General features: G+C 34.8%; 2 protein-coding genes and 1 long non-coding RNA gene across 9 annotated transcripts; 1 reads left to right on the top strand and 2 right to left on the bottom strand.

Annotated features, from left to right (window-relative positions):
- Nucleotides 1–30083: 30083 nt before the first annotated feature.
- LOC143244539 (uncharacterized) lies at nucleotides 30084–47382 on the bottom strand. The gene is made up of 3 exons (XR_013025181.1): nucleotides 47173–47382; nucleotides 37943–38233; nucleotides 30084–30914 (listed from the first exon to the last, which is right to left on the bottom strand). It is a non-coding gene; the product is annotated as an uncharacterized LOC143244539 (long non-coding RNA).
- A 162-nt stretch (nucleotides 47383–47544) lies between these two features.
- LOC143244526 (uncharacterized) lies at nucleotides 47545–117872 on the top strand. 5 transcript variants are annotated; one of them, XR_013025157.1, is made up of 9 exons: nucleotides 47545–50146; nucleotides 57536–57766; nucleotides 59583–59774; nucleotides 61502–61840; nucleotides 72255–72419; nucleotides 73934–74231; nucleotides 107435–107717; nucleotides 114420–114565; nucleotides 117794–117872. XR_013025157.1 is itself a non-coding variant. In XM_076489372.1 (6 exons), exons 1-6 carry the CDS (start codon nucleotides 48175–48177, stop codon nucleotides 74170–74172), a joined length of 3138 nt encoding a protein of 1045 aa, XP_076345487.1. In that variant the 5' UTR covers nucleotides 47545–48174; the 3' UTR covers nucleotides 74173–74442. The 5 variants fall into 5 exon arrangements, 2 of the variants coding, with proteins under 2 accessions (XP_076345487.1, XP_076345495.1); XR_013025149.1 differs by lacking the exon at nucleotides 117794–117872 and having other exon boundaries at nucleotides 114420–115622; XR_013025163.1 differs by lacking the exons at nucleotides 107435–107717; nucleotides 117794–117872 and having other exon boundaries at nucleotides 114420–115622.
- On the bottom strand, nucleotides 85028–109302 carry LOC143244535 (ninjurin-2-like). 3 transcript variants are annotated; one of them, XM_076489396.1, is made up of 3 exons: nucleotides 108833–109302; nucleotides 86661–86855; nucleotides 85028–85642 (listed from the first exon to the last, which is right to left on the bottom strand). In XM_076489396.1, the coding sequence occupies exons 1-3, from the start codon at nucleotides 108944–108946 to the stop codon at nucleotides 85475–85477; spliced, it is 477 nt and encodes a 158-aa protein (XP_076345511.1). In that variant the 5' UTR covers nucleotides 108947–109302; the 3' UTR covers nucleotides 85028–85474. The 3 variants fall into 3 exon arrangements, with proteins under 3 accessions (XP_076345511.1, XP_076345506.1, XP_076345522.1); XM_076489391.1 differs by having other exon boundaries at nucleotides 85028–85308; nucleotides 108833–109297; XM_076489407.1 differs by lacking the exon at nucleotides 108833–109302 and adding an exon at nucleotides 91752–91918 and having other exon boundaries at nucleotides 85028–85308.
- Nucleotides 117873–129873: the final 12001 nt, after the last annotated feature.

The following is a 129873-nucleotide window of genomic DNA, read 5'->3' as shown; positions in this document are numbered from 1 at the left end:
ACTCACCGCTGTGTATATTGTCTATTAAACATTCAGATGCTTGGATAGTTGTAACTATAACACTCGCTAAGAAGAGTTTGTAAATAAGGCTGATAAGTTGCTAGTGCTGGTTACCTTTACTGCTACACGAGCAACATACTAAATATTCTAAACCTGCTCAAGCTCTGTATGGCTTCTCACATCGCCACGCACAGGCTATACTAAACATTACGTCAAATAGTTTCCTGTAATTAGATTTTGATGAATAACATATTGTAAGCAAACCTTTTGCTACACATTATCATAACGTGTCTATATCCTTTCACGTTCTTTGTATAAATATTGTAAATACGCCCATGACTTAACACTAAACATTTTTATAAACAGACGTCTATAATTACACACTTGGTTACGTAGAAACTTTATTAACAATTCTGGTAAATCATTCTTTGTAGCCACAATCGTCTATAGAGAGAAAGTCTTAGAAAATATTATCTTGTGAGCACACTAAGTTATGTATCGAAATTATAAAATATACTGACAGCTAATTCCTTGTATACACACCATATGAATAGTGCTACACCAAACATTTAGGCAGATATCACCACAAAGAGTATGTTCGTGCATATTTTCATGAGTTTTTCTTAATTTACTATTTTGTTCCAAATTGTTTATAGAATTTAGTGGTTTTAGATTGAACTTCAAAGGAATTTGGCTTTTAGCATCGAATAAACATTCTTAAAAGTACGTATTATTTATCTTAACTAAATGAATAATTTCGACTTTTCATAAACAATCCAAACTTAGCAACCGTAAGGAGTACAAACTAACGCTGGGTGTGACAATGTTCATTCTATTTGAAATTTAGCCAATGTTTAGTCTAAGGCCAATGTTAAGTGCACTTCTACGTTTTAATTAGGTGATAAAATCTGGTGATGTGAGTTAAAGCATCGTTAACACGACTGAAATAAAAACAAGTACTTGAAGAGTTTTCAATGGCCAAAATGTTGAAACAGTAACATGCAGACACGGTGGGCACTGTTGCTGTGTGAACTAATTTATTTTTGTTTATCCTTTGAACGTTTGAACAACACTTGCATATATGTATTGGAAATAGAACCTAAAGTGTTGAAAGCACTTTATTTTCTGAACTTCACGTTTCAAATTCTGTTTAACTCTCATTTTCGACGACAAAACCAAGACATCAAAGTCAATTCAATGATAATCCATGTGTATAATTTTCTAAAATCTGTGTGCTGAAATGAGACCAACGTATGTTGAGTTGCGATACCTTTGTAGGCTAAGGTCATGCTTTTTTTTATGATGAGATATATTCTTGATATTCAGATGAATCTTAAAAGTCAAAGTTCATCAACAAACTGAACATTTTCACATGCATATGAAAACACCATTTAAATATGTTTTGACATCGTGAAATTGGGACGGTTTCTGTGTCTCGAGTTTTTATCTATATATATTTTTCAACGCGATTCGAGCAAATTATAGATCACCATATTACCCTACAACATAACGTTCTCCTATAAACTAATTGAGGGTTACGGGTTCGAGTCCCCGTCACACCAAACATGCTCGCCCTTTCGGCTGTGGGGACGCTATAATGTGACGGTCAATCCCGCTATTCGTTGGTAAAAGAGTAGCTTAAGAGTTGGCGGTGGGTGATAATGACTAGCTGCCTTCTCTCTAGTCTTACACTGCTTAATTAGGGACGGATAGCTCAGGTAGCCCTCATGTAGCTCTGCGCGAAATTAAAAAAAAGCCAAACCCAGAAACTAAACCTTCTCTAAATAAAACAATAACCATTTATCTGACTGTCATGTGTCTTTTTATGACTGTATCATTTTCAGACCATATAATATTCAGCTTTCATAGATTGATCTGTTGCACATATGATAAGAAGATATAATTTTATCATTACAATCAGAAGAAGGATACGATTAAAGGGATATCGAGTCTGAAAAATGTAAAAGATGTCTCTATGATAGTCTTCAACATTACTAACGAAATATAACCTTAAATTATTACTGGGTAGCATTTAGTTTCTTAGACTAATTAACTTTGACGAGTTCCACGTCATTCGTAGCTAACTCTTCACGGGTCGAATTTCTTACTCATTTAGTTTATAACACGTTTTATTTTATTTTTTTATGCTCTCTTAGATTCTTTTTTATGCAGAAAATATAATTCAAAATCAAATCGTTTCCCAGGTTCAATGAAAGCAGATTCGTATAAACATGTCTATGGCGCTAAATTTCTATCAATGTTCTACCCTAACTTGTGCTATGCATTCTAAGTTTACTTTACGAAGATAGCCATTTAGGTTAAAATGAAAACAGGAATATTCTTCTTGGAAATGGATCTTAACGTATTGAGAAACGTTTATCATTCAGTAATCACTCGGCCAGGAAGCGAGAGCACTCGACTCGCAATACGAGGGTCGTGGGTTCGAATCCCCGTCACACCAAACATGCTTTTCTTTTCAGCCGTGGGGGCGTTATAATATTACAATCAATTCTACTAATCGTTGGTAAAAGAGTATCCCAATAATTGACAGTGGCTGGTGATAACTAGCTGCCTTCCCTCTAGTCTGTCACTACCAAATTAGGGACGGCTAGCATAGACAACCCTTGCGTAACTTGTGCACAAAATTGAAAGCAAATGATTAAACTGTTAAATGTGATAAAATTTTATTTACATTTGGAATGAGAGTCCTGTAATAATAAAATATGCACTAGTCTCTTATAAATTTAAAGGTTCTCTTTGTTCGTTAGTGTGATGAATACTTTAAAACTCCTTGCATTTTTTAAACCTTATCTGGTTGGACATCGTGTCTTCACGATAATTAGTTTATTTTAGTTCAAGTAAGACATCGTTGACCTAGGCTAAAAAACACAAACAGAACTGTTTATGTGATTAATGAAGAGTTCAATGGGATTGACTTTCAGTTTTTCACTTGTTTATCCACAGTGTAAACATCTGGGGAAATTTTATGTTCGTCACTCGTGTCTTTAACTATGGCCCTAATATAGCATCATAATGATTTTGTATGTGTCTGCTATATGTTAGTCTTAGCTGCAAATCGTTGCAAAAACGCTTTTTATCGCTTAACTGTTTTTTTATTTGTTTTTTTCCTACTTACAGCAATTGTCATTTATTATTCTTGCTTTTAAACTTCCATAACATTAAAATATTCAAGACTGTCAAATTTGTCTTCATCCATAATTAAACAATTCATCTAGCTATTCACTGAACTAAATAATTCTTTTAAGAAAACGTTTTCTAGTAAAAGAAAATAATTCTATACTGAAAGTTTTACCAAACGTTTCCACAAAAATGTTCGTAAAAGATCTAATTACAATTCTTCAAACATGAAAAGAAACAGAAACACCAGCTTCAAAAAATAAGAAGAGATTCATTCTGTTGATTTTGTTTTCTTATGTCATTAACGCACTCAAGAAACTGGATATAAATACACATCTAATGTTTTCGGTTTTTCCAATAGTGAGATCTTTACGTGTTTTTAAATAAAAAATCGATAATATTATATTGCATTTGTGGTTTCTTCATCTTCAGGAGATATTTATTCATTATTGTTGAAATGTTTCTGTGAAAAACAATAGCTTCAGTTCGAGAATGACAAATACAGTAAGTACTATGTATCTATTCTAAGAAATTGACTCAAAGTTTGTTTGTTTGTTGAATTTCGCACAAAGCTACTCGAGGGCTATCTGCTCTAGCCGTCCCTAATTTAGCAGTGTAAGACTAGAGAGAAAGCAGCTGGTCATCACCACCCACCGCCAACTCTGGGGATACTCTTTTACCAACGAATAGTGAGATTGACCGTCACTTTATAACCTCCTCCCACAGCTGAAAGGGCGATGGGATTGACCGTCACATTATAATGCTCCCACGGTTTGGCGCGACGGGTATGCGAACCCGCGACCCTCAGATTACGAGTTGCACGTCTTAACACTCTTGGCCATGCCGGGCCATTTGACTCAAAGTAAAGCTGAATGAACAGCATGTCAAACAAACTGAAACTGTGTACGAGGCCTTGTTAGGGTTCACTAGGCCAGCTGGATACGAAAGACATAATAATGGCTGAGATGTTATTTATATTATCAACCTGAATGAACAACAACTCATATTTCCACAAGCTCATTATATATTAAATAAGATAAGATGTCTAGCATTGAAAAAGACGCTTTAGCTTTCAGGAATCGAAGTGTTACTGATGTGCCAATATGCGAAATAACAGCACCTTAACCACCTGGCCATGCCGGGCCCTTCTACTAAGAAACCAATATTAGTTTTAAGTTGCTACGTCAACATGAATAGGTTACTTGTGCGAGATGCTCTCGAGCAAAAAGTAAAACGAATGAAAATGTGAATATACATAGGAAACAGTTCATGTTCCGGAGTAACGAATAAAGAGAAAAATGCGGTTATTCACATCAGTGTTGCTGTAATTACATGCATGGATATTGCCTTGAAAAGGATCAGAGTAAAAGCGGGACACTCTTACCCTTATGCAATAATTATAATTTATATTTTCCATAAACAAGTTACCCTCCACCAGGGGGGACGATAAAGATGTGAAATGCACCTTCCCCTGCCAAGTGTGTAAGACTTAAACTCTGATAAAAAATCACACATACGCACGAGCTACTGAACGACATTCACCGTCAACTCTATGGTTACTCTTTCTTATTTGACCGAGTAGGGAGATTTGATTGTCCCACTTACAACATAATCCCAATCATAGAAATCGCGCTTGTCTCGACATTAATAGAGATCAAGTAATTGTTTTGCAAGTATTCTAATTATCAATACGTAGAATAAATTAAAAGTTCGGGGTATTTTTTTGTTGTATTTCATTTTGTATTTATGTGTTTTTATAGCAAAGCCACTTCGGACTATCTGCTGAGTCCACCGAGGGGAATCGAGCCCCTGATTTTAACGTTGTAAATCCGTTGACTTACCGATATGCCAGTGGGGGACTTGTATTTATAATGAAGACTCTCTCCAATTACCGCTAATGTTAAGTTGCTGTAGCATCCTACCACCACGCTAAAAAACTGACTGTCATACTTATAACACACTCTCAGCTGAAAATATTTTGTCGCATCGCAAGATACGAGTCCGGGCCACTGGGACCGAAATATAGAGCTCTACTACAGGGCCAACCCACGCTCAGATTAAATGCAATACGTTTTTCTTACTAGAGTTATGTGTATTTTTATTTTAGTGTATGGATTTCTATGGATGACACCAGTCTTACACTATTAAATTAGGGACGGCTAGCGGAGATAACTCTCGAGTAGTTTTACTCAAATTCAAAACGAATCAAATTTTTGGAAAAATTCAATTTAAAATCCTAAAGCCCCGAGGCTTAGCACTATGACTAGGTTTTGAAGCACAAATAACCCATAGTGTAATTTTGGACTTACAAAAAAATATAATTATGCAATACGATTAAATAGTAACACTATAAAATAAATACGTTCTGTTCATAACTCTCAACAGTACCAGAAAAGTCACAAAATAATACGTTGGTTATATTAGGGAAACTTATCTATCTGTTCGTTTCAGTGTCACAGCGATATGTCTGCGGACTCACACTGCTAAAAACCGAGTTTCGATACCCGTGGTTGTGCAACCTTTGTACTTAATTCCAAAGTAACAAACAAAACCGTTTCAGATGTATAAAGAAACGAACGAAAAGCAACACAAGTAGAAAAATTATAAGACTACTCCAGTGTAATTATAACACATCAAAATGATCTTTAAAATGTGTTGTTTTCAAACTGAAAAAGTAATAGAATAGGTGTTTTTTTAGAAAAGATTTCAAATGTGTCATTCAGTCGAAGTCAACAGATTGTATGTATACATATTGGAGAGGCACAAAAACAAGCCGACGAGGGAATAGAGTTCGTTATATATTGAACCCTAACTCATAACAATATAATATATCGTTGAAGCACATTTTCCATCAAGAAGTTCTACCATTATTATGTTGTTTCATATCACACTTCGACGTCTGGATGAAACGTTTTGTTTTCTCGTAGGAACTAATAATCTTCTTAACTCCATCAGCCACTGAAACTATAGAGAAACCCCGAGTCACCGTAGCCGCAATCAAGTTCTGATTTCCTTGTCAACCGGTCGTTAGAGGCAGGAGGTTCGGCGTGAACAAACCGAAGCGGGACATTGAACTAATAAATATGTGTCTCAATTTCGTTCATTGGCTCGTAGAAGTTTGAATTATTTGTCTTCAGTAAATCATTACAGTTTAACAGTCTCACACAAAGTCCGAAAAAAAGAAAGGATAGTTATTTCTCATCATATGTTTTTCGTATGTAACTGCCTATACAATAATTTAGTAAAAATAATTCTGATTACTCTTGGGGCCTAAACACTGAATAAATCTTTCATAATTTATTAAAATTGGGTGATTTTATTCCTTTTATTAAATTATATTTCTAGTTTGTAAAACAAGAAAAAGGTTGATATATAAAATGATATAAAATGAAATCTTTACGGACGTATATATGGTTTCTAAAAGAAAGGCCTAAAATTAACTAACAAATGTCCTGAGATTTCCATTTATATGTGTGTGTAATAAGTTTACCTCTTTATTTGCTGTCACTTATTCAAAAATTAGATATCGTTTCGTTTGTTTGTTTTCTGAATTTCGCACAAAGCTACTCGAGGGCTATCTGTGCTAGCCGTCCCTAATTTAGCAGTGTAAGACTAGAGGGAAGGCAGCTAGTCATCCACCCTCCGCCAACTCTTGGACTACTCTTTTTACCAACGAATAGTGGGATTGACCGTCACATTATAACGCCCCCACGGCTGAAAGAGCGAACATGTTTTAAAAAAATTAAAAAAACAAACTTTAAAAATACTTTTAACGTTCTGTGTGTGTTATTTACATACATGGAAAAAATGTTTCGGCTAATATATAAAAAACAAGTAGAACATTCAGTATCTGCTATTTGTTAATCAATGATCTGAAGAAATATTATACAATTACTTGAATAAGAGAAGTCTACTCGTCTTTGTTATTGAGTGAACTAAAGAAATTCTCTAAAAATATTTTAACGCTCTGCACGTTACATTTAAATGCACAGAGAAACATACGAGGGAAACTCTACTTTTTTTTGTTCTTAGTGGTTTTAAACTTGTAGTTATAAGACTTTCACGGATCTTAATTTGCGGCTGGCTATTCTTAACTAATACTTCAACTCGTGCATCAATTTTAACGAGAAAAAATCACGTAAGCTTACGAAGCTTTTTCCTAAGCTATCTAAATCCACTGTGGAAGAATATCACATGTTATTAACAGTTTTCCATCATGAAATCATTGTTGTAGCACTATAAGGTAGTATTTTTATTTGCTGTATCCACTTGATGTCCAAACAATATGTACGGTAATTTTTGGATCTTTGCCATTGACAGCTGGGCTTCTTCCTCAAAAACTACTTAGGAGACTCGTAATTTTAAACTACTTAAAAACAGTTGGAGTTGATGTATTTAACGGCCCTTGGAGATCGTACCCTAGTCATTACTGCAGACAAACTTTAATGTAATGTAACAAAAGACAGAGGAAGAATTAGTCATTTTAAGTATGTTACAGGGGCTCACGGGACCAAATAACCCTACACTATATACGGGTAATTTCATTGGCTGTGTGCAAAACGTTAGAGTTTGGAAATTGAAAAATCTAATTAAACTGAAATCACTCTCGCGATTTCTTACAAGTTAACCTCTACGCTTATAAATAGAGCAAAGTACAGTATAAAACCGATACGGTCTTTCGTCTTGTATTGTTGTGTATTGTTGAAGACCTACAATACACAGTGTAAGTTACTTCTGTAAACAAAAAAACACTAAAAGTAAAACCGCCATGATTAATAAAAATATGGTAAATCCTTTGTGTGTTTTTTTCTGCTTTCATTTTTATTTTTTAATTTGAGAAATAAATAAAAATTGAACATGTTTTGTTTTAGAGATATATTGACGTACTTCACTGACGTGGAGATGTATAACAAATTGCTACATATGGTTTCTTTGCGTTTGTATAAAACAAAACACAGACTTCAACCTCAGAAACTAACTACATCTTACGAAAATTATAATCTTGATCATGCATTACAGTGTATTAGTGGGATTTGCTTCAACGTGACTTTCGTGTGGTTTTCTGTGTTTATTCTTACCTTATGTCTGAACATTTTGACATTGTTATCCTAAATAATATTTAATTGTTGTATTTCTTACCACTTGTTTATCTTTTTCTTTAAACAATCTCATTGAAGTAAGTTGATAAATGAACATTTGTTTTATTTTCATATTTCAATGGTAATATATATTGTTAATACCATATCAGGTTTGTTGGTTTCTCATGCCCTCATACATTGGTATTATACCATAAAGTTGGATAAAATAGATCATTAATTATCATTGGTCATAATGTTGTCTTCTGGGGACTTAATGATGAAGAACCTATGGTAAGAAAGTAACGTATGAAAATGTATAACTGTATGTTTGCATGATGTTTTGTCACTGCCGTACGTCATTTTATATTTACAAAATGATCTTATTACTTGTTCGTCACGTTTATTCCTGACTGAAAGTTAGTGTAATTTATGAATGTGTGTAATAAAATATGATATTATGTGTACTGTTTTCGTTTACGTCTTCACTTCTTATATAATACAGAGGTTGGCTCCCTAAAAACAACAATTATACAATGTACAAAGCACTGAGTACTCTACATATTACAGTTATCTAAGGTTCATCTGTTATTGGTTGAAAATTCCTAATTTGCCCTCTATTTAAGCTTTTTATAAGATTTATATAATAATAATAATTTCAATGGGGAAATATAAGATCGTTTACTTATAATTATGATTTATTTATCTTATACTAAACAGTATCGTGCTAAGTGATAGCCTATTTTCAAATACTCTTAAAATACTTTTTGTCGTACTAAATCCATTTTAAAAACTCCACAGACTTTTTGGCTAAAGTATGGAAGGAAAGATGAACACATTGGTTCTTCAGCTAGTACTCAGTTTTCCAAGTTAGCAACACTTTCCAATGATATTGAAAGTCTCATAAGCTGTTAAATATTCGATAATGAAAATTAGGTGTTCAAATAAGGCTATAATTGAGCTTTATCACCATGTGACGACCTGCTTTGATTTCAACTTTAGTTCTTTTTATTTGCAAAGTATTTCACACAAATAACACTTCACCCGCGAGTAGTTTCACCCAGAAGTGAACATTACATTATATAATATTTCTCTAGGCTTTCTCAACATATTTAAGTCTAAAACACGCGTGTGTATGTCGCTCAAAACCATATGCTGATCACTTTGTTAACAGGCATTCAGAAGTTTCGACATATTCAGCTAGTTTCTCTTTGTTATAGTTTTACAGTTACTTTACTTGCAATCATTTAGCTTCGGTTCGTTTCATAGACTCCCGCTTTTAGGTATGTTTTTCTTTGCTACTGGTTTCATTCTTCGCTTTTGTGAAATTTTTGTTTCATTTCGTAAATCCTTGTCATACAGTGGAAGCTTATAATTATTTCATACACTGTAAGTTATTATAAGTATCATTACTACAATTTATTGTTTAGCTTACGAATAGTCTTATTAAATAAAGTTACATCTACAGGAGTTTGTTTGTTTGACCGCCTTAAATTTTTATTTTTCGAATATACCAAGATTTAGCGATCTAACACATGATGCCTACGAGAAAGCATAGCTTAAATGACGTGAGTGAAAATGACAGAATAAGGGAAATTCAAGCCTAGGGCATGAAAACTACCGTAAATGTTTTGCACGTCGGGGCTGGTTATATATAACACACTTACAACTCTGTTATTACAATCATGCATATTCATACCTAATCTCACACGCATATGCAAAATAAACTAATAAATAATTTCTAAGACGATTGCCTGAGACACATAAATACAGGGATATAATAATATTACGGTTTAGATCTCCAGATCATGGGTAAGAGTAAAAGGTTCTCTGCAACTTTAAATGAGGATGGAACTAAACGCTTGTTTAGACAGAGTGTTTTGCTCCAACGCTAAAATCCGGAATTCGATTCCGAGCGGTAAAAGCCGCAAATAGTCCAATATGGCTTTGCTATAAAACAAGCAAACAAAACTAAGTGTCACTATCTTTTCTCTGTCCAAAGAAATGTACCGTAGTCCATCAACAATCGAAGTTAAGAAAGAACACATGTATCATTAAAAAAACACTATGACGGTTAGCCCATGGTAACTAACCCAGTAACAAAACGATTGGACAAGCATGTAAGGAGCAAAACCATCATTCTGTGTCTCTTCTGTTAGATTATTTTACAGTGGCCAAAGTTAGACCACCTATTTAAGCGTACTTTATAAAGAACTCGTCAGAAAGTGTAGCATGACAGCTTACATACAGTCAAAAGCCATTTATTTCTAACGAAATCACAATTTAAATAGTACTTAGACCATAAACTAGCTGCAGGGTACATTCTGAGGTATGGAAACGTAAATATGTATGCATGAAGTTTTTATCCACTGAAGTCGTAGCATACCTTCGTAGCTATGAATACGTTCTTCTTGGGGGTCCTTTGTTCTTGACCTGAGGGTCGTGGGTTCGCATCCCCGTCGCGCCAAACATGCTCGCCCTTTCAGCCGTAATGGCGTTATAATGTTACGGTCAATCCCAATATTCGTTGGTAAAAGAGTAGCCCAAGAGTTGGCGGTGGGTGGGGATGACTAGCCGCCTTCCCTCTAGTCTTACACTGCTAAATTAGGGACGGCTAGCACAGATAGCTCTCGAGTAGCTTTGTGCGAAATTAAAAAACAACAACAAACAAACAATTGTTCTTGACCAGATCGTAATATTTTTCTTATTCATTATAATAGATACTTCTAAACTACCTTGTTATTGTTATTGTCAAATTATTACCGTGGATGACATTCCTTAATATTTTGACAGATAGGAACAGTAAAATACGATCAGTGTATTTTGTAGTGAAAGGCTTTCTCTGCAATATTTCCAACACTGCTCTCCTTTTGATGTGGAAATTCGATGATAATTTATCTAAGTTTTTCGCAACTCAGCAACTTCTGAAATCCATTTTCACATCTGAGTTCATATGCTTCTTCCACGAATCTTTAATTTCCAGTTTTTATTTTGTCTCTTCTCGATTTTATATTGTCATTTTATACAACTATTAACTGTTTTCGCTTCCAGCTTAATAAAGTACATGAGCTACGAAACTCCCTAAATTCTAGCTACTACCTAAAGAGAAAAGATGAGAAGACAGAAGTTGGAGTTCTGTGATATGTAGTAACACGATGGGAATGTGACAGCTTCCTGGATGGTAATAAACAGTATTTATCTTTCTACACTTCCATTAAAACTGTTGCTTTTGGAATCGCATTTAACTTTGTAGTACAACTCTTTTTCAAGTTTTTAAAACACATTATTTAATTCAACATTTTTGTTCATCATGTTTTTTTTACTTTCAAAGAACATAAAATTCTACTCTGATGTTTCCAGTACTATCAACTGTAATTCTGTATCTGTGAAGAAAGTTTATCGTGCTAATGATACTCTGAGAGTAGATCGGTGCAAGTTAAGAGAATTGAGAATTTGCAATATAAAACATTCAATGTCTTCTCCTGAAATACAAGAAGACAATCGCAAGATAAAAGTTTTTATTCGCTTACAGTTCATTCTCAGATCTTCCTTAAAACTATTCACTTCATTTTGTTTAAATAAGAAATACTAACATCCTATTCGAAATGGATTAACGTACGCTTACCATCTTCAACAAACCATCTTAGTGCGAATTTGTTTGGTTTATTTAGAATTTTGCGCAAAGTAATACGAGAGTTATCTGTGCTAGCCGTCCATGATTTGGAAGTGAAAGACTAGAGAGAAGGTAGCTAGTTATTATCTCCCGCCGCTAACTCTTGGGCTTTTCATTTTAGCAACGAATAGTAGGAGTGGCTGTCGCATTATAACGCCTACACGGCGTATGTAATGAATTTTAATATATGTTACAAAACGTAGAGTGAATGCAACTTATAAATCAGATAGAAAATGATCTTTTGTGTGAAAATGAAAGATAACTGAACAAGTAAATACATACATCTTCGTAAATCGAGCGTCGCAGGTTCGAATCCCGGTTGCACCAAACATTCTCGCCCTTTCAGCCGTGGGGGCGTTATAATGAATACGGTCAATCCTACTATTCGTTGGTAAAAGAGTAGCCTAAGAGTTGGCGGTGGGTGGTGATGACTAGCTGCCTTCCCTCTAGTCTTACACTGCTAAATTAGGGACGGCTAGCACAGATAGCCCTCGAGTAGCTTTGCGCGAAATTCAAACAAACAACCAAACATACATTTTCAAGGTTTTATAAATATATTCGTTTATTGTCTGTTTTAGTCTTTCTTTGTTTTGTTTTTTCTACTCATTTGAAATGCATCTGAAACAAAAATTTGGACTCTAGAAATATTCTATTATTCAAAATTAATAGGTTTGAAAATTGTTTGTCATAAAACCTTAACTTTCACTTATATTTTTTTCAGAATTAGCTGAATATATATATAACATATAACGGAATGAAAACTTCCTTTTGTAAGTTCTATTATGCAATGCTACGAAAATAGGAAAATACACATTTTGCGTCATTCTATTATTAATGTTTTTGTTGTAGGTTTACCACATCTTTATTAGAGTTTAAAGCGTTATTGAAAGGAAACAATACGAAATTTGTAAGATTATAAGTTTCGATATTATAAATTTTTACTGTTGTTACAGACAAGCAATAACATTTACAATGTTTTTGGTTGTTCAGTTTGTTTTCTAAGGTTATCAAATAATATACAATACAACATTGAGAGTCATCTGAAATAACATTAATCCAAGCAGTTTAATTGTTCACACACAGATTAAAAAGCCGTTTAATTGTTCACACACAGATTAAAAAGCAGTTTAATTGTTCACACACAGATTAAATTTATTTGCGTTAAATCTTTTACCTTCATTCTTAGGAGGTTCATAAGTGTTAAAATGGTAATTGTGTTAATAATACAGCAATAAAAATATCTGATAGATTCAGAATTGAAGGTTCAAAAACCTGAACAAATCTATAACAGCCTCATCAACTAAATTTATTGGCCCATAAAAGTTATATATTTTAGTAATATAACTCTTTTTTTTTTATACGACTTGCCCATATGATTTGTTGAAACAGTTTACACTTCCTATCACTCACTGAGTTTGTAGCAAAACTTCACAGAGGCTACTTAATATTTTTTTAATGGTTAAATTCTATTTTTTATCATTCGGTTTGTTTATAGCAATACATTCCTAACAAGAGGGGCACTCAGTATAAAGATATTCTTCCAACATGAAAATGTATCACTAGGTGTCTGTGATTATCAAAGTACACGCATAATGAGGAATAATGTTTTACAAATGTCCACCAGGTTGTATCAAAATTCGATCATTTTTAACTGAGTTATAGAACACAAATAGTGTGAAAAAAATCAGTCTAAATTTTAACAGATAGAGATTTTCGGGACCGTGATAAGACATTTTATCTGGACCCTCTGAAAACTAATCATTTCTAAGTTTGGTCATAGCTAAAAAGTATACCAGTTTTCATCTAAATTCGTTCAGCCGTTTTCGAGAAATGTTGCTGACATACGGGGATAAAAATATACCATAAACGTAAATATCCTTTTAACTTTAATTGTCATAACTTGATAACAACTAACAAGACGATTAGTGAAACACATAATTACTTTCGACACTGAAGGCGAAAGAGGTGTGGCTATATGATGACGTCATAGTTCCACGAAGTGTCATCACTTAGTGCGTTGCTGGAGGAGTCGCTACCATGATTAGGTCAACAGCGCAAATAGTTCGCGAGCGAACACAGAACAAACAGATATTAAAATATCTCAACATCTAATTACGTCATCAACGCCCTATATTTAATTACATGTCCTAAAATGTAAAATTATTATTTAAACGAAATAGCATAGCTGATTGTGTTTTCAGTTAATAATTCATTTCCAGGTTTCATAAACTTTTAAATGCTTCACAGTAAAACCATTATCTTAGTAGTAACGATACAACTATTATAACATTCACATATCAGATTTTATCTCACATTCTTTCATAATTTATACAGTACTTTAACGAATAATTATTATAGCATAGCCTCTTTTGCAAGTATCCATCGCTTTATCTATGAAACACTTCACTAATTTATTAGTTTTTGATTCTGTAATTGACATACCATACAATCTGAAAAGTTTCATGACACTTAATAAACATATTAATTTATAAATATTAAACGAGACACTTAGTATAGATAAATGTATTCTTGTGGTATAAGTGTCTATGTAGCACACATTTAACGTGCTGACTATAGTTTTTGCTTCTAAACTTTATTTGTATATCATGCATTGATGCATTTTATATGGTTTACAAAAAAACAACCAACAGAAAATCATTTTATAAATTCCAAAACATTTACCGTTTATCATTACATAATATACTTATTAACAACACTTCAAGTGCTTGATACATTAATACACTATTTACGTAAACAAAAAACCATGAAATACCAGACAGTCGCGTTTACATTAGCTTTCATGTCATTTTAGTAGAATTTATTCATGTTACTAATTGTATAGGTAGAGTCTATATTTTTCATTTTCGTAACAATGTGGAAACAAACATTATTTTGTCATGATACATTGTAATACACCCCACTAAAAACATGTCATTACATTAATAAACGAATAAAGGGTTGAAACATGTGTTCTACAAACGAATATAATTATTTTGTAACACCGTTACATACTATTACTTTGCACTGTGCATTCAGTGCAAACACGTGAGATGTCAGAAAAAAAACTTACTTGTCGACTATTTCGAAACAAACACTTTTCACAGAGATTTTCAAACATTGTCAGCGTAAAAAATGTGTTAGATTGTATTTTGGTTAAACGTTACAGAAATATCATGAAATGCATTAATCGTCAGTCATAAACCAGTGTTCTATGATTTCGGCCTGGCATGGCCAGGTGACTAGGGTGTTCGACTTGCAATCCGAGGGTCGCGGGTTCGAATCTCCATCGCACCAAACATGCTCGACCTCTCAACCATGCGGGTGTTATAATGTGACGTTCAATCCCCATCATTCCTTGGTAAAAGAGTAGCTCAAAAGTTGGCGATGGGTGGTGATGATTGACTGCCTTCCCTCTAGTCTTGCACAACTAAATTAAGGACGGCTAGCACAGATAGCTCTCGTGTAGCTTTGCGCGAAATTCGAAACAAACCAAATCTGTGATCTTTTTATAAAAAATAAACGAATGTTTCATCATAGCCCAGTGTGTTTTAAGTAAATTTTAATATATGTAAGTAAAATATCAGACTTAACGACTGTCTCATATATTAAAACATTTGGCCCGGCATGGCCAAGGGTGTTAAAGCGTGCGACTCGTAATCTGAGGGTCGCGAGTTCGCATCCCCGTCGCACCAAACATGCTCGCCCTTTCAGTCGTGGGGGCGTTATAATGTTACGATCAATCCCACTATTGATTAGTTAAAGAGTAGCCCAAGAGTTGGCGGTGAGTAGTGATGACTAGCTGCCTTCCCTCTAGTCTTACACTACTAAATTAGGGACGGCTAACGCAGATAGCCCTCAGATTACGAGTAGCTCGCCTTAACACGCTTGACCATGCCGGGCCTTTAGTAAGAGAGAAAATAAATCTCTCAAATATATATATGTATAATCATTAAACACTTGGTTGAATGTCTGACACGAAATAATGATTTAGGTACAGGTCATTATTCACAATTATTTTAAATTGCTTTATTTTTTATTGAAGTTTTCTAAAGTTTCAACCAAGCATTCCTTATACATTGAATAGTTTGGCATACGAACAATCGCTCGTAAATGAGCATTGTCACTATTTCAGGTTATGATTTAACAGTAACAGCTTGTTGTAATGCTGCTTCTGTGAAATTCAATAGTTGGTAAGGAGTTTGCATCATACACACATTTAGACACTCACAGTCCAAATGCTTGTTTTCAAAGCCACCATGTTTTCTTGCAGAGCACGTGTTTCTTGGGCGATTTGTTTTCTATGAAGGAATATTTTGATACTTTAAGCAGAGACGTGTATATAATATGTAGATACTTAAGCACGATATTATGGTCGTGAACTGTTTCTATTTACAGTGTGAAATATACGTTAACCTCAAGTACCACAAAACTGTCACATTTACCATTCCGAGTAGACGAATGTACACAATGTGTTCTTTGCCATAATAATTTAGAGATTTAACAGAAATCATTCTTCAAAGACGTGTATGTTTCAAGTTTGAAAATAGACCTGAACGCAGTACGGTAGTAGCAGTATGAAAAACGTTGACAGAAAATATTTAAATAGGTAGGTTGAACTTCTTGCGTTAATGAGAGTATTTGGTTGCCATGTTTGTTTTTGTGTTTCTGAATCTCTGTCTTACGAAACATGCTCGCCCTTTCAGCTGTAAGGACGTTATAATGTTATTATCAATCCCACTATTTGTTGATAAAAAAAGAGTAGCCCAAGACGTGCCAGTGAATAATGATAACTAGCTGCCTCCACTCGAATATTTCACTTCTAAATTGAAAAAAAAACAAAAAACTAGCGCAGATATCGCCACCTCCCCGCTTGTAGCTTTGCGTGAATTTCAGGAAAATTCTAACAGCAACTAATAAACAGAATTTATAAAGAAAGATAAAGGTTAGACCGATAGCTGACCACATGTTTCAAGGGGGTTGTGTAACTGAGTGTAGGAATGTAGAGGGCGTGCTTAGATGTTTGATTATATTTATTAATATAGGTATAAAGGTGTTCCTTTCTATTGGTTTACTTTGGGCTTGAGTTGTTATGAGTAAGGCTTCTTTAATTTTGCGTTTGTTTGTGTTTGATTCTTTATATAGTATTTGCCTTACTTATACAACAATTTAAGCCCAAAATAAACCAATACAAAGAAACATCTTTGCCCTCTACATATACATTTCTACACTCAGTTCCACAACCCCCCTTCAAATATGTGGTCAAATTGAACTTATGTGAAGTTCTTTAAAAACACTGTATTGTTCGAGAAGTAACATTGAAAACTGAATTCTAGAGCATTGTCGAAATATTAGTGTAAGTAGTTAAAATTCAACCCTCTCTTGTACAGCGGTATGTCTTCGGATTTATAACACAAAATCAGGCGTTCAATTCCCCTCAGTGGGCCCAGCAGATAGCCGTATGTGGCTTTGCTATAAGAAAACACACACATTAGTTATATTTTAAGTACATTTAAATGTGTATGTTAAATGATTTAATCAGAAAAAGGGATTGGATGACATATTTCGTTTCTCATTCGGATGTATCTGAAAGTAACTAATACTGAATAAACTTAAAATACTTTTAATAATGGTTACATTTTTTGTATTTCATTAATAACATAGTGACATAAAAGTAAATCTAATTTCATAAAACATATTATACATCAAAAGAAGACATTAATTCCAGAATTCGTATGCAACTTCTTGTCGTACTGTTGAGTTTTGAAACGGAATTAATATCATTTTTGCGAATTAAACTTGTTTTCTGAATTTTTTAGAATACTTCCAAATCACGATAACGTATAAGATTTATATTCAAACTTGATAATATTTATGTATATTAGCTATCAAAACATGTGTGTAAAACCCAAGTATTAAACAGTTCTAGTGTTCAGAATAATATGAGATATACTGTACGTGAGAAGTTGGAAAATATGCAACGAATATAATTTTTCAAAATTATTCATTCACTTAAGGTATTTAGATATTTTTTAAAATTAATATATTTTAAAAAAATGTGTGCAATTTTTTTAATTTATATAAATATATTTTTATGTGAAGAGGTATCTTTAATCAACGTTTGTAAAAGGAATTCTGCTAATTTACTTTTTTAAAGAATTGTGTTTGTGTCCCATTACTAAAACTGTGGAATGTCTCATAAATACACTGTTACATATTATTCAGTTAACTATGCTTTGACAGCTTAAGTCTTAACAAACGTTTTCATTTATATCAATAGTTTAAGTTTACGGCCAGTGCTTTTAGATGGCACTAAGTTCCAACAATGACTTTAATGTCATGTTGCTTAGCAACAGAAATAATAGCTGACATTATTGATAGTCCATGCACTGAAAGTATAAGACAAAATGCGTAGATTTCTTGATTTAAAGTATCTGTTGATTAATAAAGTTTGATTTTGTATTCAAAACGTTGGTGATTTGATAGAAAATATCTAAATTCAGAAGCAGCTAATTTTAAAACTGAACCAATATTTTCGCTTTCATGATAAATTCGGTGTATTTGACTCCAGGCTAGGTGATCCTGCACTGTGTCTTCACTTTCGGCTTATTATGTCAACACTCACTACACTTGTAAGGTTTCACACCAATCTCATGGCTCCCTTGCACTATCGTCACTAAAACTGTTATGGATAGACAGTTAATCGAACTATTCTATCTGGATAATAGCACTTGGTCTTTTTCTACTCCTCCTACTTTGAGAATTCGAGTGTGGCGTGACAGATACTATATTCCAAATAGGTTAGATACATTTTGATCTTGCACTAGGTATGTTGGAAAAATGACGACGTATTTTATGTATAAGTTATTTATTCATTTCTATACTTTGTAAATTTTCGTTTGTTTCCTACTTTCTTATGTAGAAAATATTATTGGTATTAAAATTAAGTTATTAGAAAATATATAAGTTAAGAGTAGTGTTTCAACATTCTCTACGTTATATTTTGTACACTTAATATTCAGTATTTTTGGACACAAGGTTTTTTTTCTTAAGCAATCTAAGTGTACTTAATAGTTAATCTAGTTTTTTTGGTTTATTTTTAAACAAGTTTAACTTTATGTATAACGTAATTCAACATAAATATTAATAAAGATGAAGTGAAAAAAAGAGTTGCTTAAGGTTTGTTGATTAACATAGAAAATTTATATTTTAGTTTCGTTTTCTAAGCAAACGGTTGCACAATGGCTTATATAATTTCTATCCGCCGCAGATATAGAACCTCGACATGTAGGATTGTAAGTTTTGAAGCTTACCGCTGAGTTACTGGCTAACAAATTCGATGGCAGGTGCTGTGTTGACCGAGGGCAATCGAACCCCTGATTTTAGTGTTGTAAATCTGAAGACTTACCGCTGTCGCAGCAGGGGATCGATGGTGAGATTAGAGACAATTGTATATGGATAAGTCGAAAAACAATCTATTTCGTTTTTTTATTATAATAATAGTCTTAACTTGTTAAGGGATTTAATTCTCAGTTTTTCACTTGATTATGTTTAAACGATTTAATCAAACTACTCATCCAAAGATATCACACTATGTAACAAAATTTTTACTTTTTTTGTTTCTGGGCAGAAAGTGTTATTTCCCAATTGTTTATGTCTAAAGTAAATGGAAAATATCTATTTTTCTCTTCAAACTTTGCATTTGTGACCTGATAATTAAATTTTCAAATTTAATCATTGTTCATTACATTCCAGGTAGATTCAGTGCTGAGTAGCTAAAGAGAATTTTCTTGAATGTTGTAGAACTTACGAAATTTTCAAGGACCTTTTAGAATTTTTAGAACTTTCCATAGCAATATATACAGGGGCTCACCACTTTAGTTTTGTTCTAGCTGCCCAAGTGAACACATAAACCTATCTGAATTTATCATAGATGGCATCAAGAAGCTGCAAACATTCTCCAGACGCATTCTGCTATGTATGTGGCTAATTTACCAAGACAAGAGCGAAAAAGGGCTCTGTGACAGCATCTGCTAAAACGTGTGAGGCCTACAAGGCATATTTCGGCATGCCTGTCGGGTATCAAGACAAACCCTGAGCTCCTCATTTTACTTGCGAGCACTGCAAAAAAATCTAGAAGGTAAGACGGACCATTTTATTCTTGCTTGAATGGTGATATTTTATATTATACAAGTTTTCGACCTTTTAAAATTTAAATATCTTTTTTTCAATTTCAAATAGTATAGAAAAAATATCACATATAAAATATTTTGTATGAACATCTTACACATTAGTTGTAGATGAAATAAATTTATTTTTAATAATAACAATTTTATTTTGTTCTTTTGCAGGATGGTACAGAGGGGAAAAGAGAGCCATAAAGTTGGCTATTTCAAGAATTTGGCGTAAACCCACTGACCACTCAAGTAATTGCTACTTCTATATGGTGGATCCTTCCAAATGTCGGGCTCGCAAGAATGCATCGTCTATCATGTATCCGGACCTTCTATCATCCATCGCCCCACACTGCTCTGAGCTCCCTGTATCCACTCTGCCAGAGAGAAAGCAGACATCCTAAGAAGAGAGCAGCAAATCAGAAGATATGTAGACGTTGAAGATCCACATTACAGTTTTAGAGGTGCAGCTGGTGAGAGAAACCCATATTACTCCAACCAAGGAGACCTCAATGACTCGATCAGAGATCTTGTTCTAACAAAATCGAATGCCGAGCTTTTGACATCTAGGCTCAAGGAGTGGGATTTGCTAGATGAAAATGTGCAAGTCGTAAGTCAGTGGAAGCGTCACCGATATTTTCCAAGCTTCTTCACTCGTCAAGATGGGGTCTGTTTCTGTCATAATGCATCCGGTCAGTGCGAGGCAATTGGAATTGCCTGTAACCCGAAGAAGTGGCGCGTTTTTATTGATAGCTCATCCAGAAGCTTCAAAGCTGTGCTGCTCCATAACGGGAATAAGTATCTGTCTCTTCCCTTGGCTCATTCGGTGCACCTCAGAAAGGAATACAACAGTGTCAAGACCTTGCTAGAAGCCTTGAAGTGTGATGAGTATGACTGGGAGGTTTTGAAAACTTCAAAATGATGGCATTCCTGATGAGTCTTCAAGGAGGCTTTACCAAGTTTTCCTTTTATCTTTGCTTTTGGGACAGCAGGGACACCGCAGCGCACTACAACAGGAAGCACTGGCCAAAACTGACCGAGTTTTCCGTCGGGAAACACAATGTCAAGTGTGAGCCTCTAGTGGACCTCCAGAAGGTGTTGTTTCCGCCATTGCACATAAAATTGGATCTTATGAAACAATTTGTCACAGCTCTTGAAAAGGAGTCTGCAGCTGTAAAGTACCTTCGAGATTTCTCCTCAAAGCTGTCTAAGGCAAAGGTCAAAGCTAGTGTCTTCGTTGGACCACAAATAAAGAAGATCATGGAGTGCACAGAATTCTCCAAGAAGCTCAGTAGAAAGGAAAAATAGCTTGAGGCAGCTTTGTAGCAGTGGTTCAGGGCTTCTTGGGCAATCACAAGGCCATATTCTTGACACTCATCTTGATAAATTCAAAGAAAACATGGGAGCATACTCATAAAAGCAAGACAAGCGCTTCCACCAAGATATACTGGACATTGAACGCTGCTTCCAAGGAGCGTATAACGAAAACATGATGGAAGACTATATTTGGGGGCTGATACGTGAAAGTGATTTACATAACAGTCGCAAATCTTGAAAAACTACTCACTTCTAAAATTTTTTCAATAACTTTTGTATAAATACATCTAAATAATATGTTGTTTTATTCAGACCTTATGTAAATGAAAATGTGCAAATTTGCCCGTCTTTACATAAAGAATAGGTTAATTTCTAAATTTCATTATCCAGATCCCAAAAGCAAAGTTTGAAGGGAATAATGGTTATTTCCTGTATTTTCACAACATAAGCAACTAAGAAATAACACATTCTATCAAGGAACAAAATTTGTGTTACCTAGTGTTATGTTTGAATGATTTAATGTTTTGTTGCTGTTGTTGTTGCAAATAAACTGAAATTATTTTTGATCCACCAGAAGCCAGAACAGTCATAGTGTTATTGATAAAAAATATAACCATTGATTGGAAAACCAAAAGAGCTGACAGCAGGTAAAACAGTGTAGTACCCCCAGATATGGTCTTGAATAAAAAAGATACAATGTGGATGTAAAGTTATAATTATTCGGTTGGAACACTGAACTAGAAAATGTTGTTACGCACAATGTCAGTTACTGTTGCATGGGCTGGAAAACTAAAGAATACGCTGAACGTGGACACTAGACCAACATTACATAAAACCGACAACACATCCTGAAGGATTCTCAAGCACTGACACATGTTCTAGGATAAATATTACGAAGCATTGTCAGTTCTTTCAATGAAGCATCTATGAACGAATTTGTTCATCATGTATCTTGTGGAAGAGTTCTAAATTATGTAAAGAAGGACTTAACTCACGTAAAGGAAGTTAAAAAAAAGGTCACAAATCATGTCTGGATGTAGGTGGTTAAAATTTTGCAGTCGTTAAACTGAAGACATTTTAAAAAACAGTGAAAGTCAGTCTGCTACAAGAATTTTCACAAGCAATTGCAAGCGACAGGATCCTGTACCTCGAGCAAATAACAGGTGAGTACTAATGTATAAATAGTCTGTCATTTCTTTTCAATATAAATAGACATTAGGCATTAACAGACATTATGTCGTAAAGATTCTGATGAAAGAAAGAAAGGTTCAGAAGGGGAAAGAAATTTTAGTTGAGAACAAACCAACAGTTGATACTGCGGATGCTGTGAATGCATATCACACACGGTCGTTTCTGTCGAAATCAACATTCGCTTATGTAAAAGAAAAAAACGTAAAAAAACAATGTTTAAGCCTAACTTCAACTTAAATCAAAAGTCAGATTTAAAGTATGCAGTTAGCGAGTTTGTGTAAATATATATCAGGTCAGTATGTTTGTTTGTTTGTTTTGGAATTTCGCACAAAGCTACTCGAGTGCTATCTGTGCTAGCCGTCCCTAATTTAGCAGTGTAAGACTAGAGGGAAGGCAGCTAGTCATCACCACTCACCGCCAACTCTTGGGCTACTCTTTTGCCAACAAATAGTGGGATTGACCGTCACTTTATAACGCCCCCACGGCTGGAAGGGTGAGCATGTTTGGCGCGACGGGGATGCGAGCCCGCGACCCTCAGATTCCGAGTCGCACGCCTTAACGCGCTTGGCCATGCCAGGCTTATCAGGTCAGTAACAATGCACGTATAGGGTTTGGTTTGTTTGTTTTTGAATTTCGGGCAAAGCTACTCGAGGGCTATCTGCGCTAGCCGTCCCTAATTTTGCAGTGTAAGACAAGAGGGAAGGCAGCTAGTCATCACTACCCACTGCCAACTCTTGGGCTACTCTTTTACTACGAATAGGGGGATTGATTGTCACATTATAACGCCCCCACTGCTGAAAGGGCGAGCATATTTGGTGCGACGGGGATTCGAACCCGCTACCTCAGATTACGCTTTAACCCACCTGGCCATGCCGGGCGGTAAGGTTTGGATCTATCTTTGCTACCTCAAACCCACAATAGCACTTCACGTCTGACGTCATTACATATTCGTTAACTTCAACTATCCACACCTCAAACAAGATAAGTTATCCTTCTCTCTTCTTCTCTTCATGCCAACGTTTCATATATTTCTTAGCATCAACGTCTTCAAATTCTATCTCAACAGTGTGAGAGTTAATTAACAAAACAAGCCCAGTGGCTGAAAAAACCGTTTGCCATTGACTTTCTCATTATGCGAGTGAAAAGAAACAAAAACATTTCTATCCACTCAAGGTTGTCTTTTTCGACACCAATATAAAATTGAGCTTGAGATATTTTTAAACATAAATTCCTACTATGGATTTTATTGTTAGTAGGAATAGTTTACGTTATGCATCCCACTTAATATTAAAATAATTTTTGCAAGAAATAACAGCATGAAACGCTAAAATCAGGGTTTTGATTCCTCTCGGTAAATTCAGCCGATGTGGCTATACTATAAGAAAACACACACACACACTTTCGATGACAACAAAATCAACCTGCTTTTAAAACTTATTTTGAAACTAAAAAAAAATTGTAAGAAGTGAATACAAGCGAGAAAAAATAACAAACTTTGGAAGTAAAGTGACAGTTTTGTTTTGTTAGCTTATTGTTGTCTCCAACTCTTCTGTTTCTTCCGTATTTATTTTTGGGCTCTTTAACCAATAGACCACCTTCCTCCCAGCTACCAGTACGTGCTCCCCCAGGGTGGAGCGCCCCACAGTTTCGACAACATTACTTTATTCACTAGTAAAGAGGCCCGACATGGCCAGGTGGTTATGGTTCTCGACTCGTAATCTGAGGGTCGCGGGTTCGAATCCCCGTCGCACCAAACATGTTCGCCCTCTCAGCCGTGAGGCCTTACAATGTGACAGTCAATCCCACTATTCGTTGTTAAAAGAGTAGCCCAAGAGATGGCTGTGGGTGGTGATGACTAGCTGCCTTTCGTTTAGTATTACAATGCTAAATGAGGGACGGCTAGCGCAGATAGCTCTTCTTGTGTAGCTTTGCGCGATATTCAACAACAAACAAAGCTTACTTTAAAAATTATAATGGCACAGATAGCCTAGCTGCTTTGTGTCATAAAACACCAAATCAACCAACCAACTAAAAATTGTAATTAACTAAGCTGTAATAAAATGAAACTGAATATTATTGTTCCGTTCATAAGCGAACTCAAAATGAATCGTTTTTTGTTGTTTTTTTAATCCATGACTAAACCTTTCCTGAGTTTGCCAGTGTTAATACTAGGTTTTAGAGTTACGCATAAATTATTATGATGTAAAAATTAGAACAAAAATCAAAGAAACAAAACAGGAATTGGGCATGATAAAGTTATGGCAAAGTTTACTTTTTGTAGGCATGCGTAGGAAGGGTGAGATTATCATTAAGTGTGCTTGAAACGAAATGGTACAAACTAATAAAGTTTCTTTCTTTGAAGTTAAGCACAAAGCCACACAATGGGTTATCTGTGCTCTGCCCATCACGGGTATCGAAATCCATTTTCTAGCGGTGTAAGACCGGAGACGTACCGCTGTGCCACTAGGGTGCTATAATAAAATTAAGGCTAATGGGGCGGGATTAACATTTACTGATTCATGTGGAGGATTATTTCATTAGGGATACTGATAAGGTTATTTTTAGTGGACTGGTGGTTTATTCTATTTTGTTTAAAGTCTAAATCAAATGTAATCATACTCGAAAATAAATATGCCACTTTCTTCTAAATGAAAAATTTATTAAGTTGCATCATAACTTCTTGAGAACCATCTAGGCTCTTTATATGTTTGTTTTCGAATTCAGCTCAAAGTTACATGAGGGCTAACTGCACTAGCCGTTCCTAATTTAGCAGTGTAATAATAGAGGGAAGGCAGCTAATCATCACCATCCACCGCCAACTCATGGGCTACTCTTTTCTCGACAAATAGTGGGATTGACCGCTCCGACGTCCGAAAAGGCGAGCATATTTTGGTGTGACGGGGATTCGAACCCGCGACCCTTAACTTACGAGTCGAGCTCCTTAACCACCTGGCCATGCCGGGCCCTTTTGATATGTTTGTAGTATATATGTGCAAGTGCATAAAATTAAAAATTTATGTGTGAATGTTTTAAATTTAAGTCTATTGCACTGTATTGTAAACAGTATAAATATAATAACTGTGCCAAAATGATTTTTGCATCTTAACTTATTCAATATCTAAGAATCTGGTGACTGTATTTTTTTTAATTTTTATTTCAATTTAGTCCTCACCAGTTGTTACAGACGAAATGTGATGTTACCCGATTAGTGGTGGTATTAGTTCTCAGTGGTAAAATCGAAGTATTAAATAAAAAAATATTGTTAGGGATATGTTTGAGCGATAGGTGGGTTGATGGGTCTTCTGTAGGTTTTTGAGACAGTTATAAATATGAGATGGGCTACATTTTAAGCAGCTTAAATAATATTATTTGCTGGTATTGTATTAAGTCTAATTTAAATATATGAATAATTGTGTAATGAGACCATGGTTGTTAAGAATAAGCCTACTGATGCAATATATGTGGGAAATTAATTTTTACATTTTCATTTGGATTGTATGGTGTCATACAAATGAACGAGAAAAATATCTTGGAGTTTCATAGGATGGTTTTCTATTTCTAACTGTCAGAGACCTAAACAGAGAGGATGTTATATTAAATGTGTTATTAGTAGTAATGAAGATATTTGTTTTTTTACAAGAGTTCAAGTGAGAAAACATTTGTACAAGAGTGATCATTAAATAAGCAGGTTTGATGTTTTTTGTTCTTCATTTTAAGAAAGTTTCTAAAAAATGAAAAAGAGGAAGTATCAGACCAATCAATCCGTCATATTCATATTAATATTATTCTCATTGAAATGGCTTAAAATGTACTTGCAGCACTAAAAATTGGGTTTTAATACTCATGATGGCCATGGGCAGAGCACAGATAAACAGTTGTGTAGCCTTGTGTATAGTAACAAACAGAGTGGTGATATTATGATTATTTGGAAATGTGAAGTAATCAGACATAGTGACAAACCCTAGTTTCAGTTGGTTGTTTTCATGTGTGTTATCACTGTTAAGCTGATCAAACTTGAATTAATATTTATTTAAGTTACAATCATAGTATTTCAATTGTTGGATAGTTGGGATAATTGAAAAAAAAATGATTATTTTCATGATATGAATCATAAGTTATTGATGGTCAAATTAATTGTCCAGGTTTGATTTTAACAATCTACAATAATAATACACTGATTTGACTTTAAGCAAATAGCTACAGAAAATAGACCTAGTAGCAAATATTTTAGTACGGATAGGAATACATTTAGCACTGTAACTGAAGGAAAAAGGTCTTTTTCTTAGTGACGAATAAGTTACTGAAATCATTGAAACAATGATCTGTTGTTATAATAAAGATACTAAAATTTTGAGGCGTATTTACAGAGGTATAAATTTCAAAGTTAAAAGATGTAATTATCTTCGAACATCACTAGTTAAACCCCATTTGGAATACTGTATAAAGTTTTGGTATTATTTAATAAAGAATATATGTATATTTTTATAATATAACCCTTCAAAGAATGTAAGGGTTATAAGAATACAGTAATATGATATTTTCTTGTGAAAATGGAGAGAGTTTCTAGTATTGAAGTTTACAAGATTACCTTGGATATCAATGGGGGGAAAGCACTGAAATTTTTAGTTTTATATCCTTAAGGTAAAAGTATGGAAAACAAATTTAAATTTAAGAAAGAAAGGCTAAGCATCAGAAACTACAGTTTTATATTTTTAACAGGGTGGTTTTGTTTACGGAAATAGTTGGTATTAGCTGTTTACGGAAATAGTTGGTATTAGCAGTATTGGAGATTAGGAGAATTTACAGGAGCTTGAGATGGGGAATTAAGATTTTCTAAAATGTGAAGAGTTGGATAAATTGTTGCTTTTATCCTGGATTGACATACAAGAAGTGGCTCAAAGGATCAAGTGGACCTTTGTTGCTGATATGTGATATGGTGCCTTACATTTCTGCCTTACATTCACTCAACTACATGTATAGTGGGACCACTCAGTCACTTTCTTTTCTGTATGGTACTTACATATTTCTTGTATGTTTCAAAATGATTAATGATATTTACTGTGTTATACTTGTGTTTAGCCCAAACCAATTTATCTGGATGGGTTAGTCTAGATGGTTGTTTGTTCTGTGGTCCAACCAGTTTTTATAATTACCTTACCTTTATAAGACAATGCACAAGTACCCACAGTGACATGAAAAAGAAGGTACTAGGAACAGCATTGAAGCTGAAATGTTGTCACCTTTTAATTCTAGAAACAGTTACAGTGATTTAATTACCTCATAATCTATGATGCAGTCTCTTGTGTCAATCTGATACTCTAGAGTACTACAGTAGTTGATGGTATGAAACAAAACATTATTAGTGACAATTCCTTCAGGTTCTACTTCTGTCCATAAGATGATTCTTCCACATTTGTGAAATGATATCCCATTTGTCATGCAGGGTGTTCGGAAAGTCACTGTGCAGTTTTGAAAGCAGTGATAACAGCATTCATTCAGTCTATTTCAAGCCAGCAACTGATTGTGGTGTTTAGAAACAAAATAAGAAGGATCCAAGCCTGTATTGATGCCAATGGGGGTCACTTTCAACATTGTTAATAATTGTCATTCATATTTACCTCTTGTATTGTACAGGGTGGCCTGTAAGTCCCTACCCATCCATATGTTATTATGTTATACTAATGATGAGTTGAAGGCAGCTGTTACTGCAGCGTTTGGAACAATAACCGCTGCTATGTTGAGGAAAATGTCTCACAGAACATGGCGTCGCATAATATTATCTAGCGAGAATGAGGGACAGCACACAGATACACTGGATACATAAGATATATGGATGGATAGGGACTTACGGGCCACCCTGTATATTGAAACATGTCTGTTAATAAATATACAAGTGCACAGTGACTTTCCAAACACTCTGTAGAATAGGTCATTACATAGTTAACACTGTTATAATGCTCTGTTCTACTTATATAAACCTTAGCAAATACAATCTGGTTATGGCTTGTGTTTTAAAGCAGACAGTTTATTTCTAAAACTTAAAAATGCTGAAGCCTGATGATGAAGACTAGTGGCATAATTCAAACCCCTTCTCATTACCCAGACAATTTTATGGAAATAATTTTACGTACTTTAAAGTTAAATATGAAATCTTTTCTGTGAGATAGATACTTGGACACAGTGTCTTAATATGATAAATCGTGGGGGGGACATTAAATTGAGACAATAAATCTCTTTCACTTAGATGTACAAGGTGTGGAGATTGAAATTTTTAAGACTGTAATGGAAACTTAATTAATAATGTAATTTATTACCTATTATCAAGAATTAGAGTCAATTAAACTAATCTATTAATCAAAGTTACAATTAAATATATTTTGAGGAAAGTGACCAGCTAATCAAAACTGCTAGTTTCTATTATTTTTATTCTGATTATTGTAATAATTGTTGATTCATCAAAATTCTGATTATGTTGTTTGTCACAGAAATAAACAATTAATTGGAATTAGTGTTTAGTATTTTCTAATATTCCTGTTTTTATTTGTTCCAAAAAATGAATTAATTTAAATTATTATAAAATCAGTAAAATAATCAAGTAATCAAAGTTAAAGTTTCTTATTATTATTTATTATTCTATGTAAACAAGTGGTTCAAGTATCACTTATGTTTGCTGTGTACAAAGCTACATAATGCTCTGTCCAATTTTAGGCTTATAAATTTTTCTTCAAGTTCACTTGGATTTGATTTACATTGCCACAAAATTTATTCACTCCGTATTTGTCATGACAAAACTACTATGGTACTGTACTGTCCTTATTCTTAACTGCTGACTGTTTCATGAATCAACTTATGTAGGAAATCAAGAAGGCTTTTTATTTAGTGGTTAGAACATGAGATTACATCTCATGCCACTACTATTATCATAAATCTGTTTAAATGTTTGCACCATTAATATCTGTACATCATTGCTGAGGTAATCACAGCACATTTGTATGTCAGGTGAATATTGAATGTTAAACTAGTTTTGTAAAATTCTACCTTTATTTAGTTTTCAGTTGGCTCTTGTGATATCTTTGTACAGTGTTGTACAACACAGGGCTATGTGGTGTTGGTAAAACTTGCAAATAAATTATGTATCAGAGGGATGAAAGGTCCATTTAGATATTCAGTGGACACTCTCTGCTTTGAAAGGATGGTGCCTGTTTATCATTTTTATGGACCCTCTCTGACATTTCTAGGTTAGCCCCTGATGTAGAAAATCTACATAGGAATTTCTGAAAAAAACCATAATTGTTTTCTGGTCAAATATATGAGTTCCACAATGATTAGAATTGTGTGTGCAAAACAATGTTTTTTTTAGAATATTTGAATGTGTTCAAACTTGATTTTTGTACAATGAAGACACATTTTAATAATGTCACTATTTTGTCAGTTTTTGTCTATTATTTGTCATAAACTCACTTTATTTTTTATTAATAAAAAATCATATTCTATTATAATTCAGGAGTTGTTATATTGGAGTTGTTAGAACTTTAAAAATGTTCTCCATTATTAGATTGGTAATTAAATTCAAATGCATTGGGCCTCTTTACTTCATACAAATAACAGGTGATAACAATACCACAAGGTAATTAAAAATTGTTAATCTAAAAAAATGGAATAGAGATATTATACAAGTAGAGAAACAAACTGAATCAAAATCCAAAAATTACATTTTCAAGTTTATCATAAATCTGTGTAACCTTTCACAACAATGATACCTGTACTTCTCTGCTGGGGGAAACTTGGGTCAATTTTATAATATCTATGTACCCTTAAAGATGTACTGTAGATAGTAGGTAACATAGTGATTTAATGTAACTAAACATTCACAGGTGAACATCATTTTAAGTCTTTTGAATAAAGATTTTTACGTAATAAAAAGTATTTGTAACTAGTATTATTTTTATGTAATAAAACATATTTGTAACTAGTATTATTTTTACGTAATAAAAAGTATTTGTAACTAGTGTTATTTTCTAGGCCAAAGTTAAAAAGTCATTTGTTGTTAATATTACTCTCAAATCCTAATTATTTTTAAATATCTAATTTTATTAAAATGAATATTTGAGAATAATTTTTTAATTTAAATTTTTATTTTCAACAATTTCTTAATAAAAACTGGAAAATTCTCAAGTTGTTTTATGTTCAAGCTTAAACATATAAAGATCCTGATTACATGTTTGAATAGTGTATCATTTTCTCGTGCTTCAGAGACTTGAAAGTAATATTTATAATGATGATAATTCTTGTGTTGTTTATCTCATTTGAAACTGTGCATTCCCTTCTCTTCTGAATTCCTTTTGTGTTCTGTAAGAAAGTAATATCATTGTGTTAGAGACATTATAACACACTTTCATTTACTTCTTTATTAGGAGAAATTTATGAATCTCTCAGTCTTATAGCTGGTGCTGTTAGCAGTGTTCTTAACTTTCTTAGGCCAATTCTATATTCAGTACAGTTGATAATTTGTACAAGTTTTCTTTTCTTTAAATTAGTTACTCTTTTGAATATTGTTTGTTCCCTGGTGTAAGCAAGTCAGGTATGTAAACATCAACTCACTGTGGAGTGTTAGTGGTAGGAGTCCTCCTTAATTTTCAGTGTTCTTAAGGTTTTCAGTATAAGAAACTGAACCAGGAAAGGCTAACTTCAATCAGTTGAGCTTTTCTCAGTTTAACTTGGCTTGTATTGAACGATGTGATAAAGACTGTTATCTTGTATCGTCAAATATGAGTAGAAACTTCATTCATTCTTATTTCTGTGGTTTTAATACTATATTAATTTTAATGGTTTTCAAACAAGATCATAACTCTAGCACTTTCGAATAGTTCAATATTATTCTTCCAGAACAGGATATTGAACTATTCAAAAGTGTGTGACAGAATTTATAAATTATAAGCTTAATTTATAAGTTAAACACAAGACTTCATAAACATTATCAGTAATACAAAACTAAATAGGATGCTAGTATAAAAAAAAATTGTTGTTTTTAACATTGTAGTGTCGGACTTATAAATTTGTGTGCTTGTTATATTTAATATATATACATAGAAATCGGTCAGGCATGGCCAGGTGGTTGAAGCATTTGACTCATAATCCTGGGTTGCAAGTTTGAATCCTTGTCACACTAAACATTCTCCCCCCTTTCAGCAGTGGGAGCATTATAATGTGATGGACAATCCCACTATTCATTGGTAAAAGAGTAGCCCAAGAGTTGGCAGTGGGTGGTGATGACTAGCTGCCTTCCCTCTTGTTTTACACTGTTAAATTAGGGATGGCTAGTGCAGATAGCCCTTGTGTAGCTTTGCACAAAATTCAAAACAAATGAACCAAACCAAACATAGAAATAGGTGAACATGTTCAGGCTCATTTTGGAGGTCAAAGATTAAATTGGTTTTAAAAAACTTTAAATTGTCTTGGCTGAGAAGAAACTTTATTACATCTCTTTTTATCAATTTATGCTCGCATTCAGTTGTACTTCCATCTTGTTATTTAAACACAAATGAAAACTGCCAATGAAATAGTTATTCATATTTAAATTTTTAACCATATCATCTTGTGAAAAGTACAATTTAGCAAACATTAATTTCATTGCATACTTTTTTTATAACTATAAATTTCTGTACTTATGGTTACCTTTGATATTTAGTACTTAAGTGTTTTTCTTATATGCTCTAAAAGAGTACAAGTGCATAATATTTTGTAGGGTAACTGAAAACTGTCCAATGATGGACATGGGTTTTTTTATTTTAGTATTCTTGTCATAAAATGGAGGTAAAACCTGTGAAGTAGAGCACATTTTTACTTTATTGTTGAGTTTTGGCACTAAATTTAGAGATCCAAGTGTTTAATTTTAACCAGTTAAAAGAGTCTTTCATTCCACAAAGCAGAGTATGCTGTTATTATTTAACAAATTTATAAGAGATTGAGTAACAAAAGAAGAAAAGAAGGGGAACATTCTGTCTTTCTTTAGTCAGTAACAAGATTGTACAGTTGTAAGAACTACACTTTGAAATTCAAATACTTTCCTGTAATAATGAATTGAGATTTTAAAGTATTATGTCAGTAGGGTAATGTATCATGTCAGTAGGGTAATGAAAATTCAAGAACAATAAGTTTAATGGTAATGTACTTAAATCCATCTGTATTCAGTATTAAAAATAATGTATCAACAATATTTTGGACAATTGAAGATGTTAGGGTTACTTGTACTGAGATTCTTATCCAACAAAGTGTTTATACTATTTTAATAACTAAATACTCTGACACACAATATCTACCAACAGTATATAAGCAGGCACATAAGTATTAGTACATGGCTTCTTTCTTTTGTGTTGTAACTTGGACCTCATAAAAACAGCTTGTGTAAGAGTTATGGTTTATATAAATGTGTTTTCAACAGGATAATTTAATTTTCTTCTTGTGATGAAACACAAAATACTTTGTAGGTAGTGGATAAAGTGTTGAAATATGGATCACCAAAAGCAAAGAGGCACAGTTTGTTTATACACAGCAGATAGTCATAATAATTATAAGAAATAAAACACAACACAAAGACTTACCTGTTTAACTTCCATGCATCATAAAGAATTTTAATGCACTGTGAAATGGATTAATTGTTGTTCAAAATCTTTGAAAGAATTTTTCATTGGCTTCAAAACATGAGATAACTACATAGGATGAACTTCATTTTTTATAAAATACAGTAACAACATCATTGAACAGAACTATGTACTGAGGAAGATTGCACGTGCTCTATAGCTTGACTACAGTCAAAAACCTGTTTTTAATTAGGAGGAGGATATTTTGCACCATCTCAAAAATTATTAATTTTAGACATGAATTGTTGAAGTGGAATAAATTTTAACACAGGGAATGACTACACCATTTTACTGTGTGATCAATTACAGTAAAAACACAATTTTGTTTTAAAAAAGTAGAGGCTGTTAGGAAAACTTTTTCTCCCTGTATATTTTCTACCTCAAGGATGTGAAAAAAATCCCTATTGATATATTTTGGAGAATTGGGATTAGATCATCTTCCTACTGGCAAAATATTTCATTTTTTCTTCTGGGCTATTTCTAGGAGTTGCCTAACTTTATCATTGAGCTCTAAGTTTTCCTGGTAAAAAATGATAATACAGGAAAACAACATCCTGGCCAACTGCTCATTTGATATTCTTGGAAAGAAACATCAAGAAAAACCATCTTTGTTCTTCTTCCAGTATTGTAAGTACATGCTCAGTGTTGAACTCTAAGTCTGTGAAGAACATTTCATTTTTGCTGTCAGAGGTATCAGTTTGTGTAATGCCCAAGTTTCTTGCTTTTGGTTATTCAGAAATAATGGAATTAGTGACAGAAGTGGATATGCTCACATTGCATCTTGAGTGGCCATTTCTTGTGTAATGATTTTTCCAGGAGCTCAAACACTTTCTTACTCCATTGGCATCAGTAATGTATGTAAATTCATCCCTTTTAGAACTTAATGATCTTAAAAACAATATTTCCATGTTAGTATGGATTGCATCATAGTTCATCTACATTGCACACTTTCTTAAACCTGATTGCAAGTACACTTGGAGATATTTTTTGTAGCACTCACTTTATAATGCATTGGTATTTTCCTCCAAGTCATTTTTATCAGCGAGGTAATATGTTTGTTGTTAGCTGGTAAGCAAAGAATATTTATTAGATACTTGCCATAATTTAATCACATTTAGTATTAAATGAGAGGTAGAGTGTATGCTGAATATGTTACCATCCATTTTTTTATTCTGGTCAACACAAGCAATTCCAACCAAACATAAAATGTATGTTTGTCAAATCAGCCACTGATAGTATTGTTTTATTGGTAGTTTTCTGTACCATTCTCATAAATCAAACAAAATCAAAACTACTCATCCAATGTTTTGTTCTTTGTAGGTTAAAATGATCACTTTGATACAGTAAAACTTTGGATGACTTTGAAGCCTTTATTGAACATTTTAGTCCTGTGTGCATCTTTTTCCAGGAAAAATTCCCCTTACTTCTTGATACTATTGGGATTTATCAGTTTTCCTTATACAGGAAAAAAACAGGTTTTGTTATGGTCAGATTAATGATGATATAACACTGCATTTTGAACAGTATGTTTCTTCCATGACTTGTATATATCACTACACCACTGTAATATGCTACCAAGCTTCAATTCTTACCATGACATCCCACTTGGGATTGTATCTTCTTTTCTTAACAAGCTTTGCTCTTTCATAATTGACAGTCAGTCAATTCTTCTTTTGGCATTTGTATCCAGGCATAGCTGGCCAAATTGGGTTTTTCATAGGATGACTTTGCTGATTCCAATGACCAGCTTGTTCCCCTGTGGCTTGTTACCATTCTATTTATGACCTTTCTTTAAGTCATATGAGAAAGTTGGATACTCTCAATTGTAAACACCATCTTCCAATTGTCTAAAATCCTACAAACCAATTTGTTGTTCCCATTTTTATGGATGGTTCAATAAAGATGACTGCTCTCAAGGTTCCTGCTACAGCTTGTTTTCATTGCTATGTTATATGTCATTTCTCTTGTCTTTATTCCTATATAATCTAAGCAGTATACTTACTGTACTATTTACACTGACTATCTTATCTCTTTACTTGTTTTGGAATCATTGACTGAATTTTCACCCTGTTCTCTTGGACCTTCATAATCAAATTTTCTATGTCATCCATTTCTATCTGGATACCTGACACTGCAGTTAAGTCTGTTTGCTCTGGTATTGTCACAGCCATGCCTGTTCATACATGGACTATCATATGGCTTTGTATTAGTTGACAATCAATTGGAGATAGCAAATTTATTATCTTTTCTAAATCAAACTTAATGTTGGTGTTTGGCTGTCTAGTTTCTGTAAGGATTGGAGGGAGGAAGTTGTCTTGTCTAGGCTATACATTGATCAAAATTGTTTTGCCTGTTGCCCCATTTATATGGGACTGATCCACCTTTATTTAGCATTTGTTATTACAAATGTGAGTGGTGGTGTCATTTTAGACATTGGACAGTGTCATTGTTGATGGTCACACTGTCTGGTTATATTGTTTTTTTTTAGAATTTTACAGACCATGAACCTTTCTTAATTATCTTTAACATTTTATCTGGTTTTTGGGCATTGTTTAGATTTAAGCTTCTTTCCTTTTCACAGCATTTTTATTTTGTTAGTCATTTGGAGCAGATAACTGTTATTTTGCACTCATTACCTCAGAACAACCAATCAACAACTTATTCTAGTGTTGCAAATAACCTCTATGTTAATAATGTGATACTTTCTGTTGGTAGTCGAATATGAAGTTTACTGAATGGCAGCTTCAGTCGACCCTTACTAACTTATTAAAATGAGCCACAGATGTTAGTTTCACACCTTTTTGTTATCCAAAACCATATTTGTGTATTTTTGCCACCAGCATAGATTTCACTGTAATATAAATGTCCACTTGAATTGTGTATACCATTATTCTCATTGTGACTGATACAAAGCTCTCGGGAATCCTCTTAGACCATAAGCTGATATTTATTCCACACATTAAGCAGCTTTATGTTAAGTGTAAAAGGTCACTGAACATTCTCTGCATCATATCTTCCACTTAATGGGGAGTGAATAGATGTTTCATGCTGATGACATGTTATTTCTTCATTTGGCTTAAGCTGGATTATGGATCTATATTTCACCCAAGGACTCAGACTTGAAAATCTTGGACCATGTACATCATCAGGGGCTTCAACTCTGTGGAGGGGCCTTTGATGTTGTTCATTGGCAATGTTCATGTTGTACAGGCTGATCATTGTTTTATTTTTTTACTTTCAATTTGTCTTTTAATTCACTTTTCTCTTTTATCCTCATTTATGGATAATGTTATCTTTTTATTTTCTAATCTCTTTTTTTTTACATTTCACCATATTTTCCTTTTGCCCTTTTTTACAGTTTTTATAGTAGTTGTTTGCTGCAGATGACCCTAGTGCATTTGCTCCATAAACCTCCAATTAAACAACCAGCAGACAAGGGACTGAACAACCAATGTATGGCTTTTGTGACACTCAAATAATAATTGATTATGTTATATTTTTTACCATCACTATGACTGCTACCAGCAGCACCATTTTAAACTTTTATTTTTGCAGAATTTACCATTGACATCAATGTCCAGATTGATAGCATTTTAAAGTTTTTATGGTCCATTTGCTCTTTTTATTCAATTTGATTTTTTTAAATCTTGTTTATGGGAAATGCTCATTTTTTGTTTTATTTTGTGTTTTTTTTTTTTTACCATATTGTACTTTTTCCTTTGTTTTCTTTTCAGTTTTACTACTGATTGTTTGGCACAAATAGCTTTATTGTATTGTACTATAAAATAAACAATAACAATCTACCATTGAAGTGATTTGCTTAAACAGCCTATTTGGATATCTAGCTTGATATCAAATGTCTTCAATTGATTTTTTCTATACTCAGTGGGGATAGAGAGGCTCTAGCAACGTGGTACTTTGTGATATAATCGAGATTGAATACATGGAAATTTACTGAAGTTGCAGACATTAGTTGGAAATGCAATATTTAATTGGTTAAAACCCTCTACATAATTGACTTAATCTCTAAAGAGAATATAGATTTTGTGCAAAGCTACATGAGGGCTATCTGCACTATCCATTCCTAATTTAGCAGTGTAAGCCTAGAGGGAAGGCATCACCACCCACTGCCAACTCTTGGGCTACTCTTTTACCAAGAGTAGTGTGATTGACCTCACATTTTAATGCCCCATTGCTGAAAGGGCATGCATGTTTGTTGTGACAGGGATTTGAACCTGCAACCCTTGAATTGCGAGTCCAATGCCTTAACCCATGTGGCCATGCCAGGCCAACCGAGAGAGAGACAGGGCAAGGAAAGCAGTATGTTGCCAGTAAGAATCAAACCTAATTTTAATCTATCTATCACAGATGGTGATAATAATCAGCAATTTTTTATGTTTGCAATAGTATGTGTCAGTTATTGATAGGAACAACATAAATAATGTAGATAGTTAAGGAAAGAAAGTGCAGTATGATAGTAACTGTTTGGCAATATGCAAAAGCTTAATTATTTGTCCCAGAAAAAGATGCAAAATGATAGGTGAGCCAAGTTGTATTTAGAAGATGTGATTCTTTAGTACAACCACAAACTAAACATCTTGAATAGTGCCAAATCTCCAGTTGAATAGTGATATTATTTTCACTTCAAAACTAGAATCGTGAACTTTTAATTTCCTATTTGTATGTTATAATAGCCATGATCAGTACAGAGTAAAACCAATAGTAGTTCTTTCTTACTGTTTTACAAACTTATCTGCAAGTTGTGTGAGTGATATTTTGGTGTCTTCATTACAGGTTGCAGAACTTTTCCTTTCATTACCCAGTTTTCAATGTTGGTAGAGAGAGATCCTGCAGCTTTTTGTGACATCTGATCAAGCCTTTTCACGCTCAAAGCAGCAGCTGCCTCTCTCTATAGACCGATCCAAAAACTGATTCAAGAAAGAAATATCAATACTTCAAATAGATTACACAGGCCTGCTATTGTCGTGAAATCTTTACATATTCTCCAGTAATTCCTGCATGCTGAATCTGAAAGTAATATCCATTTTTTATATCATACCTTTTTTTTTTCACAAAACGTCATATGAACTTTTACATAATTGAATTATTTTCATTGAAATCGGGTCACGTTTAGTAATGCTTTAAATGTTGGTAACCATTGGCTATAGATTCCTCCTCTAGACTAATCGAGACGTAATAATCATCGATTGCTCCATAACCCTAACATAACAAATGTTCATTGTCGTAAACGAACTGATAATTTTATCTAAGTGAGAGGTTTTCCTTCCAATTTGTAAAATGTTTTTGTGGTAGAAAAAAAAAAGTTATTTTCGTGCATAACTGAATTTTGGAAAATTCGTTATAAAAACATCTTTTATGATGTTTAAACTCGTAGGTCTGTGTTATAGGCTGCAGGCATTGTATCTGATGACCTCTGTGACGTTTGTCACAGTTACTAAGGTAGCACAACACAACATTTTCAGCCACTCTTTGCAATTTTTTTTAAAAATGTGCTGAAGAGTATTGATTTATTTTTACAGTTCTGAAGCATATGATATTGATGACTTAGATGTTACATGTAAATGAAAAGGTTCTAGAACTCCAATAGAAAGATTGTAAAATATCAGGTGTTTTAGGGTTTAAAAGTACCTTTATATGAGCTGCCCGGCATGATCAGGTGGGTTCTATTTGTAATCTGAGGGTCGCAGGTTTGAATCCCCATTGCACCAAATATGCTTGCTCTTTCAGCTGTGAGGGCGTTATAATGTGACGGTCAATCCCACGATTCGTTTGTAAAAGAGTAGTCCAAGAGTTCGCGTTAGCTGGTGATGACTAGCTGCCTTCTCTCTCGTCTTACTCTGCTAAATTAGGGACGGCTAGCGCAGATAGCTCTTGTGTAGCTTTGCGCGAAATTTAAACCAGATTCAAATTCAAACCTTTACATCATTTACAGTTCGTTTAAACAGCAACCAAGTGGTAGTGATCTTAGACATTGAGCAATAGGTGAATTTAGTTAAGCAGATCCTTTGATCTAAGTTGGGAGTTCTCAAAGTTTCTAGCTGGACATCCTTTGAAAATATCTCAGGATGAGAAGACCCCCAACCCCACACATACTAAATAACATTGTTGTACATATTTGTAAAGGGAGAACATTCCTAAATAAAATATATAATCCAATCAAAAATTCTGAATGCTTCCATAAAGTGCAAAATAACAGTTTTTAGAACGAAAATTCAGGACAGCTAAACATTCTTCTGAGAAAAAAAAGAATTAGCATTTTTAGGGAGCTGGAAGTCCTTTGCAGGGATTTAACAATAGTCAAAATGCTCTGCAGTTTGTGGTAAGAATAATAACATTGTGCAAGAAATGTCACTTTATACACAACTATATACAAATTAGTATCTAGACAATGCGAAGGATACTTCTGTTTAATTCGTACTTTTCCTTCAGTAACGGCTCTAAAGAACTGAGACAGACAATCTTCATCCAGTTTTACTCAGTATTTAGTGAAAATTAAGAAACTGGATACTACAAAACAAGGAGATGCGAATGGCATTGGAAACATTTTAAAAATTTTGTTCTCTGCTTTGACTTTCAAAGATTCAGTTTTTAGTGAAGCGTTAGTTGTGTCATTGAGTTTGACGATGTTTTTATTACTTGTAGTAATTAAATGATTAAAATATCTGATACCTTTTTCAGTGCTGCCAACAAGTTGATGTAATTTAAATACTTCTTCAGGTGAGAAACAAATTATTTCGGAAACAAGTGGACCTCACATCTCAATTCAAACGGGACAGCTAAGAACTCTTCCATGTGTTTGTTCCCAACCTTATTTCATCACACACTTTTAGAAAGCCGGTAATTCAGTGGTTCGATTTTATGTAATTAACGATCATTACACCTGGAAACGAAATTTATATAACTTAGTGATCCATGTGAATCATGTCTTGAATGTTCCAAGTACAAAGTGATTTTCATATTAAAACTAGAAATATTTTACTTCATCTTAAAATTATCAAATTTCCTTTGAATAATCTTTAAAACCATCTAATTAAGTATCAAACGTTTTATTTTGTTTTTGTTTTTTCAGAAAAAATACATTTTTCTGTTACTTTCTTTACCCTAACTCTATATGGAGTTGATCAATTTGACCGACCTTGTAATCACAATAAAACTTTAATGGTAGGAAAATGTGAAAGAAAGTGAGTAGTACTGTTCTACTTTCATTAGTATTGACCACTAAATTTAAAAGTATTCTTAACTTTCCACATCAATTTTTTATATTTATGTTACTGTTAGTGGCTAATAAAGAAAGCTGCTCTTCATAAAGCAATGAATCAATGCTCCTGCCATTAGGTTGCTTACATGACACCATAATAAGGCACTGTCATTAAAAAATAAGCTTGTACAGTGTATTTGTTTGTCTTTAATTCGCTCAAAATACACGATGACTATCTGCGCTAGCTGTTTCTAATTTAGCAATAAAAGACTAGAGGGAAGGAAGTTAGTCATCACCACTCACTTCCAACTCTTGGGCTAATGTTTTACTGATGAATAGTGAGAATAATTATCACATTATAAAGTCCCATAGGTGAAAGGGTGAGCATGGTTGGTGGGACAGGAATCTGTACCCACGACCCTCAGATTGCGAAGTCGAGTGCCCTAACCATTTGGCCATGACGGGCTGTGTGCAGTGTAAGTACTAGAAGTTTTCACCATGTCTCCAAGAATACAGTAGGAGAGGATTTACTGGATTGTTTACATTACAGTCGTTGCAACAATAATTTACTAAACTGAGTTTAATGAGAAAAAAATGTATATGATATGGCTCTGTACAATGTCCTGTAAAATATAGGTGTTCAAGTGCTTAATAACATTGATGTACATTATTGCTATTTATTTGTAAATGTTTAATTTTTAGTTATTTTTGTGAAAACATAAAACAATGAACATATGCATGTACATACAAATACATACTTGTTAATCCACCCTATAAGCCTCACTAATTATTTCAAATGGTGTGTATATGTGTTTTTTTATTACAAAGCCACTTCAAGTTACCTGCTGTGTTCACCAAGGGGAATAGAACCCCTGATTTTAGCGTTGTAAATGCAAAAACTTACCGCTGCAACAGAGGGCGACATTTCGGATATAAAAGGAACACAGATTTATAGATTTCAAAAGATGTTTTAGAAAACCCAAAAATATCAAATTACTATACTGGTATATACAAAACTTTTTAGCTATATGTGAGTTAAAAGAATCTATGACCTATTCAGAAAACGACTTACACAACAGACAGTATAAAATTACAAGGTGGCTCATCAAACAAATCTCAGTTTTACGTAGCTCGGAATGTGCTTTTTCTGTTGGTTATGAATTGTCCTTAACAGAAATAAGCATGAGCTGACAAGATATTTCGAAAATATAGTGACATCTTGGCAACTCAAAAAAGTGAGTGGTTCTTATTTTATATTCTAGGTTGTAGATTTTGAAGTTTCAAATTCTAATTGTTTAGCATCTGTGGACTTTATATAGTAGGTGTGATAAAAATATAAACTGAGTAATAATAAAAAATTCATATAACTAAAAAACATTTGGTATTGTTTAACTTTTTCTTTTGGATTAAAAAATGAAACATATATAATATTAATATCTAATTTTCTTGACATGCACTGGTAATTAAATTTTGAAAACAACTACATTGTCGTGACATGCTCTTTATTGGACCTATCTGTAGAGAGATGGATAAGAAGTGAATTATTTTTGGTTTCTTTGCCTCACTTTGGACTTCTAAATCTGGCTTTTTAATGGGATTCCTCCAAGGGAATGTTGTCTGTGCAGTTTATCTGCTTTCAGATCCAAGTATCTATCTATATGTTTGTGGTCCATAATGACTGGTTTGTGTGTGTGTTTTTCTTATTGCAAAGCCGCATCAGGATATCTGTTGAGCCATTGAGGGGAATCGAACCCTTGATTTTAGCGTTGCAAATCCGTAAACTTACCACTGTACTAGCGGGGGGCCATAACGACTTGTGAATAGGAAAAGAAGATCCTGGTGGTTAAGTAATGTTTAAGGCACACCGCTTTGAATTTCTGTGGACAAGTAGTCATGTGAGGCTAGGGTCAACTGAGTTCTAATATTGAACATTTCCAATGTACGTTGTAGACATGTTTGTTGCAAGTACTTGGGTATTGTGCCCACAAAACCCTGCAACAGCTGCACTTTTCTTGCTTGACAGTATAGCACATGCTCATGTTGAACTTTATGATGGATGGCGTCATTGGAAACCGAACTTTTTATCATGTGATATAATATATATATATATATATTAGAAAACGTGAACGTTTGGAAGACTTTTTTTTTTTGTGAACCTGACGATGACCGAAGAAGGTCGAAACGTTGTTCGCTCTTCTATGTAAAATATTTTCTCAACCCAAACGAGCCGTTTTTGCATATAAGTTTGGAAGACTGATAAACAATCACAACACCCTACCTATTCTATACCTCTTTTTTTTTGATTCCATATTCGTTGTCAAAACGTTTCTAGGACAGATGTCTTCCAGTTTAATTGCCCCCAGTGGCTCAGCAGTATGTCTTCGGACTTACAACGCTAAAAACCGGGTTTCGATACCCGTGGTGGGCAGAGCACAGATAGCTCATTGTGTAGCTTTGTGCTTAATTCAAAACAACAACCATTTTAATTAAAGAATTAGAACGGCTTTCTGAATTTTCTAATTTAGTTGAGAAGCTACATTTTGTGGAAAATATGGCCAAAACATCAAGAATAGAACATAGTGATTTCCTCCGGAAAGTTTGCGGACATATAATGTTACAAACTGAGTTTCGATACCTATGGTGAGGGGATCACAGATAGCCCATTTTGTAGCTCTGTGCTTAATACAAAAAATCGTCCAGAAATTGAAGTCAATCGGTGACGTATCTATTGTGCTTAATATGTTTCCAGACTCAGCCGTTTGGACACTAAAACATCTTGTCATGATACTTAGATGTGTGCTCATTGCGATGGCAGTAGCTATGAGAGTTAATTATACCCATCTTGCATTACTTTTAATGGCTCACCATTCATATTTTTGCTCATGCCATTTAATGGGTGAAGAGAGGTGAGGTACCGTATTTGAGGACCGTAAACAATATTTTTTACTCTGTGCATGTAATATGATGTCTCTTTTCTTTTCAATTCACTTACGCTACCGCACTTCATTTTACTGCTACAGTGGTGCAGACAGATCTCCCACAACCCCAATATTTCTTTCTCTCGTCATGATAAGAGTCTTATGCCCTCCATAAAAGCATAACTTGGCAGGTCCACATCTACTTCCATCTTTCTTTCCACTGTAGCATTCAGTGAGTACTCTGGTCCCTCTCCATCTATCCCGAGAAGCAGGACCATTATTAGTCACACACTCATTCACTGAAATTTCCTTCATCTGACAAAACCTACCCAATCGGCCCAGGACAAGATCCATGGACACCAACAGACTTCTTTTTACAAAACAAAGGATCATGGTCGTAAACAAAAAGGTTGTCCACATAATTCTCATACTATTAAATAAAAGTGGTTACTTTGATACAACAGAACTGTCGAGATTTTCATCCTAATTTAGATGACATTAAGACTGATCAATTCTTATCGTCTTTTGTGTCTCCGGAAATATTCCTTCACCCTGCCACTGCTGTTACTTTTCGTCAATGTTATTTTCTACAGATATGGCAGGCTGTATGATGGACGAATGTATGTTTGATAAGCATGACTGTTGTCATCCTTGTCTCCATGGATCATACCATCTCAGGTTGTTCTCTACCTGTAACCATGAGAAGATTATGATGCGAACCTTCATGATATTCTTGAATAAATGTCATTTCTATTATTCATCTTGGATGACTTTAAAGGGTACAATTTATTCTGAGATGGTGCTGGTTTTGATGAGAGGGGTTGTTACACGTACCATCTGCTCTCAGACTACATCCTTTCTCTCTTTAGTACTCGTTCATTTAACTCATTATGTCATACCTAATCAGTTTTTACTCCTATTTATCTGTTCATTTTTTTGGAGAGTGGACAATGATCATATGGGAGTAATAATTTTCCCAGCATTCTAAGGTTGATTAGCTGTCATAAGTGTTCCTGTCTCATGTGCCATGATGGAATGTATAGCATGCTGATTAACTTTCCTTCACCACTCTATCATAACTTGATCCTTCTGTCATTAGTCTTCCTACCATAAGTGATTGCCTGCAGATAGTAACTGACTGAATTGCCCACACAACTCTTTATATGATCCTAGGATATCTCATTGTGAATAACTGCATTATTTTTAGTAGGCTCCTGTCCATGCCTGACAGATAAAATATCAAAGTCATAAGGAATATTGAATTAAGTTCACTACTGGTATCTTTTCTATCTCCAGTCCCAAGGTCGTCTGGGACCAGAATGGGTGTGTCAGTGGGAAGTATGCTTCGTATGGGTTGTGGGACCATTTACTTATGTCTATTTACAATTTTTTACTAAGCAGGTTCAACATTGTTCTGATCCTTCACATAGAAACTTGAAGTCCCTCAGGACCGTGGCTTTAGTGTAATTCTTTTCGATATTAAGATCAATACTGTAATTGAACAATTTTCTCATACTGTTGCAAACAACTTTTATGTGATGACTTTCACACTTTTTTGTCACTTGTTAAACATGAAGTCCATTGAGCAGCAGCTTTAGACTGGTCTAACTTGCTTGTTTGAATGGACCAGGACAAACCTATTCTTCTAAGACTGCTTGCATTTATTTTTGTCACCAATGGAGTTTACATCCTGATCCAGAACTCCATTTTAGTCGTAGTAGGATGTTCTTCCCCTGATGGCTGAGACAAAGTTACTGAGATTTATCCTTGACCATAAGCTTACTTTCATTCATCACATTAAGTAGCTTCATATCAAGTTTACAAGGGCCTGTTGGGGAGTAGAATATGTTCAGTGCTGAAGAACTGTTGTGCAATCAGAAAATTCAAGCTGAACTATGGGTCTATGTTCTATAGTTCAGCTAGGAATTCTGCCTTGAGATTCGTGATGATGAAAAACTAACTGCCTGGAGATGTGGATCATGTAAACCATCTGGAGATTTGGCTTTACATGGAGGTTTCCACACTTCATTAGTCAAGTATCTGTTCTCTGAGTCCCATGAACCTCTTCTTTACCTCAGTTATTTACAACGTTCTTTACAATATGCTACCAAGCTTCAATCCTTACCATGACACCTCACCCGGGATTGTGTCTTCCTTCCTCAGGGGGCTTTGCTCTTTCAGAATCAGCAGTCAGTTGTTCATTGTTTTGGGTCTGTAATTGGATGATATTGCCAATTCTGATAACCAGCCTTTTCCTCCATGATTTGTTGCCATTTCCACTTGTGACCTTTCTTTGAGTCATCTGAGGGAAATGACACTCCCGATTGGAAGAATCGTCTTTTGTTTGCTGAATAAGTTTCAAAACATTCTTCCATTCTCATTTTTATGGATGGTTTGAAATCTAATAAATCTGTGGACTTTGTCATAGCTTGTTATGACTGCTGAGTTGTATGCCATTTCACTTGCCTTGCATCACATGTGAGGTAAACAATAGACTAACTGTACAATTTACACTAATTCTTAGCTTTCTACTGGTCCTGAAATCACTTCTTTTAAAATCTCATTTTCTTTTCACGTACACTGAGAAATGACTGGCCTAATATTATTAGTCACTCATTTCTATCCAGTTTTTCTAGTGCATGTCCGTATTCTAGGGAGCAGGTTTTCTCACACTTGAGATAAGTCTGTATGCACTGGCGCACTTACAGCCAAGTCTATGTTCTAAATAGATCAAGATTCTGAGTCAGGACATGGCTCCACACCAGTTGGTAGTCCACCCGAGCTGAGCACATCCGTAACAAACGTTACCAAATGAAACCTCCTGTTGCTCTGTGACCACCTAGTTTCGAAGGGAGGAAATTGTCTTGTGTAGGTTGTGCATTCGTAAGTTTTTTGTACTCTTGATTTGTTTTATGTGGGATCAATACGCCATTCTGTGGTCTTTGTGACATTCAAGTCACAGTTTCTCATGTCTTTCTTTCGTGCCATCGATAGGAATGTGAGAGGTGGCACCATTTTAGACAAGTATTTTATAAGGGTTTAACCCTGAAATTAGGCAGTGACATTGGGGATGATGATAGTGTTCAACTTGATTGTGCTTTTGTTGTTGGTTTTTTTTTTGCGGGCAATTAGCTTTTTCACTTCTACTTAGTTTTTACTCACTGTTTTGCTTGCAGTTAGCTTTCATACATTTTATTATATTTTACTTTCAGCACTTTGACCGGTTATTCGGCGCAGATAGCCTAATAGCTTTGCGCCAAAATCGTCAAACAACCAATCATTATAATCTGTATCTTCCTGTTCTGGAGGTAACAATGAAATTTCTACTCCCTGTTGCGATATTGTAAACATTTCTTCAAGTTGAATAATATTTTTATATTTTTTATTTGGTGTACGTTTCCGTTCAAAAACAACCAAAACATACTGTAGACGTCATTTTAACATTGGTGAGTGTTTAATAAAGTTAGGCACTGCAAAATAAAAAAAAACTAATTTTAACTATTACTTGTGACGTTAATAACCTAGCTTCTTTGCGTCATAAAGCCCCAAACAAACAACCATTATTAGTGAACGAACTCCAAACCCATCATTTTTCAAAGTTGTGATGACACAATCATAACCAAAACATCATTTTAAACGGAGGTCATTATAATTATGAGATAAATGGTTTGAGACGTTCGTCATTCTATCATTTGTTTATATTAAAAAAAAACGAGAATATGTTTAAAGATCTATATAAAATATTAGTAGACGTTGTTTATTATAAAGAATTATCTCTAGTTTCGAACACTAGAAAAGCTAATGTACAAAAATGGATGTAAATATATTACCTATTAGGTCAGAAGGTTAATATTTCCTATAAAAACCTCCTGTAAGAACGTTATATCAGCGTCGAAGTGCTGAAAGTCTTTAGAATTACACAAACACACACTCATATATACATATGTAATGTATGTATATTAAAGTATACATTTGCATGGTCAATTTCTAAGAACACTTCTGCGAAAATTCACGAGAATGGACCAAGTGACATAGCAAGCCCTTAGACGAATAAAGGATTCTCATCAATATTATTCACTCTCACTTTTCGTTTCTATTGGTACAAAGACTCGCTGTCTATAAACACGACTCACTCTGTACTATCATGTTACATTTCCTTAAAACTACGCATACGAAGCCCAACAAAGAACGCAATGTCTGTTCCACAACGCCAGTGAACTGAACTTCACGGTTGTAGTAAACCGGGAGCTGTTCTGTTTTATAATGACCTTATAGTGACCGTTTACACGCTAATGTTTACTTCAAAATAGAACAGAAATAAGCGTCATCAAATTCATTGGTGAGATAAAAAGCTATATAGGTTACTGTAGCGTATAGTACATATATAAGTCTACATATTTCAGCAGAGATTCGTAGATAATGTTAGAAGGAAATGGTTTTTCTAGTTTAAAGTAACTGTTTCTCTACTTCTGACCTTAAAAATGTTTTCTACTCATCCATATTTTTATTACTAAGTAGTCTGGTAAAGAAACTTCCATTTTTTGCAGCTGCTGTGAATCTTCCACTAGCGTATTTTTTGAAAAAAAATACTTTGTTTATAACTGTCAAATATGAAGCTTTATCGTTAAAATTTGTCCAATCACGATGTAGCATCGACAAACCACATACATGCTAAACTTTAGCGTCCCCATACGTTATAGTTCAGCGTTGACTTCTTTCGTGGTAACAGTTTCTGATAAGATATACGTTAAATTCGTGAATGTTGAATATAAATACAGTATCAACTGTATTGGATAAACGTTTGGTAAATATAAATTATAAATAAGCATAATATGGCAAAAGAACAGTTCGTTGACTTACAAACTATTTTTCGACGGATAATATGTGGATCACTGTTGATAAATTATGTAACTTTTGTGGCCAGTGAACATGCAAATGTCATATGGATTCCAATGACGTGTGAAATCTCTTTATGTGAAAGAATGGAGAGTTTGGAAGCTAGGACAGCTGCTGCAGCAAATGCATTGTCCGAAGTTCCAAAACTTCGAACTGAAGTAAGAAATTTGGATATGTTAATAAACAGTCTGGAGAAGAAAATAAATTATCTTATTAAATCTAAAGTGAAAGATTCTAACAAAGACGAAGAAAAATATGTATTATTATTTCAGAAAGTGGAAAGTAAGGAAGCAATAACAAAAAATTTAACCGATGGACTAGAAATTCTAGAAACGGAATTTGATAAGGAAAGAACATTTTCCAGTTCTTTAGAGACTCGAATAAATTTTGTGGAAAATCAAGTGAATCAAACAGAGGAGCTGAAACCACTTCTAAAGGAAATTCAGGAGAAACTCGTAAAATTGGAAAACAGCAGTATTGCTGCGGAAAATGAGATGAAAACAGAAGTATTCCAGCTGGAAATGGAACTTAAAAACTACTTCAATAAAAGTTTAAACATGGAGAGAAAATTAAATGATCTCAAAAACACTTTTGTTGCAAAAACAAAAAATGACTCAATAATTAGTGCAAAATTAAACGATTTAGAAAAGAACATTATCAATTCTACACAGACAACTAGTGAGATAATTCTTTTGAAATACGAAGAGATGGAAAATCTCGTACTAAGTGTATGTACCAATAGTACATCGAAAGATGAGATGTTAGAATATGTCAATATTTCTGTGGAAGAAAAGGTTCGACAATTAAAGGAAACTAGTATCAAAGTTCAGGAATATGTTGACAGAAAGGTTAGGTATTTAGAAAATATCTCGATGCCATCTGATGTCTTATATAATCGTTTAGAACTTTTACAGAATGTTGTAAATACGACAATAGAGAACTTTTCTGAGGTAGATGAAAAAATTAAACATCTTGAACAAGGTTTAAGTGAAACAGTAAACCTTACCAAAGATTATTTTCCTGAAAAAATTAGAAATATTGAATATAAAATGAATGAAAGTTACACCGAAAATAATATTTCTTTTAGAGATCATGTAAATAATTTGACCTCTCGTTATGCGCTACAACTGGAGAAGGCGGAAAAAAATTGTAATGAAAGTTTGCTACTGATGTCAGAAAGAATGAAAGAAACTTTTGATATAAACCTAAATGGAACTACAAATAGCATCAGCGAGTTAAGACTGTACATACTAAGGAAATTAGAAAACTTAGAATATCTGTTGAATTCTACATCAGAGCTAAGTTTAAGTCATATCGAATATGTTAAAACTTTAGAAAAAAACATCAGCACAATAACAGATTTCTCTAAAGGTATGTTCTCTATAAATGCTAAGAAATTCGAAGCCATTAATGCCACAATACAATCGCTAAAAGAAGAATCTGTAATACTGAAAGAGATTCAAACTGTTTTAGAGCATAACGTGACCACGATCTCAGATACGAATAATTTTCTGCAGCGAAACTTTGAAAAAATTATATTAAATATCGCAGACGTGACCAAAAATTTACAAGACCAATTTACGTTTCTTGAGTCAAATTTCAACGTAAAGATAAATAAAACTGTGAACTCCATTAACGTCATATCCCCTAAAATCGATTATTTTGAGAAAGTACTTAGTCCAAAAAGCGATTCTTCAATTCTTGGAAGATTAAAAAAAGTTGAGGAAAAGCTACATTTCATGGTGAAGGAGATAAATGAATCAATCCCACAGAAATTACTTGAAATAGTTAAAACACAGAAAGATATTTTGACCAACTTGACAGAGGTCACTGTCATTGCGTATAATGAGACACGTGGATCACCCAGCTCTGTGAGGTCCAGGAGTATCACTGCTGAATCGCAGAAAAGTAAGATGGAATTTTATTACTTGTTTTTAAGTTGCACCTTTCAGACTGGTGTTTACAATCACCATTGTTTCGTAAAGTTAAAACTTCCGCGTGAAAACAGTCGCTCGTTTTTTGTATAAACGTTATTAATCAGGTTAGCGAAATAAAATACAAGTAACGTTTATTTATAAAGATTGGTTATTTTCAACTGGGTGTGTTTTTCTTATAGCAAAGCTACATCGGGCTATCTGATGAGCCCACCGACGGGAATTGAACCCCTAATTTTAGTGTTGTAAATCGGGAGACATACCGCTGTACTAGCGGGGGCTTTTAAGTGGGAATAATGACTTTTACATGGAATCTCATGCAAACAAAATCTTTGCTCTTTGTTTGATTTAAAAAGTATCATAAAACAAGCCTATCGTTGCTGCTGGATAAATCATAATTGACCTTTTTCCTGTAGATGTCAATGACCTATACATTGAGCATTTAAAAACTTCGTTTAATATATAGCAACACTGCTTTAAATTATCTATTAGTTTCGAAGCATTATAAATATCTCTTATTATACACCAATGTATTATACATTTCATGTGTGTAAGTAGATATTAAAGGTATACTTGAACAGATCTTTCATTTTAAAAATTATTCTGAACTGACTGACAGTCTCAGCACCTGACTGTTTGTAGGACACAGTATTGAGTAGAAAGTATGCAATAATTGTAGCTACCTAAAATATCCTGACAGATACTGAGAATATATATTTAGTGTTTTGTACTATGTAGCGTGGAAGAACAATGTTTACTGACTTTCAAATTCAATAACATACAAAAACTCTACGTAAAGTATGCTGATCATTATATTTATGTAAAAATTAAGCAGTTGTGTAGAGTTTCAACCATTCATTTTCAATATTAAGTATAATGCAAATACCTAGATAGCAAAAATGTATTACAATTGACTCTTCCTTTATGCATACTAGACTTGGTGAGTTTGGAAATAATCTTTTCTGATTAGTCACATATTGGTCAGCAACCTTTCCTCCTTTCTATATTTTATTTTTTCTCTACATACCTTCCTCACGTAATGAGTTTTGTATTTCTTAACAGACAAAATTAACTAGCCTGATGTCAGTAATGTGCGTGGGATATTTAATAATATTGTTCACACAGTTTCAATGTTTTATGAAATTGTAATAGAAAATAAATAAACGAACAGTAAATCATTCATCTATATGCATATATAACTGTGAGATTATATAATTTATTAACTGTTTGCTCATTTGTTTAATATGAAGTAAAAAAAAAGGATTATATATTTATATACATTCCGGCCGCAAAATTAAAGCACTATATGTTAGCGTTAACCGCAAAATTAAAGCACTATATGTTAGTGTTATCCGCAAAATTAAAGCACTATATGTTAGTGTTATAGACCACTGGGTGATTTATTATGAAATCAGCAGTAATACACATCCCATTAATTTCTAGAGTAGATATGTTCCATGTTCATCCATTTTGCAACTAATTTGTTTGTTTGTTTGTTTTTGAATTTCGCACAAAGCTACTCGAGGGCTATCTGTGCTAGCCGTCCCTAATTTTGCAGTGTAAGACTAGAGGGAAGGCAGCTAATCATCACCACCCACCGCCAACTCCTAGGCTACTCTTTTACCAACGAATAGTGGGATTGACCGTCACTTTATAACGCCCCCACGGCTGAAAGGGTGAGCATGTTTGGCGCGACAGGGATGCAAACCCGCGACCCTCGGATTACGAGTCGCATGCATTAACGCGCTTGGCCATGTCGGGCCTTTGCAACTAATATTAGCCTGAAATACTTTATGAAGGTGGAAGGTAGCACAATAAGACACCATTCCCCAATACATTCCACACATTCTCAGTTGTGTTTGGATCTGTGATGTCGAGAAAACCCATTTGTATAGAAAAATATACATGTAGAAACGGCTCGTTTGGGTTGAGAAAATATTTTACGTTGAGGATCGAACAATGTTTCGACCTTCTTCGGTCATAGTCAAATAAACACAACATAACCATAGAAAACACTCAAATACTAAATAAAGAAACAAACACAAAATTAAAAAAAAAACCTTACTTATACAACAACTCAAACCCAAAATAAACCAATACAAAGGAACACCTTTATACCTATATAAAAATAATATAATAAATAATAATAATAAAATAAATAACATAAAATTATATATCCAAACATCTAAGCACGCCTTCTACATTCCGACACTCAGTTACACAACCCCTTTCAAACATGTGGTGAGCTTCCGGTCAATTACCTCTTTCTTTCTTTGTGAACTTGATGATGACCGAAGAAGGTCGAAACGTTGTTTGCTCCTCTACGTAAAATATTTTCTTAACCCAAACGAACCGTGTTTATATGAATATGTTTGGATCTGTGGATTGTAGTGGCCAGAAGATGGTGAAATACCTCCTCATCATCTTCACATCAACCATCAATAATATCAGTACAACATTATCATCTTGGTTCATGAGTAATATCGTCTGTTGGTACTAGTACTACAAGACAATTCTCAAAATTACTGACAGGATGTATACATCAGTAAATAGTTATTTTGAAATTCTGTACACGACTAAATACTATGTTTCAAATTAAGAGGATTTGCTAACTGTATTATTCATCGGGTTTACTCAGGTATAACTCTACGGTGCTCATGTTGTAATTGATATATAAACTGATATTGTATTACGTTTTCCTACAAGGACGTACAATTAAATAGGAGAGTGTCAGGCTAGTTTGTCTAATAGTATTTATACATGACTGTGCTAATGCTCTACTTTAATTATTTATGCTAGGTTTGCAGTTTTAGTTCTTAATACCATCCTCGAAAAGTAACAGAGTGTGTGGTCTTTGGCGACGCTCAAGTCATGATTGTCCACGTTTACTTTTTTGCCGTTGCTACGAATACCAGCCGAGTCACCGTTTCAGTCATGTTTTATCTCGTTGACGTTGGACAGTGTCATTGATGATGGTGACACTGTTGTAATTTATTGTATGTTCAGTTGTTTGTTTTGTTTTTAATTTAATTATGGGTCATTGGCTATCCAGTTCAATTTGATCTTCTGACCTCATTTTCGGGCAATGTTCAGTTTTGGGTTTGTGTTATTTACTCTTTTAATGTTTTTTACTTCTGTTTTTTGACTTTGATTTTTTCATCAGTTTTCCTCCAAGCTGTTTGGTGTAGATATCCCTGGTGCTTTTCACTAGAAAACGAACAACAATCAATCACTTATAGTGAAATTTAATTCTATCCTTTGTTTTGTAACTTGGGTTTTACTGTATCGTTAATAATTTCTATGTTATTTTAATAACTTTGGTTATAAGCGATGGTATTTAGCTTTCTACGATATTAGTTGTTACTGACTACAGTATCCTTTCGAGCTGATAGAAAATAAAGTAGAAAATAAAGCTTGTTAGAAGCCAAGCTTCAGAATTTAGTTAAGAGATATTTTACTGAAAGTGAAGATTGCGAAAATAATCATAATAACATCTTCAAGTTTTGTTTACTGTAAGTAGAACTAGAATTTATCTGAACGATAAAAGAAATAGTTCCGTAAATTACGTTTTTGCCAACGGTTATGCAAAGTACGAAAACATTTTAACTTCTCAGTTAGGCAAAATTGTTTCTCAGTAATAAGTCGATATTGTTATGTTCAGTGAATTAGGTTTACTAAGGTTGAACTGTTTTACATCACTTAGAATAATCATTTGGTTACTTTGTTCACAGAAACGCTTGTTTGTTTTTGAATTTCGCGCAAAGCTATATGAGGCCTATCTGCATTAGCCGTCCCTAATTTAGCAGTTTAAGACTAGATGGAAGGCAGCTGATCAACATCATCCACCGCCAACTCTTGGGCTACTCATTTATCAACGACTAGTGGGGTTGACCGGAACTTTATAATGCCCCAATGACTGGAAGGGCGACCATGTTTGGTGTGACATGGATTTGAAACCGCGTCCCTCAGATTACGAGTCGAGCACCTTAACTACCTGGTCATGCCGGGCCTTGTTCTCAGAAACAGTTTAGGTAATGTTTTAATTATTTTATAAGCATGTAACAAAGAGTAACATGTTTAAATACGTAGTTAACAGTGTTTGAAGTGTGTATGTGGGAGTCTTATAGCAAAGGCATATCGGGCTATCTCCTGTGTCTACAGAGAGGAATCGAGCTCCTAATTTTAGCGTTGTATATCCGTCGACTTACCGCTGAACTTGTATGAAATAACATGATAAAAGAAAAGTTCGTTAACATTTAATTCACTCTTTTAAAAGTCTAAACTTTTAAGTTTTCTGAGATTAAATAAATATAATTTTACATCTTTACATAGTGGCTATTTTTATTAATAGGAATTGATACTGTTGATTTGCAGTATTAAAGCATTACGTATACAACCGTAATCTTTGATAGAACATTATAATTATCGAACATTACTTGCAATAAAATAAAAACGAGGGTCCCAAGAGTTGGCGGTGGGTGGTGATAACTAGCTGCCTTCCCTCTAGTCTTACACTGCTAAATTAGGGACGGCTAGCGCAGATAGATCTCGTGTAACTTTGCGCGAAATTCAAAACAAACCAAAATACAACTAGTGAAACAAAGAAAACAAGAAGGCTGCCTCCAACCTTGTATTGGTGTGTGTTTTCTTTTAGCAAAGCCACATCAGGCTATCAGCTGAGTCCACCGAGGGGAATCGAACCCCTGATTTTAGTGTTGTAAACCCGTAGACTTACCTATAATGTAGTGAGAAAATTTCTTATTTGGGGAAGTTATAGTTGATTTGAAAACATTTTTCGTATTAATCTTTTAAGTGGATGTTGTATCTAAATAAATGTGTTCTATAATTTTACTAAATTTATGTGTATATATATATAATCATATACAAAATGTTTTTTTTTAATCTGTGACAACATTTTGTGTTATGAAAGGCTTATACGAGTTACTGTATTTTTTTTGTAAGAGTGATCTTATTTTTACGTGTCGTAAGTATATTAAATTGTAGGACATGAAATGGAGCCGTTTAAGTGCACTTGGTCTCAACCGTTAACAAAGATGATTCATATACTTTTAGGCACGGCACAGTCCGGTGGTTAAGGCGTTCGAGTCATAATCCGAGGGTCGCGGGTTTGAATCTCCGTCACACTAAACATGTTCACCGTTTTAGCCGTGAAGACGCTATAATGTGACGATTAATTCGACTATTAATTGATAAAATAGTAGCCCAAGAGTTGGCGGTGGGTGATGCTGTTTAGTTGCCTTTCATCTAGTCTTACACTGCTAAATTAGGGACGGCTAGCGCAGATAGTCCTCGTGTAGCTTTGCACGAAATTAAAAACAAAACAAAAACTGTACACTACAAACCTCTATTTTATAGCTGACAATAATATAAACAAATGCAATGTTTGAATACATAACAAAGGCGGTATTAATATAACTTGTAGTTATACAACTGTCTGTAATGCTGTAAAATGTAAAAAAAAACAAATATTGTTTATATTCTGTTTCCGTAGAATTCATAGGACTTAATAAATGAAGTAGATTCAATCTACATCTATGCTATATGGATGTGTGTACTCTGTAAAATATAATTTCATAAGTGAATAGAATAAACAAGTCTTTATTTCACAAAACAGTCCAGATAGTTTGTTCATGTGTACGGCTACACGTTGTAACATCCCTAACTTATCGCGAGCCATTGAAAGGGTTTTCTGGACACTTCACAGTACAGTTGTGCTATTGTTCAGATTTCTATTTATAGCTCTTAAGTAGAGCAATTCAGAACAATTCGTTTCAGGAGACGCTCTGACCATTAGACTAATTATTTTTATAATTTAAATATTATAGTGAATTTAAAAAAAAAAACGCTAACATGTTACCTGCCTCAAAAATTACACTAAAATCAATCGTCTATGTGTTAGATCAACGCAGTTAAATCAAAGAACTTATAAGGTCAATATGAAGTAACAGTGAAAACAAGATGACCCATGGATTGTCTAATTTAGACTACCAAAACCCTTATTTATAACAAATGTATTGGTACAGTTAACAAATGCTTCAAGGAAATGTCGAACATTTGTATTGTGTCTTAATGTTCTCTATTAACCAAGAACCATCTATAGAAATATCTCCCTGAAATGTGGAATTTATACTTTCAAAACCGTTGTTTATAACAAATGTATTGGTGCAGCTTACAAATACGGGACATTAGTATTGGGTCTCAATGTTCTCCATTAACCAAGAACCATCTACATAAATGTCTCCGTACCACTAGTATTTACATAATTAACTCTTCACAGAAGAAGACCAATACAGTAAACAAGGCGAGCTTTTAGGCACAAAGGATTCTTTGCTTATTTCAGACAACTTAGTGGTTTCCCGATCTGACCAACTGCAATATGCCATATTGTACCACTCAGGTAATCCCAGTCTATTACATGAAACGCAAGAACAAGCTGATGAAAACAACAGTAAACATTATAATTAAAATCTTATCTTAAACAGCAAATGATTGTTTGTTTTGTTTTTGAATTTCGCGAAAAGCTACTCGAGGGCTATCTGCGCTAGCCGTCCCTAATTTAGCAGTGTAAGACTAGAGGGAAGACAGCTAGTCATCACCACACACCGCCAACTCTTGGGCTACTCTTTTACCAACAAATAGTGGGATAGACCGTAACTTTATAACGACCTCCCACGGCTGAAAGGGCGATAGAATTGACCGTCACATTATAATGCTCCCACGGCTGAAAGGGCGAGCATGTTTGGTGCGACCGGGATTCGAACCCGCGACATTATACAGAAATCAATAATGATATTTTTTTTATTATAAATAAAACATTTACTCTGCTACAAAGACTATAGAATAGAATATACATCAATATGCTGAAATAACTTATAGTCCAAAATATGAGAGTAATTGAGATTGAGCAGGCATTAGGTTTGCAATAACGTAAAAAAATGTGTACAACCTTAATACATTAATAAAATATTTCACTATTTCATGGAGAGCTTCCATATGTAATACAGATCCTATATATTGAAGGCACATATTATAAAATACTAACAGTAATTTGTACTGTGTATTTTACGAAATCTAATTTAAAATGTAACTACAGAAGCAAATCGGGGTTTCATTCGTTGGATTTTGAAAGGAAAAATAATATCTACTAACAGAGAAAGTTAATTTTGTAAGGGAAGACCTCCCACATGAATATAAATTACCCATTAGAACATTTATTTGGATTATTTTATGGGTATTTCTATAACAGGATTACAAACCTAATAGCGAAAAGTTTCTTGTTTCAGATATACAGTTTTACAAATGACATGTGTGTGATTCTCATTAATTTTCATATATTTCGCAGGCGGTATTTCGTGTGTGATACCAACACCTCAAGATAAAACTGTACTTATGTACTACAAAGGTAAAATGCTGGATCAGGAAAATCCCAAGCTGAGTGAAGCTCCCTCTGGTGAAGAATTGTGGTTTCAATGTAAACACATTGGTACCTTTAACTTAGAGGGTCCTTCAAATACTCGATGTGAAAATGGAAGTTGGAGCAAACCGCCACCTAGATGTGAAAAGCTTGAGATCAGTAAGCTGGTTTTGGTTGACAAATTTTATATATAAATGTATATATGCTATGAAGTAAAATAAAATAAGAGAATGAAAATGATGGAGCCATAATATTTATTATACTACGAGAGCAGTAAATATATATACATTACTTACTTCAATGATTTGGTTATATAAGTTTCAAATTGTTATCTGTACATTGAAGCCTGAATTCAAGAATAAAAACAAAAATATTTATAGCTAGGCCTGACGAAGTTTTCTTATAAATAGGCCTACTGATTTAGTTATGAAACAACCTCTTGATATGTTATCTACATGTGGCCTAGTGGTTTGAGTACCGGGTTGCTGATTGAAAGGTCCAATATTTGAACTATGATATCACTCATTACGCTCCACGGTTTCAGCTTTGGGCATCTTATAAATGAGCCAATTAAACCCTATTTTCTTCTAAGGGCAAGACAAAACCTTTTTTAACGGGTGAATAGTGTTATTTCTTTGCCTTTGGTCAGTATTTCAAAATTAGAGACAGCTATACCCAAGCCTTAGTTGTCCACTTACATCATTTACACATAATTTATCTCTCAAATTGAAAATATAAACAATACAGGATTTATTAAGCAATATTAGTATGATCTGAATACGCAAATCACTCAGTTACGTGATAATCACAGCCAGTATAAAGTCAAGCTGGAACGGCAGCTATCACTGATGAATCCCCTTTTAAAATTGTTCTGTAGAAATTATAATGGCACTAAAAACTGATTACTTTTGAAAAGTATATGCACTAGCCTTTTTCGACACAAAATACTCATATACTATGATCATACATATGCTTTCAAATCGAGAATTTATTATTTCAAAGACTGGGGTATTTTTCGTGATAAATGACATTGGAAACCAAGAAAGATTTTCGACTGGAAAAAGAGGCCAATGAAGTATGGGCTTACCACGATAAAACTTCCAGTCATACCTTCCATTCAGTTGCACACTTTATGGATTATTAAAAGCATGCAGGGAGGAGGGGTGATCTTCGGACGTTACAGTTTTACGACAGAGCTTTTTAATTGAAACTGGTTTTTAAGGCTATTGTCGTCAGACAGAGTATTACCGGACATGGCGACGTGAACTTTCACGATGTTTTAATGTAGCGCATTAATCCTATACACACTTGTCGTCTACTTATCTACATTTAAGTAACACACTCTTATGTTTTACGCAATAATCAACAATAGGGAATTATATTAATATTTCCATTCTGAATTGTCCATCATCATTTTCAATATATTGTTAATACGTAATGTTAAAACGTAATCCGCCGCTCACACATTTCTAGTGTGTGTGTGTGTGTGTTTCGTACAGCAAAGCCATAAAGGGCTATCTGCTCAGCCCACCGAGGGGAATCGAACCCCTGATTTTAGCGTTGTAAATCCGGAGACATACCGCTGTACTAGCGGAGGGGGGCCACATATTACTAACAATACCACATAACCGTACGTATAACAAAGTAAACTGTTAATCTAGCGACAAACACATTTAATTAATCGAATTTTTAAAGCATCCTATCAGACAGCTTTATTTAAAATTACTTTTAACAATGATGGTTTTAGAATAATGTGGATGGTTTATAATTTTAGAATGATAAAGGATGGAAAGGTGAAACAAAATAACTGGTGCAGTTTGAATACATGTCTTGTTTCTTGTATATTCGGTTAGGAATTTGAAGTTATACTTGGTAGGGGTTTGTTTAATACTTAAATTTAGTTTTAAATTTTATATGATACAAGAAACTTATTCAAATTAGCTGCAACCTAACGATTATTGTTTCGTATTTGTAGGTCCTACGGAAGAAATCGTTTGCCCAGAACCCCATGGCATTTTTCCTTATCCAAAAGACTGCAGTAAGTTTATAAACTGCTGGAAAAATCAACCGACCATTCAGAATTGCCCTCCTACTTTACATTTCAATGTAGCCATAAACGGCTGTGACTGGAAAAAGAAAGCAAACTGTCATCCGCGAAACACAAATTGTAGGTTTAGTTTGTTTGTGTTCCACTCGTTTCATAAAGCGAAAATTTTGTGAATGAGATTGATCTAATATTCGAAAATATTACGCCCGCCTTGATGAGTCACATCGTGGTTAGGGTACAGGTTAGGTTTAGGGATAATCGTGTTTAGCGGCTTAGACATTATCTAACATTGTTTCTAGTAGTTTATAAATGTGTGTTTAAAAAAGTCTGTAGAACTCATATAGATCCACTGGTGATTTTAGAGCTAAGAAACGGTTTTAAGGTGTGAAAAAAGTTGTATTTTGATAGTAAACTAAATATAATAATAATGTCTCTGATATGCATTTTCCTTTACAGTTGTTGCTAAACAATTTACTAATTAATATATATTATTAGTATTATGCCACTCGATTCCATGAAGGAACATAGGGCCGCAATCACTTGCGGATTCATTAACAGGCTGGTTTTTCAAGTGAGCAGATTGTTAGCCTACTGCACAACCCCCAACCAGGAGGAGAAACCTGAGCCGTCCCTAATTTTGCAGTGTAAGACTAGAGGGAGGGCAGCTAGTCATCACCACCCACCGCCAACTCTTGGGCTACTCTTGTACCAACGAATAGTGGGATTGACCGTAACATTATAACGCCCCCACGGTTGAAAGGGCGAGCATGTTTAGCGCAACTGGGATGCGAACCCGCGACCCTCGAATTACGAGTCGCTCGCCTAACGCGCTCGGCCATGCCGGGCAATTAATATATAGTTTGACAACTGTTTCTGTGTCTAACGTATCCCAGCCAGCCTGAAGAGCACTGATATTGGGCGAAAACGTCTTATTACACAATATAGCAGGTACAATGTGCATGACATATTATTATACATAATTCTTCACTCTACCTGTTAGCAAAACTAATACCAGTTCGAAATTCGAAGGAAAAATGACTAAGCCAATCATTAATGTGAAGTTTATTTTAATGTTTTTGCCAAAGATGTCGCTAGATATTTAGAAGATTCGAGGCTCGAGTCTATAGGCACAGGAATGTTTTGACGTTTCAGCATCATATCGATCATGCTTTTCCGTTATGATTTTTTAAGACTCTTAACTGGTAATTCGGGGCACTGTGAAATAGAATACGAACACGAGTTCCTTGTGATAGCACTGAGAGACGACACTTGTTTTAGTGCAAATTATATAAGCAAATGTGTCTTCCAAGAGGAACCGAACTCTGGATTTTGGTGTCGTTGCGCCACCTAGGGCTCAATAATTATTTTATTCGTATTTTATTATTATTGAATTGTATGTGTTATTAGACTTTTGGTTTATTTTCTTAACATTTATTACTCTGGAAACATTTATTTTCCAGCATTTTATTATCAACACATAAGCGAGAATACCTAGTACCTATGTATAAAGCATACAAATGGTTGATTGAGTTCGTACCTATTTAACCCTGCGTTAGTCTTCTAGGGTCTTTATGAACCACAAATATTTTGTAAGCTGGTATGGGTATTCATACTTTTACTAATAAAGCAGAGAACAATGTTTGACCTTCTTAGGTCATCTTCAGGTTAAAAAAAAAAGCTATTTAAATATTTTAAAATTAAGTTTTTATGATGGTGTCTGTTCGGACACCAGAAGAATGACAACTGGAATTTTATATAGAAAACTAATGCATAGTTAAAGATTTTTCTGTTCTTTTCTTTGTTTATTGTTTATTTAAAATATGAAAAGAAACAACATTATATTGCAGCTTTCAAGAAAAAATTGCCCTCACCAATTATTTTGATTGAGCCTGACCCTTACCAATCAGACCACAGACTTGGCGTTAGCAATACAGGGCAATTAGTAGTGTATCCCGGGACATCTTTCAATTTAATATGCTTATATTCGAAAGAGGCACGTGATCTGAAGTGGACCTATAAAAATGCCGATTCTGATGTTGAACCATCCTACTCTACCAGAAAAAAGACGGGCTCTTTTAACATTGAGAATAAATTAACGACCAACAATGTATCAGAAAAGCATTCGGGATCCTATAAATGTACTACACTAGAAGGATTTCAGAAAGAAATTGAAGTAACCGTGAAAGGTATGAAGTTTTCCTTGTTTATGATACAACTAAGGTAAGACTCTCACCGTAGTTTTTTCTGTTTACTAAGTTTATGTTGAAAGTCAATGGTTCAATAAGCGTTGTAACAAGTATTGTCTTATCAATTTCCCAATGTGAAAGTTAATTTATGAGAATTCTGTTGTAACAATCACAAAGGAACCTGACATGATCTTGTGATTAGAGAGCTCTAATAGAAATTTGCGGGTTGCGGGTTTGAATCCTGTTTGTTTGCGTTTTCTTATAGCAAAGCCACATCAGGCTATCTGCTGAGTCCACCGAGGGTAATCGAACCCCTGATTTTAGCGTTGTAAATCCGTAGACTTACCGCTTTACCAACGAGGAATTTGAGTCCTGCTTCTGAACATGTTAACAATTTCAGCCATGGGAGCGTCATAATGTGATGGTAAAACCCATTACTCATTGGTAGAGAGCAGCCCAAGTTTTGGCTGTGGGTGGTGTTCACTATCTGCCTTACGTATACTCTATTGCATCTAACTTAGGGACGGTTAACGCAGATAATCCTTGTATAACTTTCCATAAAATTTTACAAACAGTCACAGATTAAGGCTGTAAAACAAACCAGTTTGTTTGTGAATTAGCGTGTAAAAATAACCTCGGAATGACCTATCCAAGTGTTATTGGTAGCTTAGAAAGTCTAGTGTTTTTCTTGTGCAATATTTTAACACCTTGCAGGTTCTATACCTACTTTATCTGGATTTAATTTGAAAAATTACAGCGAACTACGAGTGTGTACGTGTCTTAACTATTTATATTTCTTTGTACGGGTGATTATAGCAACGTTTTACTGTATTAACAGTTTGTAAAGAGATTTTTCCATTCCGTTTCAACGTATTTATATTTTTATATTAACACTAATTTAGGATGCCTTATACTTCCACACATAAAACCTACAACTTATCTTACACGATAGTCTACTAGCTTTTGCACTAACTGTTATGAAAACTTAAACGATCCTTAGACTTAAAAATAAATCATAATATACTGGTATGTTCAAACCAAGAGTTCGTAAATTTGAATGTAGGTGGCTGAATGACAAGTTTAGAATTTATATCGATAAAATTCGGGAATCGATCACCGCTGCCATCTCAGACGGATAGTCAATTGTGCGGCTTTGTGCTAAAGAAAAAACAAAGACATTACCTTTTAACAACAAGAATTCTCGAATAAGAAAACGAGGTATAATTTTATTTCAGAATGATTCTGGTTTGTTAATTTATTGAAACGTAACATACGTTGTTCACTTCATGTTAATAGGCCCGGCATGGCCAAGCGTGTTAAGGCGTGCGACTCGTACTCTGAGGGTCGCGGGTTCGCATCCCCGTCGCGCCAAACATGCTCGCCCTCCCAGCCGTGGGGGCGTTATAATGTGACGGTCAATCCCACTATTCGTTGGTAAAAGAGTAGTCCAAGAGTTGGCGGTGAGTGGTGATGACTAGCTGCTTTCCCTCTAGTCTTACACTGCTAAATTAGGGACGGCTAGCACAGATAGCCAACGAGTAGCTTTGTGCGAAATTCCAAGAAACAAACAAACAAACAATTCATGTTAATAGTATGCATTTTCCTTCATGGAAAACAATAATTCTAAATCACAGTTCTAAGTGAGTTTCTACAAGTAGTTATAAATGGGTGATTAAAGTTCAGCTGTGTAGAAAGTCTTATTGGAAACTTTACTTTATAAGGATAAAAAAAAATTGTCACAAATACTATTTCCCATTAAAGGAAATTACCTAAATATAAAAACCACAAACATTTGAGCAAGACTTCTATTTCCGTTCCATTTAAAACAGATTTGCTCAAGAGGTTTACGTCTTCCATCTTACCATCGTACCCATGGGAGTAATACTAAACTGTGCTTCATTAAGTTGAACCCAAGAGCTCTGCAGTGTCACTTAGTACTAGTAAATGACCTTATTAGTAACAGGAAAAAACAAAGTGAAGAAAACCTAACTTACGCAGTTGCTTTTACAAAAAGGGAGCAGATATGTTGTAAATTTAAAACAACTAACAAGTAGTTTCCCAGTTAAATATGAACAAAAAAACATCTGGACAACGTTACAGAATTTCATGCTTTTTTTTTCCTGTAAACGATGACTTTTTTAAGCCTAACCCTAATTTGAAACTAACAACATACAGTTTTGTGGTATAGTCATCAATATACATTGTATTTACTACTTCTCACTTTAGGCCCCGTCATGGGGCATTATAATATGACGGTCAATCCCACTATTCGTTGGTAAAAGAGTAACCCAAGAGTTGGGGGGTGGGTGGTGATGACTAGTTGCCTTCTCTGTGATATTTCACTACTAATTTAGGGACAGCTAGAGCAGATAGCCCTCGAATAGCTTTACGAGAGAATTCGAAACAAAAACTTCTCATTTTATTAAACATTTTTACGAAAGCTCCGTTTTTATCACTATCGTGATAATAATGTCACTTTTTAATTTATTTGTATTTATTCTTTTAATAAACAAATAATGGGGTATCTTATCTAGTTGAGCTAACTATCGATAGGTCTGAAGCAACTAATTATACAGTATATTATAAACTCATTAACTGTTATCGATATGTATTAATCATCCTACTAGTATGATAGGTTGTTTATCTGGTTATTTCTTCCACTGGTTTTTATAGTTTTTATAAAAAACTGCGTTTAGTTAAGCACTGTTCGACCCTTAATCTATTCATGTGTGAGTGAGAGATGTGGTCTTTAATTCTGATAACATGTTTGTTCGAGCTAGTTTAGTAAACTCTATAAAAACGTTCAATCTAACACTTTAATTTCATGAGTTGAGCTATATGATTTATTAATGCTGTTATTATTCTCATACGTGAAATTTATGGATCACGTGGAACCTTAGCAGTACACTAAATGTACTTATCTGTATTGATTCGCTTCATTTTTTGATGGCCTTGGAATTGCTTTATGTGAGTTTTCACCCGATTCTCTTGAATATACAGAAAAGAATGGCCTACTTCTTTTTATCATTCATCTCCATTCGATTTTTCTATATTCCTTGTCGTTTTGCTGTTCGTGGTAACGAGTTGGCTGGCATCGTTGTTAAGTCCGTTCACTCTGACACTGTCATAGCCTTGCCTGTCCCTTTGTAGGCTTCTGATCTGTCATCAAGGCACAGTAGCTTCACGCCAGATGGCAGTCGATTTGAAGTGAGGAACTTAATAATAAGTTTTTATCTTTCAGCAAAAAACATATTTTTATTGGCTACAGTTTCATCACTCATAGATTTCTTTTGCTATGGACAGAGCTACCAATGAGTGGCTTCTGTGACACTTCAAACACACAGTTGTCTACGAATTACTGTATTTTACGCCTTGTAAGACGCACTTTTTTCTTTAAAAATAAAAATCCGCATACGTCTTCCAAGACAAAAGTGATGGGTTAAGGCAAGAGGTTAGCTTAGGGTCTACTCAAAACGGCCTCTCATATAGATCATAATCTCATTACTTATTAATTACACGTATTTTTAATAACATAAAACATTCAATTTAACTAATATTGTCGATATACTGTGAACAATATGATGTATTTGAACGTATTTACTTAGTAGGTTGAAGAAAAGTCGAGGCTGCATCGCGGTGTTGGTTGCTGAATCAAAATATTTTTTTTTCTAGGATTGTCTTTTCAAATTAGGGTGAGTCTTCCACGATGTAGCGTCTTAAAAGATGTAAAATACAGTCCTATTGTGGCAGCATTATATCAGACATACTTTATCTCTAGGTTTGTCTTTGGACAGTGTCATTGTTCAGAGTAACTGTATTTTAGGCCTTTTAAAATGCTATTTAACCTTTTCTCAAGAAACACACAATGAGCTGTTTTACTTTCATCATGTTTTACATTTGTTTTTATTCAGTGTTAACACCGCAGATATCCTAGGTGCTTTGCGCCAAAATACTTCCACTTCCAACCAACTGGAAGACTATCACGACTCACCGATGGGTCGTGTGGGTATTACTGGAAGACTATCACGACCCCCCGGTGGGTATTACTGGAAGACTATCACGACCCCCCGGTGGGTATTACTGGAAGACTATCACGACCACCCCAGGTGGGTCGTGTGGGTATTACTGGAAGACTATCACGACCCTCCGGTGGAAGCCAACGTTTTAAGCTGGCCAAACTTCTTGAGGCATGTTTCTGAAAACGACAGAAAATATTAATGCGAGTTAATAATTGTGTATGTCTATAGTTTCAGTCTAAGTGACAAGCATTACAAGCATTACCTGTCAACTGAAACCTGAGTTTTACAAATACGAAAAATGGAATATGTCGAAAATCTGGTGATCTCTGTTTGATTCCATCTCCACACAGCTGGATGCATCATGCTTCAAGTTAACAACTGGTTGTTACCTCATTCACAGATAGAGTAAACAACTACGTCATCACCACTAACAAACATGATACTTTATCTTTCGATTTGTTACTAGTTTTCTTCTTTAGTTCGTACGCTTTAAGTCTGTTTATACTGAGGTTTTAAAGAGTATATGTTCTAAGTGTTTACTCTCGTTGGCGCTCCTGTAATTGGAATTACAACTTATAGAACCTGAATTCCCTCATCCACACGTCCTAAAATATTCACTGTGGTATCTTTGTTAACTCTTGGAAATCAGCCTTTGAAAACAAAATATAAAGCTTGTAATATTGTTTGCTGTGAACTAAAGCATTTCATGGAAAACAATATTCATTTCTTTACATTTAATTCAAAGCTATATATATATATAATAATAATCCAGTTTTCTATTCTTGTTTTTTAATATTCCTAGCATGGTTTAAACCCTGATTTGAAAGCTTTATAAGAATAGTTTGTTCATATTAGTTTAAAGGCTATTCATAATATATATGGCCCGGCCTGGCCAGGTGGGTTAAGGCGTTCGACTCGTAATCTGAGGGTCGCGGGTTAGAATCCCGGTCGCACGAAACATGCTGGCCCTTTCAGCCGTGGGGACGCTATAATGTGACGATCAATCCCACTATTCGTTGGTAAAAGAGTAGCCGAAGAGATGGCGGTGGGTAGTGATGACTAGCTGTCTTCCCTCTAGTCTTACACTGCTAAATTAGGGACGGCTAGCACAGATAGCTCTCGAGTAGCTTTGTGTGAAATTCAAAACACAAACAAAACACGCAGAATATATATATGTATTGACACACATAAAGTTATTCAAAATTCGGGTAACGTTGATGGAGAATCGCAAAAATGGAAGAATAGGTGGAAGGTGGTAAGCAGAGGAGAGATGTCAAAAGACAGTGTGTGGTTCACTATCTGGCAAAAGGGAGATGTTTTCTAGTGTCAGCTGCTACACTTCTGGTCAGAAGGAATCGTTTCACTTATCTGGTTACCGTCTATCTAACAAAAACAGCAGTTGCTTTAGTTTTGTTACAAATATTTCTACCATACAGTAAAAGTAGTTGTGACATTATTTCTACCATACAGTAAAAGTAGTTGTGACATTACTAATGCGTGTCTTTCTCGGTAAGTAATGACGGAGTATCTTTGTCACAAACAACATTTCTTTGCATATCATCCTCCATTTACTTCTTGGTTTTGGCAATGGTACGATAATATTGCATGGATTATGATTCACACATTTTGTACAATAATACGAAAAAGTATCAGGACAAGATAATATGTTATTACAGAATGTAAATTTTAACACTATGGTAATTCCTCACTGATCGCTGTTGATAACTAAATGTGGCAGGATGAGAATACTTATCATTCTTTAGAATTACCATATACTTCAATACTTGACCAAGAACATGTCATAAGGGTTCTGCTTAAATGAACACACTGATCAAATTTAGGATCTGAAATAACTGTCATGGTACCACATGCAGTGTCTTAACTGCATTGAAAGAAACTAGCAAGAAGCTAGCACATGACACCAGTATACAGTCATGAGAAAAAGTAACATTTCTTATATATATAGATATTTAATCTCAATTTTAACAATACTGAGATATTATAGGAATATAACTAAACAATTAACACTGAAGAAATGACTTTTCAAGATCTTCTGTAAATGTAATTCTACAAAAATGTATATTCTAACTGAGGAAAATGTTAGGACACCCGATCCTCTAATAGCTAGTGTTACCCCCTTTGGCTGAAATAACTGGAGTGAGACGCTTCTTGTAGCCATCTATCAGTCTCTGACATCGGTCTGAAGAAAGATTGGCCCACTCCTCAATGCAGAATTCTTTCAGCTGTGAGATGTTTGAGGAGTTTCTTGCATGTACAGCCCGTTTCAAGTCACCCCACAGCATCTCAATGGGAATAAGATCTGGGCTTTGATTCAGCCATTCCATTCCATTTCTTAGTTTTCAGCCAGTCCTTGGTGGATTTACTGGTATGTTTTGGATCATTGTCGTGTTGCAGGGTCCAGTTCCGCTTCAGCTTTAATTTTCTTACAGATGGACTCACATGTTCCTCAAGCACCCTCTGATACACAGTAGAATTCATGGTGAATTTTATGATTGTGAGCTGTCCAGGTCCTGCTGCAGCAAAGCATCCCCAAGCCATGACACTTCCACCTCCATGCTTCACAGTTGGTATGAGGTTCTTTTCCTAGAATGCTGTATTTGGTTGACGCCAAACATGTCCTCTGTTCTGGTGTCCAGATAATTCAATTTTGGACTCATCTGTCCAAAGAACATTATTCCAGAAGTCCTGGTCTTTGTCTACATTCTCTTTGACAAATTTCAGTCTGGCCTTGATGTTTCTCTTAGAGAGCAAAGGTTTCCTCCTTTCACACCTCCCATGCAAGTTAAACTTGTGCAGTCTCTTTCTGATTGTAGAGGCATGCACTTTCACATCAACAGTAGCCAGAGCCTGCTGTAGGTCCCGTGATGACATGTTAGGGCGTTTGTAGACCTCTTTTAGCATCTTGCGGTCTGCTCGCGGGGTGAACTTGCTTGGACGACCAGACCTGGACATGTTGGCAGTTGTTTTGAAAGCCCTCCACTTGTTGACTATTTTCAGGACAGTGGAATGGCTGATTTCAAAATCTTTTGGGATCTTTTTAAATCCCTCACTAGATCCATAAGCTGCTACAATTTTCTTTCTGAAGGCCTCAGACTCATGGTGCTCACTCTCACTTCAACAGTCAGGAGCACATCAAACTAAATGTCCGAGGTTTAAATAGGGCAAGCCTCATTCACAATGCTGAGTAACGATCTTTAATCACATGCACCTGGTGTGATACATCTGTTTGTGAGTTGAGCCATTTTAAGTGAGAATAATTTTGGGATGTCGTAACTTTTTCCTCAGTTAGAATATGCATTTTTGTAGAATTACATTTACAGAAGATCTTGAAAAGTCTTTTATTCAGTTTTAATTGTTTAGTTATATTCCTATAATCTCTCAGTATTGTTAAAATTGAGATTAAATATCTATATATCCAAAAATCTTACAAAAATACGCAGGCTTTCATAGGGTGTCCTAACATTTTCACATGACTGTATGCCAGAAGAAATTAATTTGATAGTAATCCACAAACACACCTAGATAAAAACAATGTTTAACACTATATATTAAGTTTTGTTGTCATGACACGGCCAAAAAAGCAGAGAAAATTGTCATTAGAGTAGATCACATAAAAGCTTTAAGTGATACTGGTTGGACTATTCGACAAATTTCTGCAACTTGAAATGCTCCCCAAAAACTGTCAAGTACACCTAGATTGTGAGACCGAGACGGGTAAATTTGAAAGTAGAAAATAAAAAAGGAAAACACCTAAACTCAACAATACTGATGTTGAGTTTATTCAGCCTTAGGACAAAAGGAAGACACAGATCTCAAGCATGAGATAACTGATCACATACCAAATGACATAAAAATGTTTAGATCTAAAGTGTCACGAAGACTCAACGAGAAACCTTTACTTCAGTCTCCAAATATCGTTAAGAGACTGAAATTTGCAAAAAAAGTTTGTTTGTTTGTTTTGGAATTTCGCACAAAGCTACTCTGTGCTAGCCGTCCCTAATTTAGCAGTGTAAGACTAGAGGGAAGGCAGCTAGTCATCACCACCCACCGCCAACTCTTGGGCTACTCTTTTACCAACGAATAGTGGGATTGACCGTCACATTATAACGCCCCCACAGCTGAAAGGGCAACCATGTTTGGCGCGATGGGAATGCGAACCCGCGACCCTCAGATTACGAGTCGCACGCCTTAACACGTTTGGCCATGCCGGGCCTTGCTAAAAAGAACAAAAACTGGACAGCTGTGGACAGCTGATCACTGAAAAAATATTGTTATGAACACATGAGTCCAAGTTTGAAACAATAGTTTCAAAGCATAGGTTGTACGTCCGTCGGAAGAAAGATGAAAGATACTTCAATCCATGGCACCTACAATGAAGCATAGGGGAGGAATTTTGATTCCTCAAAGTATACCCAGTGGCTAACGTGTTAGTGGTAAGGGATTATATTATTAAGAAGATAATGACCCCAAAACACTCATTCAACTTATACAGAAATTATTTAGCTAACAAAATAAGCTGCTGCAGTCTTTCAAATGATACAATGTCCCCCATAGAGTCCCAGTCTTAATCCAATTGAGAAGATCTTGGGTTTGATAGTTCAAAAACTTGACAAATTAAAAGTTACTTCCAAATGAACTTTATGAGAGTGTGCTATTAACATTTGGAGTGAAGTCTCAAAATACATTTTGATTAAATATGTTGTAATAATGCCTGTAAGACTGTCTGCAGTTATTAAAAAAACCGAAATGGAACACAATATATTAACTGTTTACTGGACTCAAACACTTTCACTGAGCTTCTGTTGTACTTAATATGAAGACGAACGAAGTTTGATGTTTCATCTGTGATTTACCTTCCCTTATTCTTTGTAAAGTAGCCAAAAATCTAATTTTTGACTTTTGCACAATACTTTATGTTAATGAAAATAAATTATTACTTATCAAACATTGCAATATTTTTATTTCAAATTTTCAAGAGTGGAATAAGTTGTTTTATTATTTAAAATGAATATTAAATTGACCCGGTGACCACATTTTACAATATTTCTCATGAAAAACTTATTATAAACTGCTGACAGAAATAGATTATTATTATTCCTCTACCTTACAAGCAGAAAACATATGAATGTTAAATATAAATTTGATTTTCTTTTAATATTCAAATGAAAAGTGAACGTTTGTTTTTTGACACTCAATATAAAATTGAGTGTTTTTTGTTTTATTTTGTGTGCTAATACACTGCATGAAAACCTGTTAAACAGAGTGCACCTTTCTTAGTACATTAAATAAATCTTTGAAAAACTAATTTGATAGTATTAATCAGTGTTAAACATTAATTTAAAGCATGTTAACATTCACTTATTTGCAGATCGACATATACCTTATATGAATAATTTGTGTAGAAATAAGAAAATAATAAAATTAGTTCGAATATTTGCAATATATCCATCGTTCTGGTATGGCCTTATGTTTGGGGATCTCGATGCGCAATCTAAGGGTTGCTGGTTTAAATCCTGTCCTCGAACGTGCCTGCCGTGAGGACGTTAGGATATGACAGTCAATCTCACTATTTGTTGGTAAGGGGTAGGTAAAATATTTGTGGTGGGTGGAGTCGACCAACTTACTTTTCTATAGGCTACAATTCAGAATTAGGGATGGCTAACGCTGAAGGCTCTAGAATAACTTTACCATAAGTCATAACAAACAAACCTCAGTATGTGATACCAATCATGCAAGGTTCAACGTCGTCGTCTAATCAAAATAACATTATATATCTTAAAAAGTATGTAAGTCCAAGTCCTCAGATACACGAAAATATTCCTGGTCCGCACATATTTAATATAGCCAGTTACTAAACTTACTAAATATCTACTAGTGTTGAATAATATTAAAGATTATGCATCACTGTTCTGTGGTTATACTGCAGTATAAATACTTGTAATTCGGTATACAGGCGGTAGAGAGACGAACAAATACAACAGGAAAACAATGCAACAAATGAAGTTTAATAACAGTAAAAAGAGTTTAGATAAACTGGAATCTGTTAACGAAATAAAAAATTTAGAAATTATTAACGAGTAGTTAAATTCTGGTATAATATTTTTAAGTTACAAAAACGAAATAATCATATGTCAAAGATATTTCAATCATTGATGTTGGAAGTAAAATAGTTAATGTAAGATAGTCGCGTATTCTGTGACTGATGGACACAAATGTAAAGTAGAATGGAATGAGTTTCTGTGTTTCATTCTTTCCTAGGCACTAGTGAATTTTAGAAAATATTTTTAAATAATAATATTTTGTCAGTTTTAATTGAAAGATGTAAGGATGGTGTTTACGCCCCAGATGAAGTGATGTTTGTTTTCTCACTTTAGCAATTACTTGTCGAGAATTAAAACAAGATAACAGTTACGGGACCGTAATGTCAACAGCTGTGAGATTTGACTGCCCACAGGGTTATGTTGTGAATGGTTCTTCTACAATAAAGTGTCTTCCATCTGGGGAATGGTCCGATGACGAACCAACTTGTGTTTCTGAAGGTAAAATATTTTAAACATGATGCAATCAGATCAGTATCCTTGTCGAGAGAAACTTACAACATTGTGTATTGTATTGTCACAGATTTTATTATAAAAATATCAAATTAACCTTTACTATGAAAACCTAACCAGTTTGACGTACTTTAGTACAAAGCAACTCGGTCTTTGATTTGTATAATATTAGTTAATGGAAAGAACACTAAGCAAAGAACATGAAATGCTATTAATATTAGTAAGCAAACGTAGAGAAACAACAACTAATTGTGTTCTTTGTAAAGTAATAATTTTATTATTAGTGTTATTTGTTTATAGCAATTCGTTACGAGAAAGGTATAAATTTTAAATTATTATAATTTTTACATTCAACACATGGCGCTTCAGTCGAATCTTTGTTTTTTAATTGCCTTAAATATTAAAATTTCTAAATAATAAATCAGAAGGAATTTATTTTTATTATAAAAAATATTATTCCAAATTATATTGAAATAGAAAAACTAAAGATTAGAGATTCGAAAGGTATCGAAAAGAAATAACAATAATTTTGATGTTTAACGTATCTTCCCAAAACCCCTACCTCAGGAGCTCGAGGGCTTACAACGTTACACGTACTGCTGTGTTTTCTCTGTCATCTGTTTCAGAAAATTTTCTGGCAGCAATTGATTATTTAACTGTTAAATCAATGATTTAGTAAACACGTTTATTATTGTTTCCATTAAATGTAATTATCATTTCTATAAGGTTGGATAGAAGACACGTATGGTTGTTTTCTGTATTATTTATAATCTCTTGTTTGTAACTTAAGAAGATGCAACGTATGACCGTGGTTCTAACAAAACACAGTTTTTCTTTTGTTTTAACGAAGAAGTTAAGACATTATAGTTTCAACATATTTGTATAAATATATACGAAAACTGTAATCAAAGCTGAACTCTGTGTGATGACCTGTTCTTATATGACACTCCTCTACCTATTAAAACAATATTTTCTTTGTATTTATTTAATAAGCAGCTTCCAGACTCTACAGTACTGGCATTGTCTTTATCTCACTTTACAACTAACAGATGGCGCTCTATTATTGTATCGTTTTGTTTTTTTAAATTTGTATTTTAACATGATCGTAACGTTTAGAAAAAGGTCACCTTTAAATTCATAGTTGTTTTTAATCTACTTTTTGTGGCAAGTTATAGTTTAATTTTTATTACATTGTATAAAAGTAAATAAATGTTTTGAAACTATAAACTTTAGAAAATTATACTATTTATCTAATATATATATATATATATAAGCGCTTTAAAGTACATAATGGTGACGTTCTAACTATATTATTAATATAAATGAAAATAAAGGTTGCTTTATTTCACACATCACTCTGTCACAACAATTTTTATATTTTTTATTCTCGTCGTTATATTAAAGTATAATAATATTACAAAGTATACAACCAACACAATCCTTTAAACCTGAACTTTATTTAACTCAAAATGAATTAATCAGATTTATTTACAATTTCACAGATAACTCCTCCTCGAATGTACAGATGGCGCTCATAATTCCCAAAGATCAATGCTCGAGACCAGACATCTCTCGTCGACAGGGGCTGTTATTAAATCCGGATAAGCAAAGATATCGTTACGCGGAGAAAGTGACGTTTCATTGCAAAGCACCACATAAAATCAAGTTTGGATCAGCAGTAATGACTTGTATGGATGCAGGGTCTTGGAGCACCAACAATTTTCCACATTGTGAACGATAATGAAAATATGGTTGAATTTTAAACAACCAACGATGGAAAAAAAATCCGCAAATTTCAATGTACGTATTAACAACTTACTACGGAAATATCTTATTTCACTCTCCGCGTATTTTTAATACGCTTTCATTTATGTTTCTTTGACACGATGTGTTTTTGCATCCTAATTTTGCCTGCTGCCATATGGTGTTTTGTTTAGTACGAAACGTTTCAATGTAACTTTTTCTTCACTAATTGGTTATTCTAAAAAGAGTAAAAATATATATAATTGGAGTGCTTTATATTTATTATTTTTAATTTTAATCTAAAAATATTTCTATATTTTGTTCCTATATCTTGTTAACAACAATGTTTGTGACATTTATTTTGTCATATTTTGACACTTTCATGTGTGCACGTGTGAAACATGCTTGAGCAGCAAACATTGCAAGTTCTGTTACATTATAATCACATTTGTTCAAAGTTTTAATAGATATATTCATATAGTGTTTGGAAATTTAGCTAATCGCTTGGACTCTGTGATTATTAATAAAGATATCTATTATCTCGATATTATATGACAGACAAACACACACACAAAAGACTGCAAATAAACAATAACAACAAAAACGTTTATTCAAATAGTCTGTATGAAAAAGTCTGATATAAAATATAAATGAGTCGTTAGTTGATGTAATTAAATTGAAGATGGAAAACAAATATTTCAAGCTTTTGATTCATTAAGGTTTGTTTGTTTTTGAAATTCGCGCAAAGCTACACGATGTTTATCTGCGCTAGCCGTCTCTAATTTAGCAGTGTAAGACTAGAGGGAAGGCAGCTAGTCATCACTACACTCTTTTGAATTGGTAACATTATAACGCCCCATGGCTGAAAGGACGAGCATGCTGCCCTAACCAACTTCTACGCATGCTATACATTTTTTACATAACTCTTGAAAGATAACCAGTTCACTTAATACAATGATAATAACAAAAAACACCTGTTGGAATGCTTTCTTGCTTAATGGCATATCTTGGATCATTAAACCTGCAAGATAGTAACAAGAAAAGGTCACTAAGTTAAACTGATTTTATTCATCTTGAGAACAGGATTAGTCAACACAACATGTTTTTCTTTAAACGATGTACGTTTCAAACCCTAACATACTTTTCCGTTTTCTTCCTGTGGCACAGTTAAAAACCAGGTTTCAGTACTTGTTATAGGAACAATTCAAAGAGGTTTGGGCTTAAATATAAACAGACAAGCCTCAAATTATGTGTCTGCAGATTTACAACGGTAGAAACCGGGTTTCGATTCCTATGGTGGGTATAGCACAGATAGCTCATTGTGTAGTTTTGCGCTTAATTACAAACTTCTCTATCCGTGATCAGTCATGGGCATGTTACAATATGTATTATAACATAAAGCGAATGTTTTAACAATATTCAAGTAAGTGGCAAGTTAGATTATGATAAAGTTTATAACATAGATGAGCTAGAATATTATTTCTATTGTAAGTTTTTTTATAGTTGTAGTAAATTTACATAAAATGAAATAAAACAAGAATGACTGTGTTCGTTGTAAAACGTGTTTCAGTATTCTCAGCGGCATTAAAAAACTGGACTTGTAACATAAGTTATTATCGTTTGTATGAAAAGGAAGTAAAATCAACGAATGTTTGTAAATGTAGATAAAGCTTTTATTAACGTTGTAACCTCAGATAATAACCTTACTTTTTATTTTAAACCTGTGCCAAATTTGCTCGAAAGTTACAAGTACATATTTTTATATGCTTTGACTTAAATAAGAAGACGATTTTTGATCGAAATCCTGCAATTGTGTAAGCTGTATATAATAGACTTGCTAATAAATGTTGAGTTTAATACGAATATTAGTAGAATATTCGTACTTCTATACAAAATAAAGCTTTTACATTTTATTAATGGACAAAGTATATAACTAATTTGTTTTTGCTATAAGAAAACACACACATGCTCTTTTCAACCATTTTGCTTTCCAGTGAGTCTTTGCTGGAAGTAATCTTGGATTACATTCACCACCATTATTTCTTCTACCACCACTTTCAAATTATCTGGGACAAGGTGTGGGAGGTCAGTTGGCGTATGCTTCTTGATCCCTTTTTATCTTGCTCTCCAAGAAGTTCTTGATGTACAGAGCATTGCCAATACACTTTGATAGTACTTGACTTACTTCTATAGCTCTTGTCTTTCTTCCACTGCCTTCTTGGCCATCAAGTTTCAAGCTGAGAAATTGCCCCTTCCTATTGTTCAAATCATCTTTATTATTATAATTGGCCATTTACTCTGGTAGAACTTAAAATTTCTCTTCACCAGTCTTGTAGTGCATCAGATGGACCTGATGACAATATGACATTCACTATGTTACGCTGTGCCATTTCTCTCCTGTCTCGTTTACTCTTATTCTGGTTGTTTTTAAAAGATCCAGCAGGAGAATGATTCTCTAGATGATTGGTATTGTTCCTTTCTCAAAACCTGGGAAGGATCTCGAAATTCCTTTTAATTATCATCCAATTCTTTGAATAGCTGTCTCTGTAAGGTTTTGGAATGGATGTTTAATGCTTGCCTTGTTTTGTTCCTTGGATCAAAAAGCCTCCTCTTGCCCATCTAATGTGGTTTTGGTTGACAGTGCTTCATCATGGACCACCTGATTCATCTAAAAAATCTCAATCAGTGAAGAAAGCATCTTGTTTCGGTATTCTTTGATTTCAAGTAGGTTTATGACACTACATGAAGGTTTGATACTTTTGTGATACTTCCACTCATAAGGGGTGTGTGGCCATTTGTCCATTTTTATTTGTAATTTTTACTTGATAGGTGATACAAAGTTCGTGTGGATTCAACCCTTTCCCAATCCTTCACACAGAAACTTGGAGTCTCTCAGGGCCATGTCTTGAGTATTAAACCTTTCAACATCAAGATCAATGCTATAACTAAACAACTTCATATTACAGATGTAAATGGCCTATTTATCAGTTAATTCCATATTTCTTGTCAGTTGTCGAACATGAGATTTATTAATGGGGGTTTCATAGTACTTTCACTCCCTTCTTGGAGTGGACAACAGCAGTTTCATTTCCTCTTCTCTGAAAACGGTTTGAATCTATTTTTGCTGCCAACGGGGTTTAAATCCTGATTCTGAGTTGTGTCTTGATGTTTTTGTTCTTTCCATGATTTCTGAGGCAAAGTTCTTGAGGCTTATCTTTAACTGTAAGATTGAATTAATTTCTCACATTAAGCTGCTTCGTGTAGAGTGTACAAGAGCACTGAACATCTACCATGTCCTCTTTTCCACCACTTGGAATGTAGATTGATGTTTTATATTGACCACCTATTGGAGTACTATATATTCCAAGTTTTCTCTGGGTCCATCATTTATTGCTGTGACAAACCATCTCTTAAAAGATGGTGGACTCTCTGCACCATGTGGAATATCATCTATGCACAGAGGCTTTCCACAGTTCACCAGTTCAAAGCTCTGTATTGAGTCCTATGAATCTCTTCTTCATATCTGCTATTTGCAACTTTCTTTGCAATATGCTACCAACCTTTTATCATTATCACATCATCCCACCTGGGGCTGTGTCTTTTTTCCTCAATGGACTATATTTTTTCAGAATCAGCAGCCAGCTATTCCTCCTTAAGCTTTTGTATTTGAGCATTGCTGGATAAATGGAACTATTATTGGATGATGTTGCTAAGTCTGATGATAAACCTATTGCCATCCTCACTTGTGATTTTTTCTTGAGTCATTGCAAGAGAAAGCATATGGTGACAAGGTATACTGTCTTCTCCTTTGCCAAACATTTTTGAAACATTCTTCTATTCTTGTTTTAACAGTGGTTCAAAATTAGGTAAATATGTGGGCATGTCATGGTTTAATATGGGCTCGGTTGTTCCTCACAGGATCCCCTCTACAAGTTCCCTGTTCATTGCTGATTCGTAAAGGATTTCTCTTGCACTGGATCATATAGAAGCTAAGCAGTACAATAAATGTATAATATACACAGACTCTCTTAGCTTTCCTTTGGACTTAACGTTAATTTTCATCCTGTTCTTCATATTCAGAAACAATTGGCTCACTTTTCACTGTCTTCTCTTTCTATCTAGTTTTTTCTGGATATCTGATTATATTGTTATTCTCTGGAATGAGATTTCTGACACTACATCTAAGTCCACCTGCTTTGGTTTTATCACAGCCACGCCTGTCCTTTACGTGTGTTACGTTTCTTTAGTCAGTTTGGGGTGAGTAAGCCATAACAACCTTTTCCCCCATCAAACCTACAGCTGGTATTGAGCATCAAATTTCAATAAAAATTGATGGGAGAAGGAACCTGCCTTGACTAGGCTATACATCGGTCAAGTTGTTGACTCATTGTTTTATGTGGGACTGATCTGACAATATGCAGCCTTTGTGACTTAAATGTCACAAATGTTTTACTTTCATGCTATCCTTACGAATGTGAGTGATGGCAGAAACTGAGACACGTATTTTCTTAGGGTTTACTCTTGACATTGGATGGTGTCAGTGGCGACTTGACCGGTTTTAGTTTTTTGTAGGCCACAAGCCATTTTCATTCTGTTTAGTTTTCCTCAGTTGTGGACATTTTTTCTCCTTTAGCTTGGTTTCCATTTTAATTCTGTTTAGTTTCATCATTTTTGGACATTTTTTCTCCTCTAGCTTGGTTTCCTTTTGCATTTTAATGGTTGTTTGGCGTAGATAGCCTAGCTGTTTTATGCCATAAAGAATCAAACAATTAACCAACCAATATAGTTTGTCAGTCAGGAACCTGTCTTATCAAACAAGAGCAGGATACATGGAGGTCAATATACCTCTTTTTTACTAAACAAAATCATTGTTATCTTAATAAAACCCAAAACGGCTCTCCACCTGGTTTTCCTATTCCTTCTAAATAAAATTGTCCACTTTGTTATAGTGGAATTGTTTGGGGTTTCACTCTAATATACAGGACTTTAATTTCTTTATTGATTCTTATCAACCTGTTCGTCCCTCCTTTCAGTGATCACTTTTTTGACTTGGTCACCTTTTTGCAGTGTTTCTTATACAGGAAAGACAGGTTATATGATTGACGCTTTCATAGGGGGATTTTCTGGTTGAGAGGAATGCACGCACTTTATCCATACTATTCCACATGTCATTAGAGACTATTATAACCTTTGTCTCCATAGGTCATACAAACATAATTTGCTTTTCTTCCTGTTGCCATGAGAAAATTATGGTTAAACATATCTTGATGATCTTATTGACCAATTTCCATCTACCTTCCTCCTCATCTTGGAAGGCTTTAATAGACATCATCTTCTCTATGTGATGTTGATTGGAGTGGTCCTTCTATGGAGCATATTATCTCAGATCACACCTTTCCTTTTTCCCTTCACTTCTCATTATAAAATTTATTTTCATGATCCTAGTTAATCATATATTGCCTCAGATTTATCCATTTCTTTCCCTTCTTTTCTTCCCTATTGTCCCCCGCTGGTACAGGGGTAAGTCTAAGGACTTCCAACGCTAAAATCAGGGGTTCGATTTCCCTCGGTGGATTCAGCAGATAGCCCCATGTGTCTTTGCTGTAAGAAAACAAACAAATAAACAATCTTCCTTATTTTTTCATAGATGGTGGAAATTACCTATGGGCAGTAAATATTTTCTTATCATTTAGAGGGAGTAGACTGCAGTTGATGCAGTTCGACTCGTGTGAATGGTGGAAGTTTAAGCAGGCTAACTAGCTCTCCTTCAATACACTCTTGAAACTCCATCTTACTGTTGCTACTCTCCTGTCTGTTGATTACTCCATACAGGTAGTTTTTGACTTCATTACCCAGGAAGTTGTTCAATATCCCCAAAACCTTGATATGGTTCCTATGATATTCTCGTACGTGGTGGACTCTTGACTGCCAACTAGCAGAAACTAGCCTTAAATATCTCCCCTTACAATCACATGACATCAAGGAAACTTGGATTAAGTTTACTTCTAGCTTTTCTTTGTCCACCACTTCAAAGGTAATTCGTTACTGTTGGTTGGGGCACGCGTAAAGAATTCGAAGGGGCAGTAGAAAATATACTTCCTACCTCTTTTAATTTTGCTTTCTAATGGCCAGCTAGTTGTTGATATACAAGTATTGATCACTCCCTTATGGAGTGCTTTCTCATCATTCCAGCACTTCCATATCTTTCCTGGTCGTAAAGTTAAAGGATGAATAATTGTCTCTTTGTTTTCAGACAAACAAGTTCAATAACTACAATCAACCATTTACCCTTACAGAATATAAAATTGCTCTACATCAGTCTAGAAGTACGTCTCTTGGATGTCATGACATTCATTAGAAGATATTGAACTATATATTTATCACTTCTCTGGCTCTTCGTTTGCATGTTTTTAACTGGAGTTCGATGGAGAATGAATTCCCAAATCCATAGCATAAGGCTATGGTCATTAAGTTTCCTAAGCCTTAGAAGGATCACATGATTCCTTCTAGTTATTCTCTCATTGCTAGGACTAGCTGCCTCTGTAATGTTTGTGAAAAGAAAATTTAATGCTAATTTTATTTACTTCCTCGAATCAAATACCTTCTTTCATCCACCCATTGTGGTGTTTGTTGGCAGTGCTTCCCTGCGAACCATTGTTTTGGAATTTTGCACAAAGCAACTCGAGGGCTATCTGTGCTAGCCGTCCCTAATTTAGCAGTATAAGACTAGAGAGAAGGCAGCTAGTCATCACCACCCACCGCCAACTCTTGGGCTACTCTTTTACCAACGAATAGTGGGATTGACCGTCACATTATAACGCCCCCACGGCTGGGAGGGCGAGCATGTTTAGCACGACTCGGGCGCAAACCCGCGACCCTCAGATTACGAAGCGCACGCCTTAACGCGCTAGGCCATGCCAGGTCCCCCTGCAAACCAACTGATTAATCTTGAAATCCGATCAGGGAAGATTTTCTCAATAAAAAAAAATCCTGTATTGATTTTATTTGATATTGAGAAGGTTTATGACACTATGTGGAGGTTTGTCATTTTACAGGAACTCCATTTATATGGGTGTTCATAACATTTTACTTGATAGGTGCTTTCGAGTCCATGGGAGTTTCACATTGTCATTTTCATCTCGTTTTCTAAAGATGGAAAGGATTTCAAGATTCATTTTAAATATAGATCAATTACTTTCACCAGATGTCTCTAAGATTTTGTAAAGGATGGTTAATACACTTCTTTGGTTTCTGGAAACAACTTCATTTTGCCCACCCAATGGGTTTTTCATATATATTACTCTGTCATAAATGCCTGATTCAATCAGAAACACAAATGAGGGAAACTTTTTCAAAATAGAACACCTCGTATCGATATTTTGTTATATTTAAAATATTTGTGATACTATATAGAGATCTGGCATATAACATGACTTCCATTGTTATGGATTACGTATTGAACATCTTTAGAACCATTTTTTTTTCTATTTCTACAGATTTCTCTGAATCTAGTGACTGCGAGTTCTGCCATGTTTTACTGTGCCTTTGTGGGTGGCTCAAAGGCTCTCTCCTATAGTTTCTCTGTTCACTGCCTAATTATATGTAATTTCACTTTCTTTGAATCATCTAGAAACTAAATGCTACACTAACTGCACTTTACATAGTGACTTTCTCAGTTCTTTGATGGTCCATGAAATCATTTAGTGCGATGTTTTAGTTTGTTCTTCTAGATGTACAAGAGTTACTGGCCAACTTCCGTTAGAATTTGATGACTATTTATATTTTTTGGAATCCCTAGACTGGTAATGAGTTCCGTGACACCTCAACCAAATCAGTCTGCTCTGGCATTATTACATTTCTTCTCGTCACTTATGTGTACTTCAGGTCCGTCATCAGTACATGCACAACACTAGATATAGAGTGGGAAGATATTGAAAAGCTTTGGCAGATAAAGCCCACTATTCTTATTTAGCTTTCCAGTTGCCATAGGAATCATGGAGAAGCTGTATTGTCATGACTGTGCAGTTTCATCAACGTATGTTTCTATTACAAAATAACCGCCAAATTGTGGGCTTTTTTTGACACCAAAAGTCCCACCTTCTCGCATAATACTTTCATGTTATTGGTACAATTGCCAGTGATGGCACCATCTTATCACGGAGATTGCCTTTGACGTTAGAAAGTGTCATTGATGGTGGTGACGTTTTCAAGGTTGATCGTATTGTTTGCTTTTCATGAGCCCTAAGGTTTTAGTTCTATTTATTTTTCAAACCTTGTTTCAAATGAAATCTCACATATTTTATTCTACTTCATTCATTCTACAATTTTTCGTATATTATCTTTTTCATATTATTAATAAACCGTTTGGTGCAGATAGTAAACCGAAATCAAGCATCTCAGCGTTACCTCTTGACAAGAGTGATTCAACGTAGTTTCCATTGAAAGAAATTATTTCGTAAATTTATGTTCAAAGCCTACTCTTCCTTTTCGCAGGTTATCCATAAGCTGTTTAATATACGAGATCGACTGTTTTCTAGCACCCATTTTAAAGGACTGATCACACGTATAGATGCTGTGTACAGCTATTTAACCAGTTTATCTTCGTATGGAGTAGCATGAATAACTTTATTTTCCAGTTACTTGAAGCAAACAATAGTTGAAGTTGCATGTCATAGAAGCAAAGTGTGTACACATGACGACCGTTACTTTTTTAGACAGAGATCTTTCGTGGTTACGTTCGTTACTGTTGGTTGGGGCACGCGTAAAGTTTTCGCCACTGATCTACGTATCTGTGAATTCGCATCTGCTACATAGCACTTTGCCTCCCTCTACTAGGGTACGACTTACTCCACGTCTCTTTCCGAATAGTCCTAGTACTCAAAGTAGATTATCATTCTCTTATTTTCAATGTCATTAACTATATAGAATACCTTCCCAATCTAGGATATTCCAAATTCCCTATCTGAACACATCTCAAGGTTTTGACTGTTCATCTTGCACGAGAGGAGATTCTTCATCCTTTTCTCGAATACGATCAATTTTCAGAGCATCGCACTGTCCGAGTAATTTCAAACAAGAGCAAACAGCAGTTCTGCTGCATGCCACACCTGCAAGTTTATACTGGCTGTATTTATCACGTGACATGCTGATTTACATATTCACAATTCTTTATAAAATGATAAACCCTCAGTGTTGTATAACATTCAAATATTTTTAGATTCTTTTGCACATGTATTAACCGCTCTTTTCTTATCTTTAACATACGTAAGAAGCTATTACGTATTAAAAATTAAAGATGAGTTCTAAATACAAGTACGTCCCCCCCACAGTGATAACCTTTATATTTCAAGTTCTTAAACAATTTTCATTGATGTTGAGAAAACCCACTCGTAGAGAAATATATATGTAAAATCGGCTCGTTTGGGCTGAGAAAATATTTTACGTAGAAGAGCGAACGCTTCGACCTTGTTCGCTCTTCTACGTAAAATATTTTCTCAACCCAAACAAGCCGATTTTACAATAATTTTCATTATGACAACTTCAAATTATTGTTTGTTCTACAATGTTCGAGTTAACATTTAATAACATTCTGATAAACATATTAAGGTATAATAAGTTAATTTTTACATGTGTTACGCCCCCTCAGTGGCTCAGAGATAAATCAAAAGACTTGTGATATTAAGAGACGGATTTCAATCTTCGTAGAAAACACAGCACAAATCGTCTGTTGTGTAGCTTTACTCATAGTAAGAAATGAACAAAGCACAAAATGTCCTCAAGTATGTCAGCTGGTTTATAATGCTAAAAATTGGTCTTTGTAGCTCTCTTGGTAAGCGCAGCACAGACAAACAGCCGAATTTTGTGTTTAATGTTAATAAAAAACAACATACGTCAAGAGTCATGCAGTCCGTTTATTTTTCAAAAGACTAGGTTGGGTTTTCCTTGGATCACTTTATAAAATTGAACAAGAATTTTTAAAATCATCTTCATAGTTATTGGAACTTTTGTTAAGCATTGTGTAGAATGAATTATAACAAATCGCTAGGCTCCGTTTTAACTTTTTTTTTTATTTCCAAGACGATTTTGTCCATGTTCTAAGTAAAATACAAGTAACATAGGCAACACAGTTCATTAATACTTGATAGAATTAAAATATCGACGTAACACTCCTTCCGTGAGTATTTGGAAAAAACATTTTATAACGAGTTTTCCAATGTGAACTCTCCAGACTTTGTCAAGTTAAAAATGGATAGTGTACATGCGCTGTTTCTTTCAATAAATATTGATTTGGTCCACCATAACTAAAATATATCGATTTGTTAAACCGATTTTTTTAAATGAATTTTCATACTAAGACGTGGATAAATATTTTCCACGTTTTCATAGTTACTTATTTGTGCGATTTTCAATTGTAATTGAGACAAGAGGAGATTTTTTATGGATTAATCTTCATCATGACGAAATTTGTTACAATCACACGTTAACCAAATTAGTATAAACACCGAGAGAAATTACCCGGATATTTAGTTGAAGTCTGCTTTCCATGGTGGTGATGCTTTCCATGGTGCTGATATTCTGGTAGGAACTAAATCAGAGAACCTGGAGTTAAAACAAACTAAAGGGAAATGTTTATTGCCAAAAATATTTATGTGGTTCTGCAAGTTGTTTACAGAGCAAAAACAAGTCATCCTAAAAACCTCGACGGGCCACAAGTGGCATTGCTCAGAAACCACATGATAATGTCGACAAACGCAGATAACCTTAAAACAAAGACCGAATCTTAAACAAGACATCGTTGGATCATTAATTTTATTTGTGTGAAAATTAGAAAATAAATAGGACACGTAAAAAAATAAGGATAAATATATTTTAATTTTTCATAGATGTAGGAACCGTAGTAAGAAGAAGTTTAGATCTTCAAAAGAATGTTCGTTTAAAGCTCTTTATCTGGTTTGGAATGTTATGCAATGTTATCGCTGCTCTTCATACCGAAACTACTAATGATTATGTTGTCAACAGTTATAACGAAGATTCCGATCGTAATAGCATTGTTGAGACTATTCGCTCGAGGTTGATGTTTTTCTTTGTTCACATTCAAACGGCCAATAACAATGAACAATGCTCCAACCAAGATCTAAAGAAAACAATGAACAGCTGTTAATACCTTAAAGACAATTAACATAAAATGATGCATTTTTACAAGAATTGTCTATGTAAAAACAACAGAACGGTCCCATCGAAAATAAAGGTAGGTGTTTTGATTAATATTATTATTATTATTATTTGCGAGTTCGTATCACTTATAGTGGAGGCGATTGAACTACAAAACACGAAATAAAAACGTTCAGGATGGTTATAGCAAAAATTATCCATGTAAGTGTGTTGTTGAGTATGTCAGCTCGACGGTGGTGCCACTCTTTGTTGATGTTGAACCGGCTCTTAACAATCATTACAAGTCCAGCCGAAATCTACAAAAATGTGCGAAAAACGACAATTTCAGACTCGGTAATGTTTATTAAGTTACATTGTTATATTAGTTGGGTTTCCAAGATTAATTATTCGTTAATTTACTTAGTAGAATGTAAGCAAATGTTAATATATTTATTTCTGAATCATCTGCTCTTGAAATGATTAACATTTTCAGTAACGGAATTTTTCAGTGACAAAATTTCAAAAAAGATCTTTTCTGTTATAAAAAACATATATACAAATTTTAATACCAATTAGACAGAAAAAATAAGGTTTGTTACTCATAGTCTAAAAAAAAGTTAATTTTGTAAAATGTCGTTCAAATCGAAACAAGTTGACGAAAAGAGTGTTTAATATTACATTAAAGTTATGAAAACAATACTATGGGCATAAAAAATTGTATACATTGATATGAATAAATATTATATAAGGATATGAAAAAACAGTATGCTAATATCACTTCTACGAAAATATGGTAAACTTGTTTTGTTTTATTTTTCCTTTTTAAGCAATTGTTGGTTTTCTTGCATCAAACTACATGACAGGCTAAGTGCGTTCTGTCTGCCAAGGATAATTGAACCACGGGTTTTATTTTTGAATTTCGGGCAAAGCTACACGAGAGTTATCTCTGCTAGTCGTGCCTCATTTAGCAGTGTAAGACTAGAAGAAAGGCAGCTAGTCAACAACCACCCACCGCCAACTCTTGGGCTACTACTTTATCAACGAATAGTGGGAGTGACAGTCACATTACAACATCCCCACGGCTGAAAGGGCGAGCATGTTTGGTGTGTGAACCCCCGACCCTCAGATTACGAGTCGAACGCCTTAACCCACCTGGTCACGCCGGACCATGAACCCCAGGTTTTATCATTGTATGTCCGAAAACGTAAAACTTATCGCTGACTCACCGGAACACTTATATTTAAAAAGGTGAAGAGTAAGGTACCGGGTTAATATATAAACTCAGTATTTGATTAGTCCTTAATGTTATCGCAACGATAAACAGTTAACACAGACCTGTAGGATAATAGAGATGCTTATGAGGGTTACCATCAAGTGGTAGAACTCGTGACGCTCTCCCATCTGTAGTAGGTACTTGAGTTGAGAAGCATTAGCCGTGAGTAAAGCTACGTCCAGCATACCCTGAGCGATTGTCTTCTTCGTTGCGTACGAATTCGGGTCCAGGATGGAAGAGAACCTGATAACCCTTGGCTGAAACAAAGAATCATGCAAATACGTGTAACTATGTTCTCAGTTATGTGCTTTCCATAACCCTTGGCTGAAACAAAGAATCATACAAATACGTGTAACTATGTTCTCAGTTATGTGCTTTCCATAACCCTTGGCTGAAACAAAGAATCATACAAATACGTGTAACTATGTTCTCAGTTATGTGCTTTCCATAACCCTTGGCTGAAACAAAGAATCATACAAATACGTGTAACTATGTTCTCAGTTATGTGCTTTCCATAACCTTTGGCTGAAACAAAGAATCATACAAATACGTGTAACTATGTTCTCAGTTATGTGCTTTCCAAAACACTTTCTAGAAAATAAGTTTAGAAAGTGTCTTTGAATGGTAGTAAAGCTTGTGAAAGCTATTAAATAGCAGGATGACGCGAAACCTTTCACGTTCGCTTATGTACCCTCATGTTTTATCATATTCGTAAGACCTCTGAAACACCTTCGTCAGCTTCAAGACGTGTTCTCCTCATGTATTAGACCATCAAATGTTGTTGAAGATCATTTTTTAAACGAATGAATCAGTTGTTGATATCGTAACGTGTAGCTGAACCTATATTTGACGTCATATCACAAACAAAAGTGCAGAAACCAGATTTAAAGAGCAAAGCATCCAGTATGACCCTTCTACAAAACCAATCCACCAGTTCGGTAGTGAAAGTGAAATGCCAATTCGTTTGCTCAATATAACATCAATTTAAGACAAGATGCAAGTGAAATTATTACTAAAAATGCAATATAAACTAGATCAGCATTAAAGTTCGTCACTCCTGTCTGTTCTATTCAACATTAACATGAAGGATCTATACTGCCTCGACAGTCTAATTACATGTTAATTTTTGCTGGCAACATTTTATTCTGATCGATGTTACCATAATTTTCAGATGTGTTTGATGCGTTAATGAAATTTATTATTAGCAAGACATTTGGTTCTCTTATTCTCTTTCGAAAGTAAAAACAATATTGAAATTTTAAAACATTTACGGATGTGCTGGTTTCAAAATTAACACTTAGAATAACGTTTCTCGCAAAAACAGATCTTCAACGTTCGTAATACACCAACTCCATACTCGGAAGAAATAAACATCACGCCAAAACAAACAAAACAAAAATACATGCACTTGTCGCTGGACATAACAGGTTTCATACTTTTTCGTATTTAAAAGGTAACACACGTGATATGAAACAAGTATAATTCTGAAGCAACATTTGCAGATAAAATGGTAAAAAGTCTGTGAATTCTGGTGTAGCACAAACATTACTTCCTATTCATGTCTCAAATAATTTCGATAATTGTTTTACCAGTTCTGAATTTATGTCTCCATGTGGCAGACTTAAGGTCAGTCACCCACTGAAAAATGTTACTATGGGAACAGTTTCCTGTAAAAATACAAATGTATAGTAGATGCAGTCACGAAATATTTCACTGTTGACACAGCCAACTACCTTTACTAGCGAAATCCTAAACGTAAAGGTATTTCCCACCACCTAACGGTACTCGTAGAAAATTTGGTGTGCTTAAACACATCTGTTATAACTAGATAATTCCCAATTTTATAAGATATTCAAGGAATTAATTGCCAAATAGCAAGTATGAAGTAACACTTATGTCTAAACTTGTGGTTCGAGGTTTTGACATCGTAAGTCTAAAATATACTAAAGCGGGCAGAATGTATAAACTATTTCTTTAGATGAATACTTTGTTGTCTATCTTCGTTTTCGTCATATTTGCGTGGTTATGTGTTGTTTCTGTCATCTCTTAGAATTGTGGGTTTCGTCATTCTTTACAAAAGAGATCAGTACGAGCAAGATTCCTGCTCTTTCTGGACCACATTTTTAGGGGAATGTATGGACTATTTGGTCCATCAAAAAGAAACTGCAATGAACATCGTACGTGTAAGAAAAAAACAAATGAAACTAACATGCTGAGACCGGGAAAACTCGCGCGCATTTCACAAAGTTTCTTTTACAAGTTATATTCTACGAGACGATTAAGTTCCTGTGCAGAATAGAACCAATAGAGGCGACATACTACTGAGACATTACCATTACTTCTACATTTATGACATTTTTAAACTTCTGTTATAGGTTATTTAACCTTATGCTATGAAACATAGTTTTGTGTTTAAAATTGCCTTATGTTAGTTTGTTGTATGTTAAATGTCTTACTGAAAAATGCCTACTTAGTAAAATGATGTATGGTGGTCCTTCTTCATGGTGGCGTAACCATTAAGTTTCTCTTAAATCTGTGAGCTACTTCACTGAAAAGTGGGAGCTACCCAAACCATTAAGTTTCGGTTAAATCTGCGAGCTACTTCGTTGAATAGAAGGAACATGTAGATAAATAACGTCTGATTTTATATTCAATCTCGCTAACACAAATAAAATATTTTGCCCTTTGCAATTTATACCGGTTCATTCTATGACTTCTCTATCATGTAAGTGCATACTAGTATTCAAGCCACAGTAATTTAACTATGTTGGCATGAAAGCCATTTCAGCAAAACTATTTTCTTCATCTGTTGATTGAAACTTTAAAATATTAATGTAAGTTGTATACTTTTCACTCTTACTTGTAACTCTGGGTAGACTTTACTTGTTTATTCTTACTTTGTTGTTTTTTTATCTCTTGGCTACAAATGAACAGTTGGTTTGTTTTGAATTTCGCGCAAAGCTACTCGAGGGCTATCTGCGCTAGCCGTCCCTAATTTAGCAGTGTAAGACTAGAAGGAAGGCAGCTAGTCATCACCACCCACTGCCAACTCTTGGGCTACTCTCTTACCAACGAATAGTGGGATTGACCGTCACATTATAACGCCACCACGACTGGTAGGGCGAGCATGTTTGGTGCGACCTGGATTCGAACCCTCGGATTACGAGTCGAACGCCTTAACACGCTTGACCATGCCGGGCCACAAATCAACAGACTTCAATCAGTTGATGTATCAGACTGTTGGATATAAAATCTTGGGTTTTCATGTGCAAATTTGAAACTTGATTTTTTGTGGCTAAAAGAGAAGCATCATCGTAAAGTTGTATAAATACTGTATAGTTCATTTCAAGCTCACGTTTTCTTATTTCAGAAATTAAATCACATCTATACTGATTTTTGTCACAATGGTGACAGCTCGTAATATCAATAATGTATTTAGTGAGAGCACAGCTAGTGAACGCACGACACAGTATTGGTATAGGAGATTTCACTCTGGAGACAAGTCTTGAAAATTAACCTCTTGGTCGCTCTCAGACAGCTATTAATGAGGAAGAATTGAAAGCCTTACTTGAACCAGATACACAAACCGTGAGAGAATTTACCTACATACTTAATATTTGTTATTCAATAGTTTCCCCCAACATCTCGTAGGGAGGAAAAGCTCGATAAATGGGCACCTCACGAATTGACTGAAACCACTGAACAAAACGAGTTGAAATTTATTCCCCAATCCTCACTCGCAACACAAAAGACTCGGTTCTCCAAAGAATTATCATCTGTGGTGAAAAATGGATTTTTTTTACGACGATCCGGACAGTGGTTTGACCATAAAAAAAGCTTTTGGTCAGTGTTTGGTGGTCGTTAACAGGAGTTATCCATTATTTATTCTTAAACCCAGGAGAAACAATTAACAGAGGAATACTGTTGTGAACTTGAAATTATGCAACAACAGCTGTCACAAAAGCATCCAGTAAGAGTCAATAGCAGCGGACCCATATTGCTTGATGACAATGCTCGCTCTCATGCCTCACGTGTTACTGTACAAAAACTAAAACAATTGTATGAAACTCTAACTCATCCACTATATTCATGAAGTCTTTCCCCTACATGTTATAACTCTATAAACAGTTGAACAACATTTTTAAAGGAAAATGTTTGCCAACCAAAGGTCAGCTGAATTTGCCTTCGAAGACTTGCATCAACGGGCATCCAGTTCTTTTAAGATGGCATTTGTAAGCTTGCAACTCATTGAAAGAAGTGTATTGAGTCAAAAGGAGCTTATTTTGATTAAATAAATTAAACAACGACCAAAATATCTACTTCTTTCACATTTTCCTTTAACAATCCGACATTTCATATGCAACTGCTCGATACTTTGTGTCCTTAGCTGTTCATGACACACAGATAAATAGTGAGTGGAAATTATACAGGTCATATGTTCATTAGAAACAATTATGTCAGATCGTAAGCAAACGTATGGTTTGGCATTATAGATTATCGTAAGAAACAAGCTTGTATCATTCTCTTAATCACCTTATGACATCCTTATAAAAATATACAATTTGCTTATAACATTATTTTATCTGCTTCAAGTAAGTTAGACTATTCCACATAAGGTAATAAAGTTGGGGTAATTTTCAAGAGGAGACGCAGATGAAATGTTCCGTCGCTCTTTCTAACACCCCCACACCTATGAACCCGGAGTTCCACCTCGGAATTTAGTATACCTACCGATACAAGCAAATACACTTTGTAGGCTTAAACACCTAAGGAGTTCGCTTACGTTACGAGCATAACTTTAATATGAAGTGTGGTATATTGCCAGTAGACAAGGTTTTCTTCTATTGCGTTTACAAATCGATTCTGTTTAGCATATGGTCAGCAAACAAAGAGTTTATACAGTTAGACCAAAACGAAAGACAAAACACTCACTTGCGGTTAAGCTGCCATCTATCGTAAAACTGTTATAAAAATCAGTTCACCACAATCATAACCAATCCTAACATGTTGAGACCCGAAACTAAGAAGTAAAAATTAGCTTTCTTTGTAGCGTATGGAACAAACCTTAGTGGTATCTGTCCACTGAACATATCTATGCACTTTTAGGTAAATTATATGATTACACAACCGATGAACCGATAGATAGATCTTACCTCACTCCTTCCAGACTGTACCGTTGCCATGATAAATTTAACGAACTTACTTTAACCACTTAGAACGACGTGACGAATATTCGTTACAATATAAAAACTGCTCGATATGAACAGAAAAAAAATCGTTTTTGTTGTTAAGATTGTCTCTTTTAAACCCGAGAAATTAAATATCACGTTCAATGTCAAACATAAACGTGCTTGGACTGCGTGCCTGTATGGCAGTGAAGCGAAACAACGCAGAGTTTGAGAAATGTTGCTATGGTTACCACAAGTGTACCACGAAATTGTTTCTTTGCCACTCAGTCACTAGGTCGCAGTTCCCGCCCTCTCAGTCATTCTCATTTGTCTTTCTTCTATTGTTTATTCAGAATGAAACCTTACATAAATATATATATAAAACACTCAGACTTGTGAATTTCTTAACATAGTGATGACAAATATAAAACGTTTTAAATCAGTTGGCAGGCCTTTTGAACAAGACGTTCTTTTTAGTAAGTTACTTTAGAAAAAATCAAGGACAGATAAACATTCCTATACAAGTTTTTAAACCTTGATTTTTAGTGTATTATTATTATTATTATTACCTCAGAAATATCTGAATATTTTCCTCATACAGAATTCGGCAACGCTCTGAAGGAATACCTTAAGTTTGATAGTTTCGAATATTAAGGATGTGTAGTTACACATTTAAGGCATTTTAAGCACAATGTGAATATAAACTAAGATTGTGAATTCGTATCTATAAAACAGTGATTATTCTCTAGAGCATAAAAAAAGACTAATATTACATTTTATATCAATTAAAGGCACTTTGATAGCCCTGGAATTATTATTCAATCTCAAAAGCCTAAAAAATTTATTTTCGAAACAAATTAATAGTTTCCTTAAAATATAAAAAAAAAACTTTCTCTTCCTGTTTGTAAACCTTCTTTTCTTAATTATAACTTGTTTAGTTAGAATTTCACTCAAAAATCACGAGAACTGTCTGCGCTAACCGTCCTTCATTTATCAATATAAAGGAAAGACAACTAGTCATCACCACCCACCGCCAACTTTTGGGCTACTCTTTTACTAATGAATAAAGGGATTGACCGTACATTATAACGCCCCCAAGGATGAAAGGGCGAGTATGTTTTGTGCGACCAGGATTCGAACCAGCGACCCTCGAATTACGGGTCGAACGCCTTAACTCACCTGGCCATGCCGGGCAATTATATTTGTCTTAAGAAAACTGTGTATCAGTCTTGTTGGCATACATAAAACTGAATATTGGTGCGTGTCAAATCTATGAAATTCTAAATTATTGCAAATTGTAATACGTAACATGATAAATCGGAGACACGTCTGAGAAATTATAATACAACATAATTTTGGGATATTTCGAAATTTTGAATCAGAGAAAAAATTAGATCTAAATCGTGATTCAGTTCATATTTATTAGTGTTAACTAAGTTTGATTATGTCTTATTATAAAAGTTTTCTTGAATCACCCTTCTTTGAACAACTAGAAAGGTATAACAAAATAAATTGCTCGAACTAGATGTGAGGATATAAATGACAAAAAAAACAACCCAAAAAACATATTATTGAAGCACTATTCAAAGTCATCTGTTGCCTGTAGAATCTGAGGGTCGCGAGTTCGCATCCCCGTCGCGCCAAACATGCTCGCACTTTCAGCCGTGGGGGCGTTATAATGTGACGATCAATCCCACTATTCGTTGGTAAAAGAGTAGCCCAAGAGTTGGCGGTGGGTGGTGATGACTAGCTGCCTTCCCTCTAGTCTTACACTGCTAAATTATGGACGGCTAGCACAGATAGCCCTCGAGTAGCTTTGTGCGAAATTCGAAAAACAAACAAACAAGCCTGAAGAAACATTAGGGGAACACTCTAGTGTCTCCACTAGCCAATCAATATTTAGCGATAAAGACAAGTTAGAGATCCAGCTGTCGCTTAAACAAATTGAACTTGAACAAGCTCGTGTTGAAGCTGAAAGAGAAAAACATCTCGAGGCTTAAACAGTTAACATTAAAGTCAAAAAGAAATTAGGCTGAAAAAAGTGAAAAATGAAACAACTCCATTTGCCCAAGGTAAAAGTGACAACTTTCAACTCAGTTGATATATTAAAGTACCACCATTCAACGAAAATGAAGTTGATAAATATTCCCAGCAGTTTGAGAAGGTTGCTTAGATAATGGAATGAATGGTCTATCAAAAAATGGTCATTATTGTTACCAAGAAGCTTATACCACTCTTTCTCCAGAAGATTATACAGATTATAAGGTTAAAACAGCTATTCTCCAATCTTACAAGTTAGTACCAGAGGTTTATTGGCAAACGTCTCCACTAGCCAATCAATATTTAGCGATAAAGACAAGTTAGAGATCCAGCTGTCGCTTAAACAAATTGAACTTGAACAAGCTCGTGTTGAAGCTGAAAGAGAAAAACATCTCGAGGCTTAAACAGTTAACATTAAAGTCAAAAAGAAATTAGGCTGAAAAAAGTGAAAAATGAAACAACTCCATTTGCCCAAGGTAAAAGTGACAACTTTCAACTCAGTTGATATATTAAAGTACCACCATTCAACGAAAATGAAGTTGATAAATATTCCCAGCAGTTTGAGAAGGTTGCTTAGATAATGGAATGAATGGTCTATCAAAAAATGGTCATTATTGTTACCAAGAAGCTTATACCACTCTTTCTCCAGAAGATTATACAGATTATAAGGTTAAAGCAGCTATTCTCCAAGCTTACAAGTTAGTACCAGAGGTTTATTGGCAAACGTTGAGGTTATCGCAAGCAAAATGACCAAACTCATACGGAAATTGTTCACTAACAAGAGGTTTATTTTGATTGATGTTGTAATGCTATGCATTACGGTTTCAACAAACTAAGGCAATTATGTCTAATTAACAGATTTAAGAGCTGTGCAAAACTTAGATGAAAAGAAATTTGGAACACTACGTGAAGCATTTGTTCTTTACTATGATTACACTTTAAAACATAAAACCATTTATCATAAAAAGAAATTCCTACTATCTAAAAAAACCTGTATCTGTTCAATCCATTAAAGTTTAATATTTTTCTAAAAATACAACTTTTCTAGTTCGAAATATTCATACAGTCTGGATGGAACTTCATCCAAAACATCAATGCTAGTCTGTTCTTTTTGTAAAAAACCTGATCATGTCATGTGCGATTGTTGGAAATTGAAGGAAAGGAGGTAACAACCAGTGCGTGTGTATCCACATGTGGGATTAGTTTTACCAAATCACTCGATGGTGTTGATTTGGTAAGGGAGGAATTTAAACTTTTTTTGTCTGTCAGTTCATCGAAATGAAAGCCTGTCTGTAAGACGTAAGCTATAAGAGTAATGATCCATTCTACACAAACCGAAAACACCCAAATGAAAGAAGACAACTTCAACAGCAGTTCCATTAATAACCAACAACGTGTCTTTCAGACAAAACTGAAAACATGCATTTCCACCGAAACCCCCCCAAATCAGTATTTTAAAACAACTTTTTCAAACAATTTTCACTTAAAACATCAACATAATTTCATAGAAAAGAAAGCTAAAACCAATTTTACAAAGAAGTGCATTAGTTCTATAAAGAACCTAAAACAGTGCAACATCAAAATTCTAAAAGCAGATAAAGGCAATGCAATAGTTATAAAAAACACAAATGAGTGCACTCAAAAAATGGGTAGCATTTTCAAATTCAAACAAATTTAAGCAAATACACACAAACCCAACAAAAAATATGGAAACCAATCAAACAAAATGCTACTACCAATGAAAAAAACTCAATCTCAGAAAACCTGTATTACTACCTACACAAGAGCAATTCACACACACAACTATATGGCACCCCAAACCTCACAAACCCGATTGTCCACTACGACTCGTAATGTTGAACTGTGAATCATTGAACAACACACCCTCGGTAAATACACAGCGTGGACATTTTCTAAATATGCAACATCAGCCGGGTCCTTTTTCATATGCTTTTAAATTTAAATGTATTCTTCACGAAGTAAATCATAAAGTCTCAATTCTGACTTTTGATGTAATCTCCCTCTTCAGAGAAGTCTCAACTAACGAAGCCTGTAAAACAGCTTCAGAATTTCACTCCTAACACTCCAATCCATTAACCACATCCCCAGCATCATATTAAATACTTATAGAAGTTACTACCACCAAAACTAACCTGCAACCATGACCAAAATTACCTGCAACTAAATGGGTAGTCCCGTGTCAACAGTTCTTGCCAACATTTTCATGACACAGGGTGAATCTAAAGCGATTTATTTAGCCTTACACAAACCACTATACTGGTACAGATATACTGACGATACAATTGCTGGATTCATATCTACAGGGCACGCATTTAGTTTTTAAACAACGTTAATTCCAGATGCTCCATCAAGTTCAAGTATGAACACGAAAAAAACTAACCAAATAACATTTTTCAACCTCAAGATCTGATACACAATTTAAAGCATAAATCGACAAAAACATCACCCATACTGGACTATACATTCCCTGGGATTCAGCACATGAAATAAAAAAATTAGCATGTTAAGAAACCAAATAAAATTAATGACGAAATCAACCAAATAAAACAAACATTTTATCAACAGATTTCCTTTAAAAACCTTCGAATAAAATATACAAACACACACACACCTAGATCAATAACACAGTCAAAAAACAAACTATAAAACTTTATACTATGGCATATCATGTACACTGCTGGCCAAAATCTTAAGGCCAATGAACGTAAAGACAAAATATGCATTTTGTGTTAAACTCAACCACTTATTTGAGTAGAGCTTCGAAAGATAAAATTAAGAAAAGGGAAGATAAAAATAAACGTTTTTAACATTTAATAGGGAAAATGTGAACACTATAAAATTACCCTGAATACTAGCTGGTCAAAAGTTTAAGACCATACAGAAACGAAGCGTTAATCGGTAAACACGTAACGAAATTTAGTCATTTGTGTTTAAGCATTAGCGTTGTCAACATCTCCTACTGACATCTCCTGTGTTACATTGGGCAAAAACATGGCAAAAGCTAAAAAGGTGACAGAGTTTGAACGTGGCATGTTGAGATTGGGCATAGTAAAACTGCTGTTGCAAATTTCTTGAAAGGCCCTGAAGGATACGAAACGAGAATTTCAAGTGGTCAACCCAAGAAAATTTCGCCGGCGTTGAACAGGAGGATTCGACGGACTGTCCGGCAAGACACCAGCCGATCATCGAACCAGATTAAGGCCCTTACGGACGCAGAATACAGCTCAAGAACAATAAGACGGCATCTACGAGAGAAAGGCTTTAAAAACCGTAAACGTCTTCAAAGGCCACGCCTCCTTCCACACCACGAAACAGCTCGGTTAAACTTTGCTGAGAAGCACCAAACACGGGACGTAGAAAAGTGGAAAAAGGTTTTGTTCTCTGGTGAGAAAAAAAATTAACCTGGATGGTCCAGATGGCTTCCAACGTTACTGGCACGATAAGGATATCACATCAGAGAAATTTTCTACACGACACAGTGGAGGAGGTTCCATCATGATCTCGGGTGCTATTTCCTTCCATGGAGTAATGGAGCTTCAGGTTATACAGGGGCCTCAAATTGGCATGTTGGACAGAGCATCCTTATTGACTGAAGGCTCTCGCTTGTATGGAAATGATTGGATCTTTCAGCAGGACAACGCTGCAATCCACAATGCCCGCAGAACAAAGGTATTTTTCATTGCGAATAACACGATTGTTTTTGACCATCCAGCGTGTTTGCCTGAACTGAACCCCATTGAAAATGTTTAGAGGTAAATGGCCAGGGAAGTCTATAGAAATGGACGTTAATTCCAAACAGTGCATGATCTTCACGAAGCCATCTTCATCACTTGGAATAACATTCCAGTCAGCCTTCTGCTAACGCTTATATCGACCATGCCAAAGCAAATGTTTGCAGTTATTCGTAATGACGGCCGTGCAACTCACTACTAAGACCTGTTGTTGGGCATTTCCTACTCTGTTTGGGACTTCTTTTTGATATGGTCTTAAACTTTTGACTAGCTAGTATTTGGGCTAATTTCATAGTGTTCACATTTTTCCCTAATAAATGCTTTTTTTTATTTTCCTTTTTCTTATTTTCATTTTCGAAGCTCTATTCAAATAAGCAGTTGAGTCTAACAAAGCAAAATGTACATTTTTTCTTTATGTTCATTGGCCTTAAGAGTTTGGCCAGTCCAGTAGTGTATTCCCGAAATTAGCTAAAAAATAACCAACAAAACTAGGCAAATACTACAGTGACAAACACAACACGAATATTATTTATACAATACAATGCAACAACTGTCATGACTTCTATGTTGGAGAAACAAGCATAAAAATGGAAATCTTATTCCACAAACACAAGAAACCACCTTCGCAAGTTTCTTAACACTGCAAATCAAATAAGCACAACATAAACATAAAAAAACAAAAAACATCACCATTGAGTCGAAAAACAAATACAAAGAAACGCAAAATTAAAAAATTCTTATTTATACAGGAATTCAAAAATTGTACCAATTCAAAGGAACACATTTAAACCTATGTTAATTAATATCTTATCAACTAACTGCAATCTCTTACCCGTTTACACTTGTTCCTAAGATATGTGCCCACCGACAGTCAGTTGAAAACTCTTTGTTAACCTGAAGATTACCTAAGAAGGTTGAAACATTGTTCTGAACTTTATTGTAATTAAATTTTTAGTAGCAATTCAAGCCGTCTTGAGAATACACTTTCTTCAAGTGGGTTTCTCATCATCACGGATCATCAGAAATTCATATGGTTTTAAGGGAACTTAAAAGTTCTTTTTACAAATATAGATTTTGTACAGAATTATCCTTCGTTTATGTTTAGTGCGTTGGTTCCAAATGTGGTGCTATAAACAGGGATTTCACTGTTGTGGAGGTTTGTACTTCTGAAATGGGTTTATATATGTGCATCCTAGTCAACATCCTAATAAGTACCTCAAAAGTACCTTCCACAATGAGATTTTCTGCTGAATGTAAGATGTATGAGCTAAAGAAGGCTGAAATGTAAACAGATGCAGGGCAGACTGCAAATAAGTTAGGTAGTGGTCTCTTCTGAACTTTGAGGCCATAACCTTGCAGCCATAAACACGAGAAAGGCAAAGAATGTCACTGCTATAATCAGAAGTGCCAATAAAATTTCCTCCTAAGATTAAGTCTCAAACTCAGAATTACTTGAACAATTGTGGATTGTTTGGGTGGCATGTAGCTTAAAGTTCCAAGACCATATTGTTTGGTATTTAACAAATTCCTTTATACTTATTGACCAAATACTCAATTTCTTGCCGCCTGTTGAAATCGTCCACAAGGGAGAAAAGAGAAACAAAGAGAAGAGTGAAAAGCTATTGTTGTATGAACTTCAGTAAAAAATCTCTTTCAATGGCAGGCAAAAAAAAATAGGATCTTCACAAATAAAACTGGGGATCAGTATAGCAGTAAAGATCCTCTGTGCAAGGAGATAGACTCAAATCGAGAACTAGATACTGTTAAACGACAACTGCCAGCAAAAATTGTTGTGCCAGCAGATTAGAAGTGGTCAGTAATGCAAGTGGGGCATCAGGCTGATTCTCTATGAATTGATGAGTTTGATCTCACTGAGAATCATAAGCACCTAATAGGAATTTTTCCCATCAGACAAAGTAGGAGGCATTCCCAGGCGAGGAAGAAAACAATCTCAGACATTTTTGTTTAATGGAATTAACTAGCTGCCAATTCCTAAGTCATAAGTAAGCCATTGGAAGATGATTCAGCAGGCCATCACCCGATGCGTGTGCCACAGCAAGTGCAACCTCTATCTAGACACCACTCCAAATGAAAAATAAAGTAGCGCATGCTAATATTTTGGGCAGCACTGAGCGTTTGTAAATGAGCTGTCAATACACTTGCAAATACACAGCAACATGGATGTAACATCTCATCCAAACCAACTGCAGAGAAGGTAGTGAACAGTAGCAGCTTTCACTCAAGTTCCAGATAACTGACAGAATCAATACTGTGTATAGCCACCATCTCAAAAGAACAGAACAGAAGGCCTGTATCAAAAAAGTTGGTATTCAACTCAACCTTTCAAAGCTAGCTGGTGCTTGATATGTTCCTATAAAGATGCATGGTAAAGCAATGGAGTTCTTGGTTGACAATTATTGGAAGATACTGCCAGATGTCGAGCACTGAATATACATGAAAATTCATGTCTCCATATACATTTAAGCCATGTAAACCGTGAATTAAAGATTGTAACTGCAGGCTCGGGTTACATGTTGACATTATCACGGTGGATGAGACCACCAACTTCATATGTACAATAGATGAATTGAGATTTAACGAGAAAATCATTCAGTACCAATCAGAACTGACCCAGAAATAGGGATCTACTCTTATGTATATTGTGAAGGAGACAAAATAGCTTCCATGTATAAGTCATATGACATGGTTCGTTATGTACAAGTTAAAATTCATTAACACTGTGTAATGCAGATGTGTTTTTTTTCCAAAAGTGTCACTGATGTTTTTCTACTATGGATGATTTACAGTACAGCTTGTTATGAGAGAAGTAAATTTGATATTATTGACACCAGCTGCAATGCAGCTTTACCCACAACTGGCTACAAACATATCTCAAATTGGTAGTTGAATACTGCGGCATAAATCTAGACCCAAGACAGATGCGCTGTCTCAGTGAATTGCTGGTTAAGTACAAAGATGTATTTTTGGGGAGGTATGGCCGCAACTGGTAAGAACTACTATCACTCGCCAGCATAAAAGCATGTAAAAATATGCAAGTCTGATAAAACAACTCCTCCATGTACTTTCATGGAGCACTAGGTAGTCAAAAGATATAGCGGATATTGAAAGGCGTGATAATGCAGCCTACTTAGAGTGCATGTTATTTCCAGATTGATTGTCAATAAGAACAACTACATGGACAGATTCTGCGATTATGTCCATGGAAAATAAACACTTGACATGTATTGCTGTTGCCTTCCTGTTGCGTGAAATAGGTGAATATTTGGGGAAGTTAGAAGGTACATAAAAGTTCAGCAACATCGATCTGTCTTTTGGATCTTGGCAAGTGAAATTCGATAATAAGAAAAGGATAAAACTTCCTTTAGCACTCTGGGTTATTTGTTTGAGTTCCAAACATGTCGTTAAGTCTCCAGCTGTTGTTAATAGGCTGATGGACTTAAGTTTAAATTGCTGCAACAAGAGAGGTGTCTGATATACGGGAATGATACTTTGGAACTTTCTCAAATATACATCTGCCATTTTGAAAATGCTCATGGTTTTGCACTCCGTGACTAAGGTTGGAATAAAGTTAAGAATTTAAGAATTATGCACGAGTAAAGTTTCTCACTCATGCTGCGTAAAGGTGACACATTTTGCTGGACCTTGCAAAAATTGCAGTGGTTAGAAAATGGTTCAAACCCTTATTGTATTACTAACTCCTTCGGTGTGATGATTTTGAAGGTTTTGGCTACAATGTAAATTTCCATTGAAGCTGGTATGTTAGTGGACATAAGAGTGAGAGCTGTTACATATTACAATTTCAAATAACCTAAAACAGAGTTAAATTGTAATTTAGATGTAAAGTAAACAAATATCGACATGCATCCATTTTATGACACTTGCCAATAAGATTCATATACACCGTTTTCTGTTTTGATAGAAACGTATCTCAATATACAAATAATGATCTAAGTACAAAACTTTTTCACAAATCATACCGACTCTCCATTTTGGTCTGGAACTTCCTTGAAGTCATATCGAGGGTTCACGATAAGAGAGTTTATTTCCAGTTAATGTTGATATACTCATTTAACATGAAGTTAACTCTGCGTTCTTCTTTGATCACACATCGAGTTGTTGTTTTTTCACCACTTTAGATCTATGATGTCTTCGTAAAAATACCAATGTCCGATGTGACTCTGCTGAAGTTAAATGGTTTGTAATGTTCGAAATTTATCAAAGTTCTTGATCAAACATTTGAAGTTTCCGATTGATAAGCGTTAATTACAGTAATAACTTCTGTAGTTTGTAGTATACCAACTATAGCAAACCAATAATATATACTGTTTATTGCAGCATCGTGTTGATTACAATAAAGAATTGGAAGTTCAAAACACTTAAACTTTTGATTTTCTTCAGTAGGTTTGTTAATCATAGTTATATCCGTTTTTATTTTACAAAAAACTTTCAATAATAGTCAGCCATTTTCTCAAACCTCATTAAGCTTTTCTTGTTGGTAGGAATTGAATAGTTCACAATAGAATTAGCTTTACACGATTGAAGGTTCATTCTACAGCTGGAATATGTTCAAAGAAACAACAATAATTTCTGTTTATGTTTCCCGAACAACTGATATATATGACAAGGTTTACAAAACTTTAAAAAATATCTAATTTTGGGCCAAAAAAATGTCATGTCTTTTTGACACCTAAATTACCTCCCATGGGACGTTCGTGGGCAACTTTAAATATTTCAGAATGGTATGCTTTAGGAACAACGATTTGTTAAGCTACAGCCAAGTACGCTGAAGCTTGCACATCTGTTGGTCTCCATTTTCTTATAAAACACACCATTTTAAAAAAAAAATCTTTGGAACGTTTTACACTTCATTCTTTGAGAGTGTATATTTAAATAATGAAAATAATTTCCGATTCCCTTCTTGCTTTTAGCAAACGGAACTTTACCAGGCGAACTAAATCCATCACGTCCATCATTGTCACTCATTGAAGAATCCCCAGAAGGACAATTACTCACAAGGTTCCTGTTGGATCCAAAAAAGTCAGGAAAAATATAATATCGTCCTCTGGACACGTATCATTTTGTTGTGGCTTAAATTCATAGCCCGAACGAGAGTCACAATACAGGAGGGAAACTTCTGGATTCTCTAAAATAACTGTATCATCCTCAGAGGAAACAGTTATCAGCTCCATTTTGAGTTCGACAACAACGCTTCCCCAGCCAAATAATTTCCCCACAATAACGACACATTCTTAATTTGGAGAGTAGGTCCTACTCCAGCCATAAATAGTACCGACACAAGGTCTGATGCCAAATAAGTCTTATGAAAAGGAACATTAACAAAGCTACTTTTAATGCCCTGAGCAATAACAGAGTCGATACTGGCAGAACTCGAATCCAAAGGTAATGTAGCGTCTAACAATAGAGTATCCCCAGGATCACGTAGAAAATATATAGCTATGGAATTGGCAGACTCAAAGACGCAGAACCAACAGACAAAACATGTCTAAATTCCTTTATAACTACATCTGCATTTTCATCAGAGGACAAATCGATAACATCGGGTGATCTGCTGAAACTACTGAACACATTGGATGTCGCTTCATTTTCTTCTCTGACACCAACAATCAGACATTTTTATTTTACAAAAATGGCAGAGAAACATTTTTGGTTTTGATGAAAGTTTATCTTTACTTTCAGAAACGTTTGAACTAAAAAAAACTGGATTTTTCAGATCAATCTTCATCTTTTATTGAATTGAACAGATGCAGGTTTTTGTTCGGATGAGAGGAATTTCAATTTTATGAATTGTGTGTTAAAGTGTAATAATCGGAAATAGCTGCTGCTTACTATAGTGTTTCCACTTTTTTCATCCAATTACGTTTTGAGATTATCACTTACACAGCACCTAAATTTGGATATACTTGTCTCAGTTTGTAAAACTTTTGCTAATATTCATAGAATTACACCAGTAATCAAAGTAAACTACTTTTTTCGTGGGCAACTTCCATACGAGTTTAGTTATTTTGCCCCGCAATAGCCTCAAAACTCTTGGAGAGAAAGAGAGGGAGAGAACCAAATGTTTTGATAGATTATTTGGAATATTTTGAATTATGCAGATTGAAACATTTCGAAAGAACAGTTTTCAGGATATCCGTACCATTTTTCAGTACAAGTATAGTTATAATAAAAGTAAATATAGACTATGCATGTAGCACTGGAAACAGCAACGTATTCATTGTAAGGAGTGGTTGGTCACTATCCTCTATGCTGAGTTCGTAGTTAAAGAAAATCATAAAGAAGGCAAAATGTTGGTTACCAGCAGGATTACCTTACTCTGTAGGTCCACCATATTTCATTGCTGCAGGAGTTTGGTAATATATAATGAAACAATTAGATGGTAGTGACATCTCAAAATAGATGTGACGACGGTAGAAATCACAGCTGAGATTTAAGTCAAGCTCTAGATCCAAGGATGCCTGCATTGATCCAGCTGTCAACAGATAATAGAGATCATTTTGTACGACCATGTTAAGCATGAACAGACATGTTTTCAGAAACGGAATTTGACTACATATTTATTTTTGCTTTTAACAATCTGGTCGTGAAGGGAATTTTAGGGCAGAGTAATTTTAATTGGGATGTTACAACTTTAACCCACACTTCTGAGAAAAATTATTAAATCAATCAGAATTCTTTTTACTCAGTATTTTCAATCCTGATTTTTTCTTATATGACATGAATTTCTTTACCCACCTGGCTATATTCATTTTCAACCTACCAGTTGAAGTGTAGCATTCTCAGTGTTATGAAACGGAAGGAAGTAATGGCAAGTCTTTGAGTTTTGGAATGTTTTAGAGTTTATGATGTTTTCCAAAATTACCAGAGCTAATTTTATTTTCAATTATTCATAACCTATTGGTCACAATTCAGTCCAATAACCTAAACCAGACCCAATTATTCTAGGAGTGAAAGACAGGACTATGGTCAAGCCAAACAAAGTCATAGCACAAGGAAAAGAATTTCAAGTGCCCCATAAGAAAACATTGTTTTATAGAACAAGTGCCATGTCAATGGCGTTTATTTACAGCTCGACCATTACCACTCTTCTCTGTATGATCTTAATTAAATCAAAAGAAAAAAAGGTACTTAAAGCAGGAATGTCATCCGGCCAGTAGCCGTATGAGCAGTGATCCAAGTAACAGCTATCAGTGTTCACACTAGCAATGAAAATGCTTGCCAAGACAGAAACACTCACTCAACATCAATACCAGGGCATTGACAGCAGGTCCTGTTGACATTATAAAGGAAATGATAGAAGTTCATATTTCCTACTGGGCACATAACTGAGGTAAATAAGCAGCTTTCATTAAAGCACATTAAGTTTCCAAGATACCACTAGGTGGCCGAGTAAAAGGAGATCCAGGTATCATACAACTATGAAGTAGACTGTTGAATGGTAGAGTTACCAACACACCTCAGAGAACCTTGTGAGAATCTACAAAGAACTTCTGTAATCAAAAACTCGTGTGCCAGTTCACCATGGTACACGATGCATTCACATCTTTATTGGAGGATTTGCTTTCAATCTGATATATTTCTACAACGTTCCTGTATCTATTATATTCAGTTTTAGATAGTGAATATATTTTACACATTCGTAAGAGTTTTTTTCGGTTTTGTGAACATCTATATATTTTTTACTTAGGTTAAGTTTTCCTAGAATTTTAGAGTACTGAATTCGTGTGTGTGATGTAGTTTTGGACTGTGGTAAAAGGCTTATTTGACAGAATTTTGTTAAATTTCATCCGAGACTGTTGTTGTTGTGTGCATTATATTCGTTTTGACACCATCTCACTCTGTTTTTAAGTGTTTCCTTACGGTGTTTTAAACTATAGCATGAAAGGGCTTAATTTTGGGACATGTCATTCTGAGTTCATTTGGTTTAATGAATTGGTTATTGTAATTTTCTGTATGCTTTCTTTGTTGAAAAGTTCTTGTTTTAGTACCAGTGATAATGTTAGATATCCAGTCCTAAAAATGATAGGCATTTATGTTAGAGGATATTTTATTGTAGATATATTTCTTTGACCAAATATTTTTAATCTAAGTTTTATTGTTGTAATTTCTGTTTGTCCTTTGTTTTGTGGATAAATTCTGCTCCGATATACAACTTTTTTTTTCTTTTACCAAACTCAGTTCGGGTTGAGAGGCAGACAAAACAAACCCTATGGTGTGCACTTCTCGAATATCCGAGAACAGATATTCATTTATTCATTCGGAATAAGAAGAAAGCAGTTCAACAATAAATGACACACGAATAATATGTAAGAAAACTCAAGGCTCTGATGCGTTGTATTTATTCAATCAAAGCTGTACACAATGTTTTTCTTAAGTAAATACCTTGATATCATTAACAAAAATTATGTTGTTAAGCTATGATTTATGTGTTGTTGTTGTAATTACAAAACAACCGTGATTATGCGTGCTTGTTGGAATTTCGTATAAAGTTACTCGTGGGCTATCCATGCTAGTCATCCCTAGTTTTGAAGTGATGGATTAGAGGAAAGGCATCTAGTCAATACTGGCCGCTGCCAAGTCTTGGGCAATTCTACTCTTGCTTTTTACTACTATTTTCCCAACAAATAATGAAATTGATTGTTACACTCTAACACCTCTAACTGAAAGAGCAACCATGTTCGGCGACGGGTTTCGATTCCGCAACCCACAAATTGCGATTCGAGCATCGTAACCACCGGGCCATGCCAGACTCATAATTATAACACCTTAGAAGGAAAGAAATTCCTTATCAGTTTTAAAAGATTGCACGTGCCAGCACGACCAGTCATGGGGCGCGCATATACCATTCAATTTTATTTCTAATCAGGATCTCTACCAGCCTAGTTTGAAATTAATTTAGGTGGGACTGGAGTAAGCTAATCTACGAGACTTTAACGGGGTCAAATACAGGAAGGGTTTAACGTGACGAGTCTAAGATTATAATTAGATCTCCGATTGGTCAAGAGATGACAGAACTACGAGCTAAATATCTGTACTCGAAAAAATACAAGCCGTAACCTCTCTACCGGCTGTTATGCCACTGCTAAAATTAAGTTGATGTGCAACCTTACTTTTTTTTTTTTTATTAGAGTTGCATACACAGTTACGCCTTTCCTGAAAGTCCGATATATCAGGTGAAAGCGTACAAGTATGAACTCACAGTCCATAATGGACTTTCTTCCTGAAGTTCGTCTAACGCAATTAAACTCTCTGCGATAAGTTTCAATAATGTTCTTTCTCCAAGAAATTTGTTGCAAGACAAAATGTGGATCGGAAGTAGGGAAGTGCACGAGTCAAGATGAAAAACTTGATTGAAATAAAAAAGCAAGTTTTCAGTTCTCATTCAATGAAGTCGTTTCACACTAGCAACGTGGTTAAGGTTTTGTTTGTCGTCTGAACGTCCTATACTTAATGATTTAAATTTATGGATAATCTTGAAAGAAAATAAACTACAGTCTAAACAAAAGTAAGAAATTCCGTCTCAAAATATTTTAATTATGAAATACTTCTGTAATTCAGGCTTAAGCGTTAATTCAAACCCTGGAAGTTAAATGGTGCGAATTAGAAAAGCAAGTATCGATATCTTTATTTTCCGTGTTGTATGTGGATATTTTATTACTGTGTATTTTGGTCACTAGGGGGGAAACAAGCCAAAAGGCTAAAACTTTTGTTTACACTCTTTTAACTTTTAGAATTTTGTTACATTACGAGTTTTGTTCAAACTACTTACAATAACTACTGCCGTAACGATATAAAAATTATTCTTTAAAATATTTTTACTTTGTTTCTTTGTTTTAGATTTTCACGCAAAGCTACATGAGGGCTATCTGCGCTGGCTGTCACTAATTTAGCAGTGCAAGACAAGAAGAAAGCAACTAGTCATCACCACCCACCGCAAACTCTTGGGCTGCTCTTTCACCAACGAATAGTGGGATTGACCTATACATTATAACGTCTCCACGGCTGAAAGGGCGAGCACGTTTGGTGTGACGGGGATTCGAACCCGTAACTCTTGGATTACGGGTCGAGTGCCTTAACCACCTGGTCATGCCGAGCCATTTTTATACTCATATATGAAATGGTTTGATATGAATATGGTTTTCTCTATGACCACAAAGTCAGTATTCCAAGTTTGGTCTGGGTCATTTATATACGCCCACTTATAGAAAGGTTTTCCTAGATATTGGATAGCTACCGCAATGATACGGCATAATACAAACGTTGAAAACACCTATACCCTGAATTTTTTATTCTTAGCTGGATAAAATTAAATCCCGCTTCGTATTTTGAGGCCTCGACTGCGTTATAATGGTGACAATCAAATCCACTATTCGATTATGCAAGAGTAGCTCGTAAATTAGCTATATATAGGTGTTGTATAAGCCACATCTCTCTCTAGTCTAACAGTTCTAAATTACAAAAAGCTAATACAGATATTCCTCGAGTAGCTTTGCACGAATATTTGTAAATACTTAAACCAGAAAAACTTCCATAAAATGTAAAAGTAAAGTTGAGTAAGATTTAAACCTGTTCTGTGACATGCGTTACGCGGGCGTGACGAGTTTTCCCAATAAAATTATACTAAACGTCACATTTTAAGTAAAACAATTACAAAATCTTATTCATACTATAAATTTCGGGCAAATGAAAGACTTTAAGAAAAAAAATCACCCTTCAACAAGACGTTTAAAAACGTATAAAATGCCAAATCATTTCTATTTCGCGTCGAAATAAGCAGACAAAGACTTGTTATATTTCAGAGCTACAATGGACTGTTTGACCTATAAAATGGTAAGGGGTGGTGGGGTGGTTGAAATCGTACGCGGACTAATTTCCAATCACTCAATAACAAATAAAAATTAGATTGGTAACTTCTTTAAATGTGGACTTTTTTAAATTTAACTGTTCAATGGAAAGGGATTAATGTTGGATTCTGTATTATCTATATGATATTAGATTTCTTAATTTCTTTGATATTTATGGAAAACTGAATGTCCTGTTTAATGCAGGAACTGGGGATAACAGTATACAGGATTCAAAAATAACTAAAGTTTTGTAATTAAAAATTAAAGACTTTTATTGGAGATTTCTTCTTGCCAATGGTGTAATTGCAAATATAATCAAAAACGCAGTAAATAGTTTAAGATATTAAAAATATCTCGTAAATCTTTAAAATGTATGAACGTGTAGATTTACCTGTTCTTCTGTCGCAGGGAGAATTTCTTTCATTTCTACTTCATTATTAATGAATTTTTCTTTTTCCTTTTCACTGTTTGATGATGTCGTGGTATTAGCGTCAGTGTTAGTCATAATATTCAAGTGAATAGCAGCTTTTCGTTGAGATTTCTGTCAAGTTCACTTCGAGTCACTCTCGTTCTAAATCGTTTGAAGGTACATGGGGTTTTCTTTAAAAATATAGACGGCGCTTTAGAGCTATGCAAAACTTCCTCGTTTTGTGTCAGTAATTTGCAATTTGAAAACGGCTGATTATTGTATTAATGTCTGATATTAGGTAACCTATAAAGTCAAGACAACTGGCTGTTGTTTTGAAGAGATCAGAACATTTAATTTAAGGATAGTTACTAACAGATTTAAGTCGCTTTAGCAAAGTTTAGTCTTGTTCTTTACCGGTTGTTTGAGTTTTACTTAAAAGAACTTTCGTATTTACTATGTTATTAAAACAATTACGTATGAAACATTTCCTGTAACGTCACGAATAATAAATCAACCAACCGGAAATATAGCTGAACAAACCGGCACTAAACTTGTTTCGTGCGATGTGTATTCAACACATTTTTTTAACACGTGTGTTTATTCGTGTACTTGTCTTTATTAATGGAATACCAGTCATATTTTAACATTAAGCTAAACTTGCATTATCTTTGATATTATCTTTTCTTTTAATTGACAGGTCATTCAGATGTTTTGTTTTGTTTTTAATATGCTTACTTGTGAAGACGCTAAATGATTTTAAATGATTACAAAATGTAGTCCTAAAATACATCACCACCCACCGCCAACTGTTGGGCTACTCTTTTACCAACGAATAGTGGGATTGAGCGTACATTATAACGCCCCCACGGCTGAAAGGGCGAGCATGTTTGGTGCGACGGGATGTGAACCCGCGACCCTCAGATTACGAGTCGCACGCCTTAACGCGCTTGGCCATGCCGAGCCATGTGGTCCTAAAAGGGAAATAACTGTTAACATTAGATCAGACCTATAATTAATTAGTATTAATTGTTATTAATTTTCCTTTTATTTATCAAGTCTTTCAATTATTTTACTTCTTGTGTTTCAAACTTAAGATACTATCTGATATCCCATGGTGGGACAATTGCAAAGTCTCTGGACTTACAAGGCTAAAATCAAGGGTCCGATTCACCTTAGTGGGCATAGCAGATAGCTTAATGTGGCTTTGCTATAAAACAAACACACCATTCGATTTTAAACAATTCCAAAATATAGGTTTGCTGGTTTAATACACTTTTATTCTTCTACTGAAAGCTTTGAGTATTTGAAATATTCACAAAGAAAATTACACAAATATTGGATGACTAACAGTTAATAAGGAATAATATATAACATTGACTGAAATACGGGGCATCTCTACATTGGTTGAATATAAAGATGTCGCTGCGGTGGTATTTCCTATCTGGATTTATAAAGGATGAGGGAGGGAAAAGATGAAGATTACATCCGCTTTGCATTCTGACTGTGACGTCACTCAGTATGTGGTTTCGTTACTTCCAAGAAAAATGTTTAATTAAATCTACGCGCCTGTGTATGTATGGGTTTTATTGGCTCAAGCTATAAAGTGTCAAGATACATCTATATTTTCAAGTCTTGTTACCGTTAAACTAGATGTCTGTTTTTGAATTTCGTAAAAAGCTACTCGAGGGCTATCTGCGCTAGCCGTCCCTAATTTAGTAGTGTAAGACTAGAGGGAAGGCAGCTAGTCATCACGACCCACCACCAACTCTTGGGCTACTCTTTTACCAACGAATAGTGGGATTGACCGTCACATTATAACGCTCCCACGGCTGAAAGGGCGAGCATGTCTAGGGCGACGGGGACTCAAACTCGCGACCCTCAGATTAGAGTAGAACGCTTTGAGTAAGGAGTTTATCTTTTCTTTTGAAGTTCATATGTCATGTTCTGTTATAGCACACAGAGTGTATGATTTTTCTCGTGATTCAGGCCATGCGTAGATTTTACTGACGTCACGACAGTATATTTGTTTATTTGTTTTTTGAATTTCGCACAAAGCTACTCGAGGGCTATCTGTGCTCGCCGTCCCTAATTTAGCAGTGTAAAACTAGAGGGAAGGCAGCTAGTCATCACCACCCACCGCCACTCTTTTACCAACGAATAGTGGGATTGACCGTCACATTATAACGCCCCCACAGTTGAAAGGGCGAGCGTGTTTGGCGCGACGGGGATGCGAACCTGCGACCCTCAGATTACGAGTCGCACGCCTTAACACGCTTGACTATGCCGGGCCCGTTACATAAAGAAGAGAGAAAAATTAATTTATTAATTATATTATAATTATTAATTATACATTATAATTAATTATATTAATTATAAGGATACGTGTCTGAATTATTAAGTCTTTCTACAGAGAGAGTGGAAAGGATTTTATCAGTGTGCCACCAAGTGATAGTTCGTTCTCGGAAATCACTCATAGCTAAGAAATCGCACGTGGTTAGCCGACGACGAAGAAACCAAAACTGCTTCGAGCGGTGACTGATTCTTACTTTTAATAAAGTGCCCAATAGAGCACTTTGATAAAACGACTGTAACAACACCCATAATAGAATAATTAACTGCACATCATATTTGATGCAAAAGAGGCTTTGGTTTTTTTTGCGTTGACGCTAATAAAGTTTATAACGTTTCGAAACTTTGATCATCTTTCGACCTGAGACGTTGAGTGCACTAAAGTAACAATGGCACCACCCAAGCTGTGATATTGGTGCACACGATCAGAAACAGCTAACTTGTATTTTTAGGTAAAGTGGTATTGTACGATTTTTATCAAACCAACATTAAACTAATGAAATTAATAGGTTTTAAGACTTATCCTGAAATACAAAATTAGAACTAAATAAGTATGAATTTTATAGAATAACTGGAATAAATTTACCAAATTTACTTTTCGTATAGAATTACTTACAAAACTAAATGGAAGCCAAACTTACCTCTACTTTAAACTATAATTTTCCTATTAATTTACTAGTTAATAAAAGAATGATGATAAAGTATTTTGATGAACCAGAAACTTTTACTTGAATGGATAAGTAGCGAAGTTCAGTGTCATTTATTAGTCCTGAATATAACCAGTTGATTCTATATTGTTATCTAACGAAATGTTAGTCTGACAACAGAGTTAACTGTGTACATACGATCTTGTAAGTAGTGTTGTGTTCCTTAATGTATCAATACAGATGTTTCTGATGACAAATTTTGTCTCTGACTGAGTTACTTACACTTTCAAAAGTTAATCAATAAAAACATATATTTATTTATTCATAGTTTTGTTGTTAAATATATTATACTGATGTCGTTTGATATTTAAGTATTGTTTTATTCATGGAAAACCTTAAGACAAGTTTATGTCCTGTACAAGAGTAATACTATAGTGTCAGAAGATAAACCATGTTGACCCATTTTTGACGTTACTTAGTAACATCACTGTAGAACTGATATCAAAACTACCAGTGTTTATTTCATGACAATATTTTATTTAACGTTTGTTTAAGCTGCTATAATATGATAGTAGTGTAACTTGTTACAAAAAAAAAAACATCTTCATTAACACGAGTTAAATTTTCTCAGAGTGACATATGTTGTTTAATAAACTTAACTCACTTCTTAGAGGACAAAACCAGTTTCTTAGTAAACATTGACCACAGATATTTTATGAAGCGTGTTTTGTACATTTTATTTTAAGTTTAGAAATCATCAGAAATTATTAACAACACAGAAACAGCAAGATTATATCAATAATGTATGGACCATATAACCTAAATATAACAGGCTATGACCAGTTAATTATTTTTTATAACTCAACTTATGTGTATCCGTGACAAACCCTTAGCTACAATGTTTTTCAGTGTTATTCTGATATAACGAAATAGATCGTATTTTCTAGTTAACACTTCTCATTGTATTAGTTATTATTCGATGACATAAACAATGTTATACCTTTAAGTAAAGTGGTCTAGTCACTTGGGGCTTCGGCATGGTCTGGCGGTTAAGGTACTCGACTCGTTATGCGAGGGACGCGGGCTCGATTCCCCGTCACACTAAACATGTTCCCCCTTTCAGCCGTGAGAGCGTTATAATGTTACAGTCAATCCCGTTATTCTTTGATAAAAAAAAGTAGCCCAATAGTTGGCCGTGGGTGATGATGACTAGTTACCTTCCCTCTAGTCTTACTCTGCTAAACTAAGGACGGCTAGCACAGGTAGCCCTCGTGCAGGTTTGCGCGAAAAATAAAAAAAAACACCAAAGAAACAATATCCCTAATTCACTTTCGTATTTTTTATTGTGATATGTAATGCATTTCCACTTTTAATGTTCGCTGAATTGTAAATATAAATCAGACATCTTCTAATATACGTAGACAACTCTTGTTTTGATAAAATTCGATTTTCGCGTGTGCTGATTTCACAGGGAAACTACAGTATATTGCAACATCTCTGATACTACAGCTATTTGTTAGTTTGAGTTTCTTCGTGACATCGTGGTCGAATTGTATGAATTTTTATAAGAAATTAATTTTGAAGCTGCTTTAAAGATAACGAGAAAAAAATCAAACAATATTTAATTAGAATGTTAATCACCTTAAGGAGAACTTGAAGGAAATGGTTTAACTCTAAACGATAGAGTAACAAAAAAAAAAAAAAACGCACGAGACTCTGGTGTGAGGTAATACAAATATACTGTTATGCGATGATTAAGTACAGTTTCATAATATTTGAAGTGCTGCCATCTAGTGGGATTTTATGTGACTATACTTTAATCTATGAGTAAATATAACATTTATAGGGTGCAACTGTTGCGGTTTAGTTACTAAGATTAGAACGTCTTCAAGCCCTTGGTCTTTCTGAAAGCCACATCTTCTCGCAGCTAACGTCCATTTAAGTTTATCACTTTGTCACATGTTCTGAATGCTTAATGTTGAACTTTTATTCTTGAAACTTTCACTCAACATTTTATACGTTCACTGTATTTCGTAATGATACCTTTTTGATATATTAGCATATTTTTTACTGATTACGTTATATTACTTTCTATTTTTCACAACAAGGGCCTTTAGTTCTGTTATTGTCATTAATATTATTATAAACATCACTTGAATTAATTGGATATCCTGAAAATTATTCGTATGTAACGTAGCAGTAGATGACATAAATTAATAAAAACAATTATAGTACATTTTATTGTTGACTGTTATTGCGGGCCCTGAAATGTCCTGTACATTATTATTTATTTTATTGTTGGCTATTATTCCGGGCCCTGAAATGTCCTGGCTGTCAAGGTGCTTTACTCATGACCTACGGGTTGCGGTTTGGAATTCACGTCGCCAAACATGTTTGCTCTATAAGCACTGGAGGTATTGTGGTGTGCGGTCGGTCCCACTATTAGTTTGTAAAAGGATAACCTAAGTGTTTCTAAGCTTTCACTCCAGCCTATTATTTATTACTAAGTAAATAAACGTGAATAAATATTGTAAGTTAATGTTCCTGTGTATCATTTTATTCATTTTTTTCAGATTTACTGATTTACAACGCTAAATTCCAGGGTTCGATTATCCACGATGGACGATGCATCACATAATCCCACGTGGTTTTCCTTGAAAACGATCAACAGTCATTCAAACCTGCTTCTTCAATGCTGCTGCCATCTATCTTCTTTAAAGTGTTTTTAATCAAATTTGTGTTTCTGAGACAAATGGCATCACTATAAATTCATTTATTGTAATTAACATAGCATTCTGGCTATTTTTGAAAGTAAAATTAATAACATTACACAATACAGTGTAATAATAAAGTAATCGTTAGATAAAACTAACCGAATAATACAAGAATATCATTACTTTAAATAAGAAACAATAACAAAACAAAAATATGTATTAAAACTAGTAAGAGAAAGAAGATTACTAAAGTTTAATGAATGAATGCTATGTTAGTGTATTATAAAAGTAGATTAGTTTCAGATATACGTATATATTATTTGTAATTGCTCTAAATATTATGTATTTCAGTTTCATTCATTACTCAGTAAATTTCAGATGTGTTGTGATATCTCGTGCTCTCCTAGAACCATCCACGTATTAGTTTATACCTTATGTGGTTTGAACTAAGCACGTAATTTTATGCGGAGTATTTCACCTCAAAAATTATAGCTTTGTAGACTGGTTGCATTTCAGGTGGTATAGATGTGTCGTTGTAAAGTCAGGTGCTTTAGATGTGTCACTTTATATTCAGTTGTGTTAGACGTGTCAGTGTAAAGTCAGGTGCTTTAGATGTGTCACTTTATATTCAGTTGTGTTAGACGTGTCAGTGTAAAGTCAGGTGCTTTAGATGTGTCACTTTATATTCAGTTGTGTTAGACGTGTCAGTATAAAGTCAGGTGCTTTAGATATGTCACTTTATATTCAGGTGTGTTAGACGTGTCAGTGTAAAGTCAGGTGCTTTAGATGTGTCACTTTATATTCAGGTGTGTTAGATGTGTCAGTGTAAAGTCAGGTGCTTTAGATGTGTCACTTTATATTCAGGTGGTATAGATGTGTCGTTGTAAAGTCAGGTGCTTTAGACATGTTATTGTAAAATCACGTGATCTTTTAAATGTATTTAGTTACTATCACTTTAGTAAATTCAGTTCTTGAAAAACTTAGCACAGTTGTTATATCCTTCAGTGCTATAAGTAATGTTAGCTTATTAACACTATAACATTAAAATGCTTGTCTACTTCACATCTTTTCCTCTTTGTTTTAACTAGACTTGTCGAATTGTGCTGTGATATAGTTGTTTGACTCTTTAATAAAATATTTAGTTCTATAATTCCAGATTGCCAAAGAAATTTGAGCATAAATTTATCTTGTTTTTTTTTTTTAAATTAGGTTGGTGTTCTTTCCCGTTAAAATGCACGATATTTTTTTCATGAATATCTCCACCTGAATCTTCTTTAAACTTCTAGCCTCATGTTATAATTTTTTAGTAAATAAATAAAACAATATTAACTTATGATAAAAACCACCTATGTATATATATGGATAACAACTAGAAATACACTATTTGTAATGAGTATAACTAATGATTTAATATACTGTTCTTACCTATAAATATAAGAAGGCATAGCTCCATAACTCAATGCTAACGATATAGTCAATGATGACAGGAGTTCTGATCAGTAACCTAGCTGAAAGTACCTATATAAATGTTACCTCCAAAACAGCAAGATACACATTAGTATGCATTATCCTCAACGGGTTTGTAACTGCCCAAAAATCATTGTTTAGGAGAGGTAATCAAACCATAAGGTTAAAATGAGAATCAGTTTTGAAACAATGGGAAGAAAAAACTGGCGGGAAGTGATTTGTACAATTGCAACACAAATTGTATTGTATTGCAAGAAGTAACAATAATTTGTTCGATGGCAGATAGAACAATAGTATTGTAGTAAATGCATCTTATTTAAAGGAATCGTGTTATGGACATTGACAAAATACTGATGGCACTCTGACTGCTGGCAGGTACGTGATGTCATTCTCTTCGGTAATAAGACTTAAACTCGCTTACTGTTTATTTGTACAATATGTTTGCTAAATTTTGCGAAACGCCACTCGAGAACAATCTATACTAGCTGTCCCTAATATTGAAGTAATAAACTAGAAGAGAAACAGATAATCAATATTCTTCACTGCTAACTCTTGGTCTATTTCTTACCAACGAATAATGGGATTAATCCTCATTTTATAACGAATTCACAAATGATATGGCGTGCATGGGGATTAACATGAAACTGGTAATATTCTGGCATGTACAAGTCATATCATTTTCTTGAGTAATAAGATCTATTGGACATGGATTCATCCTCCATCAAGGCAGTAACGATATTAATGTATAATTGATGTGAAATAATACCTAGAAAAGAAAAATGAAGCTTATGTCAATCTCGTAAACATCACTTTGGTTTTATGGGTGATAAAATCAAATAATTTTGCTGAATTGTGGGGAGTGATACAGGTAATCTGGAATATTCCACAATCATAAATTGAGAAAAGTATGTTAGCAGAAAATTAAAATGTGCTGCCCTCTATAAAACAAATACAAAACAATATTGCATATTATAGATTATTCACCTCTCTTTTGTACATTCTGTAATAATCTATTGTAATAAGGGCAAAATGACCATTAGTTACAATTACTTGTTAAATGTATCTCATCTCTGTACCTGTCTATTATCTCATCTCTGTACCTGTCTATCAAAATCAAGTTCCTCCCATGCCAAATGGCACACAGAATCTGGTTCGCTGAACTTTGGCGTATTTGGTACATGCGAATGAAACTGAGGATACGGGTTAATCCCTGGCTAACGAGTGATACCCATCGTATAGTTAGACAGAATCAGATAATTGGTGTACACTGTTTTGGTTAATGACACCGTACCATGTTACAAATCACTTTCGAATTCGCAACCGTTGCACTACTAGTCCAAGTCGCGAAGCTAATTGAACTACGCTGTCGTCATGCCGGCTACACATTTCCATAATTCACAACCTTGTACGTACACACACTCACACTTACGTGCCAGTCTATGTGCATTAAAGTGTCTAAAACAAAGCTTTAAGCTGCAAGTTCCTACTATGCGAACGCTTATAAAAAACTAAAATTCAAGTCTCTTGTGCAGTTGTAGTGATATTTTCAATCTACGTAAAAAGTTGTGCAACATAAAAACTAACCTTGGAGTTTGTAAAGTCAAAACACGATCTTATAAACCGATCCGAGTAGAGAGAGTAAAAACTGGAAGCGTAAACCGACTTATTTACTTGTAATAATAAAGATACTGATCCAGTTTATAAATAATTACTTTTCTGTCAGTTTTCTTACTGTGTATGAAAATAACGTTCGGTTTATCTTTTAGTTCTACAAGAATATTCCACGTGGCAGTTTCCTGACCCGCGTACAACCTTGGTAGGCCTTTAACCTGACGCTTCTAAAGTAAACGTGGACGAGGTATTATTATTTCTTAACGAGATGTTTAAAGAACAAAACGTTATAAACACTTGTAACTTGTAAGGTTAGTTTTTCTAAATTGTTTAATTTTTAACGAAGGATTTTCTATGTCTGTCATTAAGATAAAACTACACAATGAGCTATTAATGTTGTGTTTAGCATGGGTACAGAAACTCTGTGTTTAGTGTTATAATCCCTCAGACTTACCGCTGGGGGGAGGACTCATTCATTGAGGAAAATATAAACTGAAGGTAGGTGAGAGAGATCAGAAATTTGTTTTGTTTGTTTTTTAATTACGCGCAAAGCTACTCGAAGGCTATCTGTGCTAGCCGTTCCTAATTTAGCAATGTAAGACCAGAGGGAAGGCAGCTAGTCATCACCACTCACCACCAACTCTTGGGCTACTCTTTTACCAACGAATAGTGGGATTGACCGTCACATTATAACGCCCCCACGGCTGAAATGGCGAGCATGTTTAGTGCGACCGGAATTCGAACCCGCGACCCTCGGATTACGAGTCGAACGCCTTAACACACTTGGCCATGCCGGGCCATTGAGCAGAAATACTTTGATATATATATACTTTTAATATTTATATACATATGAATAAAATACTTGTTTGTGCAAAAAAAAAACTCCAGTTAAACGCCTCAACACAACGGTAAGTCTTGAGGCTTACAACGCTAAAAATCAAATTTTTAAAACCCGTAAGGGGCGGTGTACAAAACAGATAGCTTATTGTGTAGCTTTGTGCTTTACATATCCAAACCAAAACAACTGAACAGTTTACCTTTGCATTGATATAAAACTTAAGTTTCGGTCTAGATAAAAGTCTAGAAATAAGTATGATGTTATGACAAACACAAAGCGTTCGTTGTAGTTCGTTAAAATTTGCATTGACTTATGCATGTTTACTTTAAATTTATTGAAACCCCAAATGAACAACAAAACACACGCTACGATATTTTGGTGTTTGATGGTATTAAAATAAACGGTTGTTTGTTTTTACTTTTCGTGCAAAGAAAACGAGGACTATCTGCGCAACCATCCCTAATTTAGCAGTGTAAGACTAGAGAGGGAAGGCGGCTAGTCATCACTACCCACCGCCAACTCTTGGGCTACTCTTTTACCAACGAATATTGGATTGATCGTAACTTTATAATGCCCCCACGGCTGAAAAGGCGAGTAGGTTTGGTGTGACGCAGATTTGAACCCGCGACCCCTCAAACTACGAGTTCAGCGCCCTAACCATTTGGCCATGTCAAGCCCTTAAATGTTTGAAAGGGCATATTCCATACATTGTAAAGTATCATAGATTACTTACGCGGCTAAAGGTATATTAAAGAGTGTGTGTTTCTAATAGCAAAGCCACATCGGACTATCTGCTGAGACCACCGCGGGAAATCGAACCCCTGATTTTAGAGTTGTAAATACGAAGACACACCGCTGTACCAGCGGGGGCTATTTATCAAGACGCACGGTAGTGTGTCGTTGGCCCAAAACAATCTGCTGCAAAACAGTGATAGGAGTGACAGTTTAGCAATATTCAATCTTCCGTAACTGAAATTGTGGTAAAAAAATCAATCATTTGTTTTCAGAGGATGCTCCCTGCAGGACGCTTACTTCACATACCAGGAAATCCCTTAACAAATACCTGAGATATAACATCTCCAACTTTGATTTAAATTCTTTGCCTCTTACTTTTGAAAACCTGAGCTAGGAACTGCTTATCTAGCTTGTTTGGCCTAACCAATACTTATACATCTGCACGTCCTTTCACCTTATTGTTTTGCTGTAATAAGTCATTCGTATTTAATCCGAATGACAAAAAGTTAAAATAGTCCATTTTTACTCTCAGGCGAACCTGTATGACAAATGTTAGATTGGTAATTAGCGCGTCTTTTTGCGTAGGCTTGCGTAGTTTCGTTAAATTTCAGCGGTTTTCGTTAAAAACCTCTGCACGTGTGGTTTTTACTTGCACCAAATGAGACTCCTAATTGTAGGTTGAAAAGATATATTAGTGTACCCAATTTTAAATAAAATACAAAAAAGTTAGGTATTTTTCTATACAAATACATTTTCCGTACTTTTGGTGCGAAGGCAAAAAATAAAGATAGAAACTGAATCAAAATTATAAATTTTATGTATCGGGTATATTTTAATGCATTGCTTTGAAATTTGGTACGTGATGTAAAGATAACACAACGCATAGCCACTGAATTTTTTTTTTTTTAAATTTCGATTACCTCATTATAAGATACAGAAGTTGAAATATGCTAAACTATTGCGTCTGTTAATAACACACAGTGAATCCTGCAGTAAGTTGTTTTGGCCGCACAACACACTGTTGTGTGTCTTGATTATTCATTGCCAACGTTTTAGCACAGATTTACTAAATTTATACGAAATTATTCTAATTAAAGAGCACTTGGCGTCATATGATATTAGCTTATGCAATTAACATAAATAATGATGCTTGTGCCATTTACATGCGGGTGATGACAAGAAACTGTAGATCTAAATTCCATGACGTTACTATAAAGGAAGTTATTAACACTGTTTTGGAGAGTAAAAAATTACAACCATATATTTTAAAGAAACTAGTTGGTTCTCTAAAGTAAAGGTTTATTCCGAATAATGAGGTTGAAATCCTAAAGCTAATGTTGGTTAGTACTGAGTGCCATTCCATATTTGCTGCTTTTTGTTGGCGTGTTGAAGAGTCATAATATTTAATCAAAAACACCTATGGTGCGAAAAAAATGATTCAGCGTGTTGCTTAAAGGAATGAAATCAAAACTGTCAGTTCAAAGTTGTCAGTTACACCTATAACATTGATACGTATTTCACAGTAAATATTTATTCATTACTTATCATCGCCGTTTATTTTGTTTTCGCCACCATTACGCCCCAAGTTGAACAAACACTTTGTTTCACATGTAAAACATTTTTATCATCTAGTTCAAGATGCATGATGAAAGTGCTGCCATCGGCTAACATTTATTTGTCGTTGTTTGTCCAGTTTTAGCTGATTTGTTTAATATAAAACGAGGCCCGGCATGGCCAAGCGTGTTAATGGGTTCGACTCGTAATCCGAGGGTCGCGGGTTTGAATCCCAGTCGCACCAAACATGCTCGCTCTTTCAACCGTGGGGGCGCTATAATGTGACGGCCAATCCCACTATTCGTTGGTAAAAGAATAGCCCAAGAGATGGCGGTGAGTGGTGATGACTAGCTGCCTTCCCTCGAGTCTTACACTGCTATATTAGGGACGGCTAGCGCAGATAGCTCTTAAGGAGCTTTGAGCGAAATTCAAAAACAAACCCCTAAATAATATAGGGTAAGCTTATACACACAACGCCTTTTGATGAGGTATTAGGAAAGATTATAAGGGTAAATATTTCTTATGTTACAATCTTATCAATATTTCTCCAAAGAATGCACATTCTTTATAAGAATGTTAATGGAAAAATATAATTTCATCTATACATAGTTATTTATTCTGCGCTGATTTGGTTTGGTTTATTTTGCAGTGTAAGATTACTTGTTTGTTTCTTTTGAACTTCGCGCAAAATTTATACAAGAGCTATCTGCGCTAGCTGTCCCTAATTTAGCAATGTAAAACTAAAGGGAAGAGAGCTGGTCATCACCACCCACCGCCAACTCTTGCGCTCATCTTTTACAAACGAATAGTGGGATTGACCTTAACATTATAACGCCTACACGACTGAAAAGGCGAGTATGTTTTGTATGACGGGGATTCGAACCCGGGATCCTCAGATTACGAGCTGGGTCTCCTAACCACCTGGCCATGCCGGGCCTGGAACGCGAAGTAAGCAAATCTGAGGAAGAGCGACCAAGGAGATGCGAAATGTATGAAACACCAACGTATACTAATACTCACAAATATTGTGTATGTTTCTCCAGTCTGCACTGAGGTAAAATTACAAGTTTGCTGGCTAGCAATATTCGAAACATGCACAAAATAAAGCTAAACAAAATAAGAGCTGACAATGAGTTTAAAACATAATTTACGTAACTGTTGATAAGAGTGGCTTGGTTATCCTATGGAGATCACCTGCTCACGTAAGCACTATTTTATCTCCACGTGTAGTAAGTTTTTCTGGTGGTGTTACGAGAACATATAGAAGGTAATGACACCAGCAATGTCACGCTGGTCACGTGCCATTGAATTGTAAGTATCTGAGAAAGATAAACTTCACTGCTTTATGGTCGTGATATTAAAAGTTAAACGGTCCAATTCTTAACCCTTGTAGAATAAAATATATTATAAAATCATCGTTTAAAATATATATATATTGAACTAAAACATAAAATGGAGCTTACACGAACACATTATGAATTCAATATTTTAATTCACGAGATAGAATCCGTAGCAAAGTAGCCAAAGGCTGAATTCAATATTTCATTTTGAGAAAACTACAGAAATATGACGTACAGAAATTATTGTTTGATATAGAGTGTTCCCCATTTTAATAAAAAACTTCTAACCTCAAATACAGCTTAGAATTTACAGACCTAATTTCCGCATTAAACAATCATTTCAGTGCAAAGATCAACTACCTAAAATAAGCTTCTATATCCATAACTCGTAAATAAATATACGTGTAGTGACTGTTAGATCATGTAAATTGGCAAAACGAAACGCTACTTAAAAGTAGAGTCTGTGAACATTTCGGAGTGTCTAACAAAACCAACTTTCCATTACTTAGTCCCAGACAACTCATCTATTTGTTCACGTTCTGAAACTACAGGTCACAACGACTTCCCTGTCATTACAACAGAATCTTTATACCTTGACCTCTACGTTAAAGAGAGGATACTTACAGCTAAAGACCAACCGACCCTTAAGGATTCACAACGCTCTTTAGGCCTAAAATTGTTCTAAATTTTCAAACTTAACTAAACTGTCGTGTGATATATATATATATAAACATTAATTATTCTTTTCATTTAGCACTAAGAAAACTAATGATTAGGTTATATAGTTTTTAGTAACAATCATCTCTGCAACACGGTGTTTGATAATTCGTCGGAATATGTTGTTCCGAAACGTTCTAATATTTTAAATTAAATATTTGTGTTTTATCAATCATCTTTATCTATATCTGTTATACTTATCAACTTAAACATTGTAAGAACTTTCGGTCCCCTAGTGGCTCATCGGTATGTCTGCGGACTTACAACGCTACAAACCGGGCTTCGATACCCGTGGTGGGCAGAGTGCAGATAGTCTATTGTGTTGCTTTGAGCTTGATTCGACAAAACAAGAAGAATAATTTTTGTTATAAAAATGTCTTTTGATACTAAAAAGTAATTCGTGTTACTGTTTGTAACTTACATACACTTGTTTAAGTTAGCTAATGAGCATTCGGTGAGGTTTAGGAAACTCGTTAAATGTGTGAATATATTGATTAGAATATTTTTACTCCTATGTATGACATACAACGTTTTCTTATATATCTATATGTACTTATAGGGTTAGAAGATCCAAGTAGTACGTCGAATAGATTTGAACATTCTCTCATATAAACCATATGTTTCATTTTAAAATGGTGGAATGTAACACTTAAAAATAGACTCGAAATGGCCAGGTGGGTTAGGACGCTCGACTCAAAATCTGAGGGTCGGGGATTCGCATCGCCGTCATACCGAAAATGCTCGCCGTGGTGGCATTATAATATTACGGTCAATCCCGCTATTCGTTGGTAAAAGAGTAGTCCAAGAGTGGGTGATGATGACTAGCTGCCTCCTCTCTAGTCTTACACTGCTAAATCAGGGAAGGCTAGCGCAGATACTCCTTGTGTAGCTTTGCGCGAAATTCAGTAAACAAATAAATACTTAAAAATTGGTTAATCGTACTTTATAAAAACTCTATATAATTATCAGTATTGAGTTATATATAAACTGCTGGCCAAAATCTTAAGGCCAGTGAACATAAAGAAAAAATATGCATTTTGCGTTGTTAGACTCAACCACTTATATGAACAGAGCTTCGAAAGTTGAATATAAGAAAATGGAAAATAAAAATAAAAAACGTTTTTTAGCATTTAATAGGGAAAATGTGAACACTATCAAATTAGCCTGAATACTAGCTGGTCAAAAGTTTAAGACCATACTAACACGAAGCGTTAATCGGTAAACACGTAACAAAATTTAGTAATTTGTGTTCAAGCATTAGCGTTGTCAACATCTACCACTGACATCTTCTGTGTTACATTGGGTAAACACATGGCAAAAGATAAAAAAGTTGACAGAGTTTGAACGTGGCAGAATTGTCGAGCTGCAAAAGCAAGGTCTCTCTCAACGTGCCATCGCTGGTGAGATTGGGTGTAGTAAAACTGTTGTTTCAAATTTCTTAAAAGACCCTGAGGAATACGGAACGAGAATTTCAAGTGGTCGATCCAAGAAAATTTCGCTGGCGTTGAGCCGGAGGTTTCGACGGGTTGTCCGGCAAGACACCAGCCGATCGTCGAACCAGATTAAGGCCCTTACGGACGCAGAATGTAGCTCAAGAACAATAAGACGGCATCTACGAGAGAAAGACTTTAAAAACCGTAAACGTCTTCAAAGGCCACGCCTCCTTCCACACCACGAAACAGCTCGGTTAAACTTTGCTGAGAAGCACCAAACATGGGACGTAGAAAAGTGGAAAAAGGTTTTGTTCTCTTTTGAGAAAAAAATTAACCTGGATGGTCCAGATGGCTTCCAATATTACTGGCACGATAAGGATATCACACCAGAGAAATTTTCTACACGACACAGTAGAGAAGGTTCTATCATGATCTGGGGTGCTTTCTCCTTCCATGGAACAATGGCTACAAAGGCATGTTGGAGAGAGCATCCCTTTTGACTGAAGGCTCTCGCTTGTGTCGAAATGACTGGATATTTCAGCAGGACAACGCTGCAATCCACAATGCCCGCAGGACAAAGAACTTTTTCATGTCGAATAACGTGATTCTTTTAAACCATGCAGGATGTTCGCCCGAACTGAACCCTATTGAAAATGTTTAGGGATGAATGGCAAAGGAAGTCTATAGAAATGGACGTCAATTCCAAACATTGCATGATCTCCACGAAGCCATCTTCACCACTTGGAATAACATTCCAGTCAGCCTTCTGCTAACGCTTATATCGACCATGCCAAAGCAAATGTTTGCAGTTATTCGCAATGACGGCCGTTCAACTCACAACTGAGACCTCTTGTGTTGGGCATTTCCTACTCTGTTTAGGACTTCGTTTCAGTATGGCCTTAAACTTTTGACTAGATAGTATTTAGGCTAATTTTATAGTGTTCACATTTTCCCTATTAAACGCCAAAAAAGGTTTTTATTTGTATTTTCCATTTTATTATTTTCATTTTTCAAAGCTCAACTTCAGTTTAACAAGTGGTTGAGTTTAACAACGCAAAATGTATATTTTTTCTTTATGCTCATTGGCCTTTAGATTTTGACCAGCAGTGTATATTTAAGCGTAATTTTCCCATCAGTAACACATCCAATTAACAAGGATTCAACAAGTGAGATTAAGTAAAAGATTTTAGAAACCAGCTATTGAAGCATGAGGAATTATCTGTCTGTTCTAACAAATCTGCTTTTACTGTGAAGAGCATTTATAATTTTGTAACTTTGAAATATTTCCTGGTTCAGAACGACCGTTCTTGCTTCATGGCTCAACACTGTATAGTAAATGTCTTTTTGCATTTATTCCTTGTTCACCATTGCCTCTGGCGTTTACAAATTAAATTGTTCCTTGCTTCAATGTCTCATTAGAAATCCACAGTTGTTGTTTCTTTCATTTGGAGTTGAATATAAATTGACACTTGTTTTTACTTTCGGTTTAATTCTGTTTTAGAAACTTGCTGTTGTGTGTTTTGTCATATTTTTGCAGATAAATGCAAGCTTATATTTGTAGCTACGTTTTCTTTTAAATATACAGTAATGTTTCATTTTTTTTACATTTGAATTCATATTTTACTCTCGGCGCTACGTTTGGGTTAATACTGTTTTAGAAACCTACGTTGGTAATTGACATCAGACTCAGCACGGTGTTTTACTTTGTTTGATTACAGCTGTAATACAAAGTAAAACAACCTGCACAAACTACTTTCAGTTATAACCTGACTGTTTGTCTAAAGGACTGATGGTGCTAGTCCTGTTGTCACAAACATTCACTCCGCAATCTGAGGTAGTTGGTGTACTGAATGAGTAATGCTCAAATCCCACTATTCGATCAGAGAAGAGTAACCTGAATATTATCTCTGTTGACGGATTATGTTACCTCTGATCTTTGTTTGCTTGTTTTGAATTTTCGCGCAAAGCTACACGAGAGCTATCTGCGCTACCCGTTCCAAATTTAGCAGCGTGAGACAAGAGGGAAGGCAGCTAGACATCACCACCCATCACCAACTCTTCGATTACTCTTTTATCAATGAACAGTTGGATTGACCGTCACATTATAACGGCTCCACAACTGAAAGGGTGAGCATATTTGGCGCGACCGGGATGCGAACCCGCGACCCTCAGATTACGAGTCGTACGCCTTAACACGCTTGGCTATGCAGGGCCTTGTGAAATTAGTAAAAGAATTATTATCAACAGGCATGGCTGTTTAAACCCACAACATACCATATCTATAACACTATTCTTCACTCTCTTTAGATAATTCTTGAAACGTTGTTGTTCCTCATAAAAATAATAAAACAGAAAATGCCACTTCAGGTGGCAAACAAAACATAACTCCTGAAATTATTTTTATTGCTAGAAAAAGCCAAATGCTTGTTTGAACGGTATAATAAAACCCAAGATAAACTAGGTCAGAGTAATCTCTTTCTTACTGGTAAGGGCCCGGCATGGCCAAGCATGCTAAGGCGTTCGACTCGTAATCAGAGGGTCGCGGATTCGAATCTCAGTCGCACCATGAAAGGGCAATCATGTTTGATGTAACGGGGATTCAAACCCGCGACCCTCAGATTACGAGTCGAGCGCTCTAACCACCTGGCCACGCCGGACTACCTCTAGTCTGTGGCTTCAAAATTAACGGTTATGCGCAGGTAGCGCTTGTGTAGCTTAACGCAAAATTCTGAAACAAAGAAAATGTTCTAGCATCATATTTAATACACGTATATATATATTTTTAAATACAATTATTCAAGTATTTTTCCCAGCGTATTTGCTCAATATATACATGAAAGAAAGTTTTTGTCTTTAAAAAAAACTAATTAAAAATAACATTTATACTATTTTTATAGTTTACGGAACCAACGAGAATTATTGCCTTCAAATGTGCTATACTCGTTGTTGGGTTACACATTCTGAGAGAATTTGATGAGTAATTTCTCTTCAGTTTTATTTTATGCCACAAATTTAACGTAAGAAAGCAGGTGTTTTACAAGAGACACGAGGAGGAACACTTGACAGTTTGGCAAGTTAGAAAAGGTTTAGCTTTAAACAGTTACTGGGTATCTGAAAAGATAACAGCTTTGAAAGAGTTTTCTTGTTTCTTTGTACAACGTTCCATTCATTGATGAAATAACTGTCAAATACGAAAAGCTTAGAGTATGAAGCACGAATTAACCGTTTTATGAATTTTATGTAGCAATCAACCAACAAACAGTTGTTGCATAGAAAAAATATCATTTGTGAAGGCAGTGTCATAATTTGTAACTGTGTATCAGGAGTTTAATTAGGTTGAAAATAATTTAACGAAATGTAATTAAAAACGTACACGAGTGTCTGAGTATTTGCTAACAGTGTGTTAATTAGGTTTAATTACTAAGGCTTCTTTAATTATTCTATTGTAGTTCATTTTCTAGTACGTTTATCACGAAATTATTTAAAAATGTTTTTACTCTCGGATTATTACACTAAATAGAGTGGTTTTGGTTTTGTTTTATTCGTGTGTCCAATGTTTGTCTCTCATTAATCAGGTTATTTCATTTAGGTGATATAACTAATTTATTTATCTATTAAACTAACACGTTTTTATTCCAAAAGCTTATTAGTAACAAACATTTAGAATTACTTTTCAACATATTTAAACAAAGATCTAATCCTTAACCACGACAGGGGATTGAAAATCGTTTTAAAATGTATCCAACTGGTTCCACTTCATTTGTTGTTTTTTGTAATTTTTATTGCAGAATATTTATGATACTTAAAGCAATTCAACGAAGAATCAGCGACCCCTACTTTTTGTTAGTTTTAATTGCTAAAACTTTTCTAATTCTTCTTTTATTAATGTCTATTTCATGTTTTAATGATGTGAAATATTTGACAGAAAAATTATAGTGTTACTTTATTGAAATGTGTTCATATACGTAAGGAATATACTTTTGGTGATTTTCTTTTATGTTTACGTGTGTGATACATATTTTTCATCTGTAAGAAGGGCCGGGCAGGTGTTGCGTTGTATATTGTAAATGTTTTCAGAAGGTTTAGCCAAACTGTACAGATTTCACAGCATGTCTTATGTTTTTGTTCCTGTAATGAACATGAATCTAGTTGTTTAAAATCATGCTGTCAATTTAACCTATCTCAGATTTCTGTAATGGATATGCTAAAATTTTCTTACAAAAATATTGGATTGTTTGTTTGGAGTCAAGCACAGAGCAACATAATGGACTATCTGTGCTTTGCCAACCACGAGTACCGAAACTCGATTTCAGCCTTCTAAGTTCACAGATATACCGCTGTGCCACTGGGGGTGGAATACAAGTATATGCTTTCTTATAACAAAGCCACATCGGGCTATCTGCTGAGACCACCGAGGGGAATCGAACCCCTGATTTTAGCATCGTAAATCCGGAGACATACCACTGTACTAGCGGGGGGTTGGGGTACAAAAGGAACGAAAATGGTAAACAGGTTCAGATATCTGTTGTTGTTTTTTATTTGACTGTACTTTAAGATTGCCTTATCTGCATTTTGAATTCATTTACCATTTGCTTTATCATTTTGAATTCATTTACCATTTGCTTTATCATTTTGAATTCATTTACCATTTGTAAAACTATTTTTAATGGTATATGGTTAATGTTAGTGAACTATTCGATTTTAATATATATAGTAAATTTAGGATTTTTTTACGTGTGCGTGATTTCCCGTGAACTACAAGGTCGAAACAAGCACTTCAAATGTCTCACTGTAAACTCAAACAAGTAAAGTATTAGTTTATATGCTACCAGTAGTTGTAAAAGCACTGACATCAAAAACCTAACTTTGTATTTTTCATGTTGCGTAAACTTAAATTACTAGATATTTGATGATATTAATAAGATATTACAGGCAAGGATAATTGCATCTGCTTTTTATTCTCGTTCGGAACATTCTCAGTTTGATTTTATTTTCTATTATTTCATAAAAGTATACATCTGATTTGTTTGAATTCCACGCAAAGCTATACGATAGCTGTCTGCCCCTCATTTAGCAGTGTGAGACTAGAGTGAAGGCAACTAGTCATCACTACTCGCCGAATAGTGGGATTGACCGTCATATTATAACGCCCTAAGGCTGAAAGAGTGAGCATTTTTGGTGTGACGGGGATTTGAACTCGCGATCTTTAGATTACGAGTCGAGTGCTTTAACTAGCTGGCCATGTTGGGTCTAACATCTGGAATCAGTTGTCTATAATATGTTTAATATAATTTGCCTCTTATTTCACTTTGGTTTGTTTTGAATTTAACGCAAAGCTACACGAAGGCTATCTGCGCTAGTCGTCCATAATTTTGCAATGTAAGACTAGAGGGAAGGCAGCTAATCATCACCACTCACCGCCAACTCTTAGGCTACGATTTTACCAACGAATAATGGGATTGACCATCATATTATAACGCCCCCACAGCTGAAAAAGCGAGCATGTTTGGTGTGACGGGGATTCGAATTTGCGACCCTCGGATTGCGATTCAAGCGTCCTAACCATCTGGCCATGCTGGGCCTATTTTACTTTGAATCTACAGCATCAAGTCAAGAAT

The sequence above is a fragment of the Tachypleus tridentatus genome, chromosome 1 (genome assembly GCF_004210375.1).
Source record: "Tachypleus tridentatus isolate NWPU-2018 chromosome 1, ASM421037v1, whole genome shotgun sequence".
NCBI classification, from domain to species: domain Eukaryota; kingdom Metazoa; phylum Arthropoda; class Merostomata; order Xiphosura; family Limulidae; genus Tachypleus; species Tachypleus tridentatus.
This window is presented reverse-complemented; position numbering and strand designations above follow the sequence as displayed.

Coding starts and splice junctions, on each gene's coding strand:
- LOC143244526 (XM_076489372.1), top strand. CDS start 48,175: ATGGCAAAAGAACAGTTCGTTGACTTACAAACTATTTTTCGACGGATA. Junction 57,767..59,582: donor ATGTGAAAAGCTTGAGATCA/GTAAGCTGGTTT, acceptor TCGTATTTGTAG/GTCCTACGGAAGAAATCGTT. Junction 72,420..73,933: donor ACCAACTTGTGTTTCTGAAG/GTAAAATATTTT, acceptor ACAATTTCACAG/ATAACTCCTCCTCGAATGTA.
- LOC143244535 (XM_076489391.1), bottom strand. CDS start 108,946: ATGACTAACACTGACGCTAATACCACGACATCATCAAACAGTGAAAAG. Junction 86,856..108,832: donor TCCCTGCGACAGAAGAACAG/GTAAATCTACAC, acceptor TCTTTGTTTCAG/CCAAGGGTTATCAGGTTCTC. Junction 85,309..86,660: donor GCATCTCTATTATCCTACAG/GTCTGTGTTAAC, acceptor TGTTTTCTTTAG/ATCTTGGTTGGAGCATTGTT.